The 144,179-nt window shown below is 45.7% G+C and overlaps 2 protein-coding genes across 7 annotated transcripts; both read right to left on the reverse strand.

Annotated features, from left to right (window-relative positions):
* Positions 1 to 7,773: 7,773 nt before the first annotated feature.
* Positions 7,774 to 18,062, reverse strand: LYVE1 (lymphatic vessel endothelial hyaluronan receptor 1). Its single transcript, XM_016206604.2, has 6 exons — positions 17,907 to 18,062; positions 14,123 to 14,294; positions 13,875 to 14,014; positions 9,309 to 9,611; positions 8,371 to 8,449; positions 7,774 to 7,960 (listed from the first exon to the last, which is right to left on the reverse strand). The coding sequence occupies exons 1-6, from the start codon at positions 17,989 to 17,991 to the stop codon at positions 7,774 to 7,776; spliced, it is 966 nt and encodes a 321-aa protein (XP_016062090.2). The 5' UTR covers positions 17,992 to 18,062.
* Positions 18,063 to 26,045: 7,983 nt separating this feature from the next.
* On the reverse strand, positions 26,046 to 84,116 carry IRAG1 (inositol 1,4,5-triphosphate receptor associated 1). 6 transcript variants are annotated; one of them, XM_016206605.2, is made up of 20 exons: positions 83,919 to 84,116; positions 74,645 to 74,745; positions 73,510 to 73,580; positions 71,219 to 71,392; positions 70,070 to 70,147; positions 69,281 to 69,333; positions 69,029 to 69,076; positions 67,299 to 67,916; positions 65,375 to 65,453; positions 53,551 to 53,674; positions 48,248 to 48,278; positions 46,801 to 46,941; positions 46,225 to 46,356; positions 42,686 to 42,827; positions 39,606 to 39,655; positions 38,959 to 39,066; positions 36,838 to 36,905; positions 31,054 to 31,173; positions 29,598 to 29,732; positions 26,046 to 26,289 (listed from the first exon to the last, which is right to left on the reverse strand). In XM_016206605.2, the coding sequence occupies exons 1-20, from the start codon at positions 84,114 to 84,116 to the stop codon at positions 26,046 to 26,048; spliced, it is 2,715 nt and encodes a 904-aa protein (XP_016062091.2). The 6 variants fall into 6 exon arrangements, with proteins under 6 accessions (XP_016062091.2, XP_016062092.2, XP_087678377.1 ...); XM_016206606.2 differs by having other exon boundaries at positions 69,029 to 69,073; positions 83,919 to 84,002; XM_087822251.1 differs by lacking the exon at positions 69,281 to 69,333 and adding an exon at positions 83,425 to 83,427 and having other exon boundaries at positions 69,029 to 69,070; positions 70,065 to 70,147; positions 83,919 to 84,002.
* Positions 84,117 to 144,179: the final 60,063 nt, after the last annotated feature.

Below are 144,179 nucleotides of genomic sequence, written 5' to 3' on the forward strand. Positions count from 1 at the left end.
GTGAGGCGGGGGGGTGCCACGAATGGGTACTGAGCTTTAAGGTAGAAAACCCCCACCCACCAGTAATATATGGTCCAGTAGAGGCCTTGGCCTTTATCAATGAGGTTAGCAATCCCTCTTCCAAGTGGATGTATTGAAGGGGTTATCAGTAAGGGGACATACAGAGGTGGGAGCAAGGATGGGAATATTAAAGTTGGAAGTTCCTCAGCTCTGGTTGCTACCACACGACTTTTTTCCTCCATGCAGACGCAGGCCACCCAACTTACTCACTGAAGTATTATTGTGTCATTTTGACTGAGTGCCTTAGTACTCTGATCTACCTGTACTGGGGTTTCAGACACAGGCAAGATCCCCTGTAGACAAAGCCATGTTTTAGTTCAAATTAGGATCACATGTTTGCCTCTTGCCTCTGCCCAGACACTAGTCAATACCCGTGATGAGTTTACAACATTTCTGATGTCTGCTAGCAGCATATACCTTATCCCACACTCCTTTCCAGATTTACTCCCCAGACACGTTTTCCATGCTGGATCTTCAGGCTTAGACATCTTCTCCTGTACCTCTGCTACATGGAAGTTTCTGTTGAGTTCTACTTGATAGTATATCTTTAAAAGATTATCTAAAATATATATATGTATAATGGAGAAACCATTACATGATTTAAAATACATTTTGTTTTGCTACTACAGTTTTATGAAGTTTCATTACATATGTCTTTATTATGACTATTATTTATGGTGTTGACTTTTGCTGAAACTGTAATCTTTGTAGGTAAAAATATGCACAAAGGAGTATTCTACTTGGTCTTTTGGTATTCATAGAGATTTTACTTTTAATTTTGTCTTATTTTGATCACAGAAAAATGTCTTCAACTTAGCTAAAGACTAAACCCAAATAAAATAACAACAATTTGAGTAGCAATAAATAAAAGTATTAGAAATGTCCCCAAAGGGTTTTAATTTCTAGAAAACTGTAGTATTTGGTATGCAGAATTCCAGATTGCCAAGAAATCATCCTAGACTTCGAAGACTAAAATAAAAATCTAGAAACCAAGGAACCAAAAATTTTGCCAATATTTATTGACTGTGTGGTTGCTAAGGGAGTTCAACTTTCTTTGGCTTGATTACACTGAAGTTTCTGTGTTAAAACAAACAGTAACATGAGATTGCTCACAGAGGTAAGTCGATGGCCACCTCACAGACTAAAGTCCAAGTATAAGAGCTTTTGTGTATTCTTCTGGCTTGTTCATGGATGCATTCTATACCCAAAGAAAGTCATCAAGAAAAACAGTATTTAGGTGGACAGGAACAGTTGGCCTTGTTTTGACTGATCTTAATGCTCAGTACAGATCTCTTGATAGAAGTCATGGGAGCTCATGAAGTCCCAAAGAATGCATGCATTCATTAATTCAACAACATTAACTGAGCGCCAACTAATATGTGCTAGACTGGCATGTACTACACAAGTGCTAAAGATGAAAGGAAAAATAAAATATGTATACAACTAGCAATAACACAGTGTAGCATATGCTAACAGGTATGTAAACAGAATGCAAAGATGAAATTAGGATTCATTAATGTGGTGGAAGGCAGCCTTATAAAATGGCTCCCATTGATCCCTACCTCCTGGCAATCATGCTCTTGTACAATCCCCTCCCCTTAAGTGTGGGCCAGACATAGTGGTGCTCATAATGAATAGAATACGACAGAAGTAATGGGATGTCATATCCAAGATTAGGTCTGAAAGATGATGACTGCTGTCTTGCTAGCACCTTCTGTCTTTGGCTCTTCTCTCTTGCCTGCTCTGAAGAAGTAAATTGCCATTTTCTGAGCTGCTGCAATGGAGAGAGTTCCACATGGGAAAGTACTGAGGGTAACCTTTGGTCAACATCAAACAAGGAACTAAATCCTGCCAACAACCACATGAATGAATCTGGAGTTGATTCCTCCTCTAGTGGAGCCTTGAGATGAATATAGCTCTGGCCAGCACTTTGCAACTCTGTGAGAGCCCTGGAGCGGAGGACCCAGTTCCTGATCCACAGCAACACAATAGATGTTATAAGCCATTGAGTTTTGGTGTAATTTGTCATGCAGCAATAGATAACTAATGAAATCGGGAAGAAAAGCAAGGGTAATTGAAATAGAAGGAACAGTATTTGCAAAGATGAGAGGGTATAAATTAAATTCTGGAACGGAAAATCATTTCGTGTAGTTTAGCAGGAAGTATAGAAATGACTGGTGATAAGGTTTGAGATGGGGATTTGAGGCCGTATTGTAAAATGTGTTCAGTGTCATTTGTATCAGTCAAGGTTCCCTCAAAGGAAACAAACTTCTCCAACTATTTTAAACAGAAAAGGTTTAACATGGGGAATTAGGTAGACTTACAAAATCGTTGGAAGGGCTTAGAACGAAGTCTGACATCTGCCGTGACTGTAATTGCCTTTCCACAGCCATGAAGCTACAATAGATTCTGGAGCTTTGCTGAAGGTAAGTCCAGTATCTCCAGGACCAGGCCTGCTGCAGCAATAGCTGAAGGAGCTTAAAGTTTGCCTCTCCTTCCCCTGTCTCTAACTCATGTAGCTGTGCATTAATTGGTAGAAGCTAATTTGCATTACATAAATCCAGCTGCAGAGAGTCAGGGAAAAGTAGTTCTAGTCTTCCACCCTCTACAGTTTAGGAAGGCGCACATCTGAAATGGATGGATGATGAATGCCACCTGACCATATCCACCCAACAGAGTGCTGTGTTTGGACTTGCCTCTGGAAAAAATAGGGAGCCCTAAAAGCCCTAAGAAAGACATAAGCTCTGTATCAAAGGAAATTCACTTTGGTAGGATTCAAGTATGGACTACAGGTGTGACAGGGAGGTTGCTGAGACTGGAAACACAGAGAGCAATCAATGGTATAGACGAAAAGTGATGAACTCAGGTCTGGGAAATGGCAAGGAGAGGTCAGAGAACGTGCAAGATAAATTGAGTTCATGTCAATTCTGTTAAAATCTAATGCCACCACTCAAGCTCTATGTCTCTAAATCGTGTTCTCTAAATGATACTACTCTGGGGACTAAATTTTCTTACTATATTGATAGTACTCCAGGACTTGTATTTTCCTACTGTATTATCAATTCTAATAATCCCTTATTCGTTATTAAGCTTAGATCTTTGTGGTTCAGGCTTGGAGTGGTGCTGAAGTGAAAAAAAACACAGCAAAGCTACCCTTTGAAGTTTGCTTAACTTCAAAATAATTCTTTTTTTTTTTTTTTTTGGCATTTCTAAAAAACCATGAAAGAGATTTAAATAGATATGCTACAGCAAAGTTTGTAAAAATTTTCTTTCCAACCCTGTCTCTATCACAGCCCCAGATCACTCTGGGGCATCTCCTTCCACATATCCCCCAAACCTCTCTTAACTCCTAGCCCCATGCAATTCTTTCTCTTCCCCATTCCCCTGCCTCCGTCTTAATCCTTTATTATATAGGTTGACTTAGATCTTCCTTTTTTTAAAAAAAAAATCTTTATTGATTTCAGAGAGAGGAAAGGAGAGGGAGAGAGAGATAGAAACATCAATGATGAGAGAGTCATTGATCGGCTGCTGCCCGCAACCTGGGCATGTGCCCTGACCGGAAATTGAACCCTGATCGCCTGGATCCTAGGTCGACGCTTAACCATTGAGCCACGCCCGGCCGGGCTAGATCGTCCTTTGTAGGAAGGGCAATAAAGGGAAAATTAAACTAGCAATTAGAGGAGTAAAAATCATGTGTTAATGTTTTGCCACAATTTCCACTGTCAACTATTAGATATTTTTCTTCACTCTTTTACCTCCAAATTAATCTCACCCCATTCCTTCCCAAGACTCTTGGTGTTAGCAGCATAGTAATCTTTATCTTTAGTCTTGCCTTTTCCCCATATTTAAAACCTTACCTACTTTCTAGATACTTTCACCTTTCTCATTCCATTACCACAAACAACACATAAGCCACTCTCGTTACCTTCTTGCTCAAATATACTTCCCTTTTCATTCCCTAACTTGACTGGTGAAATCACCATTCATGGAATTGTCCAAGACAAAAACTTCACTGTTGTCTTTGACTTATTTTAATATCTAATCAATTAGCCAGTATTTCTGATTTTCGTCTCAGAAATGTTCCTGAAACCGATTTTCTGCCCATTCGCACTATTATCTTAGTCCAAGCCCTGATTATTTCACACTCTTTGTCTTACTGTCCCTAACCCCTCTTCTCTCCCATTCAGGAGTTTCCATGCCCTGGCCCTGGGCCCAGCCGGATCAGGTTCTCTGGGTTTTGTTTTTTGCTTTTGTGTATTTGTTTGCTTCGATACAGATCCCTAGGTCCTAAACATGTAAAAACACTGATTCTTTTGGGCTGGCATGGGGGCCTATGCTTTTGAGCTTTTACAAATCTTCTTAGGTGGGTCAAATGATCAGCTAGGTTTGGTTTAACAATATTTTCAGTCCATATTTTACACCACCACCACCACCACCACCACCAGAATCACCTTTCAGAATCCCCCAAATCTTATTATGTTCCTGGGATGGTCATATTCAGCGATGCTTTTTCTGTATCAATCAGAGAAAGTGTTTAGCCTAAGAATGAACATGCCAAAGAATCTGCCACGTGCATATCTGCTCAGATATTCTGTTTTCATACCTCAAACAACACATAATCAAGCCAAGCTTATTGTTTTCTCTCTCAAATATGCTTTCGTTTTCTTTATTTCTCATTTTTACCATCTCTTCCCTACTGCCATGACACCTTGGGCTGCAGCCACAATATAGCCTTGTTATTGGAAATAGGTTTAAGAAAGATTCCTGAAGCTGGGACAGACGTCCTGAGTTATTAATCGCATTTCACCACTGTTGCTTTTGGTAAGTGATCTATTTCAAGCTTACATACTGGAATAGTTTATATCCCTATACTGTCACTGGTAAAAGAAGCATGGTGCAGGGAAAGGAGTATGGGCTCAGCAGTCATGCTGACCTGGGATTGAACCCTAACTTTGCCATTTAACTAGACCTGTGACCTAGAAAAGTGACTTAACTCCTCTAAAAAGATAATTTTCTATAAAAACATAATTGTAAAATTTTTTTTCAGGGAAGATGTGGCAATTAAATGGGACAACATGTGAAAATGACTGTCACTTAGCTTGTGCTCAATAAATGTTAGCTTTTCCTCCCTCCTATCCTTCCTTCCTCCCTCCCTCCCTTCCTTTCATAATGATGATAAATCACATCTTTCGTCAGTATGTTTGCAGTTGACATTTGGGCTATGTAATGATTATATGTAGCTGGTTGGATTGTTCTTCTTTCCCCCATCTCCTGGGTAGTGCATACACCTGTCTAAATTAGCAGAAGATGATAGTATCCTAATATATTGAAGATGCCCACAAGATGTCTCTAGTGTGGGAGATCTGATTATATCTCAGCACACACAAAAGGAAGACCACAAACTTAGATTCCTCCCCCCCTTTTTCTTCTTCATTTCTTGAGAACTAGATGAGGGTGATAAAGCTTAAGGACTGACAAACCAGAGTTTCTAACTCATGAACTTCAGGGCCAGGCAGGTTGCAAATGAGTGAAATGGGCTGGGTGTGGGGGAAAAAGCAAACGTATTACCAGATTCATAGGAAATGGCATCTTTATTTGGGCACGAGGGTGCAATGGTGGACTGCAAATGAGGACGGTGGTGAAGTGGAGAGAGCACAGCCACCACTTAGTATCGGATAGTTACTGCATGAGGGAGTATGGATTCTCTATCTCCAGGTATTACCATTTTTCAAGGAAATCCCAAAATATGATTTCGTGATATCTCTCGATTTTTAATTCTTGGCAGTTAAACCAAAATTTAAGATAATACTTTGTGGGCCAACCAAAAAAGACTATGCCAACCAGTTATCGCCTCTGAGGTAAAAGGACCATGAAGCTGTGGGGCCACTTGTGAGGGGAAAAAATTACTATCAGTCTAGAGAGGGGAAGACAGAAAGCTAGAGAAAAAAGCAAATGAGCTATCCTGAATCTCCTGCTTCCCATTAACTCTGAAAAGGATTGGAATGCAGGACCTGCGTCCTAGGAAAAGAACTGTGTGTGTGTGTGTGTGTGTGTGTGTGTGTGTGTGTGTGTGTGTGTACTTGATCAACTAAAATTAAGACCATATGCTCCTGGCCAGGTAGCTCAGTTGGTTCGTGCATTGTCCTGATACACCAAGGTTGCCGGTTCAACCCCCAGTTGGGGCACATACAAGAAACAACTAACAAATGCATAAATGAATGGAACAACTCTCCCCACCCCTCTGTCTCTCTGCCTCTCCCCCTTCCATCCTCCCTTTCTCTCAAAAAAATAAAATAAAAAATAATTAAAACCATATGAAGCAAGAATAGCCCCAGAGCCCCACAGCCCCACAGCCCCACAGCCCCACATGGTGATGTATATCCTATTGGGTTAAGACTTGTTTGTAGTTCAACAACCATAGTTGTCTCTTACTTTTGCAAACAACAGATTGCTTTTATTTTGCACGAAAGGTATAATACATCTATGTAAATAAAAGAGCAAAGAAGTTTTCTACATGCTTTTATTTTTGGGGCACAAATATTTTACAAGTATTTCTGCGCCTCTTAGGTTCTTTTTGCTGGAAAAAGGAGAGCTAGTGATACATATGTTAATGGCATTAAAAATGTGCATTGTTGTATAAAGGTAATGTACTTTTTAGGTATGTTAATAATAAATTAAGGTTATAATGGTTTCCTAATTAGAGAAAATAACATATTAGTCTCAGCAAAAAGTTAGTTTTAAAAGTAGATAAGCTAGGGATATCAAAACAAAAAAATTAGCTTCAGACATTATCCTATATGCAATCTTTTGATGAATAACACTCAGTTACAGGATGTAATACCTTGCACAGCACCTGATATATAGTAGGCATTCAACAAATGTTAAATTTCATTGCTTTTTAACACAGTAATTTCCCTCAGTAATAATCCTATAACTCTAGAAATTTCTAAGAGATTTTTTTGGTTTCTTGTAAAAGTATATTTTTCTAGAGAAAAGAGCAGCAGCAGGAGAGAGAGAAAAGAAAATGTGCGTATGTTCTAAAAAGTGATTCCAACTCCAGTTGCTCAGAAACAAACACTTTGGCCCTGCCTGTATCTGTCGTCCCTGCTGACAATATGCTGTCAATGTCCTCGGCCTCATTCCTTCTCTCTGTTTATTGTGGCTTTACAGAGATCAGGTCTCAAGTCACGGGACTCTATGGCCTTCAGTGCTAAACTTTTCCTTCCTTCTTTTGCTCTTGCCTGGCTCAGAAGGACATGCCAGGTGGTATAAGTGTTTCCTTTGCAGAGCTGAAGAAGGGATCTGGTGTGGAATCAATAGAGAAAGCCTTGGTTTCGGTGGTTTCTTGGCTCTCATCTCGCCTGTTCTCGGCCAGCCCAGAGGCCTCTTTACAAATGTGTTCTGATTAGCTGTTTTAGATCCCTGTGCTTTGCAAAGCTCCTTTCTTCCACTGAGATATTATTAGGACATAACAAGACTAGAAAAGTGTGGGAAGCTTTGGAGGCAGGAGGACAGGGTCCAGCAAGGATCGCGGCAAGAAGGGAATTCACTTTGGTTAGGTCACCTACATAGTCCAAAGGCAGCCCCGAGCTGGTTCCAGTTAGGCAGCAAGGCTGGGCTTGTTTGGTCCTTTGGCCCTTTTAGTTTCCCCATCTGGGGCGAGGATCTGTGTCCCGAAAGAAGTCGGCCTCAGTGCCCTCCTTCCTCTCCCATCTAAACTTCGGCTTCCAGGCACCGCACGGTAGTTTTGGGCGGGCCCTTGGGCTCTTCGGGCCTTTTGTGGGTTTTGTTTGGGTCCTCCCCTGGGTTGCTGTCATTGGCCTTCTCCTCCTTCACCACTTTGGTCTCAATCATTTCCTTCTGCTGATTCTTGTTTGTAAAAGGGAAGGCCTGTACGTACCTGCGGGCATAAACATGACATTAAAGCGAGAGAATTCTGTGTAACACGCACAACAGCAGATAGTGCTCTGTCTGCGGCGGCCGTATTGGCTCCGCGCGCCGGGCACTCTATGCCAGAGATGCTAACACCGAGAGATGCTCAAGTACATGAGCGCACCCCCCGAACGGGTTCATTTAGAGGGGACAGTAAGCTCGCGGGACAAACTTCAGGCTGGCCCCCCAGCCCCCCCACCAAAAGCAAAGAATCAAACATCAAATAAAGCATATACATCTTCCCCTGGATGTCAATCTTTTCTTTTTATTTCTTGATTTTCAAAGGGACGGCCATTAGCCTGTAATAACAACTTTGGAAAAACACAAGATAGGGATACAACAAAGATGTTAAGACGAACGATGTGCCAACAACCCCACCTTTTGACGTAGCACACGGCGAGAGCGGCGGCAGCGGCAAAGAAGAGGAGCGCTAGCACTAGCAGGGCCGTGGGGACACCTGGAGGAAACAGATGGCCGTTGGTCCCTCACTCACACGCTGCTGCGCACCGCTCTTCTAACACGCACCTAGCATGCATCTCTACCGGGCTTGAGGCTCAGATGTGAAGGAGAAAAGTCTTCTCTGCGACCACACAGGGGCCCCTTAGGATGCTGGGTCCACATCTGCTGCTTTGCCCATAGAACCCTTCCTTGGCCTTGCCTCTCACACGCTGTCCAGTCTACCAGTTGCACTGTGACAGGAAGAGTCCATGTGTGGCCTTGAGATGATAAGTTTGGAGCTAATCAAGTGTAAGACCCTTACTTTTATTTTATTTATCTTTATTGTTAAAAGCATTCAGATGCCCCCTTTTCCCCATTGACCCCTTCTGCCTTGCACCCACCCTCCACCTCCACCCTAAGCCTTCACCACACTATTGCCTGTGTCCATGGGTTATGCATTATATGCATATAAGAAATAAAAAAACCAACTTTCTAATCATATGCATTTAAGGTATATATTTTTTAAAAACTTCTACATATTCATAGATAGTAATTTATTTTTAAAAGTTGAGTTTGAAAAGTAAAACTATTTTGTATTCATGGTTTTTAGTTTAATCATTAAGGTTTTTTAGAGCTCTCAATTTCTATGACTATGAGAGTTGAGTTTGCATTAAGTTTGTATTTGTATTTGACAGGTCCTGAATGCCCAATCCGGAGACAGCCTAATTTCTATGTGTTGATGTATTGTCTGTTACACACACACACACACACACACACACACACACACACACGCACAACACAGACACAGACACAGACACAGACACAGACACAGACACAGACACAGACACAGACACAGACACAGACACAGACAGCTTTACCTCCAAACCCAGCATCTTCATTCTTGAATGTTGTTTTATATTCGGTATATGATTCAGTTTCCATAGATATGGTAGTAGTTTCCATAAAAACTTCTGTTACGCAAATTAACTTTCTTTTCCGCGGAGAAGTGGGCACTGGAGCAGGGGCAGGAGGAGGTGTAGTAGAGTACGGCACATCAGTAGGTAATGCTGAGTGCACAGTGTCACTGCCAATCGTTTCTGCTGTGTATGCTGCTGTTTCAGTGTTCCATATGGGCTCTTTGGTGGTGATAGTATTTGGAAAGCATGAGTTAATCCAAATATCTGTGGGGAAGAAAAAATGAAATAACAATATTGCAATAGCTTCCTAACTGGTCTTCTTGCCTCTAGTCTTACTCCCACCCACCCCAACCCTCAGTCCCCTTATACTGGAGCTGGAATGGTTTTGCAAAAATGCAAATCTAATTATATCACTTCCTTCCTTAGAATCCTTGGGTGACTGTCTCTACTGCATGGCCTGTAAGGCCCTCCATGATTTGGTCAGTCTTTCTCTCATTCCTCCTACCATACTGAAATTCCTTCAGTTCTTTGATATGCTTTCTCTCACAAGCCTTGGACCTTGATGCTTTCTTCACCTCTAAGACTCTTTACCCCCTCTTTATTTAGCTAACTCTTACTTGTCCTTCAGGTCTCAGATTGAACATCTCTTTCTTAGGCAGACTCGATGACCAGATGGGGTCCCGAGGCACATGTTCTTTTACCTCCTTGTATTTCCCTTGTCATGGCTCCCATTATACTCCTTCCTACTGGTCTGTCTTAGTCATCATGATATGTGCACTACTTGACAAAGCAAGGAAGGAAAAGTGAAAAGAAGGAGTAGATAGGGAGACCAAATACACACACATGACACCCCTTCAAGACAAAGATCTACTAAAACTAAGTTTCTCTGTGCTCATCAAAAAAGGCAGGGGGAAATAAGGGAGAGATGTAGGTTTGCTTTTTAATCTATCGAATGTGGTTGATAGGAAGCTAACATTTGTTGAGCATCTTGCTCTGAGTCATCATAGCACTTCATTTAACTATTTTATCAGACCCTCATTTATATAAGAGGGGACTGAAATTCAGAGAAACTGAATGGCTTGCCCAAAGTCACAGAGCTAGTAAATGGCAGAGCCATGAATATATTATAATGCAAATTTGCATCTATTTAAAACCCCTATTTATTTGTGGCAGGGGGTAACTTCAGCTGGAATGCTAGCTATGAAGGAAAATCATTCTGTGCGGCTGAGCATGGCTCAGGGGTTGAGTATCAACCTAGGGCCCAGGAGACTGTGGTTCAATTCCTGGTCAGGGCACATGCCCGAGTTGTGGGTTTGATCCCAAGTGGGGGGCATGCAAGAGGCAGCCGATCAATGATGACTCTCTCATCATTGATGTTTCTATCTCTCTCCCTTCCTCTCTCTGAAATCAATAAAGACATATTTAAAATAAAATAAAAAAGAAAAGTCATTCCATTCATTTTTGAAAATTAAATAAATTATCAATCAAGATCATGGATACTATCTGTAGTACTGATGAAACATTTGACTACACATGCATTCAGTCAGAATTTTATGATATTCATTTTACTTTGAAAATACTTCTATTCAAACAGACATTATCCTTGACTTTCTCTGCCTTGAACTTTTAGCTACATTTCCCATTTTTGAGCAATGCTGAGTTCTTCGCTCAGAAAATTAAAAACAATTTAATATCAGGGAGAAAAACTACTGAGCACAATATACTGTGCTGGGAACTGAAAATATAGAGACAAGTAAGGCATGGTTCCTGTTTCTGGGAGGACCGAGTATTTTGATAAGGATAAGGGGAGATCACTGGGGATTCACAGAGGGCATGGCAGTGGGGCAGGGTAGGGAGGCTTACGGATTCATTCAACAAATATTTACTGAGCTCCAACTTTGTGCAGGTGCTGCTCTAATCGCTAGGGACAGGGTGCAAATGAGATAAAACCCCTGCTTGTAAGGTGCTTATATGCTACTGGAAGGATAGAGATAATTGTTTTTTAAAGGCAGAAATGTCAAAGGGTGGTAAAAGTTGAGATGAAAATTGAACAGGATAAAGATTAAACTGGAGGGGCAGGGAATGGAAGGCAGATACTCTGGACAGGGAGATAAGAGACAATCTCTTTGTGGAGGTGGTACTTCACCTGAATGGTGATAAGTAGCCAGCCATTGATGGTCTCGGACAAAAGAATTGCAAATGAAGAGAATGAAAAGTTCAAGAGCCCGAAGTTGAATGAACTCAGCATGTTTGATGGAGGGAAAAAAAGCCAGAATGGCTGGAACTGAGGAGCAACTCATCTAGTATGGGAGGGGGAAGAGACTACCCCAGTCCGTAGGCATTAGCAGAATCCAAGAACCCAGAAGTCTGAAAGTGTGATTGTGTTAGAAAAGCGAGAAGAAGCACAGTGTGGCTGGAGAGTAGGGTGTGCGTAGGATCGGCGGCGTGAAATACTGCAGGTAAGAGATGAGACGAGGAAAACAGTTCGGAGCTAGAGTACTGCGATTCATAATTGTCATGGTAAAGAATTTGGAATTTATTCTGTAGGAGCAGGAATTTTTGACTGGGGTCCACAAACTGATACACAAAAGCTCTCAACTGACATACAAGTTCTCATATATGCCCACTTTTATGTGCAAAAAGCTTTGTTATTTACATCATACTCTCAAATGGGAAGTTATCCAATGTTGTGGAGCATAGGAGTGACATGATTATTAATGGCGGTGGGTGGAGATGAAATACAGAGGGCAGAGGGTGCAGTCCAGTGTAAAGGAGATGTTTGCAACTGCATGGAAATAGGGGAATTCAGAAGTGTCTGGAATCCTAGAATTTAGACCTTAGAGACCTTCTAGCAAAAAGTGATTCTATCCTCTGGTTGTGGGTTAGACTCATCTGGGAAGCTTAAAAAATATTGATGCCCAGGACCCATTCCAGGCCTGCGCTATTGATGTGCGGTTACCACCATGGAAGGTGCTACAGGGAAGTGCCATGATCTGAGATTTAAATCCTGGCTCTTTCCCTTATTGGCTGTGACCATAGCACGGTATACCCTAAGCATCAGTCACTTCTCCTGGAGAGTGGCAATGAATCAGGGTTAAAGTTATTCCGAGTCCCAGATCTCACAAGATAGTAATGAAAAGGAAGTTACAGAAACAAAGAAACGCGGGTAGGTTTAGGGTGATTCTGATCCTCACAAGGAGAAGCCGGTCAACCTGATTTATTTCAAAGTGATAGTATAGCCACTTGAATTTTTACAAGTCTCTTTTGTACCCAGTTCTCTGACAGTACATATCTAGAGGGATATCTTCTGAGGACTAAAAGAAATGCAAAGCTCCCCGCTTGGGAGAACTGCTCGGACCCTATGTTGCCTTTGGGAAACAATATTGTCAATGCGCATTTATCTCTTGGTTCGTAGAGAATGGTTTTGGGATCCATCCTTGTGTATCACCGCTCAGCTGTATGACCTTTAGAAGGTCAGATTTTTGAATATGGGTGAAGAGTAATATATCAGGCAGAATTTCTTATGACAAACGGAGGACAAGTATTTGGTAAAAGGAAAGCCTTTCTGAGAAGGTACTTACACCTTTCTGGGAAGGTAAAGCCCTTGGGCTAAGGCAAACAAGGTCCCCAACAAAGTTGAAAGAGTGACAGCTGAGTGTCAGCACATCAGCTCTACTTTCTTGTTTCAACTCTTTCCTTCATAAAATGGAGATTGGGTCTTGTTCTAAATAACATCAAATGTAGCGGCTGGATTTCCTCTCCCATAAAGGAATGTAGGGTGATGGGAAGAGCATGACTTTAGAGTTAGACCCGTGTTTGAACCTTTATATTATTGAGATCTTAGACAATTGTACTTATAGCCTCTAAGCTAAGTTTTTTCCTGCAAAATGAGGTTGATAAAGCATACCTCGTAGGGAGGTTCTCAAGACTCAGTGAGATAACTTAGTACACTACTTTGTCCATAATGGATATTTCCTTCTCTTCTTCCTGTTTATTATTTTATTTTATTTTAATTTATTTTTTAATCTTTACCCTAGGATATGTTTTTTAAAATTGATTTTGAGAGAGAAAGGAAGGGACGGAGAAAGGGGGAGGGGCATTGGTGTGAGAGAAAAACATTGATTGGTTGCCTCCCATACACACCCCTACTGGCGATCAAACCGGCAACCTAGGTATGTGCCCTGACCCGGAATCAAGCCCACAACCTTTTGGTGTATGGGATGACACTCCAACCAACCAAACCACCTGGCCAGGGCTCTTCTGTTTATTTTATGGGATGGAGGGTGGAGGTAATGAGGCCTTCTAGGATGCCCTCCCCCTATCTTGCCAGTCAATCATATTTTCCCTAACTTTTTCCTCCAAGGAGCACACTGCCACCTCTAGCCTGGTCACAGAGTCAGTCTTGAGAGGGTTAAATGATCATCACTATGATTGCTGGTGCTCATGGTCACTCTTCTCAGACACATTCTACAGCTAGAGAAACCCAGAGAAAACATAGCACATGGAGAGGCTGCAGATGTGACTTACCAGATGAGTTGTAACAATAGGCCTTTAACTTTTGGGTGGGTAAAGTTCTCCAAGTCACAACACCCACCCTGTTCTTTCCACACTTGGGGTTTGGGAGAATCCGAGGAACGACTGAGATCTGATCTGCAACCCATCCAAAGCTGTAACAGAATACATATTAGTTAAACGAACACATTTATCCCTATGGCTGAACAAGAATACAGAGCCAAAGAGCTCCAGCTGTGTTTGTGAACCCAGCTATTGCTCACCTGCAAGTCTCAAAGCCAGACTTCCATGCTGCTTCGACCTGGTCTTTGCTGGCTAGCGTTAGTCCCATCAGCCTACAGGCCTCCTTGGCTTCTGTGAAATTCAGCTGCTCAGTTGTCTTTTTGTTTACAAGGGTGACTCCCATAATTCTGCATGACCCCGAGAGGGAAAGCTCTGCAAAGGAATCACACAGATCCTCAGTTTGCTGCTGTCCTTGTTCATGGCCCTTAGGCTCCTCTTCCCAGAACAGCATTATTGTCTTGATGCAGCAGTGAGGTCATTGTGACTGGAACTGGAGTTTAGAAATAACAGGACACAGGCCAGACATTTCCCACAAGGACATCCTGCTGGATTGGGTGGGTGCTTGGTCTGATCAAAGGTACCTCCCCTCAGACCCGAGCCCACTCTACCACACTGCGTTAAGGTGCCTTGTCTGTTACGAGGAGCTTCAGCTACCAGTTCCTGGGGTAGGGTCCAGGCGCTGCTGCTGCTACAAACCTTTTTAGAGTCTATAAAATGAAAGGTGCGAGACTTTGAGAAAGACAGAATTCAGGGCTCTTGCTAATAGCAGAGTTAGCAATACTCCAAACTAATGTGGTTTGGAGACACCAATATTTCTGAGATGGGCTGAAAAATGTTGCACTTGGTATAATAAGAGCTCTCTCAGTCCCAGGTCTCCTCTGACCACTGGGGGGCAGGCTTGCTCAGAAGTTCCTGAAGGAGCTGGGCAGCAAAACTTGCAGTAAAACTTGCGTGGCAGAAAAACTAACCGAATAAGAGTCTTAGAGTCAGACCTGGATCTGAATCTACCTATGTTGCTTGCTCCTCTGTGACCTTAGGCTAGCTATTTCATCTCTCTTAGCCTCATTACTTTATTTATAAAACTGAGAGAGTAACAATGTCTATTGCAGAGGATAGTGAGAGTTAAATGAGTTAATTCAAACAAAAATGCTTAACATAGTGCCTGCTACACAGTAGGCACTCAGTAAATCATAAGTAACATTATCATTATATTACCTTCAAAGCATTTTGCTTTCAGTCTTCTAATAGCCTTCCTGAGGAAGCTGAGGCAGTTGAATGGTTAAAATGCGAATACTATTTTACTCAAAATCTAACGAACCTGGAGTTCTTTTGATCCCTTCCCTCTGACTTCTACGATTGACAGCCCCGTATGAAACTGTGAGGTGCACTGCATTCAGGTACATTAGTCCTAGTGGGCTTCATCCTCGAAAGTTCATAAGAGGGTCATTCAGTCTCCCAGGTAATTTCTTGTACACAGATCTGTGCATTAGATGCCCAGTCAAACGCTTCGACCACTTTCTAGGTTAGTATTTAAAGGAAGTTTCTTCTTGAAAACACGGAGGGAGCCTTTCTAAGAGATCCCTGCCCCCTCGCGTGCTCTGGGCCAGGGGCTGGGGAAGGAACGCGCGTGTTGGTCATGCTCGATAGTCGTGGGTGGCCTTGTTTGCCTCCCCACCCTGCTCTCGCCAAGAGAGAGACTTGAGAGCCAACACCCTAACGCAGGCTTTGTGACAGAACAGCCTCTTGTATTAACATGAATACCAATAAAATTCCAACTTCTATAGTGTGTTGATGCTACTCTGTGCCAAACCCTGTCTCTTTTAACAGAAAATTGAGGCTCAGGGAGATTAAGTAACTTTCCCAAGCCCAAGGATATAGAGCAGCTAGGTGGCAGATTGAGGGCACAGACCCAATTACCACTGACTAGTTCTTAACTAGCACTGTTAAGAACTAGTTAAGCTTTCCACTGTGCTATGGAGAAAAGATGAACACACACACACACACACACACACACACACATACACACACATAACTAGAGCTGAACTCTTGGAAGATACCGTTTGTCCTGGAATTGGGCTCATGTAGCCCATGAGCTTGCTATTGCTCAAACCTCTTAGGGCTGGCTATTTTGGGGGGGGGGGGCGGGGAGGAGATACTTGCAGGTTTACTAGTTACACTATAAAGTAGTCTTGATACTCTCTCATCGTACCTCATTTTCACTCTGAATGTTATTAGTAGTAGTGACAGACCTATTCTGGGCAATAGATGTAGCTTTGGATATTTCTTGTCATGTTAATTGGCTGTGGGACCTTGGGCAAGTTAGCGTTCTCATCTGTAAAATTGGGATGGTTATCTCTTCCTCAAAGAATTTTTGTCAGAAATAAATTAGATAATTTGTACCTAGCAGAGGCTGGGTCTACAGTAGATAGTTAACAAATATCAGCCAATTTCAAGCTTTCTTATTTCATTTAAGGACAAAAATAGGGAGTTGGTATCCAAGAAGTACACCATTAATCTCTTAAGAGTTCTCAGGAAACCACAAGCATGGTAGCAATAGTGTATGCTCAGCCGTCAGACAGAGCTGAATTCAAACCTAAGCTTTATTATTTACTGCCTGTGTGACATTAGGCAAGCCCCTTGGCCTCACTACCTGTTTTCTCATCTATAAAATGTCTTCTTGAGATACTATTCTCAAGCCTAGGATCACATAATTTTTCTTTTAAAGTGCTCAGATTTTTATTTTCCCAGAGCTGTTATGAATGATTTGTGGTTATAGTTTTTTGCCTGTGATGTAGAATGTGGTTACCACTTAGCCATCTCAAAAGCCTAGAAATCATTCCAAGTCATTCTTTTTAAATATATAATACATATTAGTATACACACACACTTAGCTCTGTAACTCTGCATAATAGGCCGTGAAGGAGACTGACTCCTACCCTCAGCCATTCACCTTCATTGGCCACCTTTTCCTCAGTCATGGTTCTGAATAACTTCCAGTTGTTTCCAAAAAATTAATTTCCTTAGGAAATTTTTGCCATTATTGAGGATGGTCCTAAGAGTGTAATAGAGTCATTGTCAAAGAACAATTTCCAAAATAGTTTCAGTAATGGCAGCATTTGGGGGATTTCAGAGAGGACCAAACTTATTTGACAGCAATAGTTCTTATATTTGGAAAAAAAAAAAATCAGTTATATAACTCTAGCCTCCCTTATAAAATTAAATACAACAACATATGAATCAACTCTGGAGGCCTGTTCCTGACATATTTTATACCTCAGGGCACCTTCCAGCATAGGAATACTCGATTTTTCCTTTAATGTACTCAGAGTTTCACTTGCCCAGAGCTGAAAGGAGTGATTTGTGGTTACAGTTTTTTGCCTGCAATGCAGAATGCAGTTACCATTTAGGCATCTCAAAAGCCCAGAAATCATTTCAAGTCATTCCTGTGGTAGAGAACTGATGGCTAATTTTCAAACCTATATTTCACAAATTTTTTTCTAGTTAATTTACTATTGCATATTAAAAACATATGCATCCCATGATAGTATAAAATTTAAATTAAAATTATTATATTGGAACTTCCAAAAATATAAAACAGACCAACATTCTGTGAAAGTTATGTGTTTTTCCCAGACTTAGCAATTGCTTAAAATTTTTTACACTCATTTTTTTGCTCCTTCAATGAAACAGTTTTAAAAACAAATGATCTCTCCTCAACATTTTGTTTAAAAATATTCTCATTAAAAATAGTCTATAACCCAAGAAGCAAAAGTAGAGATAACATAAAGGTGAATGCGAATCGTTTTGGTGAAGTTGAACGATATGGTGAAAACCTTTCTGGCAGACCCATACCACCCATTCGATCTTTTATGGACATTGAGGGTTGCCCTGCTCCCAGCAACCCACAATCAAGAGCTTGGTAGGCTCAGGACAGGTTGTAAGACCTTGCCTTGCCTCAGGTTGGCATTCTGCTAAGAAACCTACCTTGTACCCGGAGAGAGCCTTGGACCAAGAGCCTTGTGGTCCAGATGGAGGCAAGAAGCAACACCAGGCTGAAGCACTTGGTCATTGTGCCAACCCCTTCAGAGCCAGAGAAACACCTCAGCCAGCCCCTGGCAGCAACAGAGGCATGCAATGGCCAGTCTGGATGGAGACTTCTGGAAATATGCTGGGGCCCCCACTGCTCCAGTTCATAACCGAGACATCCGGATTTCCCTGCTTTCAAGCTTCTGACTTGTCAAGGTCACCAGGGGAAATGAGTGACGTCCCTTGAATGCTCAGGCTGTACTTTGTGGATAGCTTTCTGGAAAATTTAGCTAATGCTGACTCAGAAAGCATAGAAATGAGGAAGGCAGATAGCACAATGTGAACTGCTAAAGGTTTCCCCAATTCCCATGTCCCCTGCCACAGCTCCCCCCCCCCAGCTCAGTTCTCACATGTTCATTGCTATTGCCCGTGGAGCCCATTCGTTTATATACTCCTAGGAATGCCTCTGTCTCTAAAGGATACTGAGCATCGATTGTGCTTTTCCTCTCACAATCGGTGGTTTTCCCCAGCTGCGTATTCTTCTGATCTGTGGGGAATGATATACCAAGGACAGAATCTTCGGCCTCCCTTTGGGACTTCTTTTATACATTTAAACTTTGTACACCACTATAGGTGAGTCTTTCTTCAAAGAAACCAGGCACAGAAAAAAATTCATACTTAAAAAATACAAGTAGGGGGGCGATTTACAAAATTAGCTATTTTATACTTTAAAAGAAAGGGGGTTTGACTTTACAATAAGAATTACTACAGGGGTTCTTTATAATAACTCTCTTTAATAACTTCTCTTATAGACCAAATAACTTCTCTAGTAGATCAAAATTCAATTTAGACTTTCCCTTTCTCATTTGATGAACATAAAGTTTATCTGTACTGTGTGCAAGCAGACCGCACGCACTGTTTTCCCAGCTGGATTTTCAGTGATTGGTCCCTCCCCCATGGTAATTATGGAATTCTGGCTTGAGAGTAATGCCTTGAGCAAAGGTTTATGAGATTTCCCCAAAATGAATGTCATTTATGGGAATAGTGTATGCACAACTAGTTCTTTTCTATATAAGTGGTATTCATTAGTTAGATATCTGTACAGAAAATATCAATAGCAAAAGGAGTCTCTGCTCTGCACAAACACAGGGAACTTCTAAGAGACCAGAAGAGAGCCCTTCAATATCTCAAATATCTAAATATGTTAATATCTTTAGACCTCATTACTTAGGTGAGCATAAGCCTTAGGCTATGGGTACCTCAGAAATGTGACTATCACCCTAGAGCCAGGCAGACAGGAAGGCAGGAATCATATCCTCTGCAGCATTACCCTTAAAGCCTAGCATCACGCCTGAAAGTGAGCTAGCCTTCATGTATCTGGTCAAGTATAACAAAAAGAAAGAAAGAAGGAGGGTAGGAAGAGGGAAAAATGGCCTGTCACCCATAATAAGTTTCTGAAGAATTTGTTGCCAAGAGCTAAAAGCTAAAGCGGGAGCTATAAAGAAAATATTGCCAGATGGTCTCTCATCACAGTTTAAGAAACAGTGTTCAGGATACAGCTGCAGCACTATCCAATAATTAAAGAAAAAAAGTTGTAGAATTAGAAGGGAAATGTGAAAAGTTAAATGAAAACAAAGAGAACAAGTTTCAAAGAAGAGCCCAAAATATGGGGTATTCAGGCCAGTTTTCTTGTTCCCTGCATATGGAATACATGAGTAAAAGTGATATTTAATCTGATGTATGCAAATAAAAATTTAAATAGAATAGACATTTTGAAATGTGGCAAGAAAGAAAGTAATATGGTGCAACCCAAATCCCTCAAAGGAGGGTAATATCTAAATTCTAGTTTAAGTTCTAACACTAATTATCTGTGTGACCTTGAGAAAGTCACTTAACTTCTCTGGGCCTCAGTTTTATCACCTGTCAAATAAAGGAGATGAATTATATGAATTTAAAAGTAACATAGCAATGTAATTCTATGAAACTGATATTACAGGAATTAGTTGTTTTCTAACATATATAAATAGGCAAATGTATTAGTCAGTGTAATCTGTTAGAACAAACAACCCCAAATCTCAATGCCTTAATAAAACAAAAGTTTATTTCTCTCATGTTACAGTCCAATGGCTGACAATGGTGGTGATGGTAGTGGAGGTGTATATGTGTGTGGGAGGGATTTTGCCACACAGTTTTCCAGAGACCGTGTAGCTCTACCATCCCTTAGTACCTCAGCTCCCTCCTCCCCAAGATCTACACGGAGCCAGCAACCAAGGGAGGGGAGTGTGGAGGCTTGTGCTGGAGAATACCATAGGGGCCAGGCCTGGGAAGCAGCTATATCACTTCCAGCCCTATCCCATTGGACAGGACTTTGTCATGGGTTCCCATCTCACTGCAAAGGAGTCTGGAATGTAATCTAGCTGTGTGCCCAGGAGGAAAAAGAAAAGTGAAGTGGTGAACACATAGCAGCTTCTCCCACAGTTTATTTACCTTTCTGATCGCCTAGTACAGGGCTCCCTATTTCTGTCACACATAGAACACAGTCACTCTTTTCTCAAAGGAGACCATTCCAGGCCCCGTCCAGCTCAAAGTCCATGACCACTGAGTTATGGTCAGCCATCCCTATCAGGTCCAGCGGTGGCACTTTGTGGTCTCCTAACCTATGACGTTAAAAAGTTGTATGCTGCCCCCCAAATGTAATGGTGAAGCAGGATCTGGATAACCTCAGTAAAAACTGCCATGTGTAAAGGAGAGGAATGGGAGACACAGCAGACACCTGGCCATAGGCGTTCTGGAATACCGATGGAGAGACATTGGAATACCAATGGAGAGACATCAGGCAGGCCACTAGATGAGCTCTCTGTTGCTGCATAACAAATGACCGCAGACTCGGTGACTTAAACCAACACCCATTTATTATCTCACGTTCTGCGGGTCAGAGGTCCCAGTGGGCTCTGCGGGGTCCTCTGCTCTGGATCTCACAAGACTGAAAGCAGGGTGCCGGCTGGGCTGGCTCTCACCTGGAGGCCTGGGAAAGAATCCATTTCCATGCTTATTCAGGTTGGGGGAAGAATTCTAGAAATTTTAGAAATTCTGCCTACCACAGTTACCTATCTTTGATTAGATCTTGATTCTGCGTTCTGGGAGAAACTCCAATGTCCCCTGTCCACTGTTCTCTGTGGGGCTTCATTTTATATCACCTTTCTTGGGCGCATTTGAAGTGGAAATTAGAGAGTATGCCTCTCCTTTACTATCTGCTTTCTGCTGGTATAAGCTTCGGATCCCCAAAGTTGTTTTCCAACTTGAACAATCAAAGGAGTTTTTAGTCCTGGCTTATGCTTCTTTGTACATATAGTTTCCTTACAAATTTAGATTTCTGATCTATTTGCTTCCCTCTGATTCCACGTGTCAATAATTATACCCCAAATTCTTTTCCAGTTACAATTCTCAAAATATATTCTTGTTTTCTCAGCCCCACATGCTCCTTTCTCTCTCTCTCTCCCTCTCTCTCTCTCTCTGTCTCTCTCTCTCTCAATCTCTCTCTATCTCTGTCTCTATCTCTATCTCTGTCATCTCTATTTCTATCTATCTCTATCATCTCTATCTCTGTCTCTCTAATTTAATGGTAGCTAGTTCATTTAAAAGCAGAAATAGAATATCCTTAATCTGCTCTTTGCCACAGGGCTGAGTTGATCTGGTTTCAACTGAGAAATTTTATTGGTTCTTTTTTCGAAGCTCTTTTTAGTCTTACTGTTTGGGGTTTAGAAGCAGTTAGATTTTCTAACCCTTCAGTCTGAACACTCTATTTTTGTCCTTTCTTCCGAATAGCCAATTCTTTGCTGGGTACTTTTTTTCTTGCAATACTTTGCCAAAGGCAGCCAATAAAAGTTCACATACTCCAACACTCTGATTGTTTCCAAGCACTTCTAGACACAGGCTGCCCATGGGCTTACCCCAAGTTATTATGGGCAAAGCTTTACCAGATAGTTTTGTTTTAGTCACAGCATGGGTCACACTATTTCCAGCCCCTGGTACTAGTTTATTTCCTGTCACTTGACTGCTAAGCCAGTGCTTCATATCTTGAAAATTTGTTATTGAAGCACCCCACTTCTGGTTCAGATGTATGCATTTGTCAGGGTAAGCTAACTGCTGTAACAAGCATTTTTTAATTTCCCTGGCTTAATACACTAAAATTTTGTTTCCTGCTCATGTGCCCATTCAAAGACTCAGCTCCCACCCAGGGGCTCTGCCATCTTCTCGGGCCTCAGGTCCTCAAATGAGTCTTCTGAACTTGATAGGAACAAAGCTGAATAAAGAGGGTGTGAAGTTTTGAGTAAGACAGTTTGTTTCTAAGAAGCTAGATCTGGAAGGTCTACATTCCCCTGCGCTTAGCTGCAAGAGAGACTGATAAATGTAGTTTATCTATGGAAATTAGGTTGGTAAACACTCAGAAGTCTCAATCACAGCAAAATGCATTAATTAAAAAAAACCATACACTGGGAAAGTACAGGAAACTCGGCTCAGGAATGGTGAGGGGAGAAGGATTGGTCCAGCTCCTGGGACTGGGGACTTCTGGCTTGCTTCTGAGAGACCCTAATAACCAACGGGATCTATTTAATTCAGGTTTGGGGCAAGATTGGTGGCTCAGCTCCACAAAATGAGGAGGCATTTAGCTGTTTCCAAAGGTTTGGAAATGTGCTTTTATTTTCAAACTCAGGCATGTGACACTCTACAGTTCAATGCTAGCACACCGTGTGAGGTTTAACAACACAGGAACTGACAGCCAGTGCTATACAAACCCAGCATCTCCCTCGCCACTCACCCTGCTAGGCTGTGCATAGGGACAATACACATTGCTTTGCAGTAGTTGGAAAGTGAAGTTCCTTTTAGGAGGTGACATCAACAATGACACAAACACCACATCGCTCTGCAGCTGAGAATAGGCACCCAGAGTATGCAGGACTCAGAAGAAACATCAGACTTCAGAGGCGTTTTAAGGGGAAATTTTATTTCGGATCAATATTACTTTTGGAAATACAGGGCCTGTTTCTCTCCTTTTCACTGCTGCTTTGGCAACAGTTCCATCTGCTTCAGGTCAATCTTTGCTTTTCAGAAAAGAAATACTGATGAGTACTTTTTCAGGAATACCCTTGGAAATGTGGTTACTCTTATGCTCCTTCTTTTCCTCAACCTCCCTTACTCTCGAAGGGGTTTGGGTGAGGGCCTAGGCTGGGAGGACTCTTGACGCCTTTCTGCGGAGCAGCTGGAGGTTTGGGAACTTACTGTACCCTCCTCTGCTGGCCTTTGTCTCAACCAGAAACAAAGGTGGGAACCCTGTGGCCAAGTGGACAATGGGTCAGCTCAGCCTGGACCTTCTTTAAGAGAGGCTGAGACTGGCCCTGACCCGTGTGTCTCAGTGGTTAGTGTCAGCCCTCGCACCAAAGGGTCATGGGTTCGATTCCTGCTGAAGATCATGCACCTGGGTTACAGGTTTGATACTGGCCCTGGTCAGGGTGCCATGCAGGAGGCACCAATCAATTTGTCTCTCTCACATCGATGTCTTTCTCTCTCCCCCCTCCCCCCTCCCCCCCCCTCCCACTCTCTCTAAAAATCAATGGAAAAAATATCCTCCAGTGAGGATTAACAGCAACAACAACAACAAAAATAGAGAGGCTGAGACTGGACATTGTCAGCCTAGAACTCTGTCTCAGCCACTCTCTCAAGAGCTCTATTTGCATCCTGTCTTTGTCTCTGAGGGCCTAGAACTCCTTTGGTATGTCTGGTCTCCCTGGAAGGGGCAGGTAAACCATCCATCCATGCCCCCAAAGTCTGTCTGCCTTGATCTGCACCTCTTTACCTAATGGCACATCCTTGGTCCACCCTGGCTTGGGCTTCTCTCACAGTGATTTTCTAGCCCTGTAAAGGACATCCCTCTTAAGTCAACATGCTCTTTTAAAGTGGGGCCTAATTGAGGTGGGTCTTCTGAAAGGGGTGGTTGCATCAAGCCTTGTTCTTGAGCTTGGACATGGTATTGCTAGTCAGGCCTCATTTCTGTTCCCTCTCAGAGTAGACTGAAAAATATTAGACTAAGTTGAGGCTAATAAAGATGTTATTTTTCTTATTGAGATAGTGGTGATGCTGGTCCTGGTGTTAGGAAGTATGAAAAACGTCAGCTGTCCCCTGGCTGCTCTCCACCACCTTGAAGTCTCCCTTGTTCTTTAGACCAACATTTAATGACAACATCCCCAGTGTTAGCCACCATGCTAAGCCCTTACCCAGAAAATGGGCAAGACATGGTTCTTGTCTTTGAGGAAAAATGCTAGGGGAGAGAGACACATAAATAAGTTATTGTTATACATTGTTGTAATGGTCCATAATAAGGATGTTTAAAAAGTGCCAGGAAACACAGAGGAGGGTGTGTCTTCTTGTGTGGGGTATAGTGGGAGTTGGAGGGAGGTCATTAGAGCCTGTATGGAGGGGATGATTTTTACACTTGGTCCTGAAGGGGGACCAGCAGAAAAGAGAATCGCAGAAGAAAAACTAGTGAGTAGAGGTGCAGAGCTGTGAGAGAAAACAGGTTAGTCCGGGAGCCAGAAATGGTTTGGAAGTGCTGAAGGGTCGCTTGGGGGAGTGGGACTGGGATGGAAGGCATCCGGTTAGGAGGCCACTGGAAGAGGCAATGCAGTGCAGCGGTTAAGAGCACGGCCCCTGGGCCAGCCTGCCTGGGTGTGAGTTCCAGCCCCATGATTTACTAACTGGGCGTCCTCCGAGACTTACTTGTATTTTTGGGGCTTCCATTTCCTTATCTGAAAATGTGAAGAGTAGAACCCATCTCATAATTGTTGGGGTTTTTTTGTTTGTTTTTCTTGAGGGCTAAATGAATGAATACCTATATAATACCTAGAACCGTGTTTGTCTCATAGTCAGTTTTATGAGTGCTAGCAACAAAAACAAACAACTTCAACAACAAAACAAAAACAAAAGCAAAACAATCACAATAAAACCCACACAGAAACCAGCACCCCCAGAACTGATGAGGAATGAGCGAAGGCTGTGAGGGTGGAGCGAGAGGGCAGGCCGAAGGTGGGGTGTGCCGGTCGGTGTTCTGCTGAACAAGCGGGGTGCTCTGAGGCACAGGCTGGGCTGGAAATGGCATTCGAGCGGAAGCACTCGGTGCATCTGCCCACTTGCTCGTGGGCACACGGGACCTGAAGCGCTCCGTGTCTCCTCGCTCACCCGAGAGGCCCGTCAACTGCTCCCAGTGGGGAGAAAGCAAAGAGGGAATAGGCTGTGCTGTACAGCAGCTTAGACTCGTCCTTGAAACGGGGACCAGCAAGTTCACCATGGAAGCCATGACTTTGCAGTGTTTTTCAAACATCTTAGATCCACGTGGGAGCTCACTGAACAGGTGCCTGGTGACTGCCCCATACCTGGTGAAAATCTGTGGGTTGGCTTTATCCAGAGCGCCCAGAGCACATCTGGAGGCTTGTTGGCTTCATGCACGTGTGTGCTGTGTGCATGTGTGTGTGGTGTGTGTGTACGATGCATATATATTAATTCACGTCTTCCTGTTGCATTTTAAGCACTGAGCTAAACCCAGCCTAAATATTTTTCTGAGAAACCTTTTCTCCTTCTGTAAAGGGAAACTCTGATTCCAAAGGGGCAGGAGGAGAGTCAGTGAGAATGAGATGGGAAATGGGAAGATATTCACGTTGTGACTCCAAATTCCAGGCCTGATCCTCGGGGTTGGAGTGAGCCTTTAGGCACAATTCTTCCTGGTTTCCTACTGCAAAGAGCAAAGTGGGGAGAGTGCTCTTCTTACTGTCCCCTGCAGTGAGCTAAGGGCAGGTGACCTTCCCCTCCATCAGATTTCCCTGGTGAAAGTGACTTCTTTGTCCACTGGCTGCTTTCCCAGGGAAGTTTTGTTGATCCTCTGAGAACATGTTACTATATGTGAATAGCTCCCCCAGAGGAGCTGATCGTGGAAGAACCCCTGCTCATTCCCTGACGGGCCTGCGGCAGCGTGCCCACACCTGGGCCTGACATCATTATCACGTGGGGAAAGAGCTAGAGCAGGGCCCTAGCTGGAGGTCAGCTTTCCTACTGCTCTGTGGGCTGCTCATGCTGGAGTCCCGAGCTCCACCAGGAGTCCCTCTGGGCTGCCGAGCAAGTGGATCTTCCAAGGGGCCCGTCGGTCTGCTCCACACAAGAGTTATAGGAATTGTACAGCCCCAACACCACAGTCAAGACCAGCATCGCTGCGGCCATCATCCAAATGACTTGCCAGTGCTGACACAGTTTGGGATACAGGACTTGTAAGAAGTGAACCAGTTCTTCAAGTTTGCTGTCAAATGAAAAAATAGGTGGAGGGTTTAGTATATTGAGCACATATATGATGCCCAGACCACCTTTCTCTGCCTGGAATACTTCCTGTGCTATCTAGAGTAGTGGTTCTCAAACTCAGTGGTGTATAGAGTCTCTCGGCAGCACTTATTCCCAGGCCTACTGAATAAGGGACGGATTTTAAGTAGCCAGCTGGAAGAGATGCATTTAACCTCATAAAGGCACCTGCAGTGGAGACAGCCCAAGTGATGGTTTGAATGTGTGTGATGCTGGGGTGGGAGGAGCAGTTTTCTCTGAAGGTCCCATGAAGCGCCATCCTGAATAGTCAGGACGTCAGCCTTAAACCCCTGCCAAGGCCTGGAGCCCAGTCACAATAATACCAGTCAAGTAACGCCTTTCCTACTCCTTAATCTAGATTCCCGTTCTCAGCATTAACCCCGGGGAGGTCAGACACTGCAACAGCAAGGCCAGGGTGGAGGGAAGGAGTGTAAGTAGGAGCCTGAGAGAGAAGCCATGCTCTCCATCCCCACTGCAGACTTCCTTCCTGAAGCAGGCCAGAGCTGGGGGAGGAAAGACACTTGAACTTCATAAGAAGTTCAAGCTTTTCACTATTTCAGGGAACTGGCCATTTTAATTCCTGAAATGAGGTTACTCTTGGGACTTAAAGTTGACCAAGGGACTTATGTTTTCTAAGAGTTATTGGAAAAGTAAAGGGATGTACCAAATATCATCTTAACTCCATAGAGCAGGTTTGAACAGGCCGTGGGAGAAAAGACGAAAGTTTTTTGCTGTACCTTATGATTCTTACTGGTTCAATGTATTACATAAATGTCAGAGGACTGTTCTCTGTTGTTTTTTACCCTCATCAGAGGATATTTTTCTCATTGCTTTTCAGAGAGAGTGGGAGGGAGAGAGAGAGAGAAAGGAGAGAGGGAGAGAAATATTGATGTGAAAGAGATACATTGATTGGTTGCCTCTGCACAAGCCCCTGCAGGGCGAGGCATGTGCCCTCGGCCAGAATCGAATCTGGGCCCTTCGGTCCATGGGCTGGTGCTCTAACCACTGAGCGAAACCGGCCAGGGCTGTTCTCTGTTTTAATATGGTTAAGATATTGGGTTGATTCACCAAAGTTTATTTAAGCTGATCTTCCAGAAAGTAATATTTACAACATATTACATTATTACATATTATTAAACAAGGAGAAATTCAAACAATACTTTAGTGTTTGTTGTTGAATCTCTGAAATAAGGGGTCAGCTGTGGGGTGACCCCAATGTTTTTGTGTTTTGTTTTGAAATTCACTACGTAGGACATGGAACTTTTAATGACTTCGGACCTTACTTGTTGGTGAGATGGCAAAATTTTATGGGGGAATCATGTCTGAATGCAGGTGCCTACAGGCAACTGTGTGTGTGAGGGACTCAGAGGTGAATGCATTGCTTGGCATTGAAGACGACAGCTCTCAGGGCTAGTCTGCCTGAGTCACAGTTGAGGAAGGGAGCCTGTAACTTTGAGTGGGCAGTTTATATGACAGCAGTGTTGTCATGTTGGGCCCAAAAAGGTGAAGCTACACCACTGTGCTGAAGGACAAGGACCCTTCTGAGGGCTGTGCTGATGTCTGGTTTCCATCACCTGTGGTATAGGCATGTACTCAAGACCAAATGTAAATCTGAAAGGGAGCCAATGTGGGAGAGAAAACAAGGCCTCTTAGGATAGGTAGGACCAAGAGGACATCCTCAGACAATGGATGCAAAGGGTGGTCATTTCCTTAAACTGCTGACTGGGAACTGTACAGAGAGGGGCCCAGGCACAGCCTTAATTTCCCTGGGGCTTCATGAAATGGGAGGGAGCCGCCAATCTTCTGAGATCAAGTTAGCTAGATAAGGATTCCAGCCCTGTGCCTTGTAAACCAGACTGTTTATATTCCATGTACTCTCTGTTTGGTTCTCTTTTGTTCTTTCTCGGTGTTTGGAAATGTTAGAAGTTCCAGCCTGTGTTAGCTATATTGAAGGGAGCCAAAGGAAGAACAGTTGTCCAGCCTGGGCTTGTTGCATTAAAGGGGAGGAAAGCATCGTGGTGGTCTGCAAAATAAGAGCAGACAACTCCGAGAGAGAGAAGACATAAGGAGAACAGGATCCAGCTGCTTGGAGTAGGGGCTGTGCTTTCACTGTTGAAACTTGGGGGTTCTTTCATTCGGAGGGGCAGTGCATCCTAGCACAGGTTGTTTACACTGGTGAAGCATTTTCTCCAGCTCTGCTAGACAGCTCTTCCCTTGAACATTGGGGTTAACTCCTGCAGGCCCAGACCTTTCACTCTGGCTGAATCTTCTACCAACTGCTCTCCATCGAGTGTTCCTCTGTGCTTTGAAGCACTTCTATCTTAGGTCTAATCTTCATTTTATTACCTTATTTGTTACATGCATGTGATTTCCAGAGTCTGCCAGCGATGAAGCATAGACACATGCCCTGTCCCAAGTTTAGCGGCTAATTAGATAATCATTTTGGCTAGAGCCATTTTTGACCCTAGGATAGCCTGGGGGTCTAAAAACAAAGATTTTGGTGAAGTGTTCCAAGTTTGTTGTAACCATATTTTTAAACATCAAAATTCAAGACTTCTGGTTTGAATGTGCTAATAGAGACAGTAGGGTAGATTATATGAAATTGGGGCTATCATTAAAATCCATAATGTAGGTAGGACAAGATTCAGGATCTATACTATCTTTATCTACATGTTACATATATTTTCCAGATTTAGAGAAATATACTCTTGAAATATAAAGTGTATTTTAAAAACCCCAAGTATTTCCAATCCAAAGCAAAACCAATGTCCAGATGACTGAGCCTGTTTGATCAGCATGGAATGGACCTGCTGGAAACTCACCTTTGCCACCAAGCTGAGTTTGTCCCTTACACCCATCTATTCTCTCTGCCTCTGTTCTTGTAAGAAACCCCCTCTAGGGCTTCAGACCAGCTCCCTTGACCTTGGATCATTTGTGGGGATGGCTGGAAAAGGAGCTAACAGTGGCTGGGCTAGGAGAGACTCCAGTGAGGGTTCCTCACAGTTGGTTTCTCAGCTCCTGATTACAGCCTCCCCAACACCTCTGACCTCTCAGCTCTTGCAAACATCCCCTTGTTAACTATTTTGGCTCTTTGGAATTTCCTCTGTCTCCTCCCCCAACATGAGTGCCCTCTTGGTTTCTGTTGGCTGATCCTTTGGGCCCTAGACCCACTGATGCCCTGGATTGGCCCCTCCAGAGCTGTTGTGCAGTTAATGAATTGTGACCGATTTTAGGAATGACTGGGGCTCCAACCTGCTTCCCGGACCCTTTTCCTCTTCCTCAGTTTCTTCGGCCCCTTCAGGATCCTCGGGACCCTCGTTCTTCTGTTCTTCCTCATCGTCTTTTAGGCCTTGAAGCTCTTTGGTTTTCTTTAGATCTTCCTGGTATCTGGAAGGCAAAAAAGAACATTTGAGTCTGGAAAGGCCAGGCACAGAGAATCCTTTCCTGAGGCCCGAGAGGAGAGGACTTGAGCACCTCCAATAACTACGCACTTCCTGTGGTTCCACACAACAGGAAAAAGCTGGGAAGCTCCACTGAATCCCATGGCTCATGTCAGTACAATTTCCCTTCAGTCTCCAGTCATCCTTCCTGTTTGTGAAAGTGTGACAAACTGACAGGGAAAAATGTGACCAGGTTCCTGTCCTACCAGACATTTAGGGGGGCTAAGATTGCATTTGTTTTCTGTGTAAGCTTGGAGCTTCAGCTCCTCACCTGTAAAATGGAGAGGGTGCCATTCATCTCACAGGGTGTTGGAATGTTCTCAGGAAGTGCCAGGCATAGGGCTTGATCTAGGGAGGGTGACACCTGTCACACAGGCTTGTTGGGAAGTTTTATCGAAGTGACAGGCACACAGCTTATCTTAGAGAGGTGCTCAGCAAATGTTTACAAAGCCAATGGAGACATTTACCCTCACACATTCTGAGTACAGAGGACAACTATGGGTTAAAAAGCAGGCTTCCCAAGAGAAATCCTTCTGATTTCCTTCTCCCATGATCAATATAATGCTGAAGAATATACACTTTCTGCTTGTCCTACAGCTGAGTGTTCAAGGCCTCCACAGTTTGGCTGGGGCAGCCCCAGCATGGTGTGTGTGGCTGCCACACAGAAGCCCACAGGTTTCACACCAGGAGCCACAGGAAAAGCAGCTCGGGATGTGATGCCTAGTCAGAGGTAGTTCTCTGCCCGGCTGGGTTTGGGCCTGATCAGCACTCTGTCCCATCCGTGACTGACAAGTCAGAGATGCTATTGAAGCTCAGTTGGAGAAGGGGCCGGTTGGAAGTCAAGGGAACTCCAGTTTACAGGAGGAAGGAAAGGCTGAGGCAGTTGTAAGAAGCAGAGTTGTGGCTGCTTCTGGGCGTTTTTGGCAGCAACATGACTGCTCTGGGTTCTCAGGAAGCCTCAGGCACCATCAAGAGGAACCCACCCAGAGCCCTTGATTTTCAGATCATTCTGGGCAGTGACTTTCTGGTGGCTTTTTGCCTAAAAAGAGGGCAGTCTTGTTATTGTCTGACCACACCTTCTTGCCCTGCTTCCTCCTGTCCTTCCTGTGGAACAGTGCTGCTCTTTCCTATGTGGCTCCTTACTGAGGCGAGGAGGTCCTGGGGCCAATGGTTGCTTCCCTAAATCCTCAAAGAGACAGGAAAAGCCTGTGGGAAGGTATCTTCTGAGACCTGCCAGGTGACCTCAGAGTGGATGAAGTCTGACTCACCTCTTATTGTACGTTCCTTCTTCCATCTTGGCCTTTGTCTCCTGGCTAATCTCCTCCGGGCAGCTCGGAGTTGGCGTGGGAGCAGAGGCTTCACAATCTGGGTCCCCATTTGTTTTTCCACTAGTGAGAAGAGGGAAGTACAGGGCGTCCTTTCAGGGACAGATTGGGCTTCTGAAAACCAAACCACGTCTTTGGCCTGATTCCTGATCAGAAGTGAGGAAACTCATTGGATTGAGTTAATTTCAATCCTTCTACCCTGAGACAAGATTTATGAAGGCCCTGGACCATGAATCCTCCATAGACCACCAAACATCAAATACTTCACCAGTTCCCCTTTTTCCTCATGTTCCCAAATTCTACCCTTATTCTTAATCCAGGAGATACTGTGTGGGTGGACAAACAGCTATTGGGAGCTTGACAGCACCAAGATGAGAAAGATGGAGGCAGACCGAAACGTTCAATGCCATTCCATTCCTGTGTCTATCTTTTGTTTCATTCATGTAAATACCTACTGAGTACTGGAATCACAGGCATCTTGTAATGTGCTGGGATACATCAGAAAATAAATGGTCTTTGCCAACACAGAGATTAGAAGGAAAAAAACATAAACAAAGGGAAAGAAAAAACATATAATTCATTGCAAGTTGTGATAACTTTTGTGATAGAAACAAACTCTACAGTGACAGAAAATAATGAGAGAATCTGCTTAGACTGAGTGGTCAGAAAAGGCCTGAGGTGGTATAACTGAAGCACAAACTTAAACGACGAGAAGTCAGCTAGTTATAATTATAACAGAAGGAAGATCAGTCTAGGTAGAGGATGCAGGATGTATGAAGATCCCAGATGTGGAAATGTTTGAGGAACTTAAAGGAGGCGGTGAGGCAGGAGTTAACTTTTGGACTGGAGGCATCTAAGTGGAGATATCAAGTAGGTAGTTGGATATACCAAAAGCTGAGGAAATTCATTTGGTATCATCATAATATAGATGATATTTAAAGCGAGGGGAACGGGTGTGGTTACCTAGGGAGACAGTATAAAGAAAGATGAGAAAAGGACCCAAGACCAAGTGATGGGCGTCTCTGCCCTTAGCTCAGGTGGACAAGCAGTGACAAAGGAGACTGATAAGCAGCAGCCAGAGAGGTAGGAGAAAAACCAGGAGAGCATGGAGTCCTGGGAGCCAAGAGAGGCAAGCATGCCAAGGAGGGAGAGTTGTGTGTCATACACACACTTCTGAGAGTCTGAGTTATATAAGTGGCTCTTAGATTTGATAATATGAAGGTCAAGAGGAGCTTTGATGAAATGGCAGAAGCCAAAGACAGATTGAATGGGCTTAGGAAAGAGTGGGAGGTGAGAAAGGAGAAGACATAGATAGACACAATGATGTGACTGGGAAAGGGAGTGGAAGAGTGTTGGGGGGATGCATAGCTAAAGAAGTGGGCTAAGGGATGGGAGCACATTGAAATGCAGATGGAGACGGTCCAGGAGAGGGGATGAAAGAAAGAAGAAAACCAAAGGAACAAATTCTTTGAAAAGGGCAGCAGAGGCAGATGTTGGGAAGATTGAGGAGCTTCTCCTTGGCTGTAACAGAGAGGGTAATAGGTTGTAGGTTGGGGACCTGGTGAAGGAAGATGAGAGGGCTACTATCTGATAGCTTAAATTTACTATAAAGTAAAAGACAAGGTCATCTATTGAGAGTGAGAGGTAGAGAGGCCTACGGAGGTTTGAGGGAAGAGAAGAGGCATGAAAGAATCATGTGAGAGAGGGGGTGGTAAACAAAAATGTTAGAAAATCAAAGTAGGATGGCTGGGCAGTGCTGGGAGCCATTTGAGGTATGAGACCACAGGCTTAAAGGAAGTAGCCTGATGCCTGTGCCTTCCCTACAGACCCTGCAGCCCTCCTAGGGAGCCAGAATCCCAGTGGGAGTCGTGTCAAGAGGGAGCCCTCAAATCAGGCAGAAGAGTGAGCAGAGCTTTTCAGCAGGATTCTGAAAGATTACAGCTGCCACCCTCTCCAACCCCTCAGGCAGGCTTTATGCATGAGACATATCTTCTCCTCCTTCTTGGCATCAGTTTCTCATCCCTTAGTTTTCCTCAGACATTTTAAAATTTACATTTCATCAGGCTGGAAACCAAAACCCATTGTGAACAAGAAAAATAATACTCTAAAAATATCAGCTATTCATAACATTTCTCCTTTTGCAAATTACATTATCCACTCCCTCCCATGTGACCTTTGCCTAATGTGCAGTTTCCCATTTGTCCAAACAACTGGAACAAGAGCAGAAAAAACATAGCTATAGCCAAAGGCAGGGAAAGTAATTCCTTTTTTTTTATATTATATTTATATATTAGAGATAAAGCATTCGTATCAGACTTTTTATTTCTTTTATCTTCAGCTGTCAACCTTAGAGGTTAATGATAAACATGTCTGTAGTGTCGAGAAGAACCTGCCTGAGGCAAACACGGGTTCAAATCCCAGCTCCAAAATGTGCAAAGTACTTAACTACCCTGACCTTCAGATTCCTCAGCTGTCAAATGAAGATAATAACATATACCTGAAGGTGGTAGTATAAGAATTAATGAAGAAATAGAAGTAAACTTTCTGTGATATGGTACTTAACAAATTATATTGTTTATTGTTAGTTATGCAGTAAATTTATTGGTAGATTTTGGGAGCAATTTGATGTTCTTCCAAACCTGATCCATAAAAAAATCCAAGCTGATAAATTCCCAGGTGATTATTTATATCTTTAAGAGAGAACTTGACATAGATTACTCTGCCACTTCAGAATCAGAAGAACCCTAAATGTGACTTTAAAGTATGGTAAAATTGACATAAAATTGCTTTAATAAATTTTTCAAATGTGTGTACATTGTGCCATAACACACTCATGCACCTTCAAGGTTTGCCAACCAAGTGATGAGAAGCAAAACTTTCACTGTCCTCAGGTCAATGTCTATAGAGACTGAAACTTTTCCCTGGTAGAGCCAGCAAGCGCATTTCAACAACTTTTTAACATGTGGGTCTTCTGTTCAGGGTCCCGATCGTCCAGGTTGACTCGATTGCCCTGTTGAACTCCATTCACCTATGGGGCCTTAGTTTCTAACCCGCTTTCACATACCTTCTCTCACCTGACCCTCCCAATGGTAAGAAGAACTAACATTTATCCTATGTATCAGGCTCTGTGCTGACATCTCACTTAAAACAGTGACCCAATAAGATAAGTAATACTATTGTTCTCGGTTTGACAGGCAAGAAAACCAAGACTCAATGAGGTTAAATAACCAGCCCAAGGTCAGTGTTTGATAGAGCTCGAACCTGATCCTATGCAGTCTGACATTTGCCCATTCTCTTGACTGCACTATATGCAACCCTGTGGGGGATTAACCCATTTGAAAGATGAAAAACATGCTCAGGTTGAGTAAGTGACTTGCCTAAGTTCACATTATTGGTGGTTGGTGGACCTGGCTGGGACTCCTTGGTCTTCTAACTTCGTGTCAAAGTACACTTTCCATATCTCCCTGAGACTTGTTTCAACAGAAGTCTTTTCCTGGGGCTCTGAGCAGTGTGAGGGGTTCAAGGGAACTTGCCAAGTGGGCCATGACTGCTCTTAGGCTGGGCTATGGCATATGATGTGGTCCTTCTTTTAAAGGTTGCTTGTTTAGAGTGAGAGATGGGCAAGGAGAACCTTTGGTTTAATACTGGAGGTGGGATGAGAAGTAGGGGAAACACACAATGTGTGACCTCTAGACTGAGCTTAGAGTTCCTGAAATATCTTCTCCAACAACCTGTAAGTTTTTCCTGTGTATCTTTAAGACAGCTTAAATACCTTCTCTTCTGTGGAATCTTTGCCAATGTTTTCCCCTCTCCCACGCCCTGTGGTTAAAGTTGACGTCTCCCTCCCCCTGTGCCCTCATTACACCTCTGTTACAGCATAACTTGGAGATAGGACATTTTTCTGTTTTATGTACATGCCCATCCCTCCCTGTGGCCGTGGTTGCAGGGAGAGAGACTGTGTTTGAGTTGGAGTGGTGCTTGGCTCAGTAGGTGCCTTTAAGTGTGTGCTGAGTTACATTGAGGAGTATGGGAAGTGAGGCAAGGGAAAGAGGAGCAGCAGCAGCGGGTTCTTGATGGCCCTCACTGCCTCAGGTAGAAGTTCTCAGCTGGCCTGAACATTAGCCCTACAGGGTCCAGGCCTTGCCCCATCATGATTAGTCTCTTGAGGAGAGTGGGGACAGACATCTCCTGCCCTTATTAGCTCTGCAGGCCAAGAGTTGGAAACAGGGCCATGTTGGGGACCCTCCTGGAGAGGGGGTTGGTGCTTTTAAAGGCAGGATTGGGAGGGAGAATTATAGTGAGCTTCTCACTCAGGGCATAGTGACTATTTCTGGAGAGATTCAGAGACCAGGGACTAGACACTATGACTCTAGGGACCTGGTAAGATTCTGTAACCTTGGTTACGTCCACATGGTTGTTAGTTTGTCATTCCTTTATAATTTCCTTATAGCAAGCAGAAAAACAGGGATACAAATAAACAAAAATACCCTATATAACATCAAGGACCTGTAAGATAGCAAAAAGAGGAAATTCTGGGAAAACTTCAAGACTAGTGCAGGGTGAGTTACTGAGGGACAGGTTTGTGGTTGATATATTGAGAGAGGAGGAAAACAGGCTAAGTCTGGGGGTGAGGAGCTTGGGAGCTTGTCTGTACTGAAAAGGGGCCCAGCATAGACATTTCTTACCAGGCCAAGAAAACTATTCTAACAGCAATGAAAAATAAAGGACTGAAGTTGTCTCAAGGCAAGGAAGAAGGAAGAATAAAGGTGTGTGTTCTACCACGTGAGGAAAGACACAAGGGGAATGTTCTGAGAGGTGGCAGCTGTGGTCCAGATGTTTCCCAGCAAGCAAATGAGTGAATTAGAGAAGCAAGTGGTAACCTTGTGTGGAAACAGCCTGCCTTGCTTTGGCTGAGGGTGAGAAGACCCACAGGTTGCACAGATGCCTAGAAAATCAGGCATAGTCCACGCTGTCAGTCGCCCATCCGAGACTCCTCTCCTTCCTACATCCTAACAGCAATGTGATTTTGTTTAACAATTTATTCTTCTTTGTGAAGCCATTTTGCTTCATGGGAAGCTGGCCCTCTCTTTCCATCCCCTGGGGATAGTTTAAGAAACGATGACAATCCCATTCCCAAAGCCTGTGATTGGCTTAGAAAAAGACCAAATCTGCCAACAAGATGAGAAGGAAGACTGAAGAAAGGCCCCTGGGTTCATTCCTAAGAAACATGGGAAAAGGCAGTCCTTTTTCCTGTAGATATTGTCATGTCTGGATAGGATGCCTGGGACCAGCGGCCATTTGCCACAAGCCTGCTGATGAAGTCAACAGATAAAGTGGAAAGAGGCCCGGGACTTGTGGAGAGGCTGAGCTGGGCCCGCTGCATCACACCCGGAGCAGCCCCTCCTCTGGACTTAGTTAAGCCCCTTTGAGCTGGGGTGTTCCTGTATCTGTCTGTAGCCCAAGGAGTCCCGACCAACAGAGAAGGCTTCCATCTCCAGTGGGCTCTTCTTAGATCGTGGTACCCTTGACCTAAGCCACGGCATCGTGCTGGTCTAGGAATTTTGCAAACTGGGTGTGAAATCTTTGTGGGTCTCAGAGTCCCACTTATTTCTCCTAGAACTTAATTTGCTTTCTATTGCATTTTCGGGGTGAGGATGGCAGGAAAGCTGAGTTGGGGAAATTTTTCTCAGAGGTACCCAAAGTTCAGAGGAAAACTGACAAACTTACTTTTCCAAAAGTGCAGGCAGTGCTGAGGTGGTGACAGGTAGATTGCCTTTTCCATTAGGTGATTCTGACTGAATGGAAAACAGGAGACAGAGAATTGGGGATTAGTGGGGAAGGAAGAGGCCGGAGCTGCTGGGTGTCTGATGATGCTGGGGGTAGAGGAGCTGCTGCTGCTCCTCTTTCCCTTTCCTCACTCCACACGCTTTCTAATCGTCATTTAAGACCAGGCATTGGCCCAGTCCTCAGGCTTCCTCTGTCCTGCTTCCCTTGGTGTTCTTGCACTCTGGGGCACATGCAATTTGCAACTTTTACTTTTCCTCTTCAAGTTTTGTTGAGCAACGAGTTTACATTTAAGGCTCTCTTCTGGAGGAGAGCCATCTGTTTTTCTCTGTCCCTGGATTAAATACCATTGAGTCTCCTACCAAACACAGGCCCCACGGGCTGCTGGGATAGATACACGCAAACCCATCACTGCCCAGGAGGTACAGCTCCATGCCCCATTCTCAGGAGATGCCCGTCTTTACTAAAAGATCAAACCATCATAAACTTCTTATAATAAATACCCCAGGACTATCACATTGTTTTGTGCAACGGATTTGATTTAAACAATGATTCTCAACTCTGGCTGCGCATTAAATCACCTGGGGGAGATTTCTGAAAGTACTGAATCAGTCCAGAATCTTGGGGTGGGCCCAGGCATGGAATGTTTAAAAAGTACTCCACGTCATTTGAATGTATAGCCCTGGTTGCCAACTCCTAGCCTAAAGAAATATATATGTATATTTAGAAACTACATTTATACATTTAGTATAGTATGGGCAATAGGTTCTTTAAAACATGCTAACTTGCCCTCCCTAAGCTCCTTTAAAAATTTTTGTTTTAGGCTCCTTTGTTCTAGTGGGTGATTTGGGAGTTTATGCTGATTTCAAAGATGATTGAAATGTTCAAGGCAGGAAGAGGTGAAAGAAGTTTAAAAGTTACTGCTACCTATTGCCACAATAGAGCTTAAATCTGCTTTACCTATTGCTTAAGATCAGATTATTTCCTTATAGAGTCATGGACAGGGGCATGAAGGAACAACTGAAGAAAGAATTACAAGTCTTAGATAGGATTAAGTAGATTCACAAGGACCTGGGATCTGGAAAATATTTTGTTATATAGGAACTATCTTTGTTTAAAAAAATTGAAATGGGTTTTTTTTCTGATTATAACACATCCTTATTATAGAAATATAAGAAGGCATCAAGAAGATAAAAATCACCTGTGGTTTTACCATTGCCCATAGATAATCATTATTAATAGTTTTACATATATGCTTCCAGAATTTTCTGTTTACACATAGAAAAACACTTTCTAAAAAAACCACAAAACAGAAGTATACTGTATATACTGTTTTAAATAGCTTTTTACTAATAATTATGAAAAAATTTTCATGTCAATAAATACAGGGTGGGTCAAAAATAGATTTGCAGTTGTGAGTATGTGAAACAGAGCCTATTCTTACATTATTGTTTATTAATTATTGTATTATTTTCCAGATGAACAACTGTAAACATACTTTTTCCCCACCCTATATTTACATTCTAATCATTATTTTTAGCAACTGCATAGAAACCTCTTATAGGGATGTCCATAATGTACTTAACCAATCTCTTATTAACGGACATTTGAGTAGTCTCCAGTTTTTCATTGTTGTAAACACTGTTGTAATGAATCGAGGCAGGATAACATTGAGCTTAGGAATTCAAGCTCTGGAATCAGAGAGCCTATGGTTCAAAGCTCAATTCCACCACTATACAATGCAGCTCAGCTGTTTGAGCCCATTGCAGAGCGAGACAAAATTGTACCCACCTTGGAGGGTTGTGGTTTACGCATGAAAAAGGATACCACTTGTAAGGAACACTCCCTGAGCCGCCAGCACCTTGCTCAATTATACTGTATTCTTCTCAGGGCAGTGGAAGACCTGGAGCCTGGTCTATATTGGGCTTTTAAAGCCCACGGCGCAGAACCCATGCTGAGAATGTCCTCACTTGATTGACCTTGCCCACATCTAGGTCACCCACATGTCAGTGAGCCTGAGGGAGAGGTCAAATAGGGCCAGCAGGCAAGCATGACCATACTTACCAGGGCTGGTAAGGAGGGGATGGGTGATGAGCTTGGGGGCTGACTGGGCAGGCTCAGGGCGTTAAACTTGGGAACCACGGCAACGCTCACCCTCCGGCGGGGCATGTTCTGTAGAAAGAAAAGTGACCAGGCCCACTGTCATCGAGGGAGCAGCACCCACAGTTCAGAAAGGCCCTGAATATACCTAGTCATTCCTAATGCTGTCATAACATTCACTGGAGAGTTTGGCTTTGGGGTAATGATGGTAGTGGGAGTTGGTGTGGAGAGAGTAACCAAAGTTGACACAGGTTTTCTGTTAGTGGTGAGTGATGTCTTAACATGTTTCTATTTTAGCTTATTAAATCCTGAAGAAATGAAACAGAAATGACCTCCAGTCTCTGGGTAACATCCTGGATAGTGTATGAAAGTTCTAGCAATATCAAGGTTTATGCATCATTTCATGTTCATTTAAGGGATGGTACGGTCAGGAAAACCATGAGCAAGAGAAGCCTGGAGGGTGAGCTAGCAGGTGTGGGGAGCTGAATTAGAGACTCTGTCCAGAGGTTCTCTGCCACCCATGGATCCAAGAATGAATGATCTCCTGGGTGACTGTGGAAACTTCTGTAGTACTTCCTCCAGGAGCCCTGGCATTCCTTGAACATGCATACCTTTCCCAGAGAGAGGGACATGGACCGCGCTGTGCGAGGGACCCCGTCTTCTGCAACAGGAGGGAACAGAGGAGAGAACTCAGGTAAGTTTTCAGGGTAGGCTCCAGCAGGAAACAGATAGTCAGAAACTAAGCCAGGGTGTGTATGGGTCAGAGGCCCCGTGTCACGCTCTCCTCAGATTCTCTGCATATTGCATCATCACTTCTGTCATGGAATGTACTTTTGGGGCACGCACTTTTCCTATGAGGAAGAGGAAAATATTTTTTTCCTACTAGAGCCCGGGACAAAACAGACAAACTTCCTTGATTTCTTTCTCTACTGGTTGGTGATTGTTTTTTTTTCTTCTGGCCCAAGTTCTGTCTAAAGATGCAGACCTTGGAAAGTGTTCACTTTCTATGGGAGGCTTAAATGACAACTCTCTGCCGTGGGTGTCAGGGCCTCATCTCAGATTGTGCGCAAGTGCAAAGCCCAGCACCCAGATAACTGAGGTGGACTTTTGTCGCAAGGAAGCTGCGGGATCAGCTTGGTTTCAGTTCTCTTTTCTTTTCTTGTATCTGAGTACTTCAATTTCTTTTCTTGTAGATTCAGCTATTCTTTTAGACTAATGTTTGCTTTATTTTATCCAGCAAAATGTACTTGTGGTCAAAGGGTTTTCAAGTTTCCTAGTCAGCCAAAATAGCAGAACCAGAAAATATTCTTTATATATGAAGAGTTCATACAAATTAATAAAATTCCAATCTTACAAGTGAGCAAAAGATATAATTAGAGAATTTATGAAAGTGGAAATACAAATGTCCGAGGAACATTCGAAAAGGTAAAAAAATACAAATTAAAACTACGAGATGAGATACAATTTTGACCCATCAAAGGCAAAGATACTTTTAAAAAGAAACGCCAAAGTGTCAATGGCACAATGAATTGAGCATTATTATAACCCATTAAATGGAAATATCCCTGGGTTATTTTAAAATAATTTGCTTTAAGAGCCTTATGTCTTTCCTTAGTATTTACACTTCTAGAATCTATCTTAAGGAAAAAATCCAAAATGCAGGCAGTTAGCATGTCTCATATTTAGAAAAAAGTTGGTGTTATTTTTTTCTTTTAAATGTGTATCACTTTTCTTGAAATCAGAGGTATTTTTATTTCACTATAGTCTTCAGAGCCTCAGGCAAAGACAAAGATTGCCAGAAGTCATGTAAAGGCTTAAAAAACAAACACTGTATATTAGGGGGTGTCCTAGAGTGTCCGGTGGACACACCTGGTGGGTGGGTGCTGGCCCCTGCGCACCAGCTAAGCTGAGGTATAGCTTGGGTCACAGCGGCGTGGGAACATGTATCTGATACCCTTACTCACCATTCAAGGCTCAGCTGCCGTCTCCCTTCTTATTATAAGCACTTTCTCACCCCCTCAGACTGAAGGGGGGGCTGTGCAGTGTGCTCCCCACGGAAGTCTGCTTGCTTCTGTCACAGCTCTGGCTGCCCTGCCCTGCCCTCCCCACGGTGTGGGAGCTCCTTGCGGTCAGGGGCCGTGTGCCCTTTACCTCCACACTCCAGGGTCACGTGGGCACCCCAGAGGCAGAATGAACGGGTAACTGCTCCTTTCATAAACCTTGGCTAAGGTGGTTCACAGGGGACACTGCACCTTGCAGGGCAACAATGTGAGAGCCATGTATTAGGGTTTCTTGGATGGCAGCTTCCCCAGCTTCCAACACTGACAGAGAGCGATTTGTTAGAGGCCCAGGTGCATGTGGGTCAGGAACCTCGCTGCCAAGATCCAGAGCAGACAGTCTGGGGCTGGGAAGCGTCAGTGATATTCCCCAGGAAACTTGTGAAACCTCCTGTTTATAAAGGTTTCTCCATCTGTTATAGTTTCTGTACTTTCCCTCCTCCCGCTCTTGGTAACAAGGATGTTTGCATTCCACGGGGATTCCTGTCGCTAAAATGTCTGTTTTCTCCCGCTAACACCACCCTCATCAGTCAGAGCCTAGCCCCTGGCAGCTCCCAAGGAGATTTCTTGTTCCAAGGCGCGGTCCTCCTCCTCCTGGACTGCCTCAAACCCATCTCTCCACGCCTCAACGTCCACACTGCCCTCACGCATCGCCCACTCTGAAGTCAGACGAATCTTCTAAAAATACAACCTGACCATGTCAGGTGATGTCAACTCACCAGGGACTCCTCATTGCCTATGGGACAAAGGCCTGGCATGTGGCTTAGACTACAAAGTCTCACCTTCAACCTGTCATTATCAGACCTCAACACTGCAACCCCGCAACTCTGTACCATGCTAACTCGACCTGACGCATTTCTCCCTTTTGCCTGAAGAATTCCTACTTTTACTTTAAAATAATGCCCAGACACCAGCCCTCTGTAACACTTTCCTTGACTTCCTCATGTAAGAGGCAGCCCTCCCCCCGCCCCATGCTCCTATAACAATTTTATAGAACATTTTTAAAAAGAGAGTATTTCTTTAAAACATTTGTCTTGCCCACGAGTCTGCTATTTATCTCAGCAATATCTCTCTTAGCCGGGATCTCACGCCCCCTCCCCTGCCCAGACTTCATCTTTCACCTGCACTGTTGTAATAGCAGCTTCGTAGGATTCCCTGTCTCTGGCTTTGCCCCAGGAACGTACTGGCCTTACCATAGTCAGAGGAACCTTCTAAACTCTGTATATGATCATGTCATTTCCCTAACTAAAATCTTTGGTTGGATCCCTAATGTTTCTCCAGGAGAAAGTTCAAATCCCTTAGTATGTGTTGCCTAGAAAGGGGCCCCAAAGCACAAAGGGGCTGGGGTCTGTCATTTCACTAAGTAGAGTGAGCTCTGGCAGCCTGTGACTTCGTGTCAGTAGTCAGCTGCTCTGGTTAACTGTGTCCGCAGTCAGGAGTCGCTTTGGGGCCATTTGTGTTTTCTGTTTCCAGGCCCCAGGCTCACTGGAGCAGCTGCTGCAAAGCCCTTGTAGGCAGCACTTGCTCTACCTGAAACAGGTCCTGGGGCAGCCCTGATAGGTGCGATCCCAACCTAGATATATCAGGGACTCACACTGCAGGCCCAAGACGAGGGCAGGACCCGGGTTCCTTACCAGAGGGGCCGCAGCTGCGGCTTGAATTCTGATTCGCCAGTTTTTTAAATTCCATGAGCTCCGCATGGTCCTTCTCATATGTCCTCTTCAGGTTCTCCACGTATTGCATCATCACCTCTGTTGCCTTGGACATGCGCTTTTCCTGCAGGGAACGGGGCATGAACACACGGGCATTTGAGGAAAGGCTGGGCTGGGAGAATCAGAGGGATACAGGGACCAATTCGACATGACCCTGCTCTCGAAGAGTTTGCTGCTCACTCTGCGAGCCGAGAGAGGGTCTCGGCACGTGCCCTGGGAGAACCAGGACAAGCACAGCCATGATGCCTCAGGGGTGACAGGTGCAAGAGCAGGGGAATGGGCCAGGGAGACTTCATGGAGACCGAGTGAAGGAGCTGGAGGGTGTTGGCAGCGTCTGGGCATTTGACATGGACAGAAGGGGTGAAGAGCATTCAGGCCAGGGACCCCCAAGAGCAAGGGTCCAGAGACAGGAAATCATAGGCCTTGTATCCAGGTAAAGAACTTATCCTCCAAACAGGACTCGCTTGCAGAGCGAAAGGGAGGGAGTGCTCTTAAGAATTATGCCAGGACTCTGACCGGGTGGCTCAACTGGTTGGAGCGTCATCCCGCACACCAAAAGGTTGCGGATTTGATGCCTCGTCAGGGCACATATCTAGGCTACAGATTCGATCCTCAGTTCGGGCGCATATGGGAGGCAACCAATTGATGTTTCTCTCTCACATCGATGTTTCTTCTCTCCCTCTCTCCCTTCCTCTCTCTCTCTCAAATCAATAAAAGCATATCCTCGAGTGAGAAAAAGAATTATGCTGGGATCAAAGACCTAACTATAAGACCTAAAACAATAAAATACATAGAAGAAAACATGTGTACTAAACTTATGGACCTTGGGGTCTTAGAGAGGATTTTATGAATTTGATCCAAAAGGCAAGGGAAGTAAAAGCAAAAATAATAAATAAATGGGACTATATCAAACTAAAAAGCTTCTGCACAGCAAAAGGGACCACCAACAAAGCAAAAAGGCAACCAACCAAACACAAGAAGATATTTACAAATGATACCTCTAATAAGGGGCTAATATCCAAAATATATAGAGAACACATACAACTCAACTACAAAAAAAACAAATAATCCAATTTAAAAAATGGGCTGAGGACCTGAACAGACACTTCTCCCAGGAAGATATGCAGATGGCCAACAAATATATGAAAAGATGCTCAACTTCACTAGCTATAGGGAAATGCAAATCAAAACCACAGTGAGACACCACCTCACACCTGTTAGAATGCTATTGTCAACAAGATGAGACACAGCAAGCGCTGGAGAGGTGGTGGAGAAAAAGGACCCTCACTCACTGCTGGTGGGAATGTAGACTGGGACAGCCACTGTGGAAAACCGTATGGAGGAGCCTCAAAAAACTAAGACTAGAGCTACCATGTGACTGGCAATACCTCTTCTGGACATCTACGTGAAAAATTTGAAAACATTTACTTGTAAATATATGAACATCTATGTTCATTGCAGCATTATTCACGGTGGCCAAGACCTGGAAATAACTGAAGTGTCCTCCAGTGGACGGCGGGATAAAGCAGGTGTGGCCCATGTACACTGTGGAGTACCACTCGGCCGTGGGAAAGGATGGTTGTCACCGCCATTTGTGACAACATGGGTGGACCTTGAGAGTATCATGCTAAGAGACATCAGTCAAACGGAAAAAACAACCACCATATGATTTCACTCATATGTGTGACATAAAACAGAAAGAAACAAATGAACAAACAAACAAAAATTCATAAATATAACAACAGTATGGTGGCCACCAGAGGGGAAGGAGGTGAGAGGAGGCAGAAGACGGCAAAGAGGACTGAATATATGGTGACGGAAGGAGACCCGACTTTGGGTGGTGAGCACACCGTGAAGTACACAGGTGATGTGCTATAGAATTGTACACTTGAAACTTTCATAATCTTATTAACCAATGTCACCTCAACAAATTTAATAAAATTTTTAAAAAGCATTATGCTGGGGCAATAGGCGAGTAACAGGACTGTCTGGGAAACGAGGACATTACAGGCCATCCCACTAATACAGGAATCAGCAAGCAGTGGGTTTGTTCACAAGGAGTGAAGGTAATTAGGGCTGGGTTATCAAGGACTTTGTCTCAAAGTAAGGGCGTGGCATAATCAGGCCACAAGTGGAAGTTAGGCTGACGGGAGTGGGACTGGTGGCAGTGAGATGTGCCTGAACCAGTCTGGTGGAACCAGAGAGAGAGGTGAGGGCTGAGACGCGGAAGCCACTTGGAGAAGGGTGAAGACTGAAGTGAGCAACACACGTGGGTCTAGAAACACATTTGGGAGAGCTGTACAGATAAGAAAGGTTTTTCTCTGCTTATACCCCTTGGGTCCCTCAGAGAGCCCAGCCCAGGGCCTGCCTGTCCGCAGAGGGACGTGCTCAGTGACCATGCCCTGGAAAAGTTCCCCATAGCCGTGAGCTGAGACCAGTCCCTTCCTTTGTGCTCTCCCTTTGTGGCTGCTCCCAGCTGGACTGACTTCCTGGGTGCTGCTGCTGAGTCAGGAGCTTTTTCCCCAGAAGACAGAGGGGTGGGACACCAGTGGCTTGTCCTTCCTTTGTTCCATAAAAGCTGCTTGGGGCTGTGCCCCAGGAACACCCCGCTGACACAATCAATGCAGCAGGACATGGGTCCACGGGAACAGCAGCAGTGATAACCACAGCCAGATGTTTTACAAGTACTTCAGCAGCCCTACATGGCAGATACTACCATCAGCCACATGTTATGGTTGGAGAAGCTGGAGCGCAGAGAGCTCGGTACTTGGCCCAAGGCCACACAGCGAATCCTGGTGGAGACGAGATTAGACCTCAGGCAGTCTGATCCTACGATACCATCTGGGATCAGGGCAGTGCTCTGTGTGCATCGGGACTTCCAAGTGGCTGAGAGGGAGCCGGACCTGGGCCAGCACCTCAGCACTACTTGTGCTGTTACTTTTCTGAGACTTCATGTCTTCATCAGGGCATAAGGATATTGACTTTACAGGGTTGCTGGGAGGATTAAATGAAACAGAGCAGTTTTTCCTAAAGCATATTTTGCCAAATACTAGTTCTATGGGAGTTGAGTAGGTATTTTGTGAGAAAAATAAAAGGAGGGGTGGTGGTTCTTCAGCCAAATACATTTGGGAAATACAGAGGTCAACTTAAACAGGCTTCCTCTCTATAAGACTTCTCAAAGGCTTGATTACTGCAGTGTGCTCTGGAAATCTCAAGAAAAGAAGGGAGTATGCAGTAGTTCTCACATGCATGTGTCCACAGAAAGCTTTCACAAGGAGCACTTAAGGGTTTAGTGGTCCAGCAAAAAACCCCTGAAAAACCACAACAATGTACACAGGCTGCCTGGCACAGAGGAAGCCATCAATCAGTGGTGTCTGAAGTTGTCACCGCTTCTATTATTGCTTTAGTTACCGTGGGCAGAGCAGAGCCAATCAGGAGGGCTGGGAGCTGGCGAGGCTTACCTGGCGGACAGCCCCCACCATCTCAGCCCGGCTGGAGAGGCGGGCAGCTAGGCGGTGCAGGACAGCGATGTCCTCCAGCAGCTTCTGATAGGTCTCCCGGTGCTCACAGTGGTGCCAGAGTGAAGCTGAAGACTGAGAAGTGAGAAGGAACATCACCCAGGGTCCTCACAGGATGGGCCCCGGTCCCCATCCTGTCTGAGAGGAGCGGCCTCTGCAGGGCCAGGGCTACAGCTTCTTCTGGGGATTGGAGAAACCCAATGTGGACACTCTGTACTTGGTTGGCCTAAAAGAAGGGAATCACATCCGGGTCTCTGGTTCCCAAGGAGCTCCCTTTGCCATCCCAGGTCACCCAGACCCCTCCTGAGAAGCTCACAAGGGCTCAGAGGCCTTACCCACAGCCCTGAGGTCACCAGGCCTCCAGGATCTTTGCTCCTCCCAGCATTCTCAGGAAGGCTGTCTGGCTCAGGGCCTTGGCCTGATTCCTCATTTCAGGAGACTCTACTTGGTGACTGAGAAAAGCAGGATGCCCAGCAGAACCCTTGGAGACAGCCCCTCCTTCAAGGATTCCACAATTACCGTGATGGAAGCTTTGAAGTTTTCCAGTTCCTTCTCGGTGTCCTCTTCTGTCAGGTTGCGTTCCCTTTCAGCCTGGTTAATTCTAGATTCCAGGGTATAGCTGTCATTTCTAAAGGCCAAGGACAGTTGTACAAACACGTTCTGTTGGGAACAAGAGTGTGGAAGAGGTGCTAGGAGGAGTTATTGCAGGGAACACGGCTGCAGGTGTGTTTCTTGCATGAGCATTTTACATCAGCTCCTGGAACCGGTCACCAAAGCAGCCAACTACACAAAGGGGTGAACTAGTGACACGAGGTCCATGCAAGGTCCTTCCCAGGACCAGAGCATTTTACTGAGGAATAATAAGAGAATAACACTTTGCTTTTCCCTGAACTTCCAGAAAATAACATCCTGTATTTGGGTTTAGATAAACTTGGGCCAACACAGCTGATTGTGTAAGCAGTTTGGATTCACACTAGGATTTATTACATGTGGGTTTTGGAAGTTTCTCATGAAACCACTGTAAAGAAAATTTGAGATGTAAGCCGGGTTGACTTAAAGCAAACTTCAAGCAGCATCTCGCGTGAGTGTTCCAAACTGTCCACTGAAAGCAGCTGTAAGAGCTGCCAGAGATGACATAAGGCCAGGTATGATCCCGTCAGGAGAAGCTCTGTGGAACAAACATTCCATGCCAAAAACACAGCCTGCATGAATGAACTTTGAAAGGTGGTACTGATCAGACATGGAATTCCTGGAATAATAGGAAACTACTGGGGAGGAGAAATAGACAGATGGACTACACAGGAGGGAAGCTGTGGTCTTCGTTTTACAGCTTTCATTGCCCTGCCCGAGTCAAGTGGTAGCAGATTTATACCATTGGGGTGAGATAACTCTGCCTGAGCTTCTGGAGTTCGTGTAACAAGGCCCACAGTGGGCAGAAATCTCCAGACAGAGGACTGGAGGCCCTGAGCTGACTCAGTGATGATGATGATGGCAATATTGAAAGCTACTCCTCATTGAGCATCTACCACATGCCAGCAATGCTATGAGTTTTATGCACCTAAGCTCATTTACTCCCACAAAACCACCTCTTTAGGAACTGCTGTATCTATACATGGGTAGAGACCAAGACCAGAGAGGCCATTCACTTGTTCAAGGTGAGACGGAGTCGCAGAGCCAGGATGAAACCTGTCTGATTCCAAAGGCCATGCTGCTTTGGCCATGCTGAGTACGGAGCATGTGAGTATACATCTGAGGACAGGAGCTGGCCCTCGAGACCTACCATGGCCCGTCTTCAACAGCATCAGTGCGTGAGATTCTCTTTCCTGCCCAAGCCTCAGTCCAGTCCAGTTTATCAATAATGCTCAATGTTTGATTCTCTATACCTGGGTTAGTCCCTCAGTGAAAGTGTAAATAAAACCCAGAAAGCCCAGGCTTCATAATTTCACGAAGCACTGGAGTTACTTACCTCAACTTCCTTTTCAGTGAGTGGAGGGGCACTGTGAAAAAGAAAAGACATGCAGATGAATTTTACCCAGCCTATGCAATGAACAAAAAGGCGACTTTCAATAACCAGCAGAGCTTGGGTTTCCTGAAATGGAGTAAGGGAAAGATTCAGGGTATACTTTGTATGATCTCTGTAATCTCTGAGATGTTCTGCCAGATATTGACTCCTACAGAGGAAATGTGGTGGAAAATATTAGATCCTGGGGTCAGTCCTCCATTAGTGCCTCTACTAGCTGTGACTTTGGACAAGTTATTTTAATCTCTCTCTGTTTGCTCATCTGTAAAATGGGAATAATATGTCTTACAGGAGTTTTATAAGCAATATATGTTTGTATGTACATATGTACGTGTAAATGTCTATGTACATACATACGTATATATATTCACATATACATGCCATCCACACTCAGTAGGCACTCAGATGTTAGCTCTTATGACTCATTCACAGGTTTGTTTTGAGGACTTACTAAGAAAATGCATGTGCTACATACTTTATAAACTGTACACATCTGAGCAGCCATTATTTTTTCGGGGCTATTCAGGTCCACAAAGCCTGACCCTCCTGTCTCTGAGGATTGTGACAAGGTGCATGTGGGCCAAAGAATAAAAGGTAGGAAAGAGTAGCCAGAGCTCTTCTCCACAGTGAGAACTGCTTCTGATAGCTGGAATCAGAGATCGAGCAAGAAAGTCCCAGCTAGCACGGCGGTGTTATTCCGAGAGGTTCCTCGTCATGTGTGGTTCCCACAGCAAGCAGTCCTTTTATCTGCACGCTCACTGTGTTGCTGCTGCCAGTCCTGCTGGTAACTAAAGCTACCCCTGTTCTGAAACCCGGACAATGTAAATAATGCACAGGCCCTTTCCTGTGCTGGGGTGGGAGGACTGGGAGAGGTTCTATCAGTGTCATAGGACTTGGCAACAGAGCGTACCATCGATAAGACTCTCAGGAAACACAGCTTCCTCCCTTTGACAGGTGCGGAGGGACCCCAAGAGCAAAGGTAGGGGTCAGCTATCTCTGCAAGGGACTGGTTCTCACCCCAACAAGGAACTGTGAGAGCCTTCCTGTCAGGATGAGGCAACAAGACCCCATGGCCAGCAAGTCAGCAGAGTATAGAGCATGCGATAAACAACTGCAAAGATGTTTAATGCTTACAATTTTTGTCACCACCCTACCCATCAGGCCCTTTCTGCTGTGGGTTAGTCAACATAATCTTCTAGAGCATGCACAATTTGCTTAAATGATTTATCAAAACCCACTGAGCTTGCTTTTGATTCCTGGCTTTGTGTGAAATTTACATATTTTTATCACTTATTAACTAAACTTATTTTTCTATTTTGATGACTCATTTTTCACTTTTTTGCTATAGAATACACTTTTCCAAAAAATGTACAAAATCATGTGACAGATATAGCCAGCTCCTGATGCAGAGCTATGCTTTGTAAACTGGCGTAGGCAAGTAGAGGGCAGAGCCTTGGGCCTCCAAAAGGACAGAGGCTTGCAAGTGACATACAAGGAGACCATTCTGGATGGCATTGCCTACCTCAGAATTCAAACTCCCTTAATAGGCATTAGAATAAAATCAAGGCCCTCTGTGAACCAGCCCCTCCAGCCTCATTGACCATTCTGCTCCCCAAACACACTCATTGTAGCCCCAGGGCCTTTGCAGTTACTGTTCTTTCCTTTTTTCCACTCTCTTTTGTAATAACTTTATTGGAATATAATTCACATACTATACAATTTACAATTCAGTAGTTTTTAGTATATTCACAGACTTTTACAACCATCATTACAGTCAATTTTAGAATGTTTTCATTACCCCAAAAAGAAACCCTGTACCCATTAATTAACAGTCACTCTCCAACCTTCCCAAACCCCCATCCCCAGCCCTAGGCAATCACGAATCCACTTTTCCTTCTCTATGGATTTCCCTATTCTGAATATTTCTTATCAATGGAATCATACAACATGTGGTCTTCTGTGACTGGCTTCTTTCACTTAGCATAATGCTTTCAAGGTTCATCCTCATTGTCGCATATATATCAGTATTTTATTTTTGTGGCTGAATAATATTCCATTGTATGAATATATCACATTTTGTTTATCCATTCATCAGTTGATGACTATTTACGTTGTGTCTACTTTTTGGCTATCATGAAAGTGCTGTTACTGAACATTTATGTACAAGTTTTCGTGTGGACATATGTTTTCATTTCTCTTTGTTACATACATAGGAGTGGAATTGCTGGGCTATGTTGGTAACTGTTTAAGTTCTTAAAGAACTGCCAGACTGTTATTCCAAAGGGGCTGCACCATTTTACTGAAGATTCCAAGTCCTTCACATTTTATTGTTCATCTTTTTTAGTATAACCATTCTAGTGGATGTAAAACGGTATCTCAATATCATTTTGATTTACATTTTCCTAATGACTAATAATGGTGAGCATCTTTTCATGTGCTTATTGACTCTTCATATACATTCTTTGAAGAAATGTCTACTTAAACCCTTTGCCCATTAAAAAAAAATTTTGGTTTTCTTTTTATCGAATTATAAGAGTTTTTTATATATTATGGAAACAAGTCCTTTATCAGATACATGATTTGCAAATACTTTCTTCCATTCTGTGGGTTGTCTTCTCACTTACTTGATGGTATTGTTTGCATTACAAAAGTTTAGTGAAATACTATTTATCTATTTTTTTTCTCTTGTTGCTTGTGCTGTTGGTGTCATATCTAAGAAACCCTAAACTAATCACAAAGATTTGCTCTTATATTTTCTTTTAACAGTTTAAAGCATTAGCTCTTACATTTGGGCCTATGATCCATTTCAAGTTAATTTTTGTGTATTGTGTGAGGTAGGGTTCAATTTTATTCTTTTACATGTGGCTATACAGTCATCCCAGAATGATTCGTTGAAATTACTATACTTTTTGTCTGGAAATTTCTTCCCCGAAACCTATGCATGGATAACTTCTTTTTGTCATTTGTATGTCTCAGCTTAATTACTACTTTATCATAAAGGCCTTCTTTGACCCTCTACCCAACGTTCCATTCCCATGTCTTTCTCAATATGTGCCCCTAACAGCTTTGCTATCTGAAATCATTCATGTTACTTAAATATAATTTGTCTCCCTACCCAGAATGTAAGTGCCATGAGAACAGGGACTGTGTCTTCCTGTTCTCCATTCTGTCTGGCACATAATGGGCACTCAATGAATATTTGTTGATTAAATGCCTGTTTATTGCTCTTGCTGGTGTTTGACCCTGGGATGCCTTACCCACTGACATCTCCTCTTTGCACTCTTGTCAACCAACCACTGACTATGTCCCTAGTTTGGGTTCTAGACCTGGTTTTTCTACGGAATCCATTCAGTTTGCTGACCCTATGAGCTCCTTCCTGGTATGGTTCAATACCAATTCACTAATTCACATAGAACATGAAATAAACTCCTTCTGCATATTAAAACTCAAGGGTAATCTTTCCGTATTTCTGCTGGGGAAAGGAATCTTGAAGCTCTGGCTTCCTTTTTTTGGATGACATCATACATGACAGTTTATCTGTATCTCCCAAACGCCAAACAGAGAGTTCTGGGCCCAACCAAGGGCCCAGCCAAAGGCCCAACCAAGGGCCCAACCAAAGGCCCAACCAAGGGCCCAACCAAGGGCCCAACCAAGGGCCCAATTTGGAAATAGCCTCTACTGAGGCCTGAAACAGGGAGGCTGATTTAGTGGTTGGGGCAGGGAAACTGGGGATGGGCAACATGGCTATTGACATAATGCATGAGAGACACTGACCCCAATCTGACAGCCTGGACCACATGCCTCCAAAGCTGACCTTATGCGTTGACCATGAAAGCTCAGTCTGATCTCATGGTGGGGAGCTAGTAGCTGTTAACTCTCTCAAGGATGGTGGAACTACTCAGTTTCCCTTTCCTGGGGAAGCTGGGGAAATTTAATTGGTCGAAGGTGGGCCCTAATCATATTATCTTCACCTTTACAGAGGAAAAAGAAGCCAGTAACACTCCTGAACAGCCTTGTTCCTTGCAGACTGATGAGCACTGGTGATTGTTTTGTTACTTTTGACAGGCCTCTGGTATAGCTGGAAAGGCAAATCAGTCCACCCTGAATCCGATTCCTGACTCCGTCACCTGCCAAGCATGTTGCTTCGCTTCTCTGTTCTCACTGAAGATAAACACAATAAAATCTTCCTTTTCCGCTTCACTGGGTTGTCATAAACACCAAAAGACACACAGCATGTGAACTTACGCTCTGTAACCTGCAGTACACTTGGGGTGCTTCTCCTTTGGTTCTCTGTCTCTGGGCACCCCTCTCTGCCTTTCCACCAGGTAAAGTGGCTAATGCAAGCCCTCTTCCAGCTGTGAATTCAGCCCGCTTCTGACTTGTTTCTAGCCCCTTTCTTGATGTTGGTTTAGTTGCTGGGTATTGCCCTGAGTATTGCCCTGACGGCTCTGTTTCAGATGATTACAGTGTGGAATTCAAACACATGACACCCAATGGGCAAAACTTGTTTTCCTCTCATATTTACCTTCCCTAAATCGGGAAGCTCTCTTATGTCTGCTAGCTCCTCCTAATGGCCTTTGTCCCCAACAGCTTAGTCCCCAGGTTGCTGGGCTGGGTGGGAGGCCTCGTTTGCTGGCACCCACCCTATTGCTTAGTGGTACTCTATTTTCTCTCCTTTATACTCTAAATCGTTCACTTTTCAACCCAGTTATCAAGGGCCTGTGATGTGCTGATAAAATCCTAAGTCCCGGCTCACACACCATCTCATTTAGCTACCAATGACAGATCCCTGTTGTATAGGTGGGGAGGCCGAGGCTTGGGAAGTGAAGCCACTTTCTCCACATGTGTGGAAGAGCCTGGTAGGTTTCCCAGGAAATCCTTCATGTGGTTCCAAATGTTCTACATCTCTGTCTATGCAGATATCAAACCTAGAATCTCTGGGTTAAAAATAAATGGAAGAGCTGGGATTAAAACCATGTCTCCTGGCTCAAGGCCCACCACCCTCTGCTGTCATGAGTCTCTTGGTGGCCCTTGTGCGTACCTAGGAACCCCACCTACTCTCTCAGTTGGAACCACCCTACCTGGCCCTTTATTCCTCTTTTTGTTTTAGATGCATTTGCCCTGTTTGGACCATTGGATTCTGATCTGTATGGGGTCCAAAATCAAGGCTGGTATACTTCTGTGTCCCACCTAGAATCTAACATGGGCCACCTAATACAGGTCTCCTGCTACGCATGCCCTGGTTTTACCTTCCAGGGAGAGACTTGTGGACCCGCAGTTTGCGCAGCAGCACATCAGAAATATTGGGCATGACGTCCAAGCCACTCTTTGGCTCCTCTTCCTCCATAGCTGGGGAGAGTTCAGAAGGCAGCCCTAAAAGAAAAAAAGTGCTTAACTTATAAAATGTCTGTGTGAAATTGCAGTAGTACTGTTGGCAACTTGCTTCAATGGATAGAAAGAACTTTAACATTCGTAAGAACCTGATTATATTCCAGGGGCTTTATCATTGCTATTTTATCCTTATAATGACTCAGTAAGCTAGAACTTAATTTTCTCATTGTACAGGTGGGAAAACCAAGACTCAGCAAGGTTAAGAACTTGCTCAAGGTCACAGAGCTAGTAAGTGGCATAGGCAGACTTCAAACCAATTCTGTCTGCTCTGAATTCTGTGTCCTTCCCATTGTTTCCCAAAGTACCAAGCAGGCTCTTGTGTCTGGGGTCAAACATTGGTTTCTGGCAACTGGAAGCTGGTTGATTATTTGGTATAATGTTTATGAAAGCCCCCTCTCTTTAGCAGGTTTTTCAGGAGGCCTGTTGCCTAATTATTCTTCCTCAAAGGAATTCAACACTTCAATCATCTGTGGCCTACTAGAAACCAGCATCTGGTTCCATATCCCCATAAATAGGAATAGAAACAGGACTTTTCCAGGGTAAATCTAAGGTCATTAGGTCTTTTAAAGATCTCAGAAATAAATGCCTCATAGTCAAATGAATAAAGGAACAGGCTTTTGCTATCTCCTAAGACTATCTGGGGTCTTGCTCTGAAGGCAGAAAGAACAAATGAAATATTTTCTCTCATAAATCTTTCTCCAGTTTGAAGACAGTTCTTTTACCTCTCCCAAAGTTTTCTTTCTTGAGGCAGTAGCCCCATTTTCCCAACTGCTTGCTGTGGTCCGCTGTAGCCCATGGCCTCTAGATACCATCCCCAGCCGGCACACATTCTGATTATTGCTGTCTCAGAGGCCCAGATGTGCTCTTACATGATCTTAGCTCAGGAGGACATTGGTACATGTCCCTGACATTCCCATTTGTTATTCATGCAGCATAGACTTGGTGTGTCTTACTATGGGTTCACAGTACATTTAGGACTAAAAGCCTCATATCTCTTTTACTTGAGCCAGATCAGGTATCTTCAACCCATACCATGGTTACTTTGCATTTGCATGGAGGACTTTATAGCTATATGTTTTACCATCTCTAATGGGTTTTGACCCAGAAGAATTCTAACCTGCTCAGCCATTTTCCAGAATTGTAGGCCAGGCCAGAGATCAGGACTATAGGCATAGTTGTGGCGGCATCCAAATGGAGCTAAGATTGGGAGTCAGGTGAATTAGAAGCCTCACCAAGGGAGACCATGCTGAGAGGAGGAGGTGTAGTTTGGCTCAAGATAAAGAGTGCTTAAATACTTCAAGATTTCCAGTAACAGAATGGTGTTCATGAGTTTCCTGGTACCCAAAGTATCCTGGCAAAGTCTGAAGGGCCATTTGTTAGAGATGGGGAAGTCAGTGATCCATCTTGACTATAAGATTGGACCAGATATTCTCTTAGCTACCTGTCACCTCTTGGGCTCTGTCCTGGCATTTACTGCTCTCTGACATTTCCATGTGACAGATGGTAAATCCTGTGGCGCTTCTGGCCTCACTCTGGCAACACCCAGCTGAGAGATAATTAAGCAATGGGCTCCTGAGCAATCTATATGATTGATTGAACCACATCAAGGTCTAATAATCAAATGAAAGTTATACCAGGGGCTTTTTCCTAAAAAAATGCCCTGGGTTAAGCACCCTGCACTGAAATGGCTGAAGAGTGATTCTAGAACTAATGGATCCGAGGACCAGCCAACTTCTTCCTAAACTCAACCAAATTAACAACAACAAATTTTAAAATCAACCAAAAATATACCCCCCACTCTCAAAAACAGAAAAAGGCAATAATCTTTAAAAATAACGGCCAGAGAAAGACAAAGCTTATTAGAAATAAACATAAAGCTCCCACCCTTGGTAACCCTTTCTTCTCTCTTTCTCTAAGCCTGGCACCGAGAGGAAGATGTGAGAGGGAAGATGCTGGCGGGGCACTGTGCCACGGAGCAGGAGGGGCAGTGGAGCAAGGGGGTGAGCAGGCCGTCCGCAGAGGGGCTCAGAACGTTCTCTGGAGTGGAACGATCGTGGAACGACCCATAGCACCGTAATGACACTCCGCCCAGAGAAAAAACTGCCTTGCTGCTCTTCTCTTTTCTTCACAAGGAGGAGCGGAAACGAAAGGCAGGAAAAAAAAAAGACTGCACTGTAGTCTACCAGAACTGATTATGTAGAACAATATGGAGGGATTTCCCAGAAAGGAAAATGAAGAGAAAATAAATAAAACAAGCTTCTCCGATGGAGTGAGACACGTGGAAAACCCCAATAGAAGCTGCTCCCCACCCCCCACAACTTCTGAGAAATAGCACAGTGGCCAAACTCCTCGGAACTTGTCTCTTTTCCTTCCTTTACCTGACAGGATAGTGAGAGTGGCTTCGGGAAATCGTTGGCTCAAATCTGGGGAATAAATACCTGAGTAGATTGTCTCTATAATTCTGCCCTGAATTGGTGAGAGTCCATAACTCGCTACTCCCCACTAAGGGAATAAGATAGGCCCCCACTTTGGTATAACAAACCCAAGTGTTGGGTGATGAACAAAGTTAGAAAAAGAGCAGAAGCCGATCCCACAAACACCACTACACACAGCTCCTCCCGAACTTCCCCTTTCCCCGCCATCCAAGCAGCAGCAAAGCAGACACAGCACCCGGTCCTCAGCTAGGAGCTGCTGGAAGGACAGAGATCTCAGGTGGGGTGGGAAGGAGTCAGTGAAAACTGGCCCACGCAATATTCCTAGGTAAAGAGAAAATCCAGGTAGAAATGCCCATGGAAAAAGAAATGCAGTGAAAACAGACAGCATGGCAACTGTATCAAAACACTATATAGTGAAAATAGGAAGGAAAAAAGGAAGGAAGGTTTAAAGGAAAGAAAGGAAACACACAGGAGACAGATGTCAGGATAAAAACAGAGGCAACAAGCAGCGAAAATGCATCTTTGTGCAAAATGTATACCACAAATTCTTTGACTTGTGGAAAAAATAGAACCTGGGGGGGGGGGGGGAGAATAGGAAATCAGAGATGAGGGGGTCACACAAAGATGGAAGATTATAATTTAAAGAAATACACCGAAGACCAAAATATCAGAACTAAGCAGGGAGATTATAAAAAGATAGAACTAACCAATGTGTTGAAAATAGGAAAGAATAAATAAGATACACCCTCAAAATGAATTAGTATGGAGGATGGGAAAGATGAGATGAGCACAAGGAATGTAAAGAAGGGAAGAGCAAAGTATCTGGAGATGGATCTGCACGTGAGACGCTGATGAGAGATTTATGGATGATGGTGCCTCTGAAGTAGTGAACAAAACAAAAAGAAAAGAAAGGAAGAACATACCCAAAGACAGAAGAGAAGAAAACATTTCCCCCATGGAGATTACAGCTGATCTTGCCGAAAGGCTTCTCCAACTGCCCTCATGGAAGAATAAGCCATCTACAGGGAGAGGTGAGGACGGAGGGTGCTGGGACTCGGCTGGCCTCAGACTTCTCTACAAGACCGAGGACAGTGCAGCATTTACACAGTTGTGAAGAAAAGAGTGGCCCAGAACTTATCACCATCCAACCTGTCCTTCAAGAATTAAAGACAACAGTTTCAAACATGCTAGAATGCAGGGAACAGAGCACCTCTGAGCCTTTCTAGGAAGACTATTGAATAATGAAATCCAGCTAAACAAGACATAAATCAAAATCATAAAATTGGGAACGAGCAGCCATAGTAAAGGGATTAATGGTGACCATTAAATCCTTTTACATATAAGTTTAAGACTTAAACAACTATGGAAATTATGGTTACAGAATGAAATGTAAAGGACACAAACTTAACAATACAAAAAGAATAGTTTATCATTTGTGTATGTGGAGATGAAAAGGTAGGAAGAAATAATAAAGGTGGGAAGAAATGCTGCCATTTCATCTTTTTCTGTAGGAAGTCAATCAATAATACAAATTTGAAACATGTTATGTAAAAAAAGTACCTCAATGACTCCAAACCCTAATGCATTTCACAATATATAGTTTAAATTCTTAAGAACCAACCTCTTTTTTTCCTGGAGGAAGCAATTACCAAAATTCAGCAAGTCTTGATTTCACTTCACTTTATTCGAAATTCAATTAAATTGAATACCTTTTATTTTTTTAAAAAAAGTATTTCTAGCAATCTAGCATAATCTCTCCCTCCTCCTCCTGTATTTGTGGGGAAGGGAATATTTGGCATAAGCTATTTTTACTTTATTTTTTTGTATTTTTCACCATTAGTTGAATTTAAAATAATGAACATGAGATATTTTTAACAAAAGAAGTAAAATCATTTTTAAAATATTTGCCTATACTAGCTCATTCCAATGAAAACATTTGTTTCTGGCAATCTCAGAGACTTGGAAAAGTAACTTTTGGGGATTGTGATTAAAGGTGCTCTGAGCCCCAGGATGACCCCCAAAAGGCCAAAGCTACTGGTTGGGGATGAACTTTCTCAGGGAGGCCTTTTCCTTGCCTGAGTCTGAGGGCTCCGAGCCCAGACTGGGGTGTGTGGAAGGACGGCCTATTTAATGCATGTCTCTGCCTCAGCCCACGCCTCTATCAACATCCAGGTCCAGAGAGCCACCCACTTCCTAGGCATTGCCACCTGGATCAGGACAATAAAAGCCATTTCGACAGCTACCAATTATTGAACAGCAACTATGTGCTGGACACACTTCCTCGTTCTTCCTTACAGGAGCTCTGTGAAGCAAATATTGCTAAAGTCATTTTCTGGGGAAACTGCGAGCTAGGAAACCAAGGCTCATCTACATTAAGTAGGTTCCCCAGGGTCCTGGCTGGTTAGCGTGGAGCCAGGATACAAACCAGGCCTGCCAGGCTGTGGCCTCCAAGCTGCTCCCTATGTGCATTCAACATGTCCAAACCCCAACTCACTGTCTTCATTCCCAAGTGAGCCCCTCTGTGCTCCCAATCCTGGTCAGTGGCCCATCACCCCCTCAGCCACGCAGACAAGATGACTGGTGGTCTTCCTGGTCTCCCTCTCCACCTCATCTCCTCACCAAGTCCTGCCAAGCTGACATCTAAACAGCTCTCAAACCTGTCCTCACATCCCCATCTGTCCACCTCAGTCTACAGTCTCATCACCTCTCAGCAGGCTGTTTCCAAACCCTCTTACCTGGTCTCCCTACCCCAGCCTTTCCTATTTTAGGCCAGCTTTCGTAATCTGGCCAAAATTATTCTCAAATTCAATTTTTATCCTGATGCTTCCTTACTTGCAGGGTTCTCTGGCTTTACAAGAGGTCCTGAATAAAGTTCACACTCATTAATTGCCCCTCCAAACCTTCACCCTCCCTGGTCCCCGCCCACTCTCCACCCTGGCTGTCCATCTCTCCGGGACGCATGGCCCATACTTGACTCAAATGGATTCCTTCTGTCCCTGGAACACGCCAAGCACTAGAAGATGCCTGCACTGCTCCTGCTGTTCCCTCTGCCCCGGATGCCCTTCTCTTCCTTGTCTCAAAGCTGCTCCTCCTGGGAACCTGTCTGACTTACTGACCGCTACTGGGCGGGCTTCTTCCTCCATGTTGCTGCCTAGCAACACCTCACTGTCCAGTCCTGGTAGGGAAAAGCTGGATCTCAGATAAAATTATCAACCAAATGAATTTGACTCCTATAAACACTAAATTTTTAAAAAGAAAATTAACTGTGGAAGGTATTCAGTAAATGCGCCCTGCCTTCCATTTTCCCTCATTTCTAGGGTCTGCGTGGGTGAGAGCTCTAGATTCACCACTTCCCACCTGCATAGCCTTGGGCAAGTTTTTTGTTCTCTAGATGCCTCAGTTTGCTCATGTATAAAATGGGTATGACAGTATCTACTTCACTGAGCTCATACAATGTTTTTTAAAACATGTTTTTATTGATTTCAGAGAGAGGAAGGGAGAGGGAGAGAGAGAGAGAGAGAGAGAAACATCAATGATGAGAGTCATTGATCAGCTGCCTCCTGCACGCCCCCTAGTGGGGACTGAGCCTGCAACCCGGGCATGTGCCCTGACTAGGAATTGAACTGTGACCTCCTGGTTCAGTGGTCGATGCTCAACCACTGATCCACACCAGCCAGGCCTCATATACTGTTTTTATGTGATACTAGTCTTTATTCTAGCAGAATCCTGGCATACATTTTAGTTCCTATCATCAAGGTGGTGGAACTCTAGCTTGCCAGCTAAGTGGGATGTTGTACTCTGTGCTCCACAGTGTATGGGACAGTGCTGGAGATGTGATGGGCAACCACATGTGTTTTGATTGATATCTGCAGAGTTCTGACTTCCCTTTCCTACATTCTGAAAGCCCCATCAGAGACCGGCATTCCCTCTGTATCCAGGACAAACGGCTCTGGGAGTCCTCCCTGGGAGCTGAAGAGGCTGGCCCTTTAACAGGCTCTAAATACAGCAATGCATATGAGCTCACGGGGTAAACTCGAGTCTCTTATGATTGTTTGCTGTTCCTTTGGGAGACGGGGAAGATTCTTATCAGAACATTCCAGAGTCTTAAGAACTTTGGCTCTTCTTAGTTTCTGATGACTACGGGGCGGGGGGGGGGGAGGTCGGCTTTTCCCTGGTGCATGTGGTCTCTCCAACAATCCAATCAGTTCTCTTCTCAGGGACCACTTGTAGGATGTTTGGGTCTTGTGGGATGGGAATGATTTGGAGGTCATTTCAAGCCAAAGATGTGAGCAGACTGTGGGCCAGTTATAAGGCTGAATGCTGGGGAAGCAGAGATGAAGAAGGCTCAGGCCCTTCCACCACAGAGAGGCCCTTGTCCCGGCTGTCGTAATCAGCTCCCCTGCTATCTCAGCAGCCTCCTATCTTGCTCCTCTGTCTGCACTCCTGAGCCCCTTTCCCAGCTCAACCCACTGGCCACAGGCAGCCAGAGGAACCTCTCAGATGCAAACCCAGTTCAGCACCTTAGGAGGTTTCATGCTGCTCTTAGGACCAGGGCTAGAGCCCACAGTAGGACCTGCAAGGCCCTATGCAGTTAACTCTCCCCAGCATCTTGGGATCTTCAGCAACTCATTCCTCCTCCTTCGGCTCAGCACCTGCTGTTCCCTCCACCTGGAATGTCCTTGCTCAGTGAACTCCCATTTAGTCTTTAGACATCTGCTCAAATGTCTCTCTTCTAGGGAAGACTTTTCCAGCACCTCCAGATCCTTCTCCCTCATAAAATCCAACACAGTATGAAGTGAAGTGTTTGAGTGTTTCCCTAATCTCTGTCCCCTTAGATCAGGGGTGAGGAACCTTTTTTCTTCCAAGGGCCATTTGGATATTTATTATTATTCTTGGGCCATACAAAATTATCAACTTAAAAATTAGCTATGAAAAAAGCTCCTAGATTTGTTGAATTTCTAGTCCCGCCTGCGGTTGCCTTGGCAGGGCCAGACCAAACAATATGGCCTGCAGGCTGGATGTTTCCCACCCCTGCCCTAGATAATAAGAGCTCTTTTTATTCCAGGACCACAGGGGTTTATTCCATATTATTAATTAGTATATTAAATGATAAAATACCCTTTATTCTTTCAATACATATCCAAACCAATTTGATAAAATTTAACACAAATCTTGAGACTTGCAAGAGAAGAATATTTCCTTAAAATAAAAAATAATAATGTAAATTATAAGAAATATATAAAATATAAGTGTATATATATATATATATATATATATATATATACACAGCCCTGGCCAGTGTGGCTCAGTGGTAGAGTGTCAGCCTGCACACTGAAGGGTAGTGGGTTCAATTTTTGGTCAAGGGCACGTACCTAGGTTGCAGGTTGATCCCTGGCCTTGGTCAGGGCGCATGCAGGAGGCAACCAATCGATGTGTCTCTCTAACATCAATGTTTCTCCCTCTCTCTCTTCCCCCTCCTTTCTTTCCACTCTCTGTAAAAATCAATGGAAAAAATATCCTCAGTGAAGATTTACTATATATATGTATATATATGAACATATAAAATAAAATATAATATGTAATAGAAGATTACATATTATATTCTTTTTTATAATGTAAAACAATATAAATATGGAATAATAATATTTAAAAATTAAAATAGTGCATTTAATAATCAGACACATGATCCTTGAAAGAAAAATACAAAAACAAGTCAATCATAGACAGGAACAAGGCAAGAGTTCTCCTTATCACCATTACCTTATCACATTAGAGAATGTTGCAAAGTAATAAAACATATATAGATACAGAAGAGAAATACACACAATCACACAACTAAGACAAATAGTGAATTTGATAAAATGAAAAGATTGTGAATTGGAAAAAGAAAGGCATTCTTCAAAGTGGTCAAGAGCCTTTGGATTTAGATACATCTGGATTCCAATCCTGGCTTAATAACCATGTGACTGTAACCTCCCCGAGCCTCAATTTCCTCATTTGTAAGATGGATATAGGAAGGTCCACCTCCCAGGGCTGTGAGCATTATGAGAAATATTGTCACATGCTTAGCACAGTACCTGGGACATAGTAATCACTCTAATCATAATTACGCTCTTTAAGCCCTATAATAATCACTCTCTACCATTTGGTAATAATAATATTATACAAGAAACTTGCATGATAAACCAAGCAGCATTCATCTGTGTCACTAATTATCAACTAGAAAACCCTAATGAAAAATAATCTTCATAAATAATCGAAAATATAAGTCATGTACAATGTGCCCCAATAAGAGATATGGGAGACCTATAAAAAGAACCTTAAATCTTTCAGAGGAAAAAAAAAAGAATACCTAAATTAATAGAGGGACAAACCATGTGCCTGAATGAGAACCAAATGTTTGCAAATTAAATAATTTAAGAATCTGTAAGCTACAACAAACAAACTGGAACAGTTCTGAATCTAACATGCAGCTTTAGAGTGATCACAATTAAAATGTGTAAAATGGTATAAGTTTCACTTAGAGAATTAGGTAAGTAAAGAGACAAACTGGAAAGGACCTGAAATCCTTGAATCTTAGGTCATCTAATCCAAGAGGGAGTGGAGACCACAGAGGATGAGAAACTTATTTAAAGACCCCATTAACTGGCGGCTGGACTGGGGCATAAACTCAAATCTCCTGACATCTTGTCCAGTTGTTTTTCCATTAATTTACACTAAATCTGTGTATCTAGGTTATAATGAATATTCTGAAAAAGAAGAGCAATGAGGGAGAAGTAACCCCCCCTGCACACCGGAACATACAACAAGGCAGCAGTAATTCAATGATGCAGTTCTGATCAGAATAAAATAAAACCAAAGGCTTAGAACTAGTCTTTGGAATATATAAAAAAGAACATAGGATATACCTATCTAAGCCACAATATAGCAAGAAATGTAAATACTCTGAAAATATGATTGAGGTAACAGGAGCTTAAATCTTCAAATATCTATGTTAAAATAAATTTCAGAGGTATTAGCAAAATAAATATAAATAGATCAAACTATAGATAGACTAGTGGAAAATAGACTTGCTATCCCAGTTAAAGAGAATTAATAGTTTTATAATGATCTGAATAATGGAGACTTCTCAAAGGAAAAGATAGGCAAAAAAGATTATATAAAAACTTTGATTTCTCTAAAATAACCCCAAACTTGTTTAAAAGCAAAAAAATGATAGAATGAAGAACAGAGGAAAATACAGGCAACAAATGGCTAATATTTATAGAGTTTATATGCATTACCAACAAAAACAAACCAACAAAAAACCCAAGACTCAAATGGGAATTCACCCATTAAGGGGAAAAAAAGGAAATAAGTATTTAAAAATTTTAAGTTTGAGCTTGCTTGCTAGCAAATTAATTGAAGTAATAATGAAGTGGCATTTCACACTAATACTAATAACACATTATACTTGTTATTATTATCAATTATCTGGTTCTCACTGTATTTTGGCCAATCAGGAGCAGAAGCAAAGCAAAGTCTAGTGCTGGTCCCTCTCAGGAGAAAGGCTCCTCACTGTCTTTGCAGGAGCTTTATATTTTGGAGGCAATTCGGTAAATGCAAATGCTTCTGTACTATACCCAGTGACTCTCAAGCCTGAGAATTTATCCCAAGGGAGTCAATTAAAGGAAGAAAGAAATAAACTACAAGTACAAAGCTGTTTATGGTAGGGCTCATCACAGTTAAAAGAGCTGTAAACATCTGAAATACCAACAATAGATACAGCAGCACAAAAGGATAGTGTGTGCCCATTAAATGATAAATATGAGAACGTGTCAAAATATATGAAAGTAGTTAGGAAGTGACTTTTAAAAGGTAGGGACAGGAAGTTATATCTGCCGTCAAATTAATTGTGAAAAAATTATAAAAACAGGTAAATACTGGAAAAAATAGAAATTGCTGCTTTTTCAGAATTTATGGGGTTATGGGTGAAAATTATTTATTTATTTTTTATTTTAAAAATTAACTAATTGATTTTTTGTTTAAAATATTACAGACCTCCCTTTTTCTCCCCAATGACCTGTTCCACCCCATCCCACCCCACTCCCCAGTCCCTCTCCACACCATTGTCCATGTCCTTGGGTTGTGCATATATGTGTATAAATTCTTTGGTTAATCTCTCCCCCTCCCCCCACCCACCCTCCTCCATTCCTCTGAGATTCGTCAGTCTGATCCATGCTTCCATGTCATTGAATCTTTTCCTAGTGTTTTGAATCTGCTTTAATAAACAAATTAAAAATTAAAAGCAGAGACGTATATAATAATTTTTTTGGAAGATTTCCTCTAAAGATGGTTAATTTTGTAAACAATTAGTACTTTAAAAAATTGTTGACCTGGGGTGGTGAACACAATACAATATACAGATGATGTATTATAGGCTTGTACACCTGAAACTTATATAATTTTATTAACCAATGTCACCCCAACAAATTCAATAAAAAACAGAAATAATATAATAATAAATAATAAGTCAAGAATTAAAAATTATTGGAAATTTTACTTCTGGGAATCTTCTTGTTAATGTTGACTAGGTAGGTGTTAGTTACTTTATTTCAGACTAGGGTCTTCCAACATGGTTGGTGGCACCCTGGACATGCCCATATGACAATCTTTAAGCAGAAGGCTTCTATGCTGAGACTGACTACAGGTAGCATGAGATATGAGATATCAGGAGAGGTGAGGCAAGGATGGGGAGGTCAGGGAAAAAGACCCAAAGTCTCATTTTTCAGAAGATGAGTCTGGCACGATGGCTGGGTGGTGACTTACAGTCACTAGGAGGGAACGACTGGGGTTTGGACTTTGTGGTGACAGCAGATTAGAAAGCAAGAGATGACTCTGATGTCTTGAAAAGAGGAACTGTTCTATTTGGGTGGCTTCCTGGGTGTGAGTAGAAAAGGAAATGTCAAAAGTTCAGGCCTGGGTCACCTTTCCAGGCCCACTCTGTGCTAAAATGACTCAAGGAAGGCTGGCAGGGTCTAGAAGGAGGGCTGATGGGAAGAAGACAACTTAGAGGTTCTCTGCGTGGGCAGGAAATATGATCTGATCAACTTATTTATCTGCAAATATTTACCCAGGGCCTGCTTTCACTGCTGGGATGGACAAGGCTCTGACACAAAGTCTAGTTTTTGCACTTTTACCTTCTTTGATCTGGCAAAAATGAACCCAGCCCTGGCCTGAGGAGAGCATCTTCCCTGACCCCACCTACCTTTTTCCTGCTCCGCTGCTTCACTAAGTTCTGGAAGCTTGAGCCCCACTAAGTTCTGATTTCTCATCAAGATGTGCTCCTTTTTAGAAAAAGCAAAATACAACATTTCAGATGAGGACATTAGACAGGATTCTTTTCTCAGTTCTGTCTATGGCTCTGTGGCCACTCAGCCTAATGTGGGAGACACCAGGGGCAGCCACCAAAGTGGGTGGACAGTTGTGACATGGTGACATCTGAGGGGCACCAGGAAGACAGTCCTTCTCCCAGCCCACAAAGGGGCTTGAAACCCACCGGTGGCACCATATTCCTTGAGTTAAGAACTATCTGCTTTTTAAATAAGCCTAGGGCCTCTGGGTGAATGAGCTGCCAGCCACACTGTGGCTGAGGCTGGAGGACACACAGCAGAGCCCAGGGCTCTGGGGAAAGGAGAGCCCCCTGGATATGTGTATGTGGCTACCACAGGAAACAATCGTCGGTGGGCTCATGGCTATGCTCCAAGCTGCTGGAGCTTCCTGCTCTGTTGTTCTAGGCTGTTAGTGCCCACTTCCAGGAGCTGTGGCTGCCTCCACTCATTCTCAGTGGCCTGTTGTGACAACTCTTGATTTGTTAGACGATCCAGACAAATGAAACCTGAGAATTGCTGCCTCAAGGCAGAAGGCTCAGTAGTCACTCTCCTGCCTGGGGCCTCAGCAGGCAGAGCTGAGGAGAGATGGGGATTCTGACCACAGTATGTGGCACAGGTTGGCTCACACCTGTGAAAAGCTTGCAGGGTTATTGGGTGGGGTGGCCTGTTGCCTGGGCTTAGCCTCTCTTCATTGCCAGAGGCCCATGAAGGCAAATACCTGGCTGTCTGGGTCCTTGGTGCCACCTTCCCCAGAGATCTGGGACTAGGGGCCACCGCAGACAGCCCTTCCAGGCCTGTGCTGACCCACTAGTCAGTGAGGCCTTCCTGACTGGGTGGGGTTTTCTGTGTAAAATGTTAATATCAGCAACTAGTTCCTAGCATCCCCTGAGCTTCGAACTCAGTATCGTGGAAGGTTTCTGAATAGGACAGTGGTCAGCAATGGAGTGTGTCCCTGCCAGCACAGAAACCTCCTCACATGTGCTTGACTGCTACCAGGTCCCTCTGTCCCTTCCCTGTCCCATGACCCTCTGTAGAGGAGCCAGGAGATCTTGTCTAGCTGTGGGAGTGCCAGGTCTACCCCGAAGCATCCTGCTGGCTGGCCTCTGGGGGAGAGGGGACTGGATAAAGGCTCCTTTGTCCTGTTGACCACTTCTGTCCCTCACACCCTGGTCTCCCTCCCCTCCATCTCTGAACACCCCCGGTCACCCCTGTATAAGGTGGCAGAGACCACTGCGCCTGGTTTGATGGCCAATGAAAGTTGGGGGACACCATGAATGCTGGAAGAAATTTACCACTGTGGGGAGCAGTTCCTCTCGGTCATTATTATACTTGGGGATGGATTTGAGGCCCTTTGTTAACAGACATCAGGAAGGAAAGCTTGGGGACGTGATGAAGGAAAAAGCTATTTCATCCTTGCCTAACCCAGTCCTAGGCATGACAAGGCACTCCATCAAGGGCTTCCTGTTTATGAGCCACCAGCTCCAGCTGCAGGGGGGATAACACAGCCCAGGCTGAGGGCCCCTGTGCCTTCGCACACCACCTCCCCCTGAAATGTGGTGTGTGTGGCAACTATATCCCACACCGACCTCACCCTAGCAAGTGGGGTAAAAGCACCCGAAATGTGTTTATGAAGATGCTGCACAGTGGACCTGATTTATCAGGGTGGAGAAGTTTAGGGCCCCATGAGGCCCAAGTCCAGGCCAGAACTGTCCTGCCCCAGGGCCCAGCTCAGCCCAGAGGTCTTCCTCCCAGAAGGGATCTGGAGTGCACACCCCACCCCGCTGGCCCCCAGGAACACACCTCACGAAGCTTGGTCAGTTTCTGCATCCGCACGGGCTGCACTTGTATCTGAAGGTCTTTGAGTCCAGGCACCTTGGCCAGCTTGCTGCTAGCTTTGCCCGCAAAACGCTTTTCTTCCTCAGCCAGGGGCAGCTTGGCAAGCACTTGCTGTAGCCGGGGGCCAGGTTCTTCGGGGCCGCTGTCCCAGGAGACCCCTCGCAGCAGGGGCGGCCGGGAAGGAGGGGGCCGAAGCTCGGCTTTGAAGCCAACCTTAGACCCTACTGGCTCTCCAGCTGTGCCTTTACCCTGGGGTGCCAGGGGAGCTGACCCTCCGGAGCTCTGGGCTGGACTTCTGGGCAGAGGGTTGCCCTCCTTGGCTGTCTTCAGGAGCGGCTTGTCCAGCTCACTCTCAGCAGGGCCAGGCTGGGGGCTGTTCAGAGCCATTTTCCCCACACTGCCTGGGCCAGAAGTTGGGCCCTTGGGTGCGACCTCAGGGCACTGGAGGGGGTCAAAGTTTTCCTTTTGTTCTATTGCAATCTCTTTGGACTTCTCAACTGTGGGAGAGCGAGGAGTCAGCCTGCCCTGAGACACTTTCCTCTGGTCATTTTGCTTCCGGTCAGCTAGCCCTTTGGGGATATTCTGAAAGAGACAAGGTAGAACGGGGACCCTGGAGGCAGGCTGGGGAGGAGACAAGAGGGACCACTTCTGCTACGGGGCCTCTGACCCATAGACCCTGCTAAGGGATGTGTGTGTGTGCGAGCTCAGTGGAAGGGTGTGAGCTCAGTGGAAGTCTGAGCCAATAACGAGGACCCACAGACAAGCCTAAGGTTCATAAAACACCCAGGGACCTGCCATTCAAAACCTGCCAAGGACTTCCAAAGGGCTAGGAGCCAGAGAGAAGAGTGGGACAGAGGGCAGCTTGGGGGCAGTCACATGTTTTGGCCTTGACTGAGTTGTCCCAGATTCTAGTCCTGGCTCTGCCTAGTAAAGCCCGTAACTTTTAGGGATTCATGTTTCCCATTAGGTTTGTGAACCTCCTGAAATTATATGCAAATATATATGCATGTTTGTGTGTGTGCTCTATGTATTTTTCTGGGAAGAGAATGCATAGCTTTTAACAACTTATCAGAGAGTTCCATAATCCAAAAGGGGTTATGAATAGTTAGATGAGGTGATTCTTGCAAAAGCAGTATCTTACTGCTCTGTTCACTCTCCTTTCACTTCCCAAGGGTCTGCTTTGTGAGGAGCACGTGGCTGTGTCTGGACATTTGCGTGGCTCTTTTATGTGCGTCCTGGGACTCTGGCCCAGACCCGGTTCTAGATGAGATTGTAACGTACACTGCCCTCAGCACCCTCTCGAGAGCCTTCCTCTGAGAGGTGTGAGGGGAAGATGAGGTTTTCCTGCTGCCCCCAGGGAGGATCCCAACCAGGGGCTGGACCTCCCTGCAATTTCACTAGAGCAGCAGTCTTGCCCGGCTCCTGCTGGGCCCCATGGTGCCCTTGGTCTCCGGCCAGCAGCCTGGCTGGGGTGCAGGGCTACAGGCAGGACCACCATGCAGGTCACCCCATGGAATCCTGCCTCCTCACCCTGTCCACCTCAGACTTCCCGTCACAGTGGGGCACAGCAACCTCTTGCTTCCCCAGCCTCGACCCTCCACTCCTGTGCACCCCCTCCCAGGCTGCCTGGGGCCAGCCTAGGCCGCTGGGACACTGTGTCTCCCACACCCAAACTGGGCAGAGCTCAAACTCACAGGCTCGCCGAGGTGAAGTGAAGAGACGTTGGCCTCATCCCCCTTCTGCTAGAGAAATGAAACACGAGTCAGTCAGTGACGCGAAGGGACCTTATCTCCTCTTGAAATAACCCCAAGGAGGCCTCTAGAGGTGATGCAGGTGCCTCCCCCACCCAGCACCCTCACTTCAGGGGGTTGTGAAGGGCCTCTCGGGGTTAAGGGGGAAGAGGAGAGACCGGCTGGCATAGAAAACCCAAATGGGGCCCCTGTTACCTGTGCTGGTGCTCCGGGCAGAGGGGACTGCGGGCCACTGCACGTATCCAAACCTGGAAAGGTCCAGACACTGGTGAAAGCTGTCCAGCACCCCACATGCTCAGCTGTTTCTTTGGCAAAGCACATCTAGTTCCCCAGAACGTCCTCCCTGTGTCCCCCAGGCCTGGGAGCCAGTGACACCACCATTTGCTGAGTACCTCTCCCACGCCAGGTTCTGTGGCAAATCCTCATTTAATTATCACAGAAGCCACACAAGGAATTGAAGCGGAGGGAGGTCAAGGCCACACAGGCCGTGTGAGCGCTGGGTCTGAACCCAGGCTGCCTGGCCTGAGCCTGAGCTTGCCCACAGCTCTGACACAGGCAGGCTGCTCTCCCTGGCACCCTCCTTCCCCGCTGGTTTGAGGGTGTGGCCCAGGGCACAGCCTAATGAAAGGAAAGAAGCCAAAAGGCAAAGAGTGGCCCAAACAGAGGTTTTTCCAAGTAAGCTCTGAAGTGACCTCTTTTTAACTTCTCTCTAGGAGAGTGCAGGTCATAGCCCCTTCCCCACAACCCACCTCATCCTGGGCTGGACCTGTCTCCCCACATTAGCCCCAAACCCCAATGTAACATATCTGCCACTTCTGAGGCAGCCCAGCCAGGCCCAGCTAGGAGCCCCTGGGGAGGGGGCCAAAAAGGGGGTCTGCCTGGGAAACCTGCAAGATGGGAGGCCTCCTGGTCAGGCCAGGGGAGGGGTTGAGCTGCCACCCAAAGGGAGAAATGGCAGGAAATGCCGAGGGGGCTGGACCTCACCAGGCAGCGTGGGGATGGTGAGTGAGTTGCTCCGAGAGGGTGTAGGAGAAGCTCCGGGGCTGAGGTTTGGGGAAACAGCTGTTGAAAGACAAAAATTGGCAGCATTAGTGAAGGTTTAGGGCTTCAGTTTAACAAAGATATGCTTTCAGGTACTTTTGACCTCTGGGAAGGAACTAGGTTTGCCTCGTTGAAACCAGGGGCTGGTTCTGGATTGCCCTAGAAGGACCCTCCCACAGCCGAGTGCCTCCCTGCTGCCAGCCCCAAAGAGGGGGCACTGGGTCATTTGCAGGGGTGAAGATTGGGGTTACACCCCTCAGCCTGCCTGGCCTGACCTCAAAGCACCTTCTAGAAACAGAGGACCTGCCATTTCTTGTCAGGCACAGCTCCAAAAGCTGTATATCTCAGACTTGACAGGATGACCCTGACTTCAGATGCTCCCCTTGCCTTCTAAATACATTCAGACTTGTCTAAAACTTGCCTTACCTCTTTGCTCAGGAAAAAGAGTGACTTTAGTGAAAGGTGTAGCAGGGTGGATTCCAGGGCCCAGGAAAAGCTTCAGTCTAATCCAGAAATTCCATGAAGACACCAAAGACCACATTCCCCTTCCTCACAGTGCCTAGGATCCTTTCCAGGGCCCACAGCTGGAAACTGGGGAGAAGGGCCCAGTGCTGGCCTTTCCAGACCTTTGCTGAGGAGATGCCTATAGAGCAGGACCTCCTGGGGAAGGTGGGGAGGTCATGTAGACTTATCCATGTAGGGTGACCCAGGGGTCTGTGCACACGGGCATCACACACAGAGAGGATTTCTCACTATGCAAGATTCAGAGCTGGGGGAGCCCCTGTGAAGTTCATGGGTATCATATGGGCTGACACTTCTCATAGAAACAGGAAGCCACGATGGTCACACACAGGCCCCAAAAACAAAAAGCAGAGTTCTCTGGGCTACAGTTGGGTCAGTATTTTGAAGCTTCTGAAATGGGGCAAGATGTCTTCTCCTCACCTGATCCTCTCCATAAGGCTCAGTCCTCCTGGCCCAGAGGCTGGGGGTAGGCAAGTCAAAGACCACCCCTTCCAAGCAGGGCTCCCAGTGCAGCTGGGGCCTAGCCCTCCCCCTCCCAGCCATCCTCAGAGGGGCTCAGGTACATCCTACCTGATGGGGAGTCTCCGGGGCTGCTCCTGGACTTCCTCCCACGGCGGGCCAGGAACCGCTCACTCACCAACTTGGCTTCCTCCAGCAGCGCCAGGTTTTTCTTCTTGTCCTCCTCTGAGATGCTGATGTCTGGCAGCTTGTCATTTACCAGGTCAATGACATGCCCTGCAGGGTCTGCAGAGGGAGGGTGAGCACAGGGTGAGGGTCCCTGCTACTCCATACCCCAGGCCAGGGATGCTGCCCAGAGCAGACTCGGCCAGCCAAGCCTCAGCCCAGTGCTGGGCTATGGAGAGGGCTGCGTGGGGACAGACAGGGCTTCCTCAGAGGTTTGGCCCCTCTGGCTTATAGCCTGTGGCTGTGGCAGGTCCTCTGTCACAAATGGTCATGAAGACACCTAGGTTCCCAGAACTGTCCTAAACTCTGCTGTAGGAAAAGCCAGCAGGAGCCCCAGCTCCGTGCTATCTGCCCCCCTCCCAGCGTGTTCTTCCTTCATGTCTCTGTTTCTTCAACAAGCTAGTGAGCTCAAGGTGTGTGGATAAATGGAGCACTCAGAAGATCATGGGCCAGAGACACAATCCCATGGCCACCTTCCCTCTCTTCTTTCCTCCATTCACACTGTCTACCCCCATTCTTCTTCAAAACTGCCCCTTCTCTGGGTGCATGACACCCAGCTGCTCAGAAACATGGGAGTCACTCTGTACTCCTCCCTCTTCCTCAGCCCCCATGTCCAACCACCTGATGATCCTCAGGTCCTTGTCATCATTTATGCGGTCTGGGTACCTGTCTCTGGAACGTGCCCTTCTCCTCCACTCTTGCTCATGAGCTCTTACCCACGCAACTACATCAGCCACTGCATAGGCCCCCACCTCCAGGCTATCCCCTCCATCTCATTCTCCACTGCCTATCACAGGGACCTTGCTAAGAGCCATGTCTGACCATGCCATTCTCCTGCCTCACCTCAGCAGGACTCCTCCTGGAATGATGCCCAAATGACAAACTGGGCCCAGCCACTTTTGCTGATCCATGTACTCCTCTTGAGGCCTCTCTCCTCCAGCCCCTTGGTGGTGAACAGCTCCCACTGCACCTCTCCAGCCTCCATTCCCCCTTCTGTTCATAGCTTCCCAAGGTGCATTGGGTGAAATCCCTCTGTCTTAATTCCATTAGTCAGGAAGGAGCTAACCCCACCCCTCACCTCACCTCAAGTGCCAGGAGTGGGACTGTGTACCGGCCTCAGCCAATCAATGACTTCAGTGCCCCCCACCGCAGTGATTGGCTCAGGATGGCCTTGAGAGGTCAGTGAGAGACAATCCTGGGAGTTGTGTTGGATAATGGGGAAGAGGAACTCTCTCTCCAATGATAGGAGGTAAGGCTGGAGTTGTTGGTAGCCATTTGCCAAGAAGATAGGGGACTTGAGAGATGGGATAGGACAATTACTAATGATCCAACTTGAGCAGCTGGATTCAGCATTACCTGAAACCATAAACTCTGGCTTTTATTCATTTTAATTTTTTTTGGTTTAAGCTAGTTTGAGTTGGGTTTCTATCATTTGAGAGCCATGACTGATACACATGGCTGAACATTCAGTTGCTCTGTCATGGCTTCTGCTCCCCGCTCGTTGCTTCTTCTACCTGGAAGGCAATGCCTTTTCTCCCTCTTCTCTATCTCTCCAACTCAAATACTCTGTCCTCTGGAATACCTATCCAAACTTCCCCCTCCTCAGGGAGAGTTTGGCCCCTTTCTGCCTCCATTTCCTTAACACTTCTGTAAAGGGTTTTATAATACAAAGTCCTGATTCTATCTGTTCACTTCTCAGTCTCTTCATAGACTATGGGCAGCGTGAAAGCAGGGACCAAGTCTGCATTGTATCTGTGCTCTGATGGTCCAGAGCACGCTCTGAGGGACCATTTGGGGTAGACTTGCATTCAAGCACATTCTTCCCAGAGGGGCAGAGGACCCTACTCCCTGAACCCTGAAATTGAGACTCACACAGCTATTCTCTCTCTCGTTGACTTCCCTGTCAAACAGAGACAGGCCCTGTCTTCACACTCTGGTCTTGTGTTTTTACCAAAAGAAACTGAGATGAAACATCATACTTCTCTTGGGCACCAACACGGAAGAGCTGATTGACTTTGTCCTATTGGGCTCATAGGGATGGGCCTGTCTGAGGAGCAGGATGTAGCAAGGGGCCTGGCCTGGCCAAACTGCCAGACCTCAATCTTCCTACTCAAACACACCTTCAGCTGGACCCCTATCTCCAGTTGCAGAAGTAAGATAAATTGGCCGAGCCTTACCCACAGAAGTCAGCGGAGCAGTGGAAACCTTCAGGTGTCGGTGAGAAAGCCTCCGGTGGGGACTGTGAGCTCTGAAAGGACAGAGCCATCTTGTTAGAAAATTGTCCACAGCTTGGAAAAAGGCCAACAGATGCCTTTGTATTTTTTCAAAGTCATATGAGAGCATCGTCTTACAAGCTTTTCTAAGTTTGGGAACTTGTTAGAAATGCAAATTCTCAGGCTCCACCCCAGGCCTACTAGATCTGAAACTCTGAGGGTGCGGCCCAGCCCTCCGAGATTGACCAGGCTCTGCAGCTGAGGCGCCTGCATGCTGAAGCTTCCTAACCACTGCCCTAGTGAGATGTAGCTTTGACTACTTGCTGTGTATTAGCGCCCAGAATGAGCATCTAACTCATAGAAAGCTCATAAAATATAAATAATTATTGTCTGGTAGAGATGCAGATGATTTCTGCTTAGGAAAAGATAAAAATATTTCATTGTCCCATAGAACATTAACTTATTTTGTATCTAACTTAGCAATTTTATCCCGGCATTCTTTTCCTTCTCACTGATTAGATATGTATATCTGTTTCTTATAACCGCCTTTGAACTGGCTTTGTTACCCTGATGGGTCCTTCTTTAATGAGTTAAATATATCTTTGACACATGCTCACTATATATTTGTATGAGAATTATCTCTGTAACATTCTGGAAATTGTATAATCTCATTCTAGCTAGACTAATGCATGGGCTGGTGCTGTGTAAAACCAAGGCAGTGATATCCCCGTGTGTGTGAGCCAAGGTCCCTTCCAAGAGATCATCCTCCACCCAGGACCAAAGATTCACATCCTTCAGGTCTGTTTGCAAACATCTGGGCAGTTGTTACAGGAAAGTCCTCTGCTATGATTTGTACTTTTTAAAAAAAGGATTGCAGAGTGCAAAAAGCCAAACCAGGAGAGGGAAAATAATTTGAGGGAGAGGGAAAGATAATGAAAAGATCCCAAGCTCTCTCTTTCATTTCGAAAAATTGCGTAACTGTATTTTCATCAATAAAATGATTCACGAAAGAAGGAAAGATTTATAAAAATACAGCTGTCTAATCCCTGTTGCTAGGAAATATTGTTCACAGCACAAATATCAGGCACCTGGGATGTACCTGTTGGCCAGGTTTTTGTCAGTTTCTCCTTCCAGTGAGCTGGCATCCCCAGTCAGGACGATAGTGGGTGGACTGCAAGATATTCCTGCGGCGGGAGGGCCCTGGTGGTTTAGAACGAAAACACAGATGGACTTAGGCTTGGGATGGAGGAAGCTTCCAGGAGCTGGAGCTGGAGCATGTATTCCAGCATCATGACACTCAGAGCCATCTTGATAAGGGGACAGATGCAGTTTATTTGGATTATTCTGAGAAAGATCTATCTATCTATACATCTATCATCTATCTATATGTATATCTATATGTATATCTATATCATCTATATCTATCTACCTATCTGTCTATTCTCCTTCCTTCCCCAGCAGTCATTCACCTGAGCTTAAAAATGTCCACCTTTCATGCACTAAGATTAGGGAACCTCTAAGCCATCAGTGGTGACAATCTAGGAAATCACTGACAATTGAAGAAAAATGTGGCAGAGTGCTCAGGCTGAGGTCACCTGGTTGGGAAACATGGAGGTCAGAAGAGGTGGTGGCACCCACATATTCCTGACATTCAGCGACAGTCCTACATTTGAGTAAATGTATGTGCTTAAAACCTCCTCTACTCATGTCATCTTTTTGCTTTTTAAACCACTTTATTAAGTTACGATTGACATACAAAAATCTGTACATATTTAATGCATGCGACTTGATGAGTTTAGAGAGTACACACCTGTGAAATCCTTACCACAATCTATGACATAAACCTATTCATCACTTCCAAAAATTTCCTTTTGCCTTTTATTTATGATGATAATGATGATAGGAACACTTGTAAGATCTTAGCAAATCTTTAGGTACGCAGTACAGTATTGTTAACTCCAGGCACCTAGATCTCTAGCACTTACTCATCTGGCACAACTCCCACATCATCTTGATGGAGCCTCTTTCCTCATGGGTGACTGTTACCATAGGAATGTCAACTGAAACACTGACTGCTTGTGTGTGAGGTTCCTTCTCTGGGTGGACTTTATTTTGATCATGAAAGTTTGAGCTCTGAATATATTCATATTTGTCATATTTAGAATTTTTCTTATATGAATCCTTTGGTGAACAAAAAAATGTACTTTGGCTAAAATATCATTTTCATGCTAGCTATATCATAATGTTTCTGCCATCCTTGGAGAGGGGCTTTTACAAATTCCCAGCATGCTTTGGTGCAGATGGGATAGGTCTACATCAAGGGGCAGGAGGGGCCAATCATTAATTTCTGCATGTTGTGTTCTGAAACAAAACAAAACAATGGTGGTGGTGATGGGGTTATACTATATCCCCATGTCCAAGAGCTGAATATATTCAGGTTGCTAAGTTAATAAACTATGGTTTATTTGTTTTATTTTATTGACATGGCACCTATTTCCTAAAGCAATTTGAAGTAACCAAAAATAAAATATTTTTAAAAACCATGAGATTATAAAAATGGAAGGATTTGGTAAATATACACATCCCTGGCAGGTCAAGAGAAATGCATGCTCCTCCTAACCATCCAGGGTTTGACTCTGAAGTTCAACAGTTTAACCTGAACCTAATGAAGCTGTGATCCGCGTGGCCCAGGCTCTACGAAGGATGCCTTAAAGAACTGTTCATTGGACAAGAAAGCCAACCAGAGAGAGCTCGTCTTCACTCCCGCCTCTCAAAGGACTTGAAAGAGGAAGGACTCTCAACTCCCACCCTTGCCTGTCCTCTCCCCTTTGACTCTCCACTTGCTTCCCTGACCCCCAAACCCTCTCTCGTTCCCCACCCCCCAGTTTACTCAGGCTCCACCCAACTATTTATTGAGCAGATTGTTTTGATTCCTCTCGTGATGATCAGCTCACAGAAGGTTTTGAAAGCCTTTGGGTACAAGAGGGGCCAATCTCTAAACATTCTCACGTTATTGTGCTTCGTTCTGTCCATCAGGCAAGCATTTGCTGGTGCCTGTTATGTGTCGAGGCCTATGGCAGGTCCTGGGAAGGCAACGGTAAACCAGGCAGGCCTCTGAAGTGCTCCCAGTTAGCACGATGGGGTGGAAAGTGGGGTGGAAGTACCCTCTCCCCAACCCCCATCCCCAGGTAGCAGTCAGGCCCTGGTGTCCTCGGGGTTGACGCTTGTGAGGTAAATGGGCTGCAAGGCATTGGGAGGCTGCTTTCTGGTGAAAGTTTTCTCTGCCTTCTGGTTCAAGGCCACTTACAGCAAAGTTCTACTGAGGTGGCTGCCATGCATGGGGCTGCAGGAACCCTCACTCGGAGGAGGGTTGGGGCAGACAAAGACAGAAACAAACCGTGGGTGGTAAGTGCCAAGCATGTAACCACACAATTTTAAGCTGCTTAAAAGCCAGGAGGCATGAAGCAATCAGGGAGAAATCCTTTATCCCTGATGGAATGTCCTGGAATGCTCCCCACTTTCTCCTTCTAATGTGTACAAAATGCACAGTAATAAAATCAAAGTGTTCTTTCCCTAATCAGCTCACAGAATGGTTGAGCAAGTTCTGTACAACTTCTAGTTTTTTTCAGAACTGTTTTGATGGGAACATTCAGTCTTGTGCAGGCCGTGTTTCACCCTGGCAGGCTCTGAGGAGACAGTGATCCAGGAGAGAGTGTGGGAAGATTCAGGGGCCCTCTGGGGTAAATTCTGCCAGGTGTTAATGTGGTGTAAATACCCATCCCTGCTCCCACTCTCAACTGACAAACAGAGGCAGGACCTGAAGAAAGCTTGCGGGGCAGGGGGCAGTGTGGCCAAATACAGACCCCAGGCAAATTCCTGGCCTCAGGGCTTCAAGGGCTGGGGCCTTGGGAGCCACACTAATTCATGACACAGTTTCTCACTTACTAGCTGTATGAACTTGAGTAAATTCCCTTGACTCTCTGTGCCTCAGTTACTTCACCTGTAAATTAATGGTGTCACAGGGTAGTTACAAGGATTAAACAGGCTGAGATAGAAGTAGAATTGCCAGATAAAATACAGGATGCTCAGTTATACTTGAACTTCAGATAAACACCAAATAATTTCTTAGTATAAGTGTGCCCCAAATATTGAATGGACATAACTGTATTTTCATTCGTTAAATCTGGCAGCTCCAGATGGAAAACTTGTGGGGGTACCTGGCCCCTAGTAAATGCTCGAGTGTCAGATGTTATTCTGTTATTATTACCTTCATTACTTTGGAATTGGATTTTGAAGAGACTATCCTTATTGGTTTTGGGTCTCAGCAATCATCTGGAGTTAAATTAAGGGGCCCAGCCTTTCTGGTGGAGCCACAGAGCACCTTCCCCAGGCACCTGACCACACAGCCTGAGTAACAGTAACTCCCAGAGAAGCCCACCTCCAAGGCCACATCCACCAGGCTCCACCCCTCCCTTCCCATCTGCTTCTCAGACCAAGAACACATGCCCTTTGTGGGTTCCAGACACAAGAAGCAAAGGAACAAATGAGGGTAGAGGGAAGTGACACTTTCTCAGACCTGCCGTGTGCCAGGCCCTGACCCAGACCCTTCCCGGGTGCCTTCTCATTCAATCCTACCAGCAATTCTGTGAATGAACCTCAGAATACCTGTTTCCAACTTGGGGGTGGTAATACCACCTGAGCTCATAGACTCAGAGGAAATGAGAAGAGAAAGTGAAGGCCCTGAGTGTGAAGTAGGTGATTGGTACATTTCCTTTCTCTCCTCTCTTTACCACTTCAATCCCCACCTTACCAACAGAAAACAGACTTGTCCAGGGCTGTGCAGGTGGTAAACAGGGGAAGGGACTAAACACTAGGCCTGTTGGCTTTCCCTCTACATGAGCCACTCTTATAGCCATCTCCAGGTCTTTGGTCTCACCTCCCCGGTTCCTGGTGTCCCACAGGTCTCTAACACTCCTTTCTATTCTTCCAAGCTGCACCCTCCCTCATAAGCCCCTTCTTCCAGGGAGCCCTCGAAGTGCCAGGCTGAACACACAGCTGAAGAAAGAGAGCAGGGGCACCCCCTCACCCTGCCAGGGGCCCAGCTTCCCCTGGGTCCATTTCCCTCCCCTGCAGTCAGCCAAGCGCTGGGACACTGGGCCACCCCCCAAGCTCACCCACCCTATAATAAGCCAGCGGGTCACATTTTGTTCTCCTTAAATAAACTTATAGAAACATTTAAATATTTATTTCACTCAAAAGTTCCCAGGAATGCACAACAGTTTCCTAACTGCCTGGGTGCAGGGATAAATATAGGCCAGTGTCATAGACGGGAATATTATCTTCCTTTCCCCAATGTCACGTGAGTAGGCCTGGGCTAGGAAGCTCCAAGCAACTGCCCCAGCCCCAGCGCAGGCGGGAGTGGAGAGGTTAGCTCCCGCACTTGGGCCTGGCCGAGAGAAGGACCTTGCCAGAAGGCAGTGTGGGGTGGTGAAGTCAGGGAGGCCTAGACTGGAATCCCGCCTGGGTGACCTTGGACAAGTTACTTAGCTTCTCTGTTTCATGTTCTCAAACATTGTGTGGCGCTAATAATGCCCATTTCCCAGGCTTGTTTTAAGGCTTTGATGAATTAAAGCAGTAATAATAATGGTGGTGAGGGTAGCGGTGGAGGGTAGGCACTGTGGTTCCTCTCTCACAGCCTGGAGGGCAAACAGGGACTGCCTCTGGAAGGGGGGCTCTGGCCACAAAGAGGAATTAGTGCTCTTGTGACAGGATAGAAAGACTCTCCGGGGACTTGCGGGAAAATGATTATTCCAGAGGCAAGTCCTAAGAGCACGGGAGAGAGCGGAAGTGCCTCTGCCGAGCTCTGCTTCTCTCTCATGCCAACGGGCTTCAGGGGTATGGATGTGCGCACAATGTCTATTGGCCTCACTCCATGGAGAGCGCATCACCCAGCCAGCCGGTCACTCATCCATCTTCATCTTCTATCCTCTCCTCCTTCCTCCTTTCCTAACGCCATTCCTCCCTCCATTTCTTCCCCACTTCAGTCCAGGAATTTAATCACCCGGCCTGCCAATAATCCACCCAACCTATCACGCCTCCAGCCAGCCCTCCTCCCGTAAGCAACCACTGCAGCTACAGCCTCTGCTGAGAAACGGAGAAACGCACATGACAGACACAGCCCCTGGCCCTACAGCTCACCTGTAGTCCGACAGGGGAGTCAGAGAAACAAAAAATGACAAGCTACTCCGTTGCTCAGAATAGGAACTAAGGACAAATAAATGTAATATACATCCCTAACCATTGTAACAACCAACCTTTCTCAAGCACGTTCTGCTTTGTCCTAGGCACTCACGCGGCTAGTCTCACAGCTCTTGCTCTGTGACCAGAACCACTAGAAGCCACCCTGGTGGAACTGTCCTCTTGATCCTTTCCAAATTTCTTTTCCATTGAGAATGGGGCATCAAGCACCTGCTCCCCATGCCTGGGGGCTCTGGTGTCCAGGGCACTGGCTTTACCGATGGGTGGGGCCAGGGAAGGAGGCAAAGCTGACAGGAACTCCTCAGCAGACACTTGGGTTTCAGTCTCTACTGAACATGACACAAGTAGGTGACCTTTGACAATCATATAACCTCACAGAGATTTCATTTCTTCTTCTATAAAATAGAGATAATAATAACATCTACCTTGGCTGAATGAGCACATAGTGGGTGCCCAACAGATGTCTCCAATATCTCGTACAGCAGATTCTAGTGCTTTCCTGGTCATTTACTTAAAGATATTTCATTGAGGATCTTAATCTAAGCTGTTCTTGCAAAGGGTGTGCTGAGACAAGTAGAAAGGAGCTCAAGGGGACAAATTCAAAATCCTCAGCTGGCCACCTGGTTTCTGGTGACTGGAGTAGGCTCACCCACCATGATCTTCTCATCTGTAAATGGGACAGTAATCGCATTTATCTCCTAGAGCTGTGAGGTCACTGCTTATAAAGTGTTTAGAGACTACAGTGTCTGTCACATGGGAAGCATGCATGAGGGTTCTCAGTGGGTGAGCTGTCCCCACTCTGCACAGTCCTTACCAGGTCCCAAATGTTTTACATGTTAATATCTACTTTGTCTTCATCTCATTCCTGACAGAGAGAATGGACTCTTTGGGTCCTTTTTAGCCCACGAGGGAGCACACATTTTCTAAGGGGTCTCCAGGGAGGTACCCCTCCCCTTCAAAGGCCAACCCAGAAAACATGCTCAGGGCACAGTCTCACAGAGTGCACTGGCAGGAGGCTTCAGTTCCTTGTGGGTTTTGATTATAGCTTCTGATGGAGGACCTAAAGTGTGAGTGTGTGTGTGTGTGTGTCTGTGTGTGAGTCTGTGTGTGAGTGTATGTGTGTGTGAAGAAAGAAAAACAGGATCTAGGTCTACTGCTTTAGCATTTTTTGTGTGGGAAGGCCTCAGCTAGTGCTCGTGTCAGTGATGGGAAATGGGGGTTGGGGACTGAGGAACCAGAAGAAAGGCTGGACCCCGGGGAGCTGTAAACTCAGAAGGATGCTCCGTTCTTTGCCTGCCTCACAGAGTGGGAATTCACACGCTACCGGGAGTTCCAGCCGAGCCCTTCTGGCCAACCCTGCTTCCCTGGCTGCCTGGTTTCTGCTGCTCCCAAGGAATCAGGCTCCAGCTCCTGGAGGGTCCAGCCCAGCTCACAGGCTTGACCCTCCCCTGAGGCTGTAGCTGCCTGGCAAGGCTTGTCTGAGGGAGATGCTCTTCATTGACAATGACTATGGGCTTCTGGAGAACTCAGGAAGGCCCTGTGCCTGTCACTAAGGGCAAAGAATAAAAGAATGCTGAATCTGACGTGGCCTTCAGTCTGAGGTCTACCCTGCCCTAGCTCTGCTGTCCCTCAGGCCAAAGAAGGCACTCAAAGACTGGCTGAACAGACAGAGTCTAGGAGCCAGGTACTAATAGTTGTCCTGGGGAAAAGATGAGGAATCAGAAGCACAGAAAATTTAACAGCCTCACACAAGTTCTTTTGGCCAGAATGTGGAGGACCCCAGCTTGGTGTGAGTTCCAGAATCCACATTCTTATATCCTGTGCTCATGGTCCTCCTTTGTAAGACCAGAGCATTCTGGCTCTGGCTCACCTGAACTCCTCAGGGGTCCTTCTCCTGCTGGGCTCTGGCAATGCAGAGGCTATTGGACCCACAAACAGTCTCTTTCTTTTCTTGACTTCTCATAAGCATGGAGATAGAGTCGTGGCATTTGAAGGAACTTCAGAGATCGTAGGGCCCAACCCCTCATGTTATAGAAGTCTGGCTCTAGCTCATGGTTACAGGGAGAATGAGCTGTGGGGACAAGGAATCTGGAGCTCCAGCCATTCTGCTAGGCTTCTCTGCCCCTCAACTGTGGTGGGCTCTTGGAGCCCATCCCCTGCTTGACCACCTCTAAAAACTCACCCTCACCTCTGACCCAATGGAGCTGCACCTGTGTGTGGCTTGAAGCCATGATGGTCAGAAGGGCCAGCAGGCTTTTGTGCTGTCTGGTTTTCTGTCTCCTGAGAAGGTTTGAAGAATCTTTTAGAGAAGGTGGGAACCAAAATGAACCAAACTCAATGTAAAAAGATCTCTTCACTGAGGGTACAGTTGCATCTTTGCTAATCTTTTATTATTATTTTTAGAAATACTTGTATTCTTGGGGAGCACAGCATGGCAGCTGTTTGGGGGAGTGGCCCAGGATTTCAGAGCTAGATTTTTGCATCAGAATCTGGCTTAAGGGCACAATCATTGTTAGTGACATGGAAGTGGTCAGGGATAGCCAAGGCAAGGAGTCCAGGGCTGAGGAGTAGGGGAACCTGAAGGGAAAGAACCCTAGAAAACAGTGACCTGAGGACTGGAGCAGTCACATTTGACTCCAGATGGGAATATTTTGATCTGTGTAGTCATTCCTTTCTTTAATCTCCAAGTTTTCAGCAGATTAACACATTTTTTGGTTGGTTAAACCTTATAGCCCACTGTTGGCAATGCTTTGGGGGAATTGTCCTCGCTTGGTAAGAACCACATCAGGAGAGGGGTTGCAGCAGAGCACCGAGTTTGGGGAGGTCAGCAGTCACCGCAGAGGAGCAGAGGATCAACCTGGAGCCGCTGAGAGCAACCGAGGAGCAGCACCCACAGTGCCCAAGACATTCCTGGGAGTAGCCTCAATAAAACCCTGAGCCAGCTGCCTTTAGCTGAAGCATGGGGCTTGGCCCACTGTCATTTAGAAACTCAAGGGCTTCCCAAGGCTGCCAAGTTCTGCAACACCATGAGCTTGGGACATGGAGATACAAGAGGCCATTCTTTTCTAAGTATTTATTAGCTAAGTGGCCAGAGTTATGATGTGTAAGAAAACAAATGTCATCATAACATGCAAATATTCACTAAGAATCTTCCCACTTGTCAAGTGAATGCTCCCTCGTGCATTCTTCCCTCACTTAACAAGTGTCTATCTCTTCTGGCCAAGGGCAGTTGGGATAACTGTCAGATACGACAGGATGATGCAAGTTCAGTGCAAAGTTCACCAGGTCAAAGAAACAAGGTTGGAGAATTTCACGTGCAAGGCTTTGGACCAATGAGGAGCAGATGGAGCCGGACTAGGTTGAGGCAAGAGAATGGTTTGAACATTGAAGGACTGAAAGAGCTCCTTGGGAAAGAAATGAAGATTTTAAATATTAAACAGAATCTCCGCATGAAGGTGCTGTACAGAAAAATGTGAAGGAAGTGTATCAAGTGAACAGATCGTCTTGCTGGTATAAAAGTAAACATACCCATGCCAAAAGCAACACATTCGATTAATTCTTTGTTCATTCTAAAAAGTGACATGTAATCTATATTTTCTAGTATATATTGCTAAAAATAACTTGCTTTCATAATTTCATTTTTACAATATAATCTCAGTGAGACCCTTTAAATCAACTTACTTTCACCATTTCCTTTTTAAATAATATAATTTTGCTAAAATTATTTTTCACTATTTACTATGAAAATTTGATCTTCATTTTAAATGGATTCGCTGTGACTCTTGCTGGTGCTCACGACCCTGACATGATGAGGCTCTTCTCCAAGCCTTTCTCCATTGTGGGAGGGAGCCTACAGGGTTAGGGTGGTTTGATGTCCCAGGAAGCCTCAGACAGCCTAGGAGGCTCCACTCCCAGGGTACGTGGGGGCCTTGGGCAAGTCAAAGGACCTTTGTGTGTTTATTCCTATGTGGACACTGCACACCTTCCCCAGCCGCCCCCTGCAGCCTGCATGGGCTGTCGGCAAACCCTCTGGCCAGGCTGGGCATTGTGACCTCAGCCCAGGGCGCTTGGCTTGGCCTGGGCCAGGCTAGCCACAGGCAGGGGGGGGCACTTACTTGGCCGGTGGGGCTCTGGGCTGCCTGTGGCTCTCCGGGAGGCTCCTCGTCCTCGGGAATGTGGGGCATGGCAGCCTTCTGGCAGGAGTGGCCACGGGTGCCCGGAACCTCTGCTGTGTCAGCCCAAAAGATGCTCCAAGAGGCCTGGGCTCCGCAGGCTGAGGAGATGTCAAAAGGACAAGTCAAATCCACTCCCATCCCTGACCCGAGCTGGGTTCCATTTCCAGGGGTCATGAGCCATAGAGAGAGCCTGCCCGAGTTTGCGTCAACACCAGAGGTGGTAATAGAGGGCGTTTGGAATTGCATTCCCTCCTGTTCGCTAGCTCTGTTTACAAAGTCAGAGGTGGCCTTAGAGATTTTGCATCTAATTTGGCCCTTACAGTAAACACAGCTATCCTGAAAGAGAGAAAAGTGCTTCAATCTCCTCAAAGCCACAGCTAATGGAGGACACTCCATAGGGATCAGATGTACTTGTCTACCATTTATTGAGCACCTACTGGGTGCCGGGCACAATCCTAGGAGCATTACCAACATTGCCTAATTTAATCCTCATGATGACCCCTGATGCAGGAGCCAATATTCACATTTCATAGATGAGAAAACTGCTTCAGAGAGTGGCAGCCACTTGCCCAGCTCACAGAAAGAACCAAGCATTTGAATCCAGATCTTCCTGATTTTGAGGCCAGAGGTCTTTCCACTATACCACACAGCCTTCCTTGGCTGGGTGGGGGAGGAGGGAGGGATGGTGCTTCCTGTCTTCCTGCCTCGTGGCTTGCCTCATACCCTTCAGCAGCTTTTCCAACCCTCAGTACGGGGCTCTCTCACTTGTGGACGGGCCTCATTGGGCCTGTCAGCCTTGCTAAAGCCATGATTCTGGAGGCTTGGCCTGGGTGGATCTCATGTGCCCGTGCAGCATTCACCCCAGAAATCTTGGGTTGCCTCCTCCTAACCCGGGCTGCCCCCTCCTGTGGTGTAGCAGCCTGAGGTCCTGCTGGATTGATTCCAGTTAGCATTACTCTCATCCACCTTGGCACAGTGATTGACTCAGGGAAAGACAAGGGATTTAGCCTAAGCCCATGAGCTCATGGCAGTGTGCTGGGGCCCAGATGCCTTCTCTTGCTCCGGTTGGTAAAGCATGCAGACGTGGGCCTGGTGTTGCTGCTGCAATTTTGCTTCTATGGGGAAGGCCAAACTGAGGATAAAACTGCCACACACAGAGGATGGGGCAGAGTCAACACACCTGCAGGGAAATGGAGCTGGAGCCCTGATCAAAGTTTACCTGTGACTTGGGTTTTCTTGTAACTACTATACTGTCAATTGTAACCACTGACTGCTCTTTCATTTTCCTTGCCAGTCAAGGGGCCTAGGACCATGGTCTCTCCAACTGACCTGAGCCAGTGGGTCTGGCTCCTCTGCTTGCTCCTAGAAAAGGAGACCAGTGATGTTGGGTCTCCATCTAGAGAGACAGGATAACAAGGTAGAAAGAGCACAGGCTTTGAAACCAGATTCCTGGGTTTGGATCCCCACTCTGCCTCTCGGTGTCTATGTGGCCTTACACATTGGCTTCACCTCTGAGCTTCGGTTTCCGAGTCAGGGGAACAGAGGTGAGAATGCCTCCCACATAGGACTGTTTCAAGGATGCGATGAGGTAGAGTGCCCAGCATGCAGTAGTGCTCCCAGAGGCCATGTAGGTGCTGGAGATCTGCAGCCTAGGAAGTTTGGCCAGAGTCCAGGGGGCTCTGCCTGACCTCTTTCCACCTCTAAACTCCTTCAGGTCCCTTTCCCCTAGTGGCGTGTGGACACCTTCGCAGACCTGTAGAACCAACAACTAGCGTGGTTCTACAATTTCAGAGGTTCCTGAAGGAGCTGCTCTGCTGGGCAGCAGATGAAAACCACCAGACACAGGGTCGTCCTTAAACCCTGCCCTCAGCCATAGTTGGGGAGCTGCTGGGACACAAAAGCAGAGAACAGAGGACGCTCTCATTTACTGAGTACCTACTATACAAGACACAGACTGTTGGAGGCTCCAGGAGGAAGAGCCAGAAAGCGCTGCCACCTCCCATGATACTAGATATCTTTCCTTCCCACAGAAAGGGCTCGAGAAGGACCTAGAGCCAGAGTGCTGTGGGGCATGCTCATGTCTGGCATCAGCCACGGCCCTGACAGACGCCCACACTTGACATGCACCCCTGACTTGCAGGCAAGAGGTCTGATTCCTTATAGGTAACCAGAAGATTTATCCAAAATTTTTGTTGATTTGTATTTAAAGACTAGAGAACTTCAGCCCTGGGGATGGTTGAGGTGACTGTCACCTTGACTTTCATCATTTTCTGCAGTGGAAAGGTAGTCCCATTCACCTGCGAAACAGTGTGGTGACCCCTACTGGACAGCTCAAGACATCTCATCTTAGGTAGAATATACATGAACTGAGTTATTGGTTGGTTCATTCATTCACCACAAGCACTCACTTTACACCCACTCTACCAGGCCCTGTGCTAGGTGCCAGTGACACAAAGATGATGAAAATGAGGCCTTGGCCTTGGAGAAGAACAAAGCGCGGTGGCAAGAGGCAGGTGGAAAACAGCATAATGGGGTAAATAATTTGAAAGTGAGAAGTTGCAGGATCCCAGAGAAAGGTTCCTAACTATGGGATGATGATGGGTGGAATATAGTTTTGGTGAAGAGTCTACATTAGAAATGGTGTTTGAGCTGAGCCATGAACACTAAAAGGCTAAATGGGATTTCTCTGAATGGACTAGCTGGAGGCCTAGAGGGGGAGGTGAGACAGGAAGGGAGAAGTCGTGCTGGACAGATTGATCCTAGCTCTCAGGAATGAGAGCTATGGGGCCAGGTCATGCTATTCCCCATCCTAATTGGTCACTATGGGAATAAATTGAGCTTTTTATTTGCCCAACGGTGAGCTCTGTGATTAATTTCTATTATCTTTACTTGGATTTCAGCAGCAGTGATATCAGTGGTGCTGGTAGCAAGGTAACAAGAGTATCCACAAACCCCAGTTCTATCAGGGAAGTTGGCTGCACCTGCCAAGAAATCACTTAAAATGATATGTGATGTATGTGCAGGTCCAGGCTGTCTTAATAGGGGTATGCTTTCCAAAACATGGGAGGTGACAGTTCCACTTTTTCTTTATGTCTTAATCTACACAGTATATTGTGCTCTGCGTGCTATAAAGGATTCAGACAAATTGGTGTTCATAAAAGGGAAGCAGGATGTAGAGAGACAAGAAGTTGTGTTTAAAGAACTAAAGATCTTTAGTCTAGAGAAGAGAAGGTGCGGGGTGGGGGTGGGGGATCTCTTCTCAGATATTTGAAAGCCATTCATGTTCCCAAAGGAAAGGTTCACGAACAATGACTGAAAGGTCAAATCAAAGGAAGGGAAAACTCTCTAGCGGTTGGAATCATCTGAAGATGCAATGGACTGCCCTCTAAGATAGTGAGCTCCCCGTTCTAGGGAGAGTTTCAGCAAAGGCTGGGGCAAGGGTCACAGGATTCCTACCCACTTCGGAGGTCTTTTCTAACCTTGGATGTCCCTAAAGTCCTGGACTCTTTCTAGTCACAATAAACCACAGATTTGATGGTCTCATCCCATAGGATTCTGGGATCATGGTATTCTGAAGTCACTTCAGAAATGTCTCCATTTCCTTTCCTCTGCCTCCTACTCCTCAAGAAAGACCTTAATTCAGTCCCTGGGTCAGAAAGCAAAGTAAAACAGAAACGAATTAAGCCAGACAAGCACTGAAAGGTGTCAGCTGCTGCAGGATAAGCAGAGTAGAGGCTGGCTGAGGTCCCACACTTGACAAGTCGGAACCCCAAGCTCCTCGGGGGAGTCCCAGCAGCGCGCCTGCCCGGGCCATTCCCACGCTGCTCCTGCCCTTCTGTTTTCTCTCCCATCCATTATTATAAACTTGCTGCTTAAAATAGCGAGGTAAAAGCAGAGTCCCGCCCCCAGGGTGACATCTGGGTTCTGCGGGAGCTCGTGGGCACGCGGACCTCGCATCCATCACAGCAAAGTTTAGAATACAGCTCCAGGAAGTGGTGATCTAGAGCACCGACCCATAAAAGGGAAAAATATTTAGTAATGTTTGGTCTCCAGTCGTTCCTTCTTGGACTCATTTTCAAGGCTCTTCTTGCAGCCTCTCCAGCCTGGTCAGTAAGGGGTTAGGTGGGTCTTTAGCCAATCAGCTCTTTGGATTCTACTCATTCTGCACCCAGCCAGTGTTTAAGTTTAACCTGGCCCATTTTGCAGGAAGGAAAACTGAGATGCAGAAAAGGGAAGCAACCTCACTGGGTCCAGTTACCTTTGTACCTGGTGCAAATTATCTAAGAGCCTCTGTTGGTAAAACTATGCAATCATTTGTGTAACTGAAAAGGCCAATCATCTTCAAACCATATTTAAATATGTTATCTGCCCCTGGACATGCTCTTGAAAGAAAGCAAACTAACATACTTTTAAAATTCTTTCATTCCTCAGACATTTCCAGGTTGCCTACTAAGTATTGGACACTATGCTATGTATATTTCAAGTGCTATGCTTTTTAACCTCCATGAGATGGGTTTTATTGTTTTTGCTTTATATATTAAGGAAGTGAGAATCAGAGAGGTTCAGCAACTAAGCTTGAGATCACACAGCTAATAAGGGGCAGGCCAATGATTATAACCCAGGAGAGTCTGAATCCAAGGCCAGTCATCTTTCCCCTCTTCTACTCTGCCTCCTCCACCAGGAGTTCTGCTAGTGGCAGCGGGAGCCAGTATGAACACCTGCCCCATGGACAACTGGAGTGTGCATTCCCTGTGGAGCTAAGAATGGTGATGGAGCGGGAGGGTTAACCCAGACTCCACTGACCTTTTGGAGTGACTCAAAATTCTCAGACAGGAAGAAGCAGCAGGTTGCTGAGCCTGAGGTCTTCTGAGGGCAAAAGAGCAGGCCCACGGTTTGAGGTTGTATGACCCCCATTATGAGGATGGGCACATTCACCCATTCATTCGTCTGTCTGTTCATCCATTTACCTACTGGCCTTCTGACTTTTCCATTTATACAGCTGTCCATTCGTTTGTCCATCCAACCTTTCACACCAGAAAGTCCCTTGCTTGTTATGTCAGCAGCTTAAGCTCTGTCCCCGGGAATAGCCTCTGCAGGTCCCTGTGGGCTGTGGGGAGAGACAGAAGGCAGGAGAGGGCTGCTCTGACAGAGGGGCTGTGCAAGCAGAGGCGTGCCCATCGACCACCGAAGGAGCCCTCCATTCTGCACACTTCAGCTGAGGGGCTGCCTGAGTCCCAGCAAGCATGGGCCATCATCAGGGGTCATGATTTAGCAAGAGCCAGTACAGAGACCATCCCCTTCAGTGCTTTCGGCAACCCTGTGAGGTGGGTAACATGAGAGCTATTATCATTAACATTATGATTAGTCCCATTTCACAGACGAGGAAACAAAGGCTGGAAGACTTGCCTAAAGTCACATTGCCCATGAGTGGCTGTGCCAAAAGTCGGAGAAGGTCTGTCTGACTCCCCAGCTCCTTGTAGGGCCAAGCCCACCAGCTCATGGGTGGCATTCTTGGCAAACAGTGGCCTCTCAAAATGGCCCTAAGGGTGCCTCTCCAAGAGCCTTGCAATCAGCCCAGAAGAGACCAAACCCTTCTCTGAAATGACAGTGACCAGGAGCACAGCCTACAAGCCGACTGTCTCTCATATTCTCTCATGCATCTCTGGGTGTCTGGAGAAGAGCCACTGGGAAACAGTGGGTTAACTCGGACTCCACTGACCTTTTTGGAGTGACTCAGAATTCTCAGAAGGGAGGGTTTTTTTTGTTCTTCCAGCTTTGGATTTTTGCTTTCATTTTAGCAGCACAAAGAATTTGAAAGAGATTAGGTTGCTATTAATACCGCTGGTCTATGTCTAGATAAAGAATTCGATGGAGGAGATTGTTTGGAGTGGCTGCACATGCATCTCTCAGTCTCTCTGAAGCCTCAGGAGACCGCAGGGTGGGGATCAGCCAGTCAAGCCCCTGCTCCCATCATAGGTCCAGACAGAGGCAGGGACTTGGCCAAAACCACACCTGCGAATGAGGAGTAGTCAGAGAAGGTCCCTGAGCCCCTCGCCCCAGGGCCCAGGGTTACCTTTAGTAAGTAATAAGCAAACGTGTCTGTGCTGTGGCAGCAGGGGTTCTTGGGCGATGCCCTCCAATGCTCCTTCCTCCCACGGGAGAGAGGACGCGCCCCGCTCCCTGTGGTCGCCCCAGGGCAGTCCTGAATGAACAGACTTGGAGGATCTCTTGGGGCATCAGATATCAGCTCAAAGTGCTGAAAAGCGCCTCTGTGGGTCCCCAGGCTTGGCCAGCTGCAGAGCTGGGTGCTGTCCAAGCAAGGGCCCACCTCGGGATGGCCCCATCCTGCTTCCTAATCTCAAGGTGCTGCCAGAGGGCTTTGAAGGTTGGCAGAATGGGTTCTAATTCTCCCTCTTCCTCTTTCTTGCTGGATTAGTCTCTCCTGGCCTCAGTTTCCTCACCTGTAAAATGGAGGTGATAGTACCTGCCTTTCAGGGTTGTTGTCAGGATTAAATTAGGAAAAACATGCAAGGAGCCGGCACAGTGTACTCAGTGAGTCCCTTTCCCACTCTCTGAATAAGGCAGCTGAGCTCTCTTAGCCACGGCATCATCAAAACCCAACCAGGCCTAGGTAGTCCGTGTTCATCCTGGTGGCAGAGCTCTTGGCTTTGTCTCTTGCAAGTAAAGGAGACAAGGTCGAGGCCTGGCCAGGGCTTCTCCTCTGTGCTGACAAACAGATAAAAGACCATCAGATAGGATTGGAACTAAGCTCGCAGGGGCCATGCACCTGGCGATGCTGACACTTACTTTGCTGGTGGGCAGTGGTGGCTGGGACTTAGAGAGAGATGATACAGTGGTCAGTCCCAGGTCTGTGCTGTGGTCTGTCCTGGTGGAGCAAGGGGGGGGCGGTGTAGAAGGGCAGAGGAAGAAGGGGAGGATGAGGGAACAGAAGGGATGTCCCTAACGACTTCTCACCTTCAACACAGTCCCTCTGATCCAGGGGCTGGGAGCACAGGGGCTGCGGCCTAGGGGTGCTTCAGTGAGGTGCCCCTGAGCACTGCCAACCCCCTCCCCCAGGATCTGCACTCTCTGGCCATGCTGACCAGTCCCGAGGATCTCCTACAGGCTCTGTTGGCTGGGGGCTCCTTCCTCCCTGATTCAGAACCCACTCCAGCCCTGGGAGTGAGCCAGCATCTTCTCAGGCATGCCAGGGCCACATTTAGGAGGAGAGGCTGGGCCAGGTCCCAGAGGAAGAGGTCAGGAGTTGGTATGGTGCTCAGGGTTGGGGGGGGGGGGGCGGTAAGGGGAAGAGGGAGAGATGGTACATTTAAAATAGTCACACACACACACACACACACACACACACAGCCTTGCCCTTCCCCTCACACAGACAGCGAGTCCATTCTGTACTCTCTGTCTTGGGAATGGTTGTAGCAGCTGGAGGCAGAGAAAGGAAGTGTGTCTCTGTCTTATATGTCAGCAAGGGCTAGACCTTAGGCAAACGGAAAGTGCTCAGGGCACAGCAAAGAGATTTGGGGGAAATCATCCTAAGTAAGGGTAAGTCCCCCCACGCAAGACTAGTAGACTGTTATGGGGCAAGGGAGAGACAGGAGAGGTGGGGAGAAGCTGTGAGAGAGCACTCTGATGAGTCCCTGAGAAAGGGGCCTGAGCCTGCTTCCCTGCAGAACAGGGTAAAGATCCCTAAACCTGAGAGCAGAGGTCTTGAGGCCCATTTCCCAAACAGAATCCCAAGGAGGAGACCCAAAGGGAGGAAGAAACTGCTATTTGGTATGACTTGATAGATAAGGCCTTTAGACAGCCTCAGTTTCTTGCACCGCAGGGTGTGGGTGAGGGCTGGGAGGGAATAGCACAATAATTTCTATGCACCCAGGAGCAGAGTGGCCAGAACTGAAGGTGTTTTGAGAGGCTGATTGAGAGGTTACCTACTGACCAAGAACTGACACAAAGTATGGTGGGCATCTTGTCAAATGCCAGCCAAGACAGATGACATCGGCCACCAGGGTACCCTCCTCACCCCAACTGCCCTGCACTTGGACCTTAAAGGCCATTGTGGAGGAAGAGGAGGGTTGGAGAAAACCTGCAATGCCTGGGACCCAGGTTCAACACACCCTGAAAAGTGCCAAGCCAGGGCTGGACTTCCACCCCCACCCCCCCCAGCCGGGACAGGAAGTAAGCCAGAACATCTCCCCAGGTTTCCTCTCCAGCTCGTTCGCTCCAGCAGTTCTTTTTTTAAAATAAGTCCACTTGAAAAAAATTTTGCTTCTTGGAAATATGTGCCATTGCTCAATCGGAGGTGGTTCAAAGGCACCGGGAACAGCAGAAACGTATCTGAGCTTCCCATTTAGCTTGGAGCAGAAATAAATCTTGTCCGGTTCTCTTTGTTCCGGGCCGCCCAGCAGCCTCTTTTCTGTCACTCACTCCAGGGTGCCATGAGTCATCATCCTGGGGTCAAGGACCACACTGTGTTCCTGGTCCTTGCAGACAATCTGGGGCCATCAGGAAGAAGGGGCCGAGAGCTACGCCCTGGGTCCCGGAGCTGGCTCTGCCCTTCCATGTGTGTGACCTCGGGGGGTCCCTCGGCCTGCCTGAGATGGAGGTGCGCTTCTAGGTCCTTCCCACTTGCGCTGGGTTGGCGCCTCTCCGGTGGTGTGCGATAGCCTGCTCGTAACAGCCCGCAAGAGCCGAATGTAAAATTGCCAACAATTTTGTGAGCTAGTCGTTAAACACAGACATCATTAAAAATTAAATTACAACTAAGTTACATTAAAAATGAAGGAAATAAATACCCCAAATAACCGCGCTCTGATTGTTTTGCTACACTTTCCTGTTACCTGCGCTCTTGAGAGGACTTATTTCAAGTGTACTCCAGTGGTGGACACGCTAAGTAATGACATGCTACTGTGCGCCTCTTCCCGTCCATGCTCAGCGATGACGGGTCAGTACCTTGAAATTAGTCAGGATGGGAGCACTTATACCACAGGGATCAGCCAATGCTACGTACCCAGGCCTTTTTCCCGCAGAGGGCCGGCCGTGAAACATTTACCAGCACACCACTGAGCCTCTCAGTCCTAGGCCCCCTCCTCTCCTCACCCCTACCAGGGCGCAGAAGGAATGCAGATGACCTTCATCTCAACCAACAATAGTTCAGTTATAGAGACTTGATTGCCAATTGCCTTTGGATAACTCTTCCCAGGTGTCCAATGGGCGCCTCCCACTCACCAAGTCCCAGGCAGAACCCACAGTTTCTTCCCTTCCCCTGGTCTTCTCTCTCCCAAGCTCACTCCTCCTGGGCCCTACACTCAAGCTAAAAACCTGGAAGTCATCACTCCTCCCTCTCATCACCTCCCTCAGTTAGACTCCTGAGTTCTGTCAGCCTAGTTCAGACATGTTTTTGATCTTCTCCCACCTTCCCACGGCCACCACCCTGGCCATGACTCTGTGTGACCTGCGTCACTGCAACAGCCTCACGGTCTCCTTACCTCTGGTCTGGTCCCTTCCAACCACCCTCCACAAGATGCCAGAGCAGTCTCTCTAAAACATAAATTGGATCATCTTTTCCCTCCTTAAAACCTTTGAGGACTCTGTCCCATGTTTTTCCATGGAACCAGTTCTAACTTAAGACCCTAGAGCCTCTCTCTGGCTTTATGTCTTATTTCGACCTTAATATACCTTATGCTCCAGCCACAGTGGACCAACAGTCAACCTGCAAACATGCCCTGCTTTTTCACGCCCTTTGCACTTATTTTTTTGCCTATGCCTGGACTCCTTTCCTTCCCCTTTCTATACCTGACGAACTCCTACTCATCCTTCAAAGTCCAGTTTAAATAAATATCCCCTTCTTCATAAACCCTTTCCACCTCTTCACCCGAGAAAAAGTTATTTCCTTCCTGTTTCCTATGGCTGCTGTAACACATTACCAAAAATTTGGAGTCTTAGAACAACATAAATTTATTATCTTACAATTCAAGGGGTTAGAATTCCAAAATCGATCTCAGCGGGCTAAAATCAGAGGATCAGCAGGGCTGTGTTCCCTTGGCAGGCTCTAGGAGAGAATCCATCTCCTGGCTTTTCCAGCTTCTAGAGGCTGCCTACATTCCTTGGCTGGTGGTTCTTTCTCTGTCATCAAAGCCAGCAGTGTAGTATCTTTTCTCCTCTCTGACTTCTGCTTCTATCCTCACATTTCCTTCCAGTCTGACTTTGACCAGCCTGCCTCCTTCTTATAAGGACCCTTGGGATTACATTGGGCCCATTCAGATAATCCAGGATAATCTCTCAATCTAAGGATCCTTATTTTAATCATATCTGCAAAGATCCTTTTTCCATTTAAGGTAATATATTCATAGGTTCCAGGGACTAAAACATAGACACCTTGGCAGGGGCCAGGGGGGGATTATTCAGTTCATCACACTTCTCTGCTCTCCCAGAGCACCTTGCACAGACCTCAGTTCAGCTAGAATTTGGGTACAGAGACAGCAGGGACCATACTTTTATTCATATTTTTATGGCTTTTAATAAATGTATTTTTTGACCCACATCCAGGACAGAGTCAAACACAGAATGGCCACTCACTAAATGTTGAATTAATGAATGAAACTATATTACTAACAAGCACATTAAGAAAGCTTTGCTTTAACTGGCAACCAGCTTCTGTAAAAATATGATTCATGTAGTGATGGCAAACTCAAGTCCTTGATGGACAAGGCAGGTGAGATGAGTGACAGCCATTATGGAGTGTGGCAGACCCGAGAGTGCAGGCTCCGTCTAAAGGGGGCAGTTACTATTTAATTTCAGGGTCATGAAAAAATACCAGGCTGTCTTGGCCAAACCTCTCTCTCTCTCTTTTTTTTTTTTTTTTTTAAAGAAAAGCCCAAATCCCAAATGTTTAAATATGAAATCACCCAATTTATAAATGTTAAATCTAATTTAAAATTTAGTTTGGCACAAAAGCTGGTGGGAGTGAATGAAGCACAACTCAAATGCTGGCTCGTAGAAAAGACAGACGTGCAAGTTTCATTTTAGAACATTTCTATCCAAGATAGTTAAAATGCATAAAGCTTTGATGCTTTCAACATAGTCATTTTTGTTCACAATATATTGATTGGGGAGAAAGTCAGGTGGTATAATTCTACTTTCATTTTAAAATCATATGTATTTTTTATGAATATACATTTTATGTGAAATATATGTAGTAGATATATATGTGTGTGTGTGTGTGTGTATATATATATACATATATATATATCTCCTAGATGGTGGGCTCCTAGAAGGCAGGAACAGTGTATGATTCACCTCTCAGGGTTTCTTGATTAGATGAATGAATGACTGAATGATTGAATGAGTGTGTGAGTGAAAGAAAATGTGTCACATACTCTATGATACAGAAGGGTTAAGAAAACAAACCCTGGCTGTTGAGGAAGCCTTGGGAAGCCAAGTGACACCTCCAGGGCTGATTTCACTTGTGGTCCCATCGCGGCCTTGGAGTCCCTCACCTGAGAAGTGGGGAGCACTGGCCTTGTTTCCTCTCGCCGGTGTGACGTGAGCACAGCACCTGGGCAGCTGCCTGGGCAGGTGGATGGATTGCCTTGGCCGCCCCATTCCCGCTGAGCTTCCCAGGTTAACGGCTGAGCTTTTCTCTCAGTGATGCGGCCGGGTGTCTTGTCTTCTCTGACACACATGTGCAGAACCTTCCCCTGGGCGTCTACCAACTAAAACCTCGCAAAGGGCAAGGACTCCTCTGCCACTTTCATGCTTCTGTGTGACCATCCAGGAGTACTTTGCAAAGTGACTTTTAGAATTAGCTTATCAATAGGCTTCCAGCTTTAACTTAAACCCAGCCCCCCCGGCCCTTCTATCTCTACGTGGAAAGCTAGCCAGTGCATTCCCCGAATGGCTGCTGGTATGTGCTCAAATGTGCCGTTAGCCTAGTGTCTGATGCCACGCACTCCCAGGACTACCTACTTCCCAGCAGAGTGGAGCCATGAGGGCTTGCAAGGTGGTCATAGCTTCCCAAACCCAGGCACATGGCCCAATTTCTGCTCTGACAAGGGGACTCTGATATTGAGGGTCTTGGTAACCCGGCACCTGGGATCACTCAATCCTGAGAGGCAGGCCTCTGGGAACGGTTGTCCCTTATTTCAGGGAGATGACCAGAGGAATCAAGCCAGCTTGATGGGCCTCAATGGGACCCAGCAACAGCCAGTCCTGCCCACACTGCGCATGCAGACTCCCTCAGAAGCCAACAGTGGGGCTGAGTCTGAGCCAACAACCTCTTCCTTGGATTTTCTGGCCTCTGCACCTGAAGGTGTCCATTCCTTAGGATGGGCATGAGGATGGAGAAGGACAATCTGCTGTCTTGTCCAGGACAGAAGATCTGTCCAGGGCCATCTAGACTCCCAGGAACAGCCTGACTAAAAAGCCAAGATGAGCACTCTCTCACCTCAGGGACTTTATTTCAAAGAAAAATAAAATTTCTTCCTTTACTCAGCCTCCATGAAATGAAAAGAAAAACAGTAAGTGAACATCCAGCTCATGCACCTTTCTTTGCCATTCCTCCCTCTCCTTCTTTTCTCCGCCCCTTCCCAGCTTTGTTCTGGGAGTCACCGTCTGGGTCTTCATGCAGGAACAGGTTTGGGCAAGTCAGAAGGAAAAGATGGGCTCCACAGTGCCTGCCCAAACCCCTCACTCATCCATGGAGTGCTTGCTGGGTGCCTCCTCAGTGTCAGGTGCTATGGCAGACTCTGGGGCTCTGGAGTGTGTCCTTCAAGGCTGCGTCCCCGGAAAGCCCTCCCTGACCCTTCCCAGATGCTGGGAGCTCTCTGCTCTACAATAGCTCCGCACAGCTGCCTCCATCTGCCATGCGGTGGTTTCTGTTTCCTGCACGTTAATAGCATCTGCCAAGCCTGAGAGCAGAGAGCTTTCTTCCGTGCCCCAGCTGTGGGAACACAGCACAGGTCCAGAGCAATTGCTCAATACCTGGTGGATCCCTTCTTTTGCCAGAAAGGGTCCTAGGGATCAAACCTCTCTACTGTGCACACACCCAGCACAGCATGTACTTATTAGCTCTCAAACCCTCTCAGCTCTGTGAGGAAGGTATTATAGCTCCATTTTTACAGTGAGGAAATCAAGCCTCAGAGAGGTACAGTGACTTGCTCTAAGTCACACAGTCAGGAAACAGATTCAGAACTAAAACCTAGGCCTCCTGGGCCCAGAATGGGGTCTCCAACTCTTCTCAGGAAAAGATTCATTCCCATTCTTCTCTGACCTCAGCAGAGACAGAACAGGAGTATTGGGAGATGTTTCCTGATAGGGGGGTGTTGACTGTTCCAGACGACAGCCCTGCCTCCCAGCCAGCAAGGACAATTCTAGTTGAGGCACAGAACTGGAAGTCCTCTCATAGCATCCCCCAGGGGAGGCAGGAAGCAGCTGCACCATCTAAGACAAACAGAAGACAGCTCTTCCCTGCTGGGATGGAGCGCCCCCAGCGAGTCCCACCACTGTTTATCTCCACCCTGGGAACTGTTTCTCAGAAGCAGTGGATATAGGCCCAATAACCTGGCTCTGGGCGGCAGGGCAGAGTCTGGCCTAATATGTGCTTCAGGAGGCCAAAGAAGGATTAGGCTCAGTGATGGACCTTCTGGGGAGTGAAGAGTAGACTGCACCCACCACCTGGGTAGGGATGAGTTCCTTCACCACTTGGGCCTCAGCCACCCCAGTACAGGGTTGGGCTAAGTTGCCAGTCCACTTTCTGCCCCATGAGTTCCAGGTCCACACTGCCTATTGAGAGCAGTCATACAATCAGTAGCCAGAGGTCTGACTGCAAATCCTGGTCTGGGAGCAGCCTTTGGACATCTTGGCATCGTATCCCTCCGATTACAGAGATTGGTTCAAAGGTGAGCATGTGACCTGTCTAGAGCCCATAAGACATAATAAGTCTTTGCTGGGCATTCTGGGGAGGAGATTCTCACTCTTAATTGCAGATCTTGAATATAAGAGGGTGAAAACAGAATCCTTCTTGTGATGGTGAGGAAGAACTTGTCTAAGAATGGAATCGCTGAGAAAGCGAGCAAAGAGCCAGAGAGAAATGAGGTCCTGAGCCTGTCATCTAAGGCCCTGATCAAGTTATGCCTGATATTCCTGGCCTTTTATGTTTCAAGAACCAATGAACAATCCTTTTTGCTTAAAGTGGCTTGTGTTGGCTTTTTTGGCACTTGCCGTAAAGAGTTCCAACTGGTACAAACAGCCTCAACACCAAAGGCTTCTCTCATGTCACTGCTCTGCTGCTACCTGAGAGTTCGAGCTGGAAAACTCAGAACTAGAGGAAGTGATCTTGCCCTGAGTTATTCCCTAGTGAAACTTATCACCACGCTCCTTCCTCAAAACCTGCTCCTCCTTCAGCCTTCCCTGCCTCTGTTGCTGGGCTCAGCATCCTCCCAGAGACCACAGCCCAAACCTCTGAATCCGCCACCCTGACAATGCCTACCCCACAGCCTTCCCCTCCTACATGCACATTTAAACTCAGGCTCCAGAGGAGGGGCTAGATTTGACCAGCTTCCATGTTCCTGCCTAAAAGATAACCCAGTGAACATAAAGACAAGTTTGTGGAGTCAAATTTCAACCTTCAAATGATGTTGTTGCCTCCTTCCAAATAACCTCCAGGGACTCCCTCCACCTACCCCACAGCTCAGAGTTGGATGGGATCTGAATGCTAATCCTCCCTGGAGAGTAGACCCCAAGCCCCGAGCAATGAGAGGCTGTGTGAACATGCTTGACACCCTCTGCCCTGGACCCCAGTTTGCAGGAAGGATTCCAGTTTGCAATACAAGGAAGAAGCTCAAACCTTGCCTACCAAGTCCGATGGAGGGCGAGGAGCAGTTGTGGATCTTGGCTGAGGTCTTCTTTTTTCACCAAAAAACCTGAGCTGAACTACATTTGCAGTTTGGTCAACTCAAAAGATGCTCCTTAAACAGGGGCTATGCCACAAAAAGCCAAGTGAAAGTAAACAGAGCGGTTCCCTTGGTATCTAAATGTATGCAAATAACTGCAGGGTTTGAGTCTTTAGACACCACTCAGAACAGACTGTGGTAAACAGTGACGTGAAATGACCTGGGACGGTGGGGTGAGGAGGGGGAAAGCAGGAGCTTGGGAGTAGCTCTCCTGACAGCACACTTTGGTGGCCTAGACACATGAGTCCATCCTATTGCTACTTAAACAGGCCTGTGCTGCTGTTGAGGACGTGAGACAGGAAGTAGCCATAGAGGACTTCTCCCCGAAGGAGCTGTCATCTTTTCACAATGGAAATATGGGGAGCACATGGAAATAATTCCACAGCCTCAGCATGAGAGAACCGATATTTATTGTACTAGGCATTCTACTCGGCCCTTTACCTTCTTTATCTTATTTAGTCCTTACAATGGCCCTGCATGGTATTATTATTCCCATTTTACAGATGAGAAAACAAGCTCAGAAAGGATAAGTAATTTACCCCAGCCATCATAATTACTGAGGACTGTAAATAGGCTTTGAACTCAGCGCAGTCTGACTCCAAGCCTAGGGTTCTGCTCAACATGCCGCGATGAGGCTTCCAGGGCAATACGGAACCAGCACCACCACCTCCACCATCACAAAGGAAACAGGACCAGAGAGGTTTTTCTGGCTTAGGATTCACCAACTCATCCTGGAGAAGGTGTTGTCCTTAACATCAGATTCACGAATGTTCTGTCTGTTCAGTTGCAGTTTGCTCTTTGTTTACAGTCTCTCCTTAACTGTTTGGTGAACAGCGTAGTATTCAATACAGGGTTTAAGCTGAGTCATTCTTAAGAAGCTTCTGGAAAATTTCACCTGTATTTTCAGGTGAGAGAAACTGATAACTAACCAGAAAATAGACCTCTGGGAGGGTGGGTTCTCCTGATGAAGTCAGCCATCTTCCTAAAACATAACTTTGGTTCTGTTCCTCCCTTGAGTAAAACATTTCAGTGGCACTAAATGCACTGATTCCCAAACCTGACAATGCTTCCTAGAGTAATCTGAGGTGTTTGATAAAATGCACATTCCTGGGTCTATCTGGGATCTAATGAGTCCAAATATTTGGAGATGGGGTCCAGTAACCTGAAGGCTGGCAGCCCCTCCGCGGAGTCTGATGCAGCACTTCCAGAAGACTGGAGCTGGTAAACCCCGGGCCATAGACAAAGTTCAGGTTCACTGGTGTGATGGCACTTTCTGCTCTAAGCTCACCAACCTCTCCTGTTTCTTCTTCAGACTACCACCAAGGTATCCCGCACCCCAGCATCACCTCATGCCCCAGTTTCCAGAGTATCCCGTGTACTTTCAAGCCTCCCTGGCACTCTTCCTGCCTCAAAGACCCATCTCTTCCATCTTTCTCCATCCTTGGGACCTGAGGTCTTCCCTGCAGCCCTGTTCTCAGCCTGATTCTCCTTCCTGGGGCTGGAGAAGACCTGCCCTCAGTGTACCACAGTTCCTCTCACTACCTGCCCGACCTGATCCCAGTGCATAGGGCTCCCCGATGGACAGGAGAGGAAAGGCCCCTTCTAGGAGATTATCTTTTCAAAGGTTAGTATACTCCTATTATCCAAGAAGGTGATCATGGCAGGTCCAAATGGCCCAAAAACCTTCATGGTCCTTACAGTGGGCAATTTGATATGCTCATTTTTAATAAATAAACTAACAGGTTGATATCCTTACTCTGTAAATATATATATATTTAGTTTCAACTTCCTATGAACTTGCATTTCCTGAGCAAAAAGCTCCTTTTGGGGGAAAACTAGGATTTCAAAGCAACGAGGCCATTTCTTTGTGAGCTGGGGCAGTCATGCCTTTCTCCTGGCCTAGCTTTCAGCTTCTGTACAATGACTTTCAAACTTTTGACTCCCTGGAGCTCTGGCCAGAGGGATGTCCTGTTCCAGCTCGTGGTGAGGAAGCAGTAGCCCAAAAACAGATAACTTGATTGAGGCTCCCCTCTCTCCCATGCCTCTGTGCTACAGGAACATACTGCCCTGCCTCCCCCCACCTCTGCAAGCAAATGCAGCAATGCATTCCTACTGCCCTTTCTTGAGGCTTAAAGGAGATACTTTAGCTCTGGAGCAGATCCTCAGGAGATAAGAAAATGCCACTGATGTGGTTGGAAAAATCTGAGCTGGATGAAATGGAAACAGAGTTCTCCCTTGAGGCCAGAAGAAAAGTGCGTGGATGGAGGCCAAAGTCCGTTCCTTCCTTGAGCCTCTGGGAGCCAGCAGCCCACCCCCTCTTTCAGAGCGCAGTGCCCCCTTGCCTTTCACCCTCCTTGCAGATACCCCCATGGGCATAACCGCTGAGCCTGCAGGATCCTGGTTATCTGGGGACAAATCAGTCTTACTATGATTGTACTGGTTTTTTATTGATTTCCTTATAAGTGATTTACAACTGCCTGCTCCTAAAAAAAGGGTTTGCAGCCAGATGTCAGTAAAAACACTCAGAGGGCAAGTGAGTTAAAAATAAAACACTGAAAAGGGGAGCAGAGACTGCAAAGGAAAAAGGAAGATAACTCCAGCCAAGGTGGGATGGCTCCTCAACTCAGGTGGCCTAGAGGGAAATCTCGATTCTCATTTCCTACTGACATAGCTAATTGAGGTCAGCAGCAGCTTGCTTTTGGCTATTGTAAAAATTACAGAGCAAAGACTATTATATCTTGAGCTGACTCGCCAAAACTGACCAGCCACTCAAAAGAGAACAAAATTTAAGTGAGCTTTAGCATTTAAGAACTTTAAAGTGCTCAGGAGTGTTTGCATTTAACTTAAAATATCACTTCACAGGGCTTCTCGTGTGAGTGCATCACCATACTGTTTAACAGCAGGCCCTGGGTTTACTTTTGCATTTTTAAAGCAGGCAGCATAGAGGTTCTAGGTGTTATGTGCATGTCTGAGTCTGATAGCTGGTCATCAACCCTCCTTGAGGTGATTATAGAGTAAACCTGATAAAATGAGTGCAAAGAACATGCAGAACCACACATAAGGGTCCGTTAGCTCAGGGACAACTAGCAGTGCTTTTAATTCTGACTGCAGCTCATTCTCATTTAGTGGCCATGGTGAATGGGTTATTTAACAAATTCTGGCTTCACTAGTTACAACTCACCAGAGATCATATATCTTTCAGAGGAGGAGCAAGAAGGTTATTATTATCGGCTGAACTGTGTCCTCCCAAAATTTATATATTGAAGCCCTAGCCCCTAGCACCTCAGAATGTGACTATATATGGAGTTAGGGCCTTTAAAAAGGTGTAAATTAAAATGAAGCCATTAGTGTGGGCCTTAATTTAGTCTGACTGATGTCCTTATAAGAAGAGGAAATTTGAACACACAGAGAGACACCAGGGATGTGTGTGCACAGAGGAAAGGCTGTGTAAGGCCACAATAAGAAAGTGGCCATCAGCAAGTCAAGGAGAGAAACGATGGGAGATACCCAATTGCCTGCTGACACCTTGATCTTGGACTTCCCTAGAACTGTGAGAAAATTAATTTTTTTTGTTTAAGCCACCCAGTCTGTGGTATTTTGTTATGATAGTCCTAGCAAACTAATACCTCTATTGATGGAATTTCTTAGTCATATCAGGTTTAAGTTCAAGTCTGTTTCAAATATCTAATCTTTGGAATTGGCATCAATAAATGTTGGGAAATAACTGCTTTAATATTTTTTCTAGGCCAACCACAAAGCTCCTTTCAGGACCCTTCTAATAAAATAAAAATCCTCTGAACTATGCCCCAAGGATTCTAGTTTTCAAAAAGTAAAAGTATCTCTATTTGCAGATGACATGATCTTGTATATAGCAAATCCTGAAGAACCCACTAAAAAGCTATTAGCATCAATAAATGAGCTTGGCAAGGTTGCAGGATACAAGATTGATATACAAAAGTCAATTATGTTTCTATACACTAGCAAAGAACAATCTGAGAATGAAATTAAGAAACCAATTCCACTCACAATAGCATCAAAAATCGCAAATACTTGGGAATACATTCAACAAAAGAAATGGAAAACCTTTACCTGAAAAATGACAAAATATTATTGAAAAAATTTAAAGAAGACCTAAACAGATAAAATGTCATCACATGTTCTGGATCAGAAGATTTAGCATTGTTAAGATGGAAATACTCTCCAAATTGACCTACAAGTTCAACACAATCTCTATCAAAATCCTAGCTGCCTTTTCTTTTGCAAAAATTGACAAGCAGATCCTAAATTTCATATGGAAATGCAAGAGACCAACAGTAACCAAAACAACCTTGAAACTAGAAGGGGAAAAGCAATGATTCCCACCTCTCAACTTCAAAACTTAATATAAAACTACAGTGAGACAGTACAATACTGGATACTATATAAAGGTAGACTACATGTAGATCAATGGAACAGAACTGAGAATCCATAAATAAATCCTTACATTTACAATCAATTGATTTAGACAAGTGTGCCAAGATAATTCAATGAGGAAAGAATAGTCTTTTCAACAAATAGTTCTGGAAAACTGAACATCACACATAAAAGAATAAAGGTGAACCCCTTCTTTATACCGTACACAAAAGTTATTTCAAAATGGATCAAACACCTACATGGAAGAGCTAAAACTATAAAAATGTTAGATGAAAACAGGAGTAAATCTTTGTGCCCTTGGGTAAGCAATACCTTCTTAGATAAAACATCAAAAGCTCAGGCAACAATAGAAAAGAAACCAAGTAAGTTCAACTTCATCAAAATTAAAAATGTTTGCACTGCCAATGATACCATTAAGAAAGTAAAAATACAATCCATAGAAAGGGAGAAAATATTTGCAAATAATATACCTAATATGGGACTTGTATCCATAATACATAAAGAGCTCTCTCAAATCAATACTAAAAATACAAACAACAATTTAAAATGGGCAAAAGATTTGAATAGACATTTCTCCAAAGAAGATATACAAATGGCCAATAAACACATGGAAAGATGCTCAACATCATTAGCCATCAGGGAAATACAAATCTAAACAACAATGAGATGCCACTTCACGTCCATTAGAGTGGTTAAAATAAAAATGACAAAGGAGAACAGGTACTGGCAAGATGTGGAGAAGTTTGAACCCTTATTCGTTGCTGGACAAAACATAAAATGATACAGCCACTTTGGAAAACAAATTGGTAGTTCTTCAAAAGGTTAAACATAGATATGCCATATGACTCACCAATGCTACTTCTAGGTATATACAAAGAGATATGAAAACATGTCCAAACAAAATCTTGTACACAATGTTCATAACAGCCTTATTCATAGCAGCCAAAAGGTGGAAACAAACCAAATGTTTGACTAATTGACTGATGAATGAAAAGCGGTCTATTCATACAATGGAATATTATTCAGTCATAAAAGGGAATGAAGTATGGATACATGCTAAAATGCGGGTGGACCTTGAAAACTTTAGGCAAAGTGAAAAAGCCAGTCACAAAAGACCATATATCTTGTGAATGCATTTATATGAAATGTCCAGAATAGAGCAGTATCGAGACAGAAAGTAGAGGAATGGTCCCTTTGGGCTGGAGGGATGGGGACAGTGAGCAGTGACTATTAATATGTCCAGGGTTTCTTTTGGGTGACAAAAATGTTCTGAAATTAAATAGTGGTGACGACTGCATAGTTCTCTGAATATGTTAAAAACCATTGATTTGTACATTTGAAATGGGTTAATTGTATGGTGTGTGAATTACATCTTATAAAATGTTTAAAAATAAAATTTCTAAAGAAGAAGAAAGGGAGGAGGAGAGGAGGGGAAACTAGCTTTTGTCTTTATTACATTGTGACCAATCTGGACACAGTTTGTTCAAACATAAAAGATGAAAATAAAGCTAGATGATTTCTAAGTTTCCTCCCATCTCTGAAACTCCCAAGTGTATGTCATTGAAGAAAACAGGTTGAGGAAAGGAGATGGAGTACATGGCAAGGTGTCTAGGATGGGGTTAGACAGTGAGACACGAAAGAGGAGACAACAAATAGACTAAAAGAAATAGAAAGAGATGCGGGGACAAGGGACATGAGCTCAGAGAGACAGACACATAGAGACACAGGAGCAAGACTATGCCCCAAAGAAAGAGAAACTGACTGAGATGCATGTGCACATCACTTGTCCATTTTTCCATTTAGCAAATATTTACTGAGCACCCGCAAAGTGCCAAGCTCTGTGCACGGTAGTAAACCAGGTAGGCTGAGCTGAGCTCAACGATAAGAGGCAGAGCAGCAGTCAGGCAATTACAAGCATGGGGAATGAGAGCTGCATGGGGCATGCAGTCGTTCAAGATGCTGCAGAGTACGCAGGGCACATGCATGCACATGTACACACACGCAGCACGCACGCCGCACCACACTCAACATGCAGCATCCCCCAAAGTCAAATCATTTTTGCAAGGAGCACCATTTCTCATTGGAGGCAGTAAGAATTCTTCTAACAAAGACATCCAAGTATATGTTGTGTTTTTACAAGTACGAGCACAAACGGGAATGACGCCTTTTATTCTCTGCCTGAAGTTTCTACGAAATGAAGCCCAGGAGCAGGATTCATCCCTCAGTCTGGAGACGCCCATCCTCCTTCCTCTTCATCAGTGGGCCTAGCTTTAGACACAGGGAGCTTGACCTGCTACAAGCACATGAGCGCTGCTCCTCTGGGCTTTCAGCTGGAGACTTCCCAGGACACGTTCTGTTCCTCTCTCCGCTCGTCTCATCCAGACCTGGCCCTATAAAGGCACACAACGCCCGGTTCCCCTGTCTCCTGGCTTCTCTACTGCTGACGGGCCTGTGACAGGGAATCTCTGCTCAGGAGGAAAAATGACTCTGTTCCCTGCAGTGTCTGCTCCCTGCCAAGTCAACCAACTCTGAGGAAGGAAGGCCAAGGAAGTTTCTGAACATCTCCTGTTCTGATCCCTTTCTCCTAACTCCAGACTTAGCCAGAGTCCAAGTGGCACAATTTGCTGAAATAGCTTCCAGTCACATCCTAAGATGTTGGCCCATCCCTTTGCATTAGTTTAGGAAGGATGCTCTTTGGAGAAGTGGTGTTGGGTGCTTTGGGTGTTGTGTGCCACCACTTAACTAGGAATTGCACAGCAACCCAGAGCCTGGGGGTGAGGGGACAGGGGCTCTGGCCTGCAGATTCTGGGCTGGCTGAATCAGCGCCTTGCTGGGAAATAGCCCCCAGGCCCTGAAGACCTCCCGGCTGCCCACCATTTGGAGCAGTAGTGAATTAATGCAGCCCAAGCTCTAAAAATAGCAGTCAAAGCATCTAAAATTATCTTCCATCCTGGGCTGGCCCAGTCCCCTGGGAATGTCAGCATTTCTAAAACATCTCTATTTACCCAGAATGCCTTGTGTCAGGCCCCAGTTTTGGTCTGGGCTACCATTAAACTCTCTTGTTCTTTCCACTCCTGCCCAGTCCCTCTCAACTCTGCATCACTGCTCCCCAAGCAGGAAATGCTCAAGATTTATGCTTGTTGCTACCAAGCCAAAGGCCTTTAACCTGGCACATGGCTCAGACGGGCCGAGAGGGCCCCTTGGAGAAGTGGCCTGGGTGCTCTCTGTCATTAGTTGAGAATTAATTGCTAGAAATGAAGACCGGGGAAGCAGAGTCACCTGGGGTAGCCTGAGCTCCAGCTTTCTGGGTGCCAAAAGAAGCCATTCCCACAGCAGTTTGTCTTTCTCTGACAAAACTATTCTGGGTTCTCAGGGAATTTTGTCATCTTGAAGACTTGTCGCTCCAAGCATGCCTCTGCGCCTCCGTACATCCTGTGCTCTAGGCATGCAATGCCCTTTATCCCCTCCACCCTGCCTAACAACTGCCCCCCCACCGTCTCCCTCGATGCCTTGCTAAGGGCAGGGACGCTGTGGTGTTCATGGTTTGCCTGCAATGAATGCTTCCGAATGACCACCAGGTTACAACCCATGTCTAGAGATTCCTACCACACCTGATGGACCATGATTCCCAGCTGCTTGCTCATGGAACAGGAATGATGCAGGCCAAGAGCATCTCCCCTGCCTCCTGGAGACTGACCTCTGATCTCCTAACAGTTAGTGGTCAGGATCTCTAACCACGGCACGGGCTGTCTGATTGCAGTGCAGTTCTTATTTTCTGAGCTGTGACTCTCTGTAGTGACTCTGTTTGCCTCCCTCAGAGATGCCATGCAGCTCAGAACAGAGAAAGTGCTCGAGGGGTGGGGAGGAGGACAAGCTCATCTACAGTCTTGGTTTCCTCTTCTGAAAAATGGAAATAATCATCTCTCAGGATGGCTGAGAGAATGGAATGAGAAGTATAAACTACTTGGCACAGAGTTGGTGCTTTGAGGGGACATCTGCAGTTTGTGCCCGTTTGGCACCAATCCCCCCTCTTCTGGTAACTGCAGCATCCTCATTGTCTCTGGGCTTGGGGTGAAGGTGGTTGGCCTCACTGTGGCAGTGGGCCTGTCACAGCCTTGGCCCATGAGAACACCCCATGCCCCTGGCCCTGGTGATTAATTGAGGCATATATGCATTACTCAAATGGGGCCAATAAATTCAATTTGGCCACGTTTCTGAAACTTTTGGGGGAGTTCTTGATACTGGGGGTTCTGAAAGGATAGGATGTAAACTAGGAACTGCAAGTACCATGGTGTCACCACAAGGGAGAGGTCACCTGAGAAGAGATCCAATCCAAGGATAGGTGAAAGATAGAGGGAATGAGACCCATGGCTCCAGCCATATCTGAAACTGCCCTAGACTTCTCAATTACATGATCCAGAAAATCCTGGTTATCATCTAATCAAATTGGAATGCTGCTGATTCAAGCAAATAAGAATTTTGGTTAATGCAAAGCTCACCAGATTTGGCTTACCTCCCCCCTTCCCGCTGACATTCCTCTAGGGAACACCTCCTTGACCCCTGCAGAGATTATGGCATAGCTCATCTCCTTGTCCCCAGTCCTTTCCCTCCAGTCCATCTTCCATCATGCTGATCATTCTCAAACACAGACTTAGTCATCTCACTCCTCAGCTCAGAAGACTCCTTGGCTCCCTGCTACCTGGCAGCCAAGTCCCACTTCCTCAGCTCCACCTTCCAAGCACTCCACACTCGGACCCCAGTTCCTACTTTTTTTCTCTTTTTTAAAATTCAGATATAATTGACATAAAACATTAGTCTTTGGTGTACAACTATTGATTTGTTAGTTAACATCCATCACCATATATATAGTTACCCCAACATTTTGTTTTTCTTGTGATGAGAATGTTTAAGATTTATTCCCTTAGCCACCCTAATGCCCTTTTGAGCTTATCTCTCAGGACCCCCTTCCGTGGCTCTGCGCATACTGTGCGTGTTTCCTATCAACCCATTCCCCACTCTGAAACGCTCCCCCTCCCACCTGCGCTTTCTGCAGGAAACCTGTCCACTTCTAACCTGCCTGCCAAAATCCCACCTCAACTATCTTCTTTCCCAAGAAGCCTTCACAGATGGCCAAGGCCGAATAAATGTCTCGCTTCCCTGAGTTGACTCCCTTGTTATATATATAGTACCTGTTACTCTGTCCTTACGTGGGAATAACATGCTGTATTGATATTTTGAGAGCAGAGAGCATGTCTTACTTAACTGTGAATCCCCTTGGGGCCCTTGCACAAGGTTTGCCAACATAGGCCCTTGGTCAGTTTGTTGACACAAGACCTCAGCTGCAGAGACAAACTCTGACTTCCCCGCCCCACCCCCCCCACCCCCCCAACCACACTCTAAGAGAGTGGATTCTGACCTTTGGGTCACATTTCTCCTCCGTCAGAAACGTTTAAAAAAAATTGTGATAAAATACACATAACATAATATTCACCATTTTAACCATTTTAAAGCGTGCAATTCCATGGCATTAAGTGCATTCACAATGCCATGCACATAATACCACTATCTAGTTCCAGAACTTTCTCACCACCCCAAAGGGAAATCTCATATACATTAAGCAGTCGCTTCCCAGTCCTCCCTTCCTTCCACCCACAAGGCCCTGGAAGTCACTAGTCTGCTTTCTGTCTCCATTGATTTTCTTATTCTGGACATTTCATATAAATGGAATCACGATATGTGGTCTTTGTGTCTGGCTTCTTTCACTTAGCATAATGTCTTCAAGATTCATCTATGTTGTAGCATGTATCAACACTTCATTCCTTCTTATCACTGAATAATATCTCATTGCATGGATATGTCACATTTGTTTATCCAGTCATCTGTTGATGGATGTTTGGGTCATTTCCACCTTTGGACTCTTGTGAATAGTGCTGCTATAAACATTATTGTACAAGTTTTTATTTGAACACCTGCTTTCGGTATTTTTGGGTACATACTTAGGAATGGAATGGCTGGGCCATAAGGTAATTCTGTGATTACTGGGAAGCCTCTTACACTTGCCATCTCCAATGCTCACCAGCATGCTGGGTCTGTTTGGCTGACTTCACCACCGGCTTTGTAGAAGGGACCTGTTTATCTTGATATTATCTCCTGATGGCAAACCTTATGGGGTGCTCCTAGTCTTTAATATCAACCTCTTGCTGTTTAGTGCTTTCCATTGACTAAGCTATTTCAGATTCATTATTTAATTTGTTCCTCATGGCAGTACTATAAGGTAGATACTATTATGTCTGTTTTTCAGATAAGGAGGCTGAGGTTCAGTGGGGTGAAGTAACTTGACAAGGTCATTGCCATTGGGGCCCAGCTGAGACTGACTCCCAGCCCAGGGCCCTTTCTACACCATCACAGTGGCCCTCTCTCCAATTTGCCTCTCTGTCCAAGGTCTTTAAAAAAAAAATCTTCTGAAATTTATTCTCAGATTCACCATTGTTTAGAAATTCCTCTTGCTAGGTGACTGGTCAATGCTGGCACAGACTTCTGCACACACTCTGCCAGTTGGGACCTCATTTATAATCAAAACTTTTTTCCTAGGACAGATTCTGCCTGTACTTTTGCCTTTTCTGGGTCTTCTGAGAACTTCTGGAATGCTGGGTTAATGCTCCTTTTTTTAAAAAAATATATGCTTTTTTAAAATTGATTTTAGAGAGAGAGGAAGGGAGAGAGAGAGAGAAAAGGAAAAAAAATCCCTATGAGAAAGAAGCATCCATTGGCTGTCTTCTGCACGTCCCCTACTGGGGATCAAGGCCACACCCCGGGCATGTGCCCTGACCAGGAATTGGACCTGTGACCTCTCGGTGCAGGGGACTGTGCTCAACCAACTGAGCCACACAGGCCAGGGCAATGCCTGTTGATAGGGCAACTTTGATGTTGATATGACTCTAAGTCTAAGTGTGGCCCACAAGCTAAACCTCAGCTCTTGAAATTTCTACCCTATTTTTCTTTCCACCCAAGTTCAACCAGAGGGCATCTCCTTTCCCTTCTCACGGGGAAACTATATCTTGGACTGGGAGTCCCCTGACCTCCTTGGAGCAAAGAAGAGGCACAATGACCTCCAGTCTGACACAGTGGAATTGGGCCCAGCCTGCTGCTTGGAAGTCTTCAACACTAGTACTTTCTACTTCCATGTGGAATGCGTAGGAGACTAAAAAAATAAGGTAAGCAAAATAGACTGCAGATAACAATGACAACACTCCCCACTCATCGAAGCCATGCCATGCCCCTGACACTTTAGGCGTTTTCATTCACTCAATCCCCAACTATACCAGGAGGTGACTGTTAGCTTGCAAATAAGGAAACTGCGACTCAATGTGGTGCTGTGACTTTTCCAAAGTAACAGAGCTGATGGGTAGCAAAGAGGGATTGGAAACCAGCAGAACTCGTGCTGTCTCCTCTCTGGCCACTGTCTGCATCCCAAGGAGAAGCTTTGGGGGCTGAACTGGACCACTTAGCACCTGCCATGGCAGTTCTGCAGGCACTTTCCAGATGCCACACAATCCACCTTGCATCCACGCGAGCAAGAGTGTCCCTAGCCAGCTTTTCCCAAAATCTGTTCTCTGCAACCCCTGTTCTCGGTGATGTTGTTATAGGAGCTGTGAAAATACAGGTTTCTGTGTTTCAGTACATTTGGGGATATCAGCACGAGACAGGTTTCTGTCCTACAGGACTTCCTAGCCTTTAAGAAGCAACTATGCGGTTTAAATCTCCAAGAGGGAGAGAAAGTATTATACTATGGAATGTTTCCCAAACATATTTGACCCAGGAATGGTTTTTCAAGGACTGTCTCAACATGTCCTCCTCAAAACACTAGTCAGAGACCCTCTCAGATCAGTGAGTGGCTAGAGGTGAGAGAGTAGAGTGGTTGTGTACGTGGACTCTGGAGTCAGGCTGCCTGGAGTCATATCCCAGCCATGCCACATGGGAGCTGTGTGACCTTGGGCAAGTTCCTTTATCTGTCTGTGCCAAAGTTTCCTCACTTGTAAATCATGGATAACTATATTCATGCAGGTTATAACGCACATGAACTTCTGGGAACAATGTTTAGCACATAATCAGTGTTCATTAAAGGGTAGCTGGCATTTTAAATCTTTCCAGAGCCTTGCTGAAGGGGATTTCCCACATCCGTTGGGGGCATAGTCTACACCTGGCACTCCCGCCCCAAGGCCACAGCAGCTGCTCCTTCTATAAACCCTCTCAACGAGCCCGGCCGGTGTGGCTCAGCAGTTGAGCATAGACTTATGAGTCATGAGATCGTGGTTCGATTCTCCAACAGGGCACCTGCCCGGGTTGGGACATGCAGGAGGCAGCCGATCAACGACTCTCATCATTCATATTTTTATCTCTCCCTCTCCCTTCCTCTCTCTGAAATCAATAAAGACATATTAAAACAAATGAAACAAAAACCAAAACTCTCAGCGAAGGTAGAGTGAAGCCAGTTAAAAGATGGCCATGGTTCCCCAGGGATAACCCTTCCTACCCTTGATGGCTGGAAGGACTTCTACTTCTACTGCGTTTTTTTCTTCCTCACAGACAGGCACCTGAGGGTCAGAGACAGAGATTCTAAATCCAAATTATTCACTTTCCACTGGTATCTTGAGATTCTTTCCCTATGACATAGACTGTAACAGGCCTCTAATCCAGGGGCATGGTACAGAGAAGGGTGGAGTTAGATCTCTAAGCAGGCAGAAAAGCTGATGGGAAAGCAGCAGGCAGAGGACAGCAACGGTGACAGGTGGTGAGTGTCCTTCCCTTTGAGGAAAATGGGAGCGGGTGCCCATAGCAAGGTTGCTTGGGTAGTAAAACAGGATCATTAAAAGTGGCTGCTGCAACAAACCCAACATCTCAGTGGCAGTGAATGTACATCTTGCTGACTTAAGTCTAATGCAAGGATGGCCACCTCTACCCTGCAGCGAGTTCTGTAGCAGAAAACCCTGCATGGAACACATAGCCAGCATTAAGTGGGCTGCCAAGGATTCCTGGATGAACCTGGTTGCCAGATCCTTTTTCTCTGTTGCCCAATTGAAGCTCCCCTCCCCCTTGTTGCAAGAAGGAAAGCCCTGATGGAGTGTGTGTCTTTGCTCCTGAATTAACTCTCCCAGTTTTTCTAGGACTTCTCTGCAAGCGCTGAGTCTCCTGCCCGTATTACACTTCCTCAATGCCTCACCTCCGGGAGGCCTCAGGCTCTGCAGCAGCTGGTATTGGCCTTGCTAATTCTCTGCCTGCGGCAGAGGTGGTTGGTGCTCCCTGAATATTCTTGTGTCTCTCCGCAGTTCCCAGACTCCCTTGCAGATGGTTGGGGCTGTGTGACTAGCTCTGGCCAACAGACTGTGTGTCACCTTTGGGTTGAGGCTGAGAGCCGTCCGCCTCCTGTGTCCATCTCTTCCTCTGCTGAGATGGCTCTGGAGGCGAAGTGCTTATGGGAAAGCTGGAACGACTTACTCAGAAGTCAATGCAGCCCCTCTCCCTAGGTCTCACCTCTGCACTGAGTGGTGGAGAAAGCACTGACTGGGTGAGAGAGGAGAGTGGCTTTGGCAGACAGGGACATCCAGAAACTGGCATTCACGTGGCCGTTCAGTGCCAGGTATATCCTTCACATAGGATTTGGGGTACAGTATGACCTGTGATTCAAATATTCCCAGTAGCACCTTGGCAACTGTCATAGGCAGCTCAGCTAAGACTATAGTGTGAACACAGATTACCTGACGGTCTTGCTGAGCCTCAGGTTCTAACCCAGGAGGTCTGAGGCAGCACACACGAGTCTGCATTTCTAACAAGCTCCCAGGTGACACTGATGCTGTGGGTCCCTAGGCTGTGCTCTGGATGGTAAGGTGGTGGGTCAGGGCTGACTTCCCCAGTAACTGTGGGGGAACAGTGCCTAGAGCCCATGAAAATGTTCTCATTTCTTTTACAATCAGAAGATAACATGAACTGCTTGGTAAAAAAAAAAAAAAGTTTTCATAGATAACATTAATATATTTATGTACAGCAACAGAGTTGTAAAATAAATTTCTTTGGTAAGAAGGAGCCCATGAAGGCAAAAGTGCCTAGGGCCCCTAAAAATCCTAATATGGCCCTGGGGGTGGGGTGAGAGGGGCTATGCTACCTAGAGTACACAGAACTGTGAAATCATGAAAGGTTACCCAGATAACACAGGAGATCGTCCGAGGATGTACAATGCACATGGTAGTTAGCTTCCAGGACCATGTCTCTGTGTCTCCTCAAGTTCTCCAGATCTTCTCCACTTAGGGGGTGCTCAATGTCTCCTGAAGGCCCCTCAAATTATGGTGCCTGTGAGGTTCATCTCTTCCAAAAGACTGAAATCCACTCTTTTTGTCCCCACCGCCCATAAGACATACCCAACTGCTCCAAGAGCAGCTATGATGTGAGGAGAGTGGGACCAGGCTCCAGAGGCTGCTTTTGTTAGTGACAAACATAAGACTGTTGTCTCTGATCTGAGCAGCAAATGTCCAAAGCATGAGTCAAATGCCTTGTTAAAAAGAGAATAAATAGGCCTTCCCTTCAGCAATAAATGTTTTCTTAAAAGCACAGCCTTCTGTTTACTTTGGACCTGATGCCGGTCCTAGCTCTCCCTAAAGGCCCTGCATGGGGTTTTTAAAGAATGAACAATAATAGCCAACTCTTCTAACACACCTGCAACCCCCTTGTCACAGATGCAGTGTCCAACACAGTTATTGCTCTGGGATGGCTTCAATCATGGGACTGCCAGGGCGAATCACCAGCTTTGGGGGTGAACAGTGCCCAGATGAGGAAGCCAAGGCCTGGGAAGGGAGAAGTGATTTGCTCAAGGGCACAGCATCCAGGAGACAGAGCCAAGCCTAGATCCCAGGATCCCAGCTTATATTCTGTCTTCACTTCAGCTTAGGATGTGGCAACAGGGACGGATACTGGGAGACTTTCACTGTCTTTCCTACTCCCCTTCTCTTAGGAATGAGCTGCCTGCAGGGAAGACACCTTCTGCTGTGCTCCTCCTGCTCCAAGACTCAAAGGGACCTGCCTCCACCAGAGGGCACTGCATAGGGCTGGGGGGTATTAATTCCATATTGAAAGCTTACTTGCCAGCCGATATAAACCACATTCTCCAATACACTTTCTGTCAGAGGGTGGTATTAGACTGACTCCTCAACCAGAGTTTGAACTTAATCAATGGAAGGAGGTGATTTTTACCTGGCCTCCTTGAAACCCCACCAGATACCAACGGCCAGTTATCTAGGGAATAAGTCTGCCACTCTCCTTGGGGCATTGATGGAGGTGAGAATGGGACCCAGAATATGGGCAGTCAGAGCCTCAAACCCAGTGCCAAAGTCTTCTTGATGGAATCCCTGAAGGGGCTAGGGACAATCTCAGCTAACATTTACTGGGTGCTAACAGACCCTGGGATAAGGAATTTAACCCTGCAGAGTGGGCAGCGTCATTATCTCCTTTTTACAAGAGAGGAAACTGAGGCTCAGAGAGATTCGCTGTAGCTCGAGGTGTACAGAAGGTCAGCAGTGGCACTGTGCTGTCTCTAGCATGTGGTGCCATCTCCTGCTGTGACAATGAGGGGAGACTGGTCAACACTGAACCCGCCCCCCAACTCCGGGTCAGGGCTCTTTTGACCAAACCTGTGTGAGCAGTCAAGGGTGTCTTCAGGTTTTCTTCTCTTTCTGATGAACTAGGAACCTTGGATTCTCTGGAAACATCCTCCCTGTTCTGTCAGTGGCAGAACTCCCCGTGGCCTCCGTGTGTCCCTCCTGGGGCGGCCACCATGGCCTCTGCACCACATCCTAGACCTACAGCCCCACTGTAAGCAGCGTATCTTCTCGTCCTCTGAGCCTCTCCGGCCAGTGCACAGGTTCCTAACTTTCCCTGGCTTAGCCGGGGTGGCCAGCTTCCCCGACACCTGCACTCCCTGGCATCCCTGCTCGTAGAACCCACTTTCCTCCGAGCCAGTGTTTCCTAAACTTGAGTCATCTGCACACGACCCTCACAATTCCCGCCACGTCTGTGTGCCACCTGTCCATTTATTGATTTACTATTCTCTGATTTGACTAGCAAGGGGCCAGAAGGCCAGGGTCCAAATCCCAGCTCTGCCATTTACCAGCTTCGTGTTGTTGGGCAAGTTCCTTACCCCGTCTGTGCCTCAGTTTCCCCATCTGTATAACAGGGATAATAATAGTCACTACTCAGGGGTTGATGTGAGGTCTAAATGAGATACTGTGGGTAAAGTATCAGAACAGCACCTCCTACACAGTAAGCACTCAGTAAGTACTAACTACTCTTATCATCACATTAATTTAAAAAGGAAACTGTAGCCCAACCAGCATGGCTCAGCGGTTGAGCATCGACCTAGGATCCAGGATATCCCGGTTCGATTCCCGGTCAGGGCACATGCCTGGTTTGTGGGCTCGATCCCCAGTCGGGAGCGTTCAGGGCGCAGCCAATCAATGACTCTCTCATCATTGATGTTTCTGTCTCTCTCCCTTCCTGTCTCTGAAGTCAATAAAGATATAAAAAATAAACTAAAATAAATAAAAAATAAAAATCAGTACCACTTATACACAAATAGAGAAGAGTTGCAAAACTGAATTAAATGAAAATAGTTATTAAATTCTAACTATTGCCTGACAAAATTTCTGGGTCCAAGGCTTGCTCTCATTTTGTCAAGAAAGGAGATGAGCAAGTGTCCAAAAGGTGGAGAAAGCACTCCAGGCTCAGACCAGATGCATACTTGTCCCAATTTGCCTGCGACTCCCATTCTAGACCTGAGAGGTCCTGCAGCACCCCTCATTCCTGGGTACCTCAGATGGAAGCTTTCTCCTTGCTAAGGACCATAAGGAACTTAAATGGGAACAACATTCTGATGTGAGTTTGCGTGCTTAGGCTGAGTCAGTATCCCACTTATCAGTATCTTGCAGCCCACACCATGGGCCACACAGAACCAGCCTGCCTCTGAGGGCCAAGCCTCCAAATTCCATAAACATGGAAAGGCCATCATGCATGTGCCTGATGACTGTTCCCAAAGAAAACCACATTTGCAAATGCTTAACAAGAGGAATGATAATTAAACTGTTGCACAGCTAAAATTATTCTAGGTTAGACAACTGTTGCAAAATCATGCTTTGAAGGTCTTTAATGACATGGGAAAATGATCATGATAGAATATTCACTTAAAAAAGCAGACTAAGATGTACTTCATTAGGTAAGTGGATAAATAAGCTGTAGTCCATCCGACAATGGAATATTATTCAGTGCTAGAAAAAAATTGAGCTACCAAGCCATAAAAAGACATGGAGGAAACTTAAATGCGTATTACTAAGTGAAAGAAGCCAATCTGAAGAGGGTACATACTATATGATTCTAATTATATGGCATTCTGGAAAAGGCAAAACTATAGAGGCAGTAAAAAGATCAGTGCTTGCTACAGGATAGGAGAGGAAGAGGGATGAATAGGGGAGCACAGAGGATTTTTAAGGCAATGAAAATACTCTAGGATGCTATGATGGTGAATACGTCATTATACAAGTCATAATAGGTACAGCACCAAGAACGAACCCTAATGAAACTATGGGCTTTGGATAATAATGGTGCCCATGCAGGCTCATCAGTCATAACGGTTGCCCTACTCTGGAGGATGTTGATAATGGGGAGGCTATGCAGGAGTGGGGGCGGGGGCTATATAGGAATTCTGTACCTTCTATTCAACATTGTTGTGAACTTAAAAAATACTATAAAAAATTAAGTGTTTAAAATTTTTTTAAAAGCAGACTCTAAAACCACACATAGTAAGACCCTAGTTTTATAAAATATAGAGACATATAAAGAAAGAAACACATCATATTGTTAATAATATTTATCTCTGATCAAAAGGACTCTGGAGGGATTTTTAAAATTTCGATGCATTTATTTCCAAATTTCTTACTTACACTAATTTCTATATTTTCCAAGAAAGTTTAACAAAGAACATTCATGACTTTTATTACCAGGAAAATTTTTGAGTAAAAATTATAAATAAAAAATACCAGGAAGGAACTAACCAGAGCTGATTGTGCCCGGTCTTCACAGACTGGTTTTCACATCTGTGGCCAACTGGGAGAGGGGTCTTCTGTCTGGCTGACTGTCACCTGCTTCCCTTCTCCCCTGGAGAGGGCCCTCACAGAGAAGGCAGGGCTCTTCCAAGGTCACTTTGCCTCTGCTAAGGCTCTGGGTCTGAAGACCCATCCAGTGGAGGTACCCTGGGCTGTCGCCTGAACTCAGAGTCTGGCCTCCAAGGTCCACAGGGCAAGCACAATACTCCCTCTCCCTCTCCCTTTTCTTCATTTTTCCATCATTTGGACTGTGACACATGGTAACTGCCCCGAGAGCCAGGTGACTAACTAGAGGCAGGGTGACATCTAACACAGGGAGTGCCTGCTTTGGACCGAGGCAGCCTGAGCTGGAATCCCTGCTCACCACCTGCCTGCTCTGTGCCCTTGGGCGTCACTTCACCTCTTTTGGCAGTAGTGTCCTTGTCCCTATCACAAGGACTAAATTAAATAATGGTTCTAGCATAGATTTTGGCACAAGGTAGGAACTCAATATACGTCAATTTTCTCTCCTCCTTCCTCTTACATTTACTACACAAGAACTCAGTTCTCTCTCCCTCCCCTGACTCACAGAGCTCCCCAGGGGGCAGGGACAGAGTCTGGGGGCTCCCGGACCTCTCCTCCCCATCCATCATGCCCGGTGCCTCATCAGGCAGCAAACAGAATCTCTCTGCTGACTGTCAAGCCACAGAGAGGACGGCTGAGGGGCAGCCCAGTGGCTTCATGGGGCTGTGGCAGGGTAGGGAGGGGGTGGATTACTTGAGATCCCCACCTTGCATCCTCTCAAGCCAGAGTGGAAGAATCTGATCATTATAAACCCAGGCCCTTGTTTAACCAGAATACACTTTATAAGCATTTTGCCCATTCCTTCATAAGAAAAACATAGCGACCCTGAGCATGGAACACTCCTGCATCACTCTGGGGCAGGACACGCAGTGGAGAATGAGACAGGTCTCCACCCTCGGGGGCTCAGTCTCTGCTCCTGCTGGGCATGGGGGTGCATCCATCCACCTTTATTACCAAGACTTAGAGGAAAGGACAGGGAATATTTGGGAGACCGAGAACTGTACATGCAGCTCAGCCCACCAGGCACAGACTCGAGCTTCCTCTCACAGGCACAGGGAACCCCTCAGGCTGACACTGGGAGCCCCCCGGGGCTTAGTTTCAAGTGGGAGGTATTACTCGGTCCTAACTACCCTTATCGTCATCCAAGCTACTAAATCCCCCGTTCTGTCACTTGGTGGTTGGGTGGCCTTGGCAAGTCACCTACATCCCCTAGTCCTTGTGTCCTCCCTGTGAAGACATGTCCCTCATAGCGTTGAAGGAAAGAGCCCACGACACCACAGGGAGAAAGCCTCAGGTGCAGCACTGCTAGAGCCGGTGCCCTGGTACCAAGCAGAGATGAGCAGAGCTTGAGGTGGTGCTTCAGGGCCGAGCCGCCAGAGATGGCCAGCCTGGGATCAAATGCCAGCTGTGCCATGTCTCTGTGCAAAAATGTCCCCACCTACAAGACGAGGGTAGTGATAACGATCCCTGCTGTATAGGGCTGTAGAAGTCTTGAATTACTACATGGGACGTGCTTAGAACAGTGTTTCATGCGTAGTAAGAACAGCGTGTTTGCTTTTTTTCTTCCGGGGAAACGTGTTGGTGCGAATCATTGATCATGCAATTGGCACATGATCATACCTCCCAGATGATCTTAGAGAGAATGCAGGAATGTCCTCCTTACTACCAAGTACACAGGAAGGCACACCGGCTGTGTATACACACACACACACACACACACACACCACTGAATCATGGACTAAACAAACATAACAACAGTAACTGTTTTGTCCATTAGGTCAAAGCTCACAAGACATACTCAAAGCAGAAATGTGCTCACACTCGCATTTGTGATTAAGGGGCAGGGGCACTGGAGTTGGAGTCATACCAACTTGGATTAGGGCCCTAGCTCTGCTTTTCCTTAGGAGTCTGATCTTAGGCAAGTCACTTAACCTGAGTTTCCTCCCATAAAAGTGTTGGGGTGAGGTTGGGGGAGTTAACTCCACCTGTTTCACCAGCCTGGCATTGCCCTCTGGTGGGATGACATAACCCTTAGCAGGCCCTAACTCCCTAATGCTCCCACCCTGGGAAGCTTCCCTTTTTTTCCTGCAGGAGACCTAACACAGGCAACCCCGTGGGCTGCTTAACTTCCCACTGCGACCCCCAAAGAGCAGCCTGAAAAGTGTTAAGAGAATAGCAGCTGTGTAGCTCTGGGAGGCAGGAGTGCTGGCCAGGGGTGCCAGACCCACTCTGTTGACTCAAACTGCGGAGCATCTCTAGGCTTTACAACTTGTAACCCGGCAGGAGGAAGCAGGATGCTAGGCCCCCTCTGGCCTTTCTTTAGGAGAAATCCAGCCTCAGTGCCGCTCATTCTAGAAACAGATTTGACACCAAGCTCCTGGAGGTGAGCAGGGCTTGGGGCACAGACTAGGCACACACCCTCTAGGGAGCAGGGAAAGGGCACAGGGGCCAAAGTTGGAAATAGGAGAGATGGGGACAGAGATAAAAACACAGGACACAGGACACAGGACACAGGACACAGGACAGGAGAGGCAGGAACAGAAACACAGGACAGGAGAGGCAGGAACAGAAACACAGGACAGGAGAGGCAGGAACAGAAACAGTGCAGGTCAAGGATGGAGACAGGGCTGGGCTAACACAGGGACTGAGGGGGATAGGGGCTGGCATGGGGTGGGTGGTTGGGGGGCAGAGAGAGGCATAGTAAACACAGCCAGGCTGGGAAAGAAGGGCGGGGGGTGCAGGCGGAGCAGGCTCGCATAATCTGGGGACGCTCTATTGTCCCAAAGGGGCGCACAGGAAATCTGGGGGTGGGGATCTCCCACATTTTCACCCTAACCTGTGTGTTTTCCAACAGCAAGCAAAAGCAGCACAATTTAGTTAAGTTAGGACTGGCAAGATTCACTTCTTATTGAAAAATTAGGACACAAAAATAGTCAGCTGAAATGTCACCCAACAAAGCCAACACCCCTGGAAAGTAAAGTCAAGCGCCCCTCCCAGCACCCTGTACCTTTAAGGAGGAGACGCTTCCCTCCGCTTCCCAGCTGAAGAGGCAGGTTATTCTTGGATATAGCACGACTTACCTAAAACTGAGTTATTCCCTCTTCCTCCTCTGGCCAGCCTCTCTTCACTCTGGGGAGCTTTTACCATTTAAGGTCAATGTTACATCTGGCTCCGGAGCTCGGAGCTGAGAAGCCTCTGGCTGTGGAGCCTGGGCTGCCCGCCTCCTCTGAGGGGCTGGGACTTAGAGCCCAGAGCTCCTCCGGGAGCCCCCTCTGGCCCGGCTCAGGGCCTATGGGCAGGGGAAGCTGACCGGGCCAGCCCAGGGCAGGCTGGACCTGTGAGGCAGCAACTCACCCTGGGGCCCTCCCATGGGTACCCACACAGCACATGGCAATGCCCATGGGCATCTCGTGTCGCTGGGCACTGTCCTGGCCAGCTGGGGACCAAGGGAACTCTGCAGATCTGCCTCCCAGCCTGAACTCCTCAGCAAGCATGTGAGCCAGGACAGGACCCTGGCCCTGCGCCAGGAGAAACTGGGAACATTTCCTGTCTCGGACTTGCGGGTGGGGGCCACTCCCACCTTAAACACTTGAGATTACCAGAGAGAAGGGCCGGGGAGATTCAGCTAATCCGAGACCTGGCAACAGTCCCAGGGGCTTTAATCCCTGTTCCCCTGTCCCACAGCCCTGTCGTCTTAACATGGTGCAGCCCCAGTCTCCTCGTCTCTAAAGTGGGAATGATAGTGATGACACTTAACTCATAGGGTTGTAGGAGAACTAAGTGAAATAATATTGGAAGGCGTAGCACAGTGCCAGCATCTCATAGGCGCCAATCAGCACAGGTTTGTTTCCTGCTCTTTCCCAGACACGGGTGAGGAAGGGCTGCCCCTTTCCTGGAAGTCCATACCCTGTCCTTACCCTCCTCACCTCCCTTGGGTACACTGCCCACCTAGAGCCAAGGTCACGGAGCTCCAGGCTCTGGGAGAGTCACTTGGGGGCTCTAGACTTCTTTGGAGGTTAGAGGCAGCTCAGAGAGGCCCTGGGTAGGGTTCCCAGATAAAATACAGGACACACACTTAAATATGAATTTCAGATAAGCAATACATAACTTTTTTAGTATAAATATACCCAAATATTGCATGGGACATACACTAAAAAAAAATGTGTGTTTTTTAATCTAAAATTCCAATTTAACTGCATGTCTTATATTTTAATTTGCTAAATCTGGCAACTCTAGCCTTGGGCCATCACATGTCATCCAGAATATATATTCACCAGTAGAGCTCTCAGGATTGGTGCTGCAAGGCCTGTGGCCTCAGGTCTTCCTGGTGACAGCTGCCTGACCCTACGTAGTTCTTATCCCCAGCTTCTGGCCATGGGTCAGTCACCCCAGGCATGACAAGCTTCCCCCACCCACCCTGGCCTACTGTGCCTTCACCCCTGCCCTTCCACAGGCATCTAGTCCTGGATTATCTCTCCTTCTTGGTTATTATGAGAGAAATTCCTGATGGGAATGCCATGCATGCTGTTACACCCATAAATAATTGTGGTTTTGTAGATGGAACCAGAGGAGACTGTCCTGGGCACTAATCACTCTTTGCTCAGGCGTCTACACCAACCATCTACAGGGTACAGGCTCCCACTGGCAAAGCCACATAGTGGTAACTACTAGAATTGCAGGTATCAAACTCTAGCATTGTTTCTCCAACTTCATTGTGCACTAGAATCCCCAAGTGTGAAGCTTCTTGGACCCTCTTCCAGAAATGCTAATTCCACAGATCTAAAGTGGGACCCAGGAATCTGCATTTTAATTCAGGCCCTCTGGTGATTCCTATGCTGTTAGTCCAAGGACTCCACTTGGGGAATGATGCTCCAAAGACTGATCTTGTGAATCCAGCAGGAGTTACTACAGAGACAACTAGAAACATAGGTCGAAATGGAACAGACGGGTTCGTGTGCATGTGAGGAAGGGTGTGTGTATGTGTATGTGTGTGTGTGTACAAACTGTATATTGAGCACCGGCTTTGTTTCAACCACTATATTAGATGCTCTACGTGTATGCATGTATGTATCCTCACAAGTGCCCTATGAAATAGAATTATTGAATGTTTCCATCAAACATAAATGTGAGCCCTGGCCAGGTGGCTCAGTTGGTTGGAGCATCTTCCCATATACCAAAAGGTTGCAGGTCCGATTCCCCGTTGGGGCACACACTTGGGTTTAAGGTTTAATCCCTGGTCGAAGCACATCTGGGAGGCAACTGATTGATGTTTCTCTCTCTCTCCCCCCTTCCTCTCTCTAAAAAAAAAATTTTTTTTAAATCAATAAAAACATGTCCTCAGGTGAGGATTTTAAAAAATTAAAAAATAAATAAAATAAATAAAACTGAGACTTGAAGAGGTGAAACAATTCACCTGATGTTCTGGAGCCAGTAAGTGTGAACTTAGGTTGCTTGGCCCTAAAGCTCTTTCCCCTGTACCACATGTCCTCCCATTCAGCCAGGGTTTCTTAAACCAGGGTCCATGGATAGCCTTCAGGGTTCTCTGAGCCAACTAAAATAGTCTTCAAAACACTGTGTGATTTCAGTTTTTCATGTGTATAGGCCCATAGCTTTCACCAGACTCACAAAGAGGTCACCAAAAAAAGTTTAAAATCACTTCATTAACACAAGCATTTCATGAAACACATCACTGGTGGGTGTGTGGAATGGAACAAGCTCTACAGAAAGCAATTCAGTGTCATCAAGATTATAAGGCTGATATCCTTTGACCCAGTTCCACTTCTAAGAATTTATTCTACAAACACACTCCCACACTTGGGAAATGATGAACGAACAAGATTATTCATTGCAGCTTTGACATAAAAGCAAATAGATTGGAAAGAACATAAATGTCCACCAATTGGGGACCATAAAAGATGATGGGCTATAGATGCAACAAAGGACAAGGAAGCTCTTTGGGTGCTGATGTGAAAATCTCCCAAGATATGTAGTTAAGTGGAAAAAGTAAGGTAATGTAACCGCATATAAATATACACACGAATATACTTATATTCACACATACACACTCACAAGTCTATATATGTATGTGCACACAATTTCACTAAAATCAGCACAAGAAGCAAATAATGTTAACATTAGCTGCCCATGGGGAGGAAACCTGGCGGAGGGAAAGAGTATTCACTGTCCATTTATACACTTAATTTTTGACTCATAAGCATAAATCATACATTTATATTCAAAGATAAATAATGAAGCAAAAACATTGCTGTGGACAGGGATTTCATTAATTCATCTTTCAGCACCACTTCCTCTAAATGTCAGAGTATTGGTGTGAGCCTGACTAAAGGGTATTTGTTTTTTATACTTTTTATTTGGGATAATCACAGACTCATGGGAAGTTGCAGGAATAGTACCAAGAGTTCCATGTGCCCTTCACCCAGCTTCCCCCCCCAGGGGCAACCTCTTACACGGCTGTTGTATAGTATCGAAACCAGGGAGTCAGCATTGGTCCATTACTGTTAACTAGGCTATAGGTTTTATTCTAAAGGTGTTTTTTTAAAGAATAGTTTATTAATTTTTAGAGAGAGAGGAAAGGAGAGAGAGAGAAACATCAATGTGAGAGTGAAACATCAATCGACTGCCTCCTGCACACCTCCCACTGGGGATCGAGTCTGAAACCCTGGCATGCGCCCCTGACCTGGAATCGAACCCGCAACCTCCTGGTGCATGGGATGATGCCCAACTAACTGAGCCACACCAGCCAGGGCTAAAGGTTATTTTGTAAATATAGCTCCCTTGCTGCTCACTTAGTCACTTAAAATGTTTACTGAGAACCTTTAGTACGCCAGACATCGTGTTGGATAATGGGATGTGGTAGGGACATCTCAGACCCATCCCTGCCTTCATGGGGTGTAGACTAGTGAAGGGGACCCCTTTATTCAGTGGGAATAGCGTTACAGAAGCCCAGGATCCAGCAGTGCACAAGGAGTGCTGACCACAGCTCTAAAAAAGGGAACTGTGACCCTTGCTGTCCTGGTTGTGGAGCTTCACAGCTTTCCTGAAGCTGACTTTCAGTCCTTAAAAGAGCATGAGCAATTACTTGGGCTATAATTATCCCCATTCCTGGAGCCACACAAGGATTTGGCTTCACTCTACCCAAATCATCAGCTCATCACTCAGGCCCATCAGAGACAATCATGTGTCCTCAACATAAAAACAGTGGGCCAGTGGAGCCCCACTGGCACACAGCTCAGGGAGTCTCGCCCCACAGGCCATTTGACTCAAGGCCAGGGGATAAATGGAAAAGTCCCAGGCTAAAAGCACATCCTAAGACCAAGGGAAGCCAAGCCAGGAGAAGCAGCATCTTGCCAAGAGCACTGCCAGCTCGGGGACTGATGCTGAGATGACTGCACTGGGAGTTTTGACTTCCCTGCCCCATTTATGCTTAAGGACTCTGTGAAGCCTAGCATTTAGTAGGCCCTGGAGGAATAAGTGGACAAATCAGTGGACAAATCAGCAGGAATTGCATCCAGGTGACAGTGACAGGTGCCATTTACTGAACATGGTGCCAAGCACTGTGTCAGCTACCTAACATATAAGGTCTAGTTCAGTTCTCACCAAAGTCATGTGATGTTGGGCTTCTCACCCCCATGTCTTAGATGAGGAATCTGAGACTTGGAGAAGTCAAGGAGCTGACAAGTGTCTCAGGTTGTCAGCCCGTATCTTTCTGATTCTAGAGTCCAGGTTCAGGTTCAAGACAGCAGACTGGGAGCATAAGGTGTCTCCTTTTCCTCCCAGGATCCCATTAAAATGATAGCAAAGGCCCGGCCAGGTGTGGCTCAGTGGTTGAGCGTTGACCTAGGATCCAGGAGATCACTGTTCAATTCCTGGTCAGGGCACATGCCCGGCTTGCGGGCTCGATCCCGTCAGAGGTGTGCAGGAGGCAGCTGATCAATGACTACTTTCTCATCACTGATGTTTTTATCTCTTTCTCTCTCTCTCTCCCTCTCTATGAAATCAATAAAGATATATATATACATATATATGTATATTTTTTAAATGATAGCAAAGGACTCCTGAAGCCCAAATGAATCCTTAGCCACAAAAAGACGGGGTGGGGGCATAAGTGAACACATTTCTGGGACTGGCAAGAGGATAGAGGAGGATACCTAATGAAACCAGGAGGGGGAGGCCCCAGCCTAGCCCTAGACAACCCACAGAGAAGGGGGCTCAGGTGATCGGGTGCCCCAGGGAGGCCCTGAACTTGAAAAGTTAGGTGTGACTGCGACATAAATGAGATGTGGAGCAAACAGAGGGTACAACTGAAAGTCTGTGGACTGCAGGGGCTGAAAAGAAACTACCTCAAGTAGTTTTTGTCTGTAGCGTTTGCAGTCTGACCTACTCAGCCCAGCCCCTCGACAGAGCCTCTGCCGCTACATTCCTGAGCACTGTCCCACTGCCACTCTTGGGCCCGCACCACTTCTCCCTCTAAGAACACCCTCCCAGGTCCACTCTCCACCTCTGGAAACCTTGACCTGTTTGAAGTCATGACTGCTTCAAATGCCAACTCCTCCCCAAAGCAGATCTTTCTTAATGGCCCCACTTCTTCTTTGAAACTCCTGCAGTGCTTAGTTCAATTCAGTGATGCCACCCCAGCCCACCCATGGCACTAACCATGTTCTGCCTTACAGAATAGTTTTACTAATAGCAGCTCACCCAAGCGCACTGACAGCTTGCAAACCACTTTCACACACCTTATGTCATAGATATTACTTTCAGACTCTCAAAAGCATCTGGCCTCGGTTGTCAGGTCTCCTAAGTCACTGGCTACCCTTCGTATCTGTCTCTTGACCTAATAGTCCTAGCTGAGGCCATGAGATAAATATGGTGGCCAGCAGCCTCAGATGCTAGTGTCATTCAACCAGAAGCCTCTTTATTCAGGGGATCCTGACTTTCCATGACCAGGACGCTAGATCTCTTCGAATTCAGCCTATCCTTGTGGTGGTTCTTGTAACAACCATGTCATTCACTTGGCTCATAGAAAACCCATGGTCCACTGAGACTCCCAGATCTTTTTCACAAGAATTGGGTTGTTCCCACCTTTCCCTCCCCTAAGCTATCCTGAGTAACGCTGGAGTCTCAGCCTGTTCTTCAAACACAGGATTTCTGTGCTGGTGCCATGAAACAACAGATTGTTTATCTCACCAAAGGAAGACTCAGACCTTCCTCAGATTCTCCCTTCTGGCTCCACGTAGTTTTTCTTTTGGATGAAAAACGGAAAGAGATGCGAAGCAGAAAAGGATTTTTGAGGTTTGCAAGTTGACATTCCACCATTAAATTAATGCTAACAAAAGCTCAATTTCACTAATCCTGAGAGGAACTTGATCTCCAGATGCACTGGGCTTGCTGGTTCGATGCCTGCACCGTGAGGCCTCGTCTGTAGCTCGGAGTTGGGTATTTTTTTCTTCTTAAAAGACTTTGAAGTTTCAAAGAGCATAGATCACTTTTTAAAAGCAAACCCAAAAAAAGTTTTGTAAGCAGCTTTGTTCAAATGAAGGCTAACTGAATTAAATAGAACAGTCCCCTTTCATAATGATAAAAGAAGAAGAGAGCAGAGCGGGGAGAAAGGGGGGGAGGAGAAGAGGAGGTGGGGTTGCGTTTGTTCTGCTTTGTCTCCCTGGTGTTAACACTGGGCTGCTCCGGAGCTTAGTCCTCAGACCTAGATTCTTCTCTATCCGCACTCACTCTCAAGAGGGTCTTATCTGAGCGCATGATTTTAAATATCACCTATACTCTGAAGACTCTCAAATGTTCATGTCTAGGCCGAGCCTCTCCCTCGAACTCCAAAGTCATATTTCCAACCACCTACTCAACACCTCCTTTTTAGTGTCTCATCAACAACTCCAACTCCAACTCCAACAACCCCCAATACCTGCTCTTTCCTCACTTCTCTCTATCTCAGTAAATGGTAAGTCCACCCTTCAAGCTGCTCAAGCAAAAAACATGAGTCATTCATGATTCCCCTCTTGCTCCCCACAGGCCCCATAGGGAATCCATCAGAAAATTCTGTTGACTCTATCTTCAAAGTATGTCCAGAATCGGACTGTTTTTCACTACTTTTAGCACTCCTACCCTGGTCTAGGCTACCATAATTTCTTGCCATGTTATCAGTGCAGTCGCCTCCTAACTTCTCTCCTTCCCCCACAAAGAAGGCAGAGTGATTCTTTCCAACTATAAGTTAGATCATATCTTGCTTACTTTGCACTATGTACCATACACAGCAATTTGTATGTATCACTTATTCTCAAAACATATTTTCCAAAAATGTTCTGTCTGCATTTTCCAATTAAGAGAATGAAACTTAGAACCATGAAATACCTTATATAAAATCACACAGCTGCTCTATGAAGGAGCTGGACCTGAACACCCCAAGACACATGCTCTTTCTTTTAATCCAGTTGCTGAAGAAGAATTCTGTTTTTCCCCCACAGGACATCTTTTTCTCAAAGTTGCCTGATCAAGTCAATGCAATCTAAAGTCAAGTTCATAAAGCGATCTTAACAAAACCAGGTAAGTAAGAATGAAAAAAAAAAAAAAGCAGGAGGAACAGTGCTGTAGGTCAGTCTTCTTGACAGCAGTTTACCTACCCAATTTGTTCCATTCAATCAGTAAATTTACCCAACTTAGGGTTTAACATGTCAGAAAAACTTTTCAACCAGGTGTCCTGGGGCCACATGAGGATAACACCAACCACATTTTCTCTCCTTTCCCTCTTTTGGATTTTGGGCCTTGTACCGTCATTTATTTATTTTTCACATCATTCTGGGTGCAATGTTCCACAGCCTCAGTACCTCTTTTATTTCAACAATGACAAAAACTGGACAAACAAATATCTGAGCACATCCTCCAAACATGGAGAAATGTCTATGCTTCAGAATTCGCAAATGCCCCATTCAATCCATTTGTTTTTGTAACCTTGAACTTTCACATTTAAAATAAACCATGTACTAGACAAAAGAATTCACTTTGGATCTGAGCCTTCCTTTGTGATCTTCCTTCCTCCATCTGGATTAAAAGCAAAAGACATCTTAAAGCATCAAGGCCTGTTTGGGATTCTCCAAAAGCTAGTTTTGATGGGTGCTAGGGACCTCCCTTGTCTTTCCTGGGTGGAAACAATGCCTGTTATTTTTCTTTCTGAATGGTGAAAGCATTCTGGGAATGAAAGCTGCAGAGCAGGACCCTGGGGTGGGGCACATGGGTGACAGGTTCCCCAAGAACAGCAAGGGCCTAAGCAGAGGGTACCCCCTCGAAGGTGCATAGCTTTGGCAGCCACCTTGGCTCTGCATGTAGGCGGTCATCCCACAGCCCATGGGAACTTGTTTGTGCTTTAAATGTGGGTGTAGGGATTTGGGGTAAGGATTCTAGTGAGCTAAATATGTGATGTGATCCAAAAAGGCCTTGAGAAAAGGTAGCAAATGCTACTAAGACAGGGCAGACTACAAGAAGTGAAGAGGTAAAGTTCACCAAAGTGCAGAACCAGACTTAATACCAGTTTGCGATCAAGCCCCCAACAGCAGAGAGCACAGAGAAAGCACAATAGGATCTCAGGGGCTACAGCTAAAAGGACTTCCCAGGCAGGGAGAGGATGGGATCTGTAGGGTCAGTGGAGGAGAGCGGGAGAGGAAGGGTTCTACTCTTCTAGAAGTCTGAAGACCCACCAGAGTCCTTAGGGAACATGACACATGCTGCAGAGAATGGTCTCTGGCCTGAGCAGGGACCCAAAGCCACAGCTTACTATCCACAGCTTAATATTCATCTGCTTATTCATTCAACAAATGTGTGTCTTTTTTACCTCCTCCTAACTGGCCAGTGTGAAATGGAGGTTTTGGAATCCCCCAAATACCTACAACTTCTTTCAAAAAAATAGTCCATGCAATTACTTTGCAAAAGATTGCTAGTATGTTTTAAACAGGGAAACAAGATGAGAACACCAATTCCTCAAAGCATGAGAACAATTTGTTCCAAGAAGGAGATGGTGAGTCCTTGGTGCAGAAGTGGAGAGGAGAGCTTAGGACAGAAATGTTCGGTTTTGACAGGTGCCCTCTCCAGCTGGGAGCTGCAGGAACAGCCTGAGGCTGCAAGAGGAGCTAGCGACCAGCCACAGTACGGAGCCACAGGAGTGTTGAAGGGGCACCCGTGTTGTTCAGGTGTCCGTCTTCCGCCATGAAGCCTCAGGCTCAGTGGCCGCTCACCACGCCCCGTCATCAGGGATGGTTCCTGGTTAATTTAAGTCAGTCACAGATCCCATTCTCCTTTCTAGCTATGCGCTTAGGCGGGTCACCAAACCTGGCCAATGAGATGGGAAGGCAACTTCTGCTGAGGGGGTTCTGGGAGAGGTCTCCTTCCTACAAAGGAAGAGATATAGGAAGAGACCATCCCCTCTTGCTCTGCACATTGTGGGGTCCGGCTGTGATGCCTCCGCTGCAGCAGGCTTTTTGCTAGCAGTCTGAGGCCAAGCTTGAAATAGTACTAGGAGGCAGAGCTAGGGCTCTGAGGTTGGGACCAACCTGCCTCTGGGTTCCTAATTTTCTGAGATAATGATTGTCTTGATTGTTTAGGACACTTTGGATTGAGTTCCTATTAAATTGCACCAAAAGCATTCTAATTACTAGAAGGAACTTCTTAAAACCCCCAAATCGGTGTATGACAAATGTGAAATCAGAGAGAGAAATTTTTATTCTAGCAAGAGCTGCTGCTAGAAATCCTTCTAGGGACAGGACTACTTTATTGAGAAAAAAACACCTGAGAATTGTTGGGGTGGAAAGTGGAGTTTTAAAGATCTGTGTGTTAGCTGGAAAAGAGGTGTCAGATGGAATTGCTCTGCACAGTGAAGGAGAAGGAAACTTCTGGGTACTCTGGAGGAAGACATGACAGAAATAGGAGATAAAAGTCAACAGGAAGGCTTTGGGGTGAGTGATGTGACCCCTCTCCCTCTGCTAGGTTCACAGAGGGAGAGGGCTGAATTGTGCGTTCAGGTTGGCATCTGCGTCAGGACGGCTCACACAGTCACAACAGCCCAGAAACAGAAGCACCAGGAGAATTTGCTGTAGACTTGGGGAGTGCTTTGGACTTTGGGATTTGGGATTGGGAACAATCTTTTCCAGAGTTCAAATACTAAGAAGGCCCCAGATGACAACTAGGTTACAGGGGCCAGCTTGTCGCCCTGTTTGAGGAGGAGGCCAAAGGCTTAATCAAGGCCTCTCTATGTTGCAGATCATCAGTAAAGATGCAAAGATCCAAGATAGTATGAAGGAAAAAATGTAAAACAACTCGGTCCAATGTCCAGCATTTGAAGAATGAAGCATCCCTGAGATATGGAGTAGCTGGAGCCACCACATAGATGTAGGGCCATTCCTGAAGAACCATCAATGATCAACCTAGTAAGTGTGGGACAGTGTGAGCCAAGCTGCCACTGGCTCTGGGAGAAGAGGGTGGTCATTGTCCCCTTGCTCTGGCCTGGTCAATGGGAAGTGCACCACTGGCCTAGACCTTGTATCTGGGATATAACAAGGGGTCTGCTGAGATTGTCTCCAAATCTGCCCACCACTCCCATTCCTGCTATTTCATGGGAAAAACAATGGAACTGTTAGAAGAGACCCAAGTAGCATTTCTAGGGATGACAGAAGACCCCAAGGGGCACAGAACCTGCTGGTACTTTCCAATCTTTCTTGCAACTGAAGCCTGGGTCTTGGACAATGTGGGAGGCTTTGGGGAAGAAACTCTGGCTACAGGAATCAGGCTGGAAGATGGAATTCACAGCCTCAGACTCTAGCACCTGAATAAGTGCACACCTGGAAAACAAGCCTACCCGAACTTGACTTGATCTGACCAAGAGGCCTGAGCATGGAGCAGGATGGAGAACGTGCCCAGCCAAAGCTACACATCTAGGCAGGACCCATAACAGAACTCCTGGCTCCCGGTTACCTGCCTGAAATTCCAGCTGTTGCTGACTTGTGCGCCCTTGTCCTCAAGCTCAACACTTGAAATGCATCACTAACTTACTTTAGACCCATGCCATTGAGGGACATGAAAGGCCTTTAACAGTTCTAGGCAGAGCAGTCCTTCCTCATTTCTCTTCTGATTCCAGACCCTGACTTCCTACCAGATAGCGTCTCAAAGGGCCCCGCAGATGTGCCCAGACACTTCCTGAGTGTCTCCCAGCCACTATCAGCTGGCCGCCATTGCTTCCCCAAAGGTCTGGGATCTCAGATATGAGCTTATAGGCTCACCAGATGGGGCCAAGGCCAGCCTTCAAGAAGTAATGGCGGGGCACTTGCTTTCCCTCTGAGCTCTGCTCACCATCTTTCCACCATTCTAGGATTTTCTCAAGGGTGTACAGCTAGTTTAGGTGGGACATGAGTAAGCATTTTAAGCGTCATTAGTTGTATATTATAATGCACATTTTGAAAAATAAAATTTCCAGAAAAGGCAAAATTTTAGAATCCATTTTAGATTGAGCCTACAGAAGGAAGAGCAAACATGTTTCATTCAACCCAATTCTGATTGATTGGTAGTAGCTGTCTGGAGCACTGTGCTGAGAAGAATTCTGAAGGAGCATCTGGGCTCAGCAGGAAAGAGTTCCATGATCAATAAGCAGATAAAAATGTAGATGTGGGGAGTGGGGCATAGGTACCACACATTTACTACTTCTGGCCTGTGGCTTTTCTAGTGTCTGTGGCCACTCTCTGTATGCATGCCCTGACCCCCAACTTGTCAGCACCGTGGGGTTGGGAGCTGAGGTGGATACCTGAGCCAGTTCGGCCTCCTTGGCATCAGAATGTAGCACGGAGGTTGCAACATAGCAGGCATCATGTTTATGTTTTGATCTGTCAGACTATGTATAGATCATCTCAACTGTCAGATTCTAGAAATATATCCTAAACTGGGGCTTCTTTTAATCTCCCACACAGGGAAACATTATAAGTAACAGTATAATTCTTATAGCCCTTTAGGATAGTAATTTAACCAACAATGTCACAGGAACCCTGGAGAAATTCTGATGCTTTGCCCCAGCAATGCCATGCTTGCATTGCTATTCTAGGGAAACACTCCAGAGGTGGGAGATGTATTCATTCATGAATTTAATAAACTTACAAAAGATGTGAGGGTGTACAGCAGGGTTTTTTGCAGGGTACTCATGGTTCATCTTGTCAGCAGCCTCTTACTTCTCCCATTCTCCCTGCTGCCTTCAGGAGGGAGGCTCCGAATTCCTTCCCCTCTATTACAAAGAGTCATTCAGTTTTCCACAACTCCTTTCCCAGCACTACCTCACCCCAACCCCCAGATGCTCCATTCAACACTTACCCCTCACTCCACAAAAGGCAGTGAAAGGTGGTTATTCTTAGGGTAGTTTTTCCTTCCTCTCACATAAACTAAGGAATATTAGACAGTTATTGGATTTTTAAAAAGTGAGTTAAATTTGTATGTATTGACATGCAAAAGGATGTTGATGATCTATCAACAATAAAAAATCAAACACACAAGTTGCAGGGCAATATGTGAAGTGTAATACCTATGTGTCCATGAGTTCAGGCAGGCTACATGTCAAACTGTTAGCGGTAGTTACCTGTGGGGAGGAAATGAGACTGTGGTAGGCTATGAAGGAGGACATTTGCTCTTTTACTCCATATAACTGGGTTGTTTGAACTTTGTTTATTTACAATGAAAATGTGTTAATTGTGTAAGTAAGAAAAAAATAGGTGTAGGATTCCAGCATGGGGAAAGCAGGCCAAGATTACAAAACATGAGTCACTGCCCAGCCGGGTGTGGCTCAGCGGTTGAGCATCGACCTAGGATCCAGGTGATCAGGGTTTGATTCCCGGTCAGGGCACATGCCCCGGCTGCAGGCTCAATCCCCAGTCGGGGGCGTGCAGGAGGCAGCCGATCAATGACTCTCTCATCATTGATGTTTCTCTCTCTTCCCCCTCTCCTTTCCTCTCTCTGAAATCAATTAAGATATATTTTAAAAAAATAAAAACATGAGTCATACAAAATCCCTGCCCTCAAGAAACTTGTAGCTTAATGAAGGAGACGACGTGTTACACTGGATGATGTAAGCTATGGGAACAGAGAAGAATGTTTTCTACTGGGGAAGGGTCAGTGGGAGAGGAGCCTTTGAGAGGAGGTAGCATTTGGTGTGGGCCTTGGAGTGTGAGTAGGTGTGTGTTAGACAAAGTGAACTGATGCTCAGCACCCATTCCAACCTCCCTCTAGTGTGCCTTCGTGTGCTGCAGAAGCTGGTAAGATAAAGCTACATTTCCCAGACTCCCTTGCAGGCAGTGCTCTGGCTAGGATTCAGGTTCTCCCAGCAAGATGCACAAAAGTAAGATTTGGAGCGCAGAAGTCAGGTGTGGGTCAGGCTCTCATCCCTTCTTCTGTCCACTTACAAGTCTGCCATACAGGTATTTGCATTTTCTGCAGCACAGGTGGAAATGGCCCCAGCATTCAGACACTGGCTCACAGGTGTCCAGAGAAGAAGTGGCACATCCTTTCACTGGTGAGGTTGTGCCTGGTGTGGCACAGTTCTGGGGCAGCAGCTGTGCAAATTGGTGAGTGGTTTCCTGAGAGCAGAAAGGGTGCAGGCTTTCCAGCACCTCTTCTAGAGCTGGGGAAGGAAGACTCAGAGCATGTGGACACCTTTCCTCGCACGCCCTCCTCAATTCTCTTCTATCCTTAACTGAGTGAGCACCCCCACCTCTACCTCACCCCCTCTCACAAGCACTCAAAGATGATCTTACTTTGGAAAGTGCCAAGATCTTGGAGCCTTAGCTGCAACTAAGAAATGAAGCAGTCTCATTTTAACAACCAATTATTCTAAGTTAAAAACCATAAAATGACAACAAAAAATTCATCTTGCACTCTCCAGTCTTTTCCTGTCTCCCTCACTGAACCCATCCACACACCCACAGGCAAAGCTGTCAGCCAAATGGAGGTGTCACTGGATTCACTTAAGAGATAAATATGGGAACTTCAGAAAGTTTATAAACTCGGCAGTTGTCAAAAACCCAGCTTCTCTTCACTGGTGTTTGCCTGTGCTTTCTGGCCTGAGATGTGCAGGTTAGGACAGAGCTCAGCCCCCACCAGCCCTGGGCTGTGGAGACACTGGCTCCTGATGGGGTTTTTATTGCCCTTAACTTCAATGGCTAATGCATCAACATCCCGTGCCAGCCCCTGTGGGGCTCTCGCTCTCCCAGCAACCCCTCCTCACACACACCACCCCAGACACTCTTTGGAGACTGACATCCCCACACTCATTTGATAAATATTTATAGCTTAAAAATGACAGGCTGAAAGCACACAACAGCCTGGATCCCACCCACAGTGGGACCTGCCTGGTGTCAGCTTTTCTTGTAAATCTTTCTGAGGGTAGGGCAGGGCGTCCAGGAGAAGAGGCTACAAACATGCACTGCTTGGCTGAGCTCCTAACTGACAGAATCTTGAAACCAGAAACCTATTCTAGGTTTCCTGCCAGCCCCTGAGCCTTAGCTCTCCATGGATGTACATCCTCAATAGGAGACAAGCATGAGGATGAGATGGATTTGACTTTTGAAAATGCCTCTTTTTTGAACAGCAGTAAAAAAACAGTATCCAGATGTCCCAGAATAAGACACACACACCCCCTTGCATCTTCTAAATATTTTCCAGGTCTTGGAGCCCTTGCAGAATATTAAAACTCTGGGTATTCTCCCCAGAAGAATGCACACAGGGACGAACACATAGCACTGTGCATGTAATAACTTCAGGGTTACAGATGAATTAGACCCAGGCCTTTGCCTTCCAGAAGCTAACAGTCTTACAGAGAAGGTAAATAAACCAATAAAAATGTATGTAACTATAAAGGAGAAAATGCCAAAACTCTGAGGATTGTGGGGCTTAAGTATTTTGAGAGTTACAGGGAAGGGGGGGCAAGAGTTGTAAGGTAAGAGCCAAGCAGACGTGAAGGAACCAGTCCTAAGCACTCCTCACGTGCCCTGCCATGTCTGCTCAGGGCCTTTGAGCCTCGATATCCAAGCAAGGTGGACCTGGACTTCTGAGTCCCATGGACTAGGGAGTTTAACACCTTCTCCAGTGTTTCTGCTGGTTCACTGCGGGGACCTTGGGCCCCTGGCCCTTCCACCTCTCAGGTTTCTGGCTTCACACACCACTTCTGTCCTCATATTGTGTCTTCCCCAACATGAAACTCAGTCATGCCTCTGGTTTCAACAGTAACAACAATCAATCACACCAAGCATTTATACAGGTTTTACAAAGTATGGGAGAGGGGGTCCTGGGAAAGGGTGTGTTTCACAGCACCTGGCCTGCCACCCACTGAGTTCTGCCTCTCTTTACAGTTTTGCCTCTTTCCCTCCTCTTCTTCCCCAATCTTCAGTGTCATTTAGGTCCCGTGTGAGGATGAGGTGTGTGTGGGGGGGGGGACTGCCCTGTCTCTAAGCACTTGTCAAAGCATCCTTCCAAAACACACCCACAGTGTTTTCTCTAGGAGGAACTGGGCAGTAAAAGCCTCTCCACCCCACTCGTATTGGTTAGTTGAGGAGAAAGAAGCCCATTCTAGCTAAATGAAGCGAGGAAGAGTTCGTGACAGGAGATTAAGTGTCTTACAGAACTACTTGGAGGGATTTTGAAAAGACTTTAGGCTGAGCTTCCCAAACAAGAGCTGGGCCACCAAGGAAGCTGCTCACTCCAAAACCAGCACTGTTCCTGCCACAAGGCCACCTGCAAATGGATGACTCTGGCCTCCCAACATCGTGAGACTAGTGCCAGGACACCAGGACGTCTGCTCATGCCACCAGAGAAGGCTCAATCAGTCCCTCAACTGCTCTGCCAACAGAAACAGCAGGAGCAGTGAAGTATGGCTTCTGCCTGGCTTCCACCCAGATCTCCCACAAGTACATCTCATGGTTGGTCCTTAGTTACCTCTGAATCCCTGATTGCATGGGAGTCTGAGAAATGTAGTTTTCAGCTTTCCAGCTTTTGCAGTCCTGGACAGCCCACTGCAAGGTAGATGGAATGGAGGTGAGTGCCAATCTACGGTGTATACACTACCCCATATTGAGAATGAGGGAAGAAAGGAAGGAGGTTGAGTGGAAAAAAAAGAAAAAGCTAATTTTATTAGGCACCTATTATACACTAGGTAATTTGTATCCATTACTTATTTAATTCCTGCAGCACACTATGAGTGGGTATTATCACCATATTAAAGGTATGGGAACTAAGGCTTACAGTGGATAAATTGTTTACCAAGTTCACATCAGGACAGATGCTCCCAGAGCTCAGACAAGGAAAATTGAATGGATAGACTCATCCATTAGAAATAGCAAATATTATGCATGGCCAACATCCTCTGTACACAAGCTCCTTGTATTCTGACCAACATTCACCCCCACTGATTACCTCAGGAACCACCTCATCTGCCAGCTTCTGCCTGAGACTGCCATCCAGAGTGATGTTCTGCTGGGCAGACATACCCACTGCCACCCTCTGGAAGTACACGGGCTGCTTCCTAGATGCCTTCCCGGTGTAGGAGTCTTTCACTATTTCTTCCAACGTCACCGACAATTCTGGAATATCATAAATCCAATCCCAACCGTAGCCTCTGGGAAGTTGTCCTGATGACCTCATCGCTGTGCCCCATTCATTTGTCATGAGAGCGTTCTCCACCTTCCCCATTCAAACGCTGTGGGTCCTGCCATCTGTTGTCTGCCTGTGCACAGCTGGAGGATATAAAGTGGTGCCATGTAAAACAGTATGATGGTTCCTCAGAAATTTAAAAATAGGATTACCATATGATGCAGCAATTGCACCTCTGGGTGTCTACCCAAAAGAATTGAAAGCAGGGTCTTGGAGAGATATTTGTACACCCACGTTCATAGCAGCATGACTCACAATAGCCAAAAGGTGAAAGCAACCCAAGTATACACGGACAGATGAGTGGATGAACACAAGGTGGTTTATACACACAATGGAATATCAGTCATCCTTAATAAGGAGGAAATTCAGACACATGGTACAACATGGATGAACTTTGAGGGCATCATGCTACATGAACAAGCCAGTCACGAAAGGACCAAAAATCCCATCTGTACTCACAATGTGCCTCCGCCTTCCCCCTCCCTCCATCACTGTTCCAGGAGACTCTTTTAGCCCTTTCCAACAAGAGGCTCACAGTAAAATGGCCTCATTACACTTTGTGTGATAACAATCAGCGTAATCTAAACACAAATAGAAAGGTGACCTCATGCTCCACATCAACGCACTTCTGCAAGGACTAGAGGGAAGGACACCTTCTCCCCAGACCCCAGCCTAATGCTGGTTCTAGCTGCCTGGTCTGCTGCCCAGCCCCTCCCTTCCACACACACACACACACACACACACACACGCACGCACACACGCGTGGCCTGTCAGTCCTGTGCAGCCCTCTGCTGCCCCCTGCTGGGGCCTTGCTTAAACAGCCCCAGAGTCCAGCAGCTGGGGAGAGGTGGAAGGGGGCTCCTCTTCAGTGTGGCCACTGGAACAATATTTCAACCCATTACTCAGGTGCTCAATTATAAAATGAAAATTTTTTAAAGGCAGAAGGGAGTTAAAACTCTCACCCAAGGCGAAGATGAAAAGGGCATTCACTCATGAGTCAAGTGCTTATTGTGTGCCTGCTGTTTGCTATACACCCTGTAGGCATAAAGGATACAAAAAGGAATTTTTAAAAAAACTGTCCCATATAAGAATAATAAGATGCTGGGACAGACTGCAACAAGGGAAGCTCCTTGGGTGACAAGGAAGTAAAACTTGAGCAGAGTAGGAGTCACACCAAGAATGGGATAAGGGATCTGGGGCCGAGTCTTCCAAGCGGAGAGGCAAGAAGACCATTACGAAGGCCCAAAAGAGGGTGACTGAGGTTGGGGTAGCTAGGACTGACGGGGGTGGGGGGAGCAGGCACTGGCCCGAGGCTCTACCAGGGTGAGAAGGCTTCACTCTCAGGGCAGTGAAGCCACAGAAGGGTTGGGAAGTGGGTTTTTGAGATCGCACCCTCCCACTCCTCCCGCCATACCCCTGCCTGCTCCCGAGTCTCTTGCTGGCTGCTTCTCCACCCATCTCTAAGTGCTGGTGTTCCTTACCTCTCGGTCCTCCTCTCCTCCGCTCCCCTCCCCTCCCCCCTCCATCATCTCATCCATTCCTGATTCTAAATAACACGCATATGTGGCTGCGTCTCCACCTGGCGCTCTCCGTCTGGCTCCAGGTGCATATAGCCAACTGGCTGATTGCTACCTGCTCTTAGATTTTGCCACCGCTCAAACTTAACATCTCAGCCCGACACTCTCAGTATAATCCCAGCCCACTCCCCTTCACTCCTGAATCTATTTCTCCTCTAAGTCTTCCCCATCTTAGCAAATGGCACTGTTTGCTGAAACTATACTGTAAATATGCCAGAATGTGATATTTTTTTAAAGTTTCTCAACAGTCCCCCAACCACAGCCATTTTTCCATTTTCATGAGGTGGATAAACTTAAATGGTCTACAAAGGTACAAAATGAGAAGAAGGTCCCTGGGATTTTTTATTACTCGTCCTACATCCAAGCTAGCAACAAATCTATCAATTCTACGACTAGAATGTGTCTCAGATTTGTCCATTTCTCCCCATCTGCACTGCCCACACGACAGCCCGTCCACCACCACGTCTGGCCTGGAATGCCGCAGCACCTCCAAGTGGCTTCTGCTCTGCGACTTTTGCTCTCTGCCGGCCCATTCTCCACAAAACAGCCAGGGTGATGGATGACTCCATCGTCTAGGAAATGGGGGCATTCACTTCCCTACTTCAAACCTATTAGCTGTTTCCCTTTGTGCTTAACACAAAACCAAGCTCTCCTGGCAAAATCTGGCCTATCTTTCCAACGCCATCTCAATTCCTTCTCTCTCACATTTATTATAACCTACAGTACTGATCTTTTTTTAGTTCCCTCCAACAAGGCCAAGCTGTTTTCTGTCTCAATCTTTGGATGTGTAGCTTCCTCTACCTGAAATGCTCCTACCTCCATCTCCGTGAAGTAGGTTACTTCTCATTCCTCAAACGACAGCTCAAATGTCACCTGTCAGCAAGATCTCTGTCTACCCCACACAAAGCATGTCCACTTCTATGTCTATCTGATATCAAAACATATTTGGACCCAGCAGGGTGTGGCTCAGAGGTTGAGCATCGACCTGGGATCCAGGAGATTGTGGTTTGATTGCAGTTTGATGCACATGCCCGGGTTTCAGGCTCGATCCTCAGTCAGGGGCATGTAGAAGGCAGCCAACCAATGACGAATCTTTCATCACTGATGTTTCTATCTCTCTTTCCCTCTCCCTTCCTCTCTCTCTAAATCAATAAAGATATACTTTAAAAAAAAACGTATTTGGAAACTTTAATCAATAAAGTAGTTTTATATAAAAGAAGAAATTAATGGAACCAAAGAAAAATCAGAAATCAGACTCTAATGCACAAGGAAACTATTCTTTCTACCTTTGGAGAATAACTATAGTTCAATGTCAAGATATTTTTGGAGACAATAAGAAAAATAGAAAGGAGAGAGGACGTTATTCGAAGGACGTTAACAAGGAAGGCTTCCTGGAGGAGATGAGACCCACGATGGATGGCAAAGAATTGGTAAGTTTTAATGCTGTGATGTGTTTACATGTCACTGTACTTTAAAGAGTGTTATTCTTGCTGTTAAGATTTTGCTCAATATTCTCTCTGCTTAAGGATAATTCCTATGCTAATTTCTTGCCTTGGAAATGCCCAGACCAAGTGGGCACATCAAACACTGACCCTACCTGAGCTACAGATTCATGGTTGCAAGTTCTCATGAAAGACTCTCCCACCCCTCTCGCAGTCTGCCTCCATCATCACTAGCTCCCCCACCTCCGCAACTTTTCTAACCAGAGGCCAAACTGTAATATGTATTGGTGGGATTTTTTTCTTTCGTCCCACCCACTTTTAGAATGTAGTCTTTTCAGGCTTCCAGCATGGGTCCAAAGCTGCTAAATCTGTCTGTGTGTGAGCCTTAAAGCTCAAGCCCCTGAAGTTATGGAAAACAACATCCTGCTTGTACCCACCACCCGGGTAGTCTTAGCGTAGGCTCGAGTTCCCGTAGTTCCCATTGTTAGATCTCTCAGCCGTGCATTTACAGGGACATTTACTGCATTCTTCTTTTGTGTTTTAACCCAGCATACCTAGGTGTTTATAGCAGGAGGATTTTCTGGATACTCTGACTTGCCAGAGCAAAATTCCAATCATAGGGTTTTTTTTATTGAGAGTCAAATTAGGCCTTTTAACCTCTACCTTCCCAGTTCTTACCTAAGGGAGCATTTTATGTAGTTTTATGTTCCTGAAAATAGGCTCATGTTTTAGACATGAATGTTTATTGAAAACCCAGAAGAAACTATGGCATTGGTTACAAAATGCCAAATTATAAGCCTAAAATGTTTCGCTAATGATCCTATGTCCTCTTTCAGGAACAAGTCTTATTTTAATAATTGACAGAGAAAAGCACAATTTAAAAATGCACCTGTAAAGACTCATCCTATCAATAGGCTCTGTTAGATCTGACTTGTGTCCTCCCAAAATTCATATGTTGTAGTCCTAACCCCACAGCACCTCAGAATGTGACTGTATCTGGAGAAAGGGTCTTAAAAGAAGTAATTAAGTTAAAATTAGGTTGTTAGGGTGGGGCCTAATCCAACAGGACTGGTATCCTTGTAAGAAATGGAAATTAGGACATAGACACACACAAGAGAAGACCATATGAAGGCCATATTCAAGCCAAAGAGAGAGGCCTCAGAAGAATCCAATTCCCTGGATGCCTTGATCTCGAACTTCTGGCCTCCAGAATTGTGAAAAAGTTAATTTCTGTTGTTGAATTAACTGGTCTGTGGAACTTTGTATGGCAGCCCTAGAAAACTAACACAGCTTCCTATTCTTTCTTAATAATGTATACAAACTATTAAAGCACTTCCCACTGTACAATGCTATTTAAAAGATATCTAGCCCTGGCTGGTGTGGCTCAGTTGGTTGAGCGTCATCTTATATACCAAAAGGTCACCAGTTCAATTCCCAGTTGGAGCATATGCCTGGGTTGCTGGCTCAATCTCCAGTTGGGGGTGTGCAGGAGGCTGCTGATCAATGTTTCTCTCTCACATTGATGTTTCTCTCTCTCTCCTTCTTCCTTTCTCTCTCAAATCAATTTTTAAAAAGCATATTTAAAAGATTCTAATTTAAGATCTCAAATATTCTTTGTTCAGATCAAATATTCTTTATTCTTTTTTAGTAATTAGCATATTTTATCAACATATAAAATAGCTCACTCTTTGGACTGACTACATGTAGGTATTTACACACAATACAACCCATCACAGTATCAACAACAGAAAACTAAAGAATCTTAGCTATCTGTTTAGAATATGTACTCAACAAAACCCACACTGACCAAATACACTAATTGCTGTACCTTGATCTGGTGCACTCAGGCCCAACATAGAGCATGGCAGTTTGGGAACAGACGTTGTCCAACCATACCAACTGAAATAAAATCTTTGCACTCCCTCCAAAATGGGATCCACAGCTTTAAAACATCTAATTTAATCAGTCTCTGCTACAGTTAGGGAAAAACAAAAGGCTGCTTGTAGCTATTTGTGTAAGGAGGTGCAGTTTAAATCCTGGTTGCTGCCAGGTGATTGATTTTTAATCTGTCGTTTTCCTCTGATTCCTTGCAGACCTTCCTCCCTTTTCTGCCCAACATATGCTAGAACTGCTCAGAGCTCTGTCCTAGGCCCTTCTCTTGTCACTCTGCATTCTCTTCTAGAGCTCTAGATTATCTCACCCAGTGTCATAGTTTTAAATTTCATCTATATGCCAGTGGCTCTCAGACTTATTTATTCAACTCAGAAACTGTCTTCTGAGCTCCAGATCTATATATCCAACTAGTGATCGACCCTTACCCAGATGTACTCCTCCACTAATCATTCCCGTCTTGGAAAATGACAATTCTTTCACCCAATTGTTCATGCCAGAAACCTGGAAGTCCTTGACACTACTTTTTCAATACATTAACAAGTCCTAGTGATTAATATATATATTTATATTTTATAAAGTATATTTTATGTTATATATTTATATTGTATATATTTATAATATATTAAAAACACATATTTTATAATGTATATTTATTTTGTATATATTTATAATATATAAAACATATGTATCACATATAATGAAATATGTTACATTTATAATTTAATTATAATATAAAATAGAATTACATATACATATATAATAGAATATATATATGGTAGTGGAAGTAGAGAGAAGTGGGGAGATACATGATATATACTTTAAACCTATTCCTAGATCTTTATCATGTGTCACCTGGACTGTAGCTTCCTAAATTGTCTCCCCACTCCCTCTCAAACACTCTCAATCCGTTCTCTGCACTGAAGCCAGAACAATCTTTTAAAACCACAAAACCAATTCTCTCTCTCTTTCTCTTTCACAGACATATACTCATTGATACATACACATCATTTCAAACTTTTAGCACCTAAGATAAAATCAAAACTCCTTAACATATTCTGTGTCAAAAGAAGTCTCAGAAACAAAAAGCATTTTGGAAAAAGTTTTCCTTAGGACACACTTGCAAAAGTTTATGAGTTCAGGCCTTAGACGTACCATTCACCAAGATTATAAAGTTCATAGTTTTTTGGTTCAGGATGGAAAAAGAGCAGTTTTGTCATATAATTGCCATTTTCCTCCAAGCTATTGCATATCTTCAGACTTAAGAAAGTCAGCATTACAAAAGCCATTACAAAACATACAAAAATTCCTTTTGCAGGGAGTCAGTAACATGCGGAATGATGACGTTTTCATTCACGTCGGAAACTAGAGGTAGTCTGACACTGTTCGTTTTTGGTTTACCTCCGAGTTCTGTGTTTCTTACTGTGAGGCGTGTCCCCTTATTCAGGTTGGAAGCAGGGCAAAACGCCAGTTTTGCTTCACATGGATAAATCTGCGCACGACCTGGCTCTTCTTACGTCTTCAGCCGCAGCGCACGCTTCTCTCCCGTTATTTTTTCTGTGCCAGGCACCCGTCCTTGCAGGGCCACGGAGCTCGTCCCCCGCGTGCTGCCCCGTGCCTGGCACGCGCTCCCCCACAGCCTCGCCAGATTTTACTGCTCTTCCTGATGCTAAACTTAAATGTCGCTCTCTCTGAATCCTAACCTAATTGAGTTCTCCTGTTATTCAGTCACAGTATTTTGCGTTGTCGGTTAGGATGCCCCTGGTTGCCGGTAACTGAAGGACTAACGCCAACGTATTCCGGGAAAGACAGGGAGGCTTGGGGCGCGAAGAACGCCGGCCACCGCCGTCGTGCTTCCGGTTCCTGCTCACCCATAAGCCTTACAGCGCACGAAGGGGTATTTCCTGGAAATGCCGCGCCCACCGATACAGTCTCCCCGAAACCGACGTGGCCACTGAGCGCTTGAAATGTGGCTAATGCAACTGAGCAATTGAATTTTAAATTTTATTAGTCTTTAATTAATTTA

Source organism: Miniopterus natalensis, chromosome 11, assembly GCF_054644295.1.
Source record: "Miniopterus natalensis isolate mMinNat1 chromosome 11, mMinNat1.hap1, whole genome shotgun sequence".
NCBI classification, from domain to species: Eukaryota; Metazoa; Chordata; class Mammalia; order Chiroptera; family Miniopteridae; genus Miniopterus; species Miniopterus natalensis.

Excerpts from the sequence above, each read along its gene's own strand:
- LYVE1 (XM_016206604.2), bottom strand. The coding sequence starts at position 17,991 with ATGACCAAGTGCTTCAGCCTGGTGTTGCTTCTTGCCTCCATCTGGACC. Across the intron at positions 14,015-14,122 it reads TCTGGCTTTGAGACTTGCAG|CTTTGGATGGGTTGCAGATC; the intron begins GTGAGCAATAGC and ends ATTCTGTTACAG. Across the intron at positions 8,450-9,308 it reads TGAAGATGCTGGGTTTGGAG|GTGTCCCCACGGCCCTGCTA; the intron begins GTAAAGCTGTCT and ends TGTTTCCTCCAG.
- IRAG1 (XM_016206605.2), bottom strand. The coding sequence starts at position 84,116 with ATGGGAGTGGATTTGACTTGTCCTTTTGACATCTCCTCAGCCTGCGGA. Across the intron at positions 70,148-71,218 it reads CCCCGGAGACTCCCCATCAG|CTGTTTCCCCAAACCTCAGC; the intron begins GTAGGATGTACC and ends GTCTTTCAACAG. Across the intron at positions 29,733-31,053 it reads GAAGGAACGTACAATAAGAG|ATACCAGGAAGATCTAAAGA; the intron begins GTGAGTCAGACT and ends TTTGCCTTCCAG.